A 138,475-nucleotide genomic window follows, 5' to 3' on the forward strand; every position below is an offset into this window, starting at 1 on the left:
CTAAGTGGAAAGAGATATTCAGGGAGCCACAGAGACATGATGGGTGTGTGGAGAGCAAGTCTGGAGTGGTGGGGTGCATCAGGAAGTGCTGAGACCAGTAAGGTTGTTGGGAGTCAGCCCACAGTGGCGTCCCTTCACTTCAGGATGACATTCATCAGTACTGTCACATGCCTCAAAATGCTTCCCAAGACCTAGGACCCCGACCCTCGGCCAGCCCACAAGCAAGCCAGCAGAGAGGACATGGAGACTCTGTTCATACCACTTGGAGAACACAGATGTGATCCCAGCCTTAGCCTAGATGTCCCTGTATTTCTTGGCTCCAGCCCTCTCCCTTCCTGCCTGGCCCTGGCCCCGAAAGTCCAAAGGTTCAAGACTAATAAGAATGAAGTTATTTTCCTTCAGAGGCCAGGGTTGAGGCAAGGCTGGGACCAAAGCACTCTCCACTCAAAGCTGCAATGCGATACATCACGGGATTTCATTCTGTGCACATGTCCCTACCCCTGCCCCCAATTCCTAGTATCCAGGCTGCAGACCCAGTGGTTTCTCACGTTTCTCACAGAATTAACTGAAACCCTCCCCCCTTTTAGCAAAAGATGACCCAACTACAAAAAGTTAAAAACTGAGGGGCTCCCCACCTTCACTGCACTAAGCATGTCTTTGGGCTGTGCTCTGTGGGGGGCAACCAGAGGCTTCAGACAAGGCAAAGAGGTATATTGTGTGTCAGTGTGTGGAGGGGTAGAGTTATGACTTGGGTTCATTGAAGGTCTGCAGAAAGGCCCAGACTATGCTCTGGACATGGTCCTAGGTATTACCACAGCTGGCCAGGGGCCTGGGATAGGGAAGGCCACCAAGTAGTTAGTGATCCACGCACAGCTGTCTAGCTCAGAGCCCAGCTGTGAGGTGTCACCCTTAGAGCAGAGGGAGAAGCCAGGGTCAAGGATGAGTACTTGTGCCTGCAACCCCGAGCTGGGTGTCCACCTAAGAGCAGAGGCTAGCCCCTACCAGCAAGCATGTCCCGGTGTGTAAGCTGCACATCCTAATGGCTGACTGCACCAACCCCACTGACCACCAGCCCTCTAATGGCTGTATAGGTTGTGATGTGTTTAATGATGGTATGTTTCAAAGCGATGGAAAAGCGTGAGCCTAGGACTTCTGCTGTCAGATAGTGTCCACTAGACATGACAAGGCAGAGGGATTTGTGAACTCTCAACAACGTGGTTGCCTCAACAAGACCAGCATAATGACAATACCGGTTGACATGCCGGCTTGATCAGGAGTAAGTCCACAAGGTCCTACCTCTAAATAAAGAACTACAGGTGGCCAGTGGTTGTTGGGAGAATGAGAATCTGTTTCCTCTAGGGATGAGCTCCTACATCCAATCTCGAGTGGTCAGCCCTGGACACATGTACATACCAGCCAAGCTAAACGGACTCAGGAGGGGCTGGAGAGATGGCTCAGCAGCTAAGAACACTGGCTGCTGTTCCAGTGGACCCTGGTTCAGTTCTCAGCACCCATGCGGCAGTTCACAACCATCTGTAACTCTTTCGGGTGACCTCACTGGCCTCTGCAAGCACTTCAGTCACATGGTGCACAGACATACAGGGCAGGCAAAAATGTCCATACATGGAAGTCAGATAAAATGAACATATTTTAAATGGACTCAGTAGGTTATATATACACATGTGAATATATGTAATAACTAAAAAGGGATCGTGAATTTGGGGGGAACACAAGGGGAGTTGGTGGGTGGGGAGGGAGGGGTGGGAATGATACAGATGCAGTGCTCATGTGTAAAGTTCTTTTAAAAAATATAGAGAGAGAGAGAGGAAGAGGAGGTGGAAAAGAAGGAGGAGGAGGAAGAGGAAAAGGAGGAGGAGGAAAAAGAGGAGGAGGAGGAGGAGGAGGAGGAGGAGGAGGAGGAGAAGTTAGAAGTACAGGAAAGCACACAATGAACCACAGGTTTCTGTAGAAAAAAGCAATTAAATACAAGAGTGGACTTGCTATACAATTCCAGCCCCCTTCCTCCCCCCCCCCACAAAAAAATATGAAAATGAAGAGGCAAGAAGAGAAATGACCTCATCTCTGGAGGTACAAATTTAGGGGCAGAGAATACAGTGAAACTTCCAGAGGTCTAGAATGTTTCATGGCTGGTAGCTCCATGGGTACATAAGAATGAAAACTCACCATGCTATAAACAAATATTTGATTATACCTCGGCTAAATGCATACATTGTTTTATCATTCATTATGTCCCATAAAGCTGCCGACATAATAAAGACTGGCGTGTCTCAGCTATGGGCCATCAACCAGGTGTGGCTAACAAAGACTGAGCCATGCTTCTGAGAACACACAAGTGTAGGTGTCCGGGAGCCGCTGGGTCACATGTCCCGGACTCCCTGTTCAACATGCTGTTGCTCAACACTGACTCAGGACCACAGCACTAGAACTCACACATGGGCCGCCTGTGCTCTCTGCCTAAGACACAGTTTGGCCTTTTTGAGCTCATGCCTGGGGCCGCTTTAACGGTAAGCTCACCAATAAGAAGTGCAAAAATGCAAGATCGTGCCCTAAATAGATAGAGAGAATTTCCACCTGTCCATTAGTGACCCTGACCTTCTCAAGGTGTACATGTCTGTGAAGGACTGCAAATGTACTTCCAGTATTGATCTTAGGGCTGTAGATACATTTCACTGAGTAGGCATATCCACAAACACGAATTCTGCAGTTCTGAAATGCTCTGATGTGTTGTGCAATATCCAAACATGGAGGACAGAGGCCTCACCCGAGCCAAGCCTCTGGCTAACTAACCTGCACAGGGTCTCTTTTCAAAGCAGATGCTTAGGGCTTGCTCCAACCTTCCCCCTCCCTGGGTCAGGGGTGAGTCCTCTCCAGTGTCTGCCTTCTGCAGACAAGCACTTAGGGGCTTTCAGAGCATTCATGCAGACACACAGGAGAAAAGGTGAATGCAAAGGGCTGCTGGGGGTGGAGGCCTTTGCACGCTGCACAGCAGCGCTCACACCGAGGGTACGGGCCTGGGGCCAGAACCAATGATGGCCTTCTCACTAAGGCCAAGGTAGCTGGACTGGTCTTGTTTCTGTCAGAACACCTGATCAAGGTAGGTGGGTGGGCAGATAAGTGGGCAGGTGGGTGCATGAGTGGGCAGGTGGGTGCATGAGTGGGCAGGTGGGTGGATGAGTGGGCAGGTGGGTGGATGAGTGGGCAGGTGGTTGGATGAGTGGGCAGGTGGGTGCATGAGTGGGCAGGTGGGTGCATGAGTGGGCAGGTGGGTGGATGAGTGGGCAGGTGGGTGGATGAGTGGGCAGGTGGGCATGCTCTCACTTACTTCATTCTATAATGGCATCAGAAGGCATCTCAGGGCACCCAGGAGGAAGAAAAAAAGAAACGGTTTCAAAGGCAAAAGATAAAAAGCGTTCCAGGAACAGAGATGACAGAGGAAATGAAACCCAGACCTAGCTGCTGCTTGGGGTCCCAGGGTCAAGCATCCCCTCTGGTCCTTCGAGAGGTCACCTGCTGCACCTGCTGTCTGTCTGGGCCTTGTACACCATGCCAACCATCCCACCCGGCTGGAAGACTTCTCTTTTGGAAACACCCACGCCTGCTTGCTTTGTTCCCAGCTCAAGCTGGCAGTGCCAAGGTCTGCTCCTCCCTTGTTCCCATCACAGCTGATCTCTGGTTCCTGATGAGGCACTGGTGAGCTCTCCTCAGGCGGTGGCCCTGACATGTCAGCATGGGGCACATCTCAGGGTGGGCAGGTGTGTGGGCGGGCCTCTGCCTGGCCGTACTGATGGCATGGGGCGAGGATGGCTAGTGCATACGCACACATCTATAGGCATCTAGTGTTGAGATGTGCGGACGCACGTGTACTCTTCCAGCTGCAAGGACAGATCCATACCCCAGGGTGTGTGCTGTCCACAGCGACGACTTCCGGAAAGAAATTCCTAAAGTCATATAGGGCCCTGTGTGCTGAGCATGGCTACAGAAGCAAATTTCTGAGGCTACTTTGTCTTCCTCCTAACCCTTGGGTGCAGAAAGAAAGCTCAGGATGGGGTTGAGATGCCTGGTGATGCAGAGGGTGACTGTGGAGCAGAGAGAGAGAGAGAGAGAGAGAGAGAGAGAGAGAGAGAGAGAGAGAGAGAGAGATATCAAGTATTGTGGCACAAGCCTGTAATCCTATTACTTCCCAAGAGCTGAGACAGGAAATCAAGATTTCTAGGCTACATGGTACAACTCAAAAAAAAAAAAAAGAAAGAGAGAGAAAGAAAGAAAGAAAGAAAGAAAGAAAGAAAGAAAGAAAGAAAGAAAGAAAGAGAAAATGGGAAGGGGCTGAGAATATCAGTCATCGACGCAGGTGGTGTTCCTGAAGCTGAGATTTCTTCTCTGCTCTGGCCAGAGAGCCCAAGCTAAGGTCCAAAGGAAAGCCCCAATCCTCCGGCATCCAGAGCTACAAGATACCAGCTCTCCGTCCAACCCCTCACCCCAGCTACCCACTACCTACTTTGCCTTCTTCATCCTGCTCTGGCCTCTTGTGGCCTGGCCTGACCTTGAGGTACAGCTCCAATGGGCCCCCAGCAGTGCCCATGGTGCCTAGAGTGTAACCTGGTCCTCGGGTCCAGCCAAGCCCACTCAGGGAAGAAAGCCTCCAAGCAGAGGCCAACAAGGAGGAGGAGCAGGGGTGGGATGCCTCTCCACCTCTGTCAGGGCTACTGCAGAAGATCCTGGGAAGCTGGCACGACCCAGGGGTGGGATGGCTCTCCACCTCTGTCAGGGCTACTGCAGAAGATCCTAGGAAGCTGGCACGGCCCCTCCCATGGCCTCGCAGCATGGCTCAGGTAGATGGTGCTCAGGCTGAAGCCAGCAGTCCTCCAGGCTGAAGTCACATTCCTCCTTCCAGGTAAATAAACACACCCACTGACCAAAGGCAGCCCAGGACAGAGGCAAGTTAACCTTGATGACCCCTATCCCAAAGGTGCCAGACCTAGGTGATATTGGGGAACCAGAACTGCAGTTCGGACCAGGCAGGAAGGTCTCTGTGCTGAGAGTTAGTGGGGCTGGCTGACTGGCTTCTTAGGTAGAAGCTTACGAGGACTGTGCTTCTAAGAACAGCTGAGTCCCAGGACAGGAATGACCACAACTTAGATCCCAGGCTGGACAGTGTCCCAACAGCCAGTCAGCGCCTGCCTTGGCCGGCTCTCCAGTGCACACCCTGCACTCAGAGGCCATCCCAGTACTGGCTGGATATCAAAGGCTACTCCTGCCCTGGGGCCCAGCCAGCGTTTCCAGGGATTGAGATGATGGGGCCAATCACGAGACATTTACAGGCAACCAAGGGTGGGCTTAATCCCAGGTGGCTGGGGAGCACACTGAGCTCCCCAGGCATGAGATTATGTCCAGGATAGAAGTGGCTACAAGGCTAAACAGAGACCCAAGGCGCTTCATGCTGCCCATTGGCCACACGCCCTCCACCCAGCTTGGGGGATTTAAGACATGTGCGGACGCACATTTAAGTTCATGTTCATAAACCTCTTAGAGGAACTATTTCAAACTGGAGAAATTGAAGCTCCGCAGGGATGTAGCTCAGACTCAGGCCAGGGATAGCACTTCAGAACCTCTGGACAGAGTTGGAAACTGGAAAGAACTATCTCCCCTGAAGGATGAGGGCTGGGCCATCAGAGGACTCGATCAGCAGCCTAGAGCAGGGCTCGCGTGTTGGAGGCAGAGTGGGACCAGGGGTGGCATAGGGGGCCGACCAGGAACGTGCTAGGGAGTCCGGGAGGGAACTGACAGTGAGATCAGAGGCAAAGGGGTCACTCTCTCAGCAGGTCCCCAGCCCGGCGCTAGAATGTCCCATTCCTTCCCGTCTCTCCGCCCCTGCAGAAAAGCCAAACCCGGCTGGGCAGGGCCTCCTTGGAGACCCCACCCCGCCCCGCCCCGGGCAGCACCGCCCCCCACGTGGCCGCCGCCGGGCGGGGCCGCACCTCCCCTTCCTCCCGCCCGCCCCGCCTGGCCCGCGAGCGCGGTTAGACCGTGCGGAAAGCAGCCGCGGGGCCGCCGCCCGCAGCACCAGACGCTCCGGCGCCAGGACAGAGGACCCTGTGCATCACCTCTCACTGCGCCTCCACCCGGTAAGTCTGAAGCTTGCTTCGGGCTAGTCTGGAACCCATAGGGAAACTGAGTCTGGGGGCGGTGAGGGAAACGGTTGGGATCGAGGAGAGGGCAAGGAGCTGCCGCGTGTGCACCAAGGTAGCCAAGAATCCGGTCCGCGCTCTCGGCCTTAGACTACGCGCTGTTCGGGGCGACGCCGCACACAGCCTGTAGGGTGTTTGCCCAGGGTCTGACTGAAGGAGTTCCCCCACCTTGCGGCTACCACATCCTGACCATGAATCAGCCACAGTTGTGAAAATAAACTTCAACTCGAGGTCCGCCTCCCGGGGAGCACAGTGTGGGCTTGCTGCCCCGCCTTTTTGGCTCGCTTCTAAAGATGCCCGCGCCCGTGGAATAATGCAGGCCATTGCGTCCCCCTGGCCGACCTGAGGGAGTGACACAGCTCTGTTTCTTGAAGCAACACCTGTCAACCCCATCCTGGGCAAGGATGCTGGGAATGAAGGTGATCTTAGCGGGAAAGCTGAGTGACCCCCAGCGATGCCTTGGTGGACTCCCCAGAGGACCATGGGGTGGAGAGTGGTCTGTAGGCCTGTCTGTCCAGGCCTCTAACCACCCAGGGCCCCGTGTCACGTAGCGCCAGGTTGGGCACACGAGGAGTCAGCGACAAAAATGGCCCTGATCCTGCCTGGGCTCCAGGTCAGCGCACCCACTCCAAAGCCCGCGCACCCACGCTGAAGCTAGAGTTAGGAGGTCCCTTCTCACGAGGCCTCCTGTGGCATTTGCTTTCTCTGGGCCTCAGTGTCTTCACCTATACTGGAAGGCTGAGGACAGTGGCTCAGACATGAGCAAACATCTAGATCTCTTCAGAGTGTCACCCAGGGCAGGGGGCAGTTGGGGAGCAGACACCTGCAGCAAAAGTGGGTGTTTGTTCCAAGGCCGGGGACTGAGACTTCTCCCTGTCCCCACCCATTGGCTCAGGGGCAGCTGTTCAAGTTGACCTAGCAGGGTCCTCCAAGGACCAGGTGAGAGTTGGCCCTGCCCAGTTCTGCCCTCCGACCCCTGCCCTGAGGTAGAAACCTCCAGTCCCAACACTGCCAGGAAGGGCTGCCCTCCACCACCCTACCCGGGCACAGCTGCCAGCAAGGGTTCTGCTCCTGCACAGCAATGAGCTAACCTTCAGGTGAGGCCCCTCACTTTGTGGGGGTGCTGATGGCTGTCGCAGCTAATTGCACACATCTCCCTGTGCGGGGACCTGAAAGCACCCACCTTAAATAGACTTGTTCACCTTCTATCAAAGTGCACTTGTTACCGAGGGGAAAGTTTTCAGGCTCCTGAAAGCTGCTGGGGGAGGCAGGGGAATTGCTACATGGTGGGTGCAGGCAGGCAGCTGCTGGCCCAGGCTGGGCCGGGTTGATGGCGTTCTCAGGGCTCTGTGAGGGTGGTGGTATGTTGGCTCCTGTGGTCTGACGGTCACTACCTGACGCCCCCTACTTCTGTCTTGCACACAGCAAGTGTCTAATAAGTGCACAGTTCCTCGGCCAGTGAGTGGACTTCCTGTCTCTTTCTAGAGTGAGCTTCAGAGTCGGTCTCCCCGGGGCTGCCCCAGGGGCCATAAGAGGAACATCTGGTGTGGACAGGGAGGGTGGACTCCCCATCACTGGAGATGTGAAAATGGGGCCCTGTTATGTAGCCTCACCCTGGTAGCCTGACCTACGTGAAGAAGGTCTTGTTGAGAAAGTTCAGACAGCCCGGGCCTCGAGCCAAAGTAGGATCTGTTCCGAGCTACCCACCTGCCCAGCCCCAGCACATGTCACCTCCAGCTGCACAGGAACTGGGTAGGGGAACGTGCCAGCTGCGCCTCTGTCCCCTTATGCCCCTCTCCTAAAGTGTGATTGCATAAGGAACGGGGCAGGGGCCGAGCAGGGTCTCTGCTGGGGCCACCTTCATGCTCCCTCGCCCTGCTTCCCTTACTTCTCACAGTCTGTGAGCAGGTCTGTGTGCTGAGAGCAGCAGACGAGCCGAGGGCTGACGGGACCCATCTGGCCCTTTGGCTCTCACTCCGTCTGGAGAGGATGTGAGCTACTGTCTATTCTGACAAGAGGCCCTTAGAATGCCTGTGTGATAGGCATCGATTCCTTGTACCCACATCACCCCCCAGGAGGCGGTACCCAGTGATATGACACACAAAGCCCTCTTAACCTCTCTGTCCCTTATTGTGGAGCTGTGAGGATGGGGCCCTAATATGTGGCCTTCACCCTGGTAGCCTGACCTAAGTGAGCAAGTGCTCACCCCAGACAGTGTCTCAGGACTGGGCACTACAGCTCAGAGAATCAGAAGGTCTTGTCCTGGTCAGGTAGCTCCTGCTGAGTCTCTAAATAGGGTGAAGCAAGCCTTCCTCTAGCCTCCCTCGCCCCCAGTGACTATAATGGACCTGCTGCCCCAGACCCCTGGGGCCTGGGCTCATGGGGCACCGGTAGGTGCAGTAGGGTATGGCTGAGGGGGGTGGGTGTCATGGTTCGGGTTCCTGTTGCTGTGATAACACACCATGACCAAAGAAACAACCTGAGCAGGAAAGGGTTTATTTCATCTTACAACTCTCAGGTGCCATCACTGAAGGAAGTCAGGGCAGGAACTCAAGGCAGGAACTGAAGCAGAAGCCATGGAGGAGCGCTGCTTATTGGCTTGCTTCTTGTGGATTGCCCATCCTGCTTTCTTAGGGTATCCAGGGCCACCCGCCCAGGGATGGCATCACCCTCTGTGAGCTGGGCCTTCCCACATCAATCTATCAAGAAAAATGCCCTATAGACTTGTCCACGGGCATGCTGATGGAGGCATTTTCTCCGTTGAGGATCCTCTTCCCAGATCCAGCTTGTGTCAGGTTGACTAAAGACCAATCAGGACAGAGGGTGTGTACTGCAGGCCAGCACCCTTCACCACTGTTTGCGGACAGGATGGCCAAGGCTGCTTTCCTGCCTCACCTTCATCATGGCTTTCCTTTCTGTAGGAAGCAGACATAGGACAGAGGGAATGGAAGAGTCCAGAGAGGAGGCCAGGTAGCCCCGGCCAGTCTCCTGCCTCTGGCTCACTGCTGTGGCATTGGACTCCTGGAAGGGCAAATGGGCTTGAGGAGAGCAGGCTGGTCCCCTGCAGAGGCCTTGGCAGAGTCAGAGTACCGGGGCAGCAGACCCTGCCCATGCTGTCACGGCATTCCACGTGTTTCCAGAGCTGGACTTGGTCAGAGCATCCCAGATCCACACGGCTACTGTGTTCAGAGCCCTCGGCTCGTCTGCTCTCAGCACACAGACCTGCTCACAGCCTCACCAGCGTGTGTGGCCTGTACTGACAGAGTTCAGGCTGACTGGGGTCTGGGTGTGAGGCTCTTAGTGAGGTTGGGGGGGGGGGAGCAATGGAAAACTCACATGAAGGAATGGGGCCAGCATCAAAGCCAAGCACTAGGCCAGCCAGGGCCCGGTGGGTCAGGAGGGACTCACATCCCAGCTTAGCATCCCTGACCGTGGTAGGCAGAGGCTAGCCTAGGACCCCAAGCCAGGACCGTCTCCCATAGGCCCCACCAGCACTGAGCAGGATGTTGGCCCTTGCTGGTGGTTGAATGTGGCCTAAAAGGCATCTGGACCCCTCCAAACTTGGTAGAGCAAACTGGCATATCTGTGACTCGGTCTCCCTGCCTGTTGGTCCAGGCCCCCTGAAGACCTGAGCTGTGGTCTCCACGTGCAAAGTCAGTCCCTCATCATCCCTGTGTCCTCATTCCTGCTCCAGACACAGCTCTACTGCTCCCTGTACCCACAGCAGGGAGGTAGGCATCTGTTCCCGCCTGGCCCAGGCTGGGAGGAGGGTGCTGCCTGCCCCACGCCTCTCTCTGCCCCACTTCATGTACAGACACGAGTGGCCTGAGAACAAGACTTACTCTCTCAGGGGCACCTGCACAGAGGGCCTAGGCTGTGGAGGTGTAGACAAGAGTAGGGGCTGGACCCTGGCAAGTTGCAGAATCCTGCAGCGGGTTGCAGGGAGATGGGCTGTCTCTCTAAGAGGGATCGGAGATGGGAGGTCACCTCTGGGAAGAGTGAAGGGTGAGCAGCAGAGATGTGGTGCTTGCAGGCCTGACGGTTGTCATGTGGACAGTGCTGGGTCAGCCAATCCATGCTGAGTGCCCAGAGCTCCCTGGTGACCATCCTGGCCACTGCACAAATAAGAAAGCCCAAGTCCAGAGTGGGCTGGCTCTTGCAGGAGCGCTGGTGTCTTCATTTCCAGCCAATACTGTGAGCAAAACATGCACCCAGGCGGAGGATCTTGCTCGCCCGGTTGGGCCTGACAGGCTCCCTGGGGCCAGGTGGCTGAGGAATGCTGAGCAGGGGCCTGGGAGACTGGAGTACGAAAGCTAAGTAGATGGAGTCAGACTATCAGGGTAGAGCTGACCCTGTGCGGTTAGTTACAGTTAAAGTAGCATCCTTTTCTGACAACCAAGTAACCGTGGGACTGGCAGGGACGCCCTTGTCATCCCATGAAGACAGGAATGGGAAGTCCGTTGGTTTGCCCAAGGAAGCAGCAGGTCGGAGGTGAAGCCCTCCTCACTTGGGTACAGCCTTGTCTTCTCCGTGAGCCCTGGCTGCTGCCCCTGGCTGTGCTGGAGGACACAGGGCAGTCCCTCCCCGTCCTCAGTACGTCTTTGTTCTCCTTGCCCCTGGAAGGGAAGCTTGGAGCTGGACACTGGCGGAGGGTGGAGACTGTGATCTGGCCTGTGGGTGGACAGGACAGCTTTCCCATCCTGGGCATGGGCAGGGCTGAGGCCCAACTCTCTGAGGGCAGACCAGCGCACAGCACTTGCCACGTGCATCCTGAGGAAAGCCTGTCCTACCCAGGTTGGGAGAGGCCCTGCCAAAAACATCTGCGGGATCAGAGAGCACACGGGGCCTGTTAGAGGAGGAATTTCCAAGTATATCTGATTTTGGAGAGAGAGAGAACCAAAGCAGGTGGATTCTAGGGTGAGGCTGAGGTCCCGTGGCCACAAACCCCTGCATGCAACCCTGCCGTTGGAAGGAAGCTGAGGTTAGGAGCTGGGGTCGGTAGCACACTAACCCTGCCTTCCTGTGGAGCCTGGCAAACCCAGAACCTCAGCTCTGCATACCTCACACCTCTCCCTTCCACTGAAGGGGCTTGGCCACAGGAGGAGCTGCCCAGGCCCCTGTGCTCAGAAAGTGCCCTCACGGAGGGCCACTGGATTCCTCGGTCCCCCATGCCTCTCTTCAGCCCCCAGAACTTCAAGAATGTCCGAGGGGCCAGGCTGTCCTTGTACTTCATGCAGCTGGGGAGACAGGCGGAGAAAGGGGCCTCTCCGGTGACTTTGCAAGCCTGGGCAGCTGGAGTCCCCACATCATCCCAGAGCGGGTGGAAGTGAAAACAGCTTCCTGGCGTGGGTGCCTCCACCCTTCCTGTCTCCACCTTGCCTGAGTGAACCTCCTGTAGAGGAGGAGGACACCCTGAGACCACCCCAGCCTGCCCACAGGACCCCAGCACCAGCTGCTCTGTGCACACCTTTCTCAGGGAGCAAGGGCAGAGGGGAGTCCCCTAGCCCTAGCAGGCATTTCCTGTTTACTGTTTCTGAGGCCATTCAGGCAGGTATCTTGGTGACAGTCCAAGTGTTAACTCTAGTTGAAGGCCCACAGCCCTGTCTGTTCTTTCCCGGACAGTGCCGAGAGCTCCTCCATGCACACCTCCTCCCTGGGACCCTGTTTCCTGGGCCGTATACTAAGGTGGTCCAGTGGGGTCCTCATTCTCCTTGCACACCATAGGGAACCCATTCTGAGCCACAGTGACAAGTGGAAGTGGGCTATTGTGCTGCTTGGACAGCCACTTCACCGGGCCTTACTCGTTCTGTATCTGTGGATGTAGGGACGGTGGATGGATGAAGTCTTCTGCTCCCTTGAGGCCTACTGTACATGTAGGCTGCCTTACCGGAGTTGAGCCTTAGGCTAGCTGAGGCCCCTGAGGGGCTCACAGTCTGGTAGGAAGATGACCTACCTGCTGGGGACTGAGACTGGATGGGAGAGAAGGTAACAGGCTAGGGTAGGACAGGGGCTGTCCTTGAGCCCCCAGGAAGCTGCCGGGAATGTGTGCACTTCTGTAAAACCAAGGGTTGTCAAGCAGTGGAAAATCTGGGCTCCTGAAAGAGCTAAAAATACAGTGTGGCAGCCCCTGCCACCCAGTTCCGGAATCCCGCTTCTGCCGTTTCTCCCTCCCACCCATGGAAGACAAGCTCGCTCCTTTGTGTTTCCCCCAACCCTCCACTGGCGCTGAGCCCAGAGACACCCCAGGCCTTATTCTGGTGCTGGCAAGGATCCCCCTCAGAGCTGCCTCTCTATCCCTCGGCAGCAGCCCCTCCCGGGGTCCCCTGCCTGGCCTGTGCCTGCCCTAGCCACTTACCTCTGCCTTGGCCCATCAGCTCCCCAGTGCTAGCAGTCCCTTGCAGGGGTTGGGTGCAGAGGGCAGCAGCACCTGCCTCCCCAGGGCTTAGGCGCAAAGCCTGGCCTGCCGCTCCTCAAGGGATACCTGAACCGGCTGACAGGTCTAAAAGGCCCAGTGTAACTGGCTGCGGGACCTTCTGGCTCCTGGAACTATATATAGTCTGTGTTTCCTGGATGTAGCAATGAGGAAGTTGAGATGTGGGGTCCTGTGGCTCACTCAGATTCCCTAATGGGTTGGGACGCCACCACCACCCTTTTGGGTGCCAGGGGACCCATGCAGGGCTTCCTGCTGCTGTCTGTGCCTTGGTTTCTCTGTTTGCATGGCATGCTGGGTAAGTGGAGTTGGTCCTCCACGCCCACTCAGCTCACATCTGATTACTAGGCAGGGGCGGAAGCCTCTGGAGTTCCATGAGTCAGAGTAGCTGCCCAGGCATGTGGGATGGAGGTGCGGGCAGCTCCATGCCAGCCTGGCCTAGAGCTTGTGGAGGAGGCAGCCAACTATTACTGAGAGTCACCCTCCCAGGCAGTGCCCTGAGGCCTGCAGGCCCCGATCCCCTCCTTTCTGAGTCCTGTCAGTGCTCAGATCTGGGCTGGTCACCATAGACCCTGAGGGAGACCCCGCCTTCATGAGTAGTCTGTAAGTGGAAGGCCTGGCCTGTGCCTGTGGAAAAAGTAACCCTTAAAAACCATGTATGTGGGCTGGAAAGATGGCCACAGTTAAGAGCCCCGGCTGCTCTTCCAGAGGACCCGGGTTCAATTCCCAGCACCCACATGGCAGCTCACCACTGTCTGTAACTCCAGTTCCAGGAGATCCAGCATTTTCACACAGATATATGTGTGAAATATAAATGCAGGCAAAACACCAATGCACATGAAATAAAATTTAAAAAAGAACCTTGTGTAAGCTGGCATGGTAGTGTGCACCTTTAATCCTAGTACTCTGTAAGTTTAATGCCAGTATAGCCAGTCACAGGTTAGCGTGGGCTACATAGTGATACCCTGTTTTTAAAAGAAAAAGAAGGAAAAAGAAAAACAGTACAAAACAATAACAAATACAAATACATGAGTAAAAGACAAGCTGCCCTGAGCCCCTGGATCTAGGGATTTTATGTTGCAAAGGCCCCGCCCACTGCAGTCCCATGAGTGCTGAGTGAACCGTGGAGGCAGATGGGACAGTCTCCGTGTCCTGGTCCCCATCTGCCAAAGCCAGGGCTGCAAAGCTAGCCCTTCCACCCTGGGATGCTGACTGGGGAAACTGGGCCATCCCCCACACCGTGGGCAAAGCCAGGGTATCCAGCCCCTCTGAGTCTCTACCAGGTCTGGCTCAGAGTTGGGCACTTGGCCCCAGAGCTGGAAGTGGGAGGGCCCGTCATCCACAGATGCCATGAAAGCAGCTTCATGCCAGCTGTGGTGGCACACGCCCATACTCCCAGCACTCAGAGGCACGGGTAAAAGGTCAGGAGTTTGAGGGGCAATCTCAGCTATGTAATAAGTGTGGGGCCAGCCAAGAGGACATGAGGCCCTGTCACAAAGCAAAAGCAGCTGCGGGTATTCCACCAGTGCACGCTGACCCCTGGCTCTGGTTCCGTGCGGGTCCCCACTGCCGCCAACCCACTCTGTAGTGAGAGCAGAGAGGGCGCAAGTGAGTTTCCCTGCGACACACAGGCAACAGACTCCGAGAGGTTCCACCCCAGCCTTGTTTGGCACCAGTACCTTCCTGGGTATTGTCCCCCAGGTCCCCCATGGATGCAGAAGCTGTGTTCAGAGACTGCAGTAGCGAAGGGGTGGACCCCAGCTCTGCTTGTTAGAGGTTCGAAAGCAGGCAGGAGAAGGAGAGCTTTGTAGTTCCGGGCGGGGGGGGGGGGGGGGGGGGGTTGGGGGGTCGGGCCAGGATGCTTCATGGAGGCCAGCCAGGAATGGAACACCCTATTGCTTAGATTTGCCTTTCTCTGGTTGGTCCTGAGTTGGCACCATGGACACAGGTGAGGAAGGCTGTCAGTCACTAATCAGGTCCCAGCTATTGACCTTCTTGTGAGCCAAAGCTGATGGACCGTGGGGTGCCCGGGTGCTGTCACGGTGCTAGGCCACGTCACCTGTTCACACTTGGTGTCATCCTAGAGAGGCAGGAAACCTGGCAGATGCCACCGAGGAAGAAGAGTGTCCTCACTTCGGCACCCTGGTTTCCAGCCAGACTGGCTCTCCCAGGCGGACGCAGTCATCACTAGGGCTTTGGGGGCATAGCCTCGTTACCCGGATACAAGTTGCCCAGGAAAGCGAGCATGATTCTCCAGGGCCCACCCCCGACAGATGCAGGGAGGAGCCCATCAGGGAGTGAGTCCACAGTCCTTGGACAGGGTACACACAGGGCAGGAGGACTGGGTAGTGCCAGAGGGGCTGTTGTGAGGCATGCAGGTACCCTGACCTTTGTGTCTAGGGGCCTCAGGCCTGGGGCACAGTGACTCTGCTGATCCTGTTGTCCCAGAAAGATTGGGTGGGTTCAACATGAAACTGGGGCTCCTGGCCAGAGAACTCTGGATGCCAGGGGCCAGGTCTGGGTGAGTTCATACTCCGGCCACTCAGCCTGTGCCAAGGGGACAGGGCCTCTGGCCAATGGAGGCAGGGATGGGGGTGGAGAGGCCAGTTCTGGGCACCTCTTTGGGCAGCACAGAAGCTGGGACTATGCAGAGACTGTGAACACAGTACCAGCCTCCCTTCACCAGCTCCGTTCTCTGGTAAAGCTCCCACACCTACTACCAAGACGTACTTCAAGGTGTAACGCTGCCCAAGAGACCAGGTCCAGGCCGGCAGCTGGCAGCAGGAATGAGAAGTTGGAGGCAGGGCCCTGAATGGGTAGGCAGAGGCGGCCGGAAGGTCTTGCGCATCTGGGTGAGTAGATTGCTGGGCGGCTGAAAGGGCCTAGGACTTGGTGGCAGCAGAGATCAAGGGTAGGACCCTGAGTTCCCCACCCAGTGAGGTGCAGCACAGGACCAGACTGATCTCCCTGGACGTTCCCCTTACCTACAGGCAAGAGGAACAACCCAGCCCAGTTTCAGGCAGAGACGCAGGGATTGAAACCCACCAGTAGGTCCCAGGCCAATCCCTGCTACTCACGGGGCTGCTTGTAAAAGGGACCTCCTGGCCACCAGCATTTGAACGGGTGGAGAGTGGGGAGCCAGGCAGGGGCTCTGTCAGGCATGCTGGGCAGGCATGCTCTCCATCCGTGGCACCCACCCAAGGCAGCAGGGCCTCAAATGAGGACAGCAGACACCTGGGACCCAGAACCACACTGGCAAAGGGCCTGAGCTCTCACTCCATTCAGACGATGGTCTTCTGGGTACCTCTTCAGCCTGAGGTCTCCCCTTCCCTGAGAGGGCTGAGTAAAACCTGAGACAAAGTCCACTAGCCTCCCAGCGTTCAGTGGGTTCCAGGAACACTCGCAGGGTGTGAATGTGAGCACAGTACCAGCCTCCCTTCACCTGTTCAGCAGGTAAAATGCCTGTCCTGAGCCCAGTGGAGAGTGCAGGACTGGGCCCTTGGGATGGGTACGACTGTGGGAGCTTGTCCGACCAAACCCTCTCCCTCAGTATTTTCCTCCCACGGCTCCATGATGCCTTTCGCAGATGCTAAATATAAGATCCCAGCCATACATGGTTGCAGGAGAGCCTGGGATGCCCCTGACCTTTGAAGCTGTCCCCAGGGGCTGTGAGGGCCAGCGGGGCCTAGGAGATGGCCCAGGAGAATTTCGTGGATGGAGGGGACAGCAAGAGTGCAGTTTGTCTGTCTGTAGTTACTCTTTGAGGAAAGGCATGACTTGGAGAATGTTTTAGACCTGACTTGCTCCCCGCACCCTACTTGGGGGGCACTTCCTATGTTGGAGTTAGGCCTGTTGCTAATGAACCAGGTGAAGCTCTCTGTGTTCAGGGACTTACTTTCTCTCTGGGTGCACCCACCCACAGACAAGCCGAGACCAGGGGAAGCTGCCACCCACTCCATTAAGCCCTGGGCATCACATCACGCTGTGTCCTCAGCCTGCTCCTGTGACTCGCCCCTCCTCCCACCCCCACCATGCCCCCCACCCCCACCCCAGCTGTGGGCAGTGGGGAAGCGCCTGGAGCCAGATAAGGGAGCCTCAGAGATGCTGTTTTTATTGCACCATCACCGTGATGCCATAGCATTCCAGCTAGCATGGCTGCCTGCTGCCTCCCCCGGTCTCTCCCAGTTAAACCAGGGCTTGTCAGGACAGCACAAGTTCATGTCTCCATACCCAGGCACAGGTCTCTAAATGGAGGTGCCTCTCGCTGAGTCTTGGGGTCTTTGTGCATAAGCTAGGACTTTCCTGTCTGTTATGCAATCCAGACGGAGCAAGAAGAGCCTTTTTATCAGGGCCAGGAACAAAGTACCTGTCCCGACTTTCCACCGCTGACTGGGCTACAAGCCAGAAACCTAAAAGAGAAACCGAGGCAGCCAACAGTGCCTCCACTTGTCATTTATCGCCAAGCTGGCCTCTGAGCTCTTCCTCTGTGGGTCATTTCTGTCCTCTGGTCAGGCTGATGGCCCTCCCTGTCCTCCTCTGTTCCTGCAGTTCAGCAAGATGTCTGTGAAGGAAGGCGCACAGCGCAAGTGGGCGGCGCTGAAGGAGAAGCTGGGGTCTCCGGAATCTGACCCCACGGAGGCCAACCTGGAGAGCGCAGAGCCTGAGCTGTGCATCCGGCTGCTACAGATGCCCTCCGTGGTCAACTACTCGGGCCTGCGCAAGCGCCTGGAGAGCAGTGATGGCGGCTGGATGGTGCAGTTCCTGGAGCAGAGCGGCCTGGACCTGCTGCTGGAGGCTCTGGCGCGGCTGTCAGGGCGTGGTGTGGCCCGCATTGCGGACGCCCTGCTGCAGCTCACCTGCATCAGCTGTGTGCGTGCAGTCATGAACTCACGGCAGGGCATCGAGTACATCCTCAGCAACCAGGGTTACGTGCGCCAGCTCTCCCAGGGTACGCGGTCGGCCATTGTGTGAGGGCGGGGGGGGGGGGGGCGGGGGGACACACCTGGGGGCTCCTCAGGGAACGCTCAGCCCTCAGGTGACCAAGGTGGAGACAGCTCTCCCCATTCAGGCCACCTGAGGCCTTCCACCAGCTGCCTCTAGTTCTGTGACCACCAGCCTTATGCTGGCTCCACCCTCTGGCCTTGAGGTCCTGGTACACAGAACGGGTCCCCACATACACTGCTTGACTCCAAGCCTGGTAATAGCGCAGCCACAGTCCTGCAGGCCTGGCCCACACCTGCTAAGGATATCACCCTCTGCCTTTCAGCACTTTCTCTGGTCCCCACCCCTCTCTCTACCCAGTTGGCCACCCCCTGATTCTGCCTTTGTATACCTCAAGACCAGCTTTATCTTCTGGCTTATTGCAGTGCCTTGTCTGTGGCAAGAAAACCAAAGTAGGCAGTAGTCTCTGTCCCTCAGTGGAAGCAGCTAGGTCCCGCTAGGGCTTACGGCCTTCTGCCGAGCAGTAACTAGTGAGACGGTGTCTGTGTGAGCAAGGAAACCAGAGGTTGCCACGTGTATCTAACCCAGGACCCACGCCAACTGTAGTCTGTCTCCCCAGCTGGGACCCGATTGTACCCCTCCATCAAGTCCTTTGTGGCTGTTCTCAGCACAGCCAGATGAGAAAGCGCCCAGACTTCCTTCGCCCTGGGTAGTGAAGGCAGGGCTCACGGATGACGAGAGCTGTCAGGATGGCAATTGCTGGCCAGTTTGGAAAACATAGAACCTGGAGCCAGCTGCAAGGGCTGGACTAGGCTAGACTGGGCCGGCCTGGGCCAGGCTCCGTGGACTCCAGAAACCCACCCTTGCCTTCAAGCCCTTCCCCGAAAGGGCCTGTCTGTGGCCCAAGAGGCAAAGTCAGGGTACTGGAAAAGATGGGTATGGCAAAGCCTGGGCCTGGGAATTGAGCTGGGGTTGGCGTCCAAGGCTCCAGCCCTGGATTCAGATCACAGGTGTGTTAGAGACTGATGGGGGAGGCAGGACAGTGGGCCTGCTGAGACGTTCCTGCCCCTCCACAGCCCTGGATACATCCAATGTGATGGTCAAGAAGCAGGTGTTTGAGCTGCTGGCTGCTCTGTGCATCTACTCACCTGAGGGCCATGCACTGACCCTAGACGCCCTGGACCATTACAAGGTAAGTAGTGGGGGCCTGGGCCAGGAGCCCAGCATCTGCTGGGGCATACCCTGATCCTGCCCAACCTCCAGACGGTGTGCAGCCAGCAGTACCGCTTCAGCGTCATCATGAACGAGCTCTCGGACAGTGACAACGTGCCCTACGTGGTTACCCTCCTCAGCGTGATCAACGCCATCATTCTGGGTCCCGAGGATCTCCGCACGCGTGCCCAGCTGCGGAGCGAGTTCATTGGTAAGCGCCCTCACCTGCTGGCCAGGCGTCTAGAAGACCTCCAGAGTGCCTTCTGGGCCAGCCCAGCCTGTGCCACACTCCCTAAGGAGATGGAACTGCAACAACTCCTGCCCCTTCCCCACATCCCCTAGGACTCCAGAGTAAGGCGCTGCCCAGGGTCTGCGACCCTCCTGCCACCTCCTCCTATGGTGGATAGGGCAGCGGGGCCGGGGGTTCTGTTTTGAAGCTGGCTGGGTGGGAGGGGCAGACGGGGGCCCTGCTTCCAACTCCAGCTCTACTCCTTCGGGTGGTGGCCACTGAACAGGCACCAGCTTGTATCTAGACCTTGTCTCCTCTGGAACTTTAAGACTCCCTGAAGGTCTAAAGGAGGGAGAGGGGAGATAACGGAGAGTCAGGAGGCATGTGACAAGGAGCTGGAGGCAGGGAGAGGCCAAAGGCAGTTTCCAGACTTCTCTAACCCCATCCATCCATCCATCCCAGGGCTCCAGCTGCTGGATATTCTGACCCGGCTACGGTGAGTCCGTGCTGTGGCTGGTTGTGCCGGCTGCCCCCTCCCCAACCCTCCCTTGGGGTTCCAGCCGCCTGGCCCAAGCAGTGTCTCCAGAAGGGCTAAGAGGTTTCTTCCGGGAGTGAACCTAGGACTCAGGCACTGCCCAGGGCCAGACTGCAGGTTAGCTCAGGATTCAGATGCACAGCTGTGGGTAGGACTTACTTCTGCTGACGGATGCTCGCCTTGCCCTGAAGCTCAGGTGTACCACAGCCCGCAGTTTGTTGACCCTGGCATCTCCAAAGGCAGCCCGTCTAGTTGGGAGCCCTAGTCCTGACTACAGTCAAGACAGAGCCCCCTGGGGGCTCTTTACCTCCAGGAAGTCAGCATGAGCAACCTTACAGACTCGGCTGTGTGTAACTAGTCCAGTGCAAAGCTCCGGGGCCTGTCCCCAGGTGGGTAGTGAGGGGGTCAGTTATTGGCCGGGCTGAGGTGATGGCAGCACCTGACCCCGGGATACACTCTTGACGTCTGACTCAGACTAAGCCCATCCCCTCGCATGTTTCATGGTGGTCTGTCTCAAGTGTGATCTTGCCTGTGTGTTCTTTTTTTGTTTGTTTTTTGTTTTTGTTTTTGTTGGAGCTGAGGACCGAACCCAGGGCCTTGTGCTTGCTAGGCAAGCGCTCTACCACTGAGCTAAAATCCCCAACCCTGCCTGTGTTTTCTTTAACCCTCTACATGAGGGCCAACCCTCACCTGTACCTGTCATGAGAATCTTCCCTGCCCCATCCCTGGACATACCCAGGTGGCCCCTGGGCAGCCTGGCAGGGTGGGAGACTGAGACCCATTAGTTACCACTCAAACTGCCCTTCTTGCTGCTGTGCCCCAGGCTGGCTGCGGCACGCCGGGCCTGGCTAGGAACCCTGCCCGGTGGGCTGAGTAGAGGTAGCTGCATGCTGAGTAGAGGTAGCTGCATGCTGAGTAGAGGTAGCTGCATGCAGCCTGGATCGGTGGGGAAGGGTCCCGTGGGGCAGCAGCTCAGCCGGTTGTCCCCGTCCCCCAGAGATCTAGAGGATGCTGATCTGCTGATCCAGCTGGAAGCCTTCGAAGAGGCCAAAGCGGAGGATGAGGAGGAATTGCAGCGCCTTTGCGACGGCATCAACATGAACAGCCACCAGGAAGTCTTCGCCTCCCTGTTCCACAAGGTGGGGCTTGGCTGTCTAGGGCCAGGGCCTCTGCTTCAGTCAGCCCTCCCCCCCCCCCCCCCCCCGCCATGGCCGGTCACGGAGCTAGGGTTGTGAGGCTGAGGCTGTGTTGTCCTGGTAATGGTGGGATGCAGGACAAGCCTCCAGAGGTCCAAGCTGCCCAAGCTGGCCGTGCCTTCCTGTGCCTCAGCTAGGTAGTCATTCCTGGGGACTTCAGAGAGCTTCAGTGCCAGGTGAGGGGTCAGGAGACTGAGTTTATGTGTCCCCCCAGCCCCAGTCACTGAATGCGACAGCTCTCATCTGGGGATGACGGTGATAGGTAGAAACTAGGGGTTTCATTTACCGTCTCACAGCATGTGGGGTGACATGTTACCACCAGTCACACAAAGAGCTCTCCGAGTCACCCATCACCAGGGCTTTAGTGAGGTGAAGGAGCCATAGGACAGGATGCCCCGGCACATGGGCTGGTGGGTACCAGCCTGCCCCCGGGAGGGGATAGCCATCTCCCTGTCTGTTTTGGTTAACGCAGGTGAGCTGTTCCCCGGCATCAGCCCAGCTGCTGTCGGTCCTGCAGGGCCTCATGCACCTGGATCCTGCTGGCCGCTCCGGCCAACTGCTCTGGGAGGCCCTGGAGAACCTGGTGAACCGGGCTGTGCTCCTGGCCAGCGATGGTGAGAAGCTGGGAGGGCGTGGCATGCCGGGGCACACAGCCTGGTGGGAAGACCTGGAGGTCTTTGGACATGCGGGGGGGGGGGGGTGGCCCCCCTTCGCCTCGTTTCCCTCTCTGGCCCTCTCTCTCCCTTGACCCTGCACATTTCCTTCCTGCAGCCCAGGCTTGCACCCTGGAGGAGGTAGTTGAGCGACTGCTGTCCATCAAAGGGCGGCCCCGACCAAGCCCCCTGGACAAGGCCCACAAGAGCGTCCAGGCCAACCTAGGCCACACTCAGGACAGCTCCTTCCAAGACACTGCTGCTCCCAGAGCTAAAGTGGAAGGCCAGCCGCCAGTAGTGGCTTCTGCCTGCCAACGTGTGGGCAGCATCCAGACCTCCAGTGATGGCGTAGCTCTGCACCCAGCAGCCCCTGAACAACAGGCAGCCTCACCTCTACCTACCCCACCGCTCTCCAGCTCCACCCCTGTGCTACCCCCACCCCACCCCACCCCCCCTGCCAGGCCCAGGGGCCATCATATCTCTTCTCCCAGCACCCCCGGCACCCCTCCACCCCCGCCCTTGCCACCCCCCTTGCCAGCCTCAGGGACCATGTCTACTCCCCTACCCCCACCCCCACCCCCCCTGCCAGGCTCCAAGACCACATCTCCCCCAGCACCTCCGCCACCTCCACCTCTGCCTGATGCCTGGAGGACCCTGCCCCCACCCCCACCCCCACTCCCTGGCATGGGGTGCCCACCTCTCCCCCCTCCCCCTCCCCCGCTGCCTGGAACAGTCGGCGGGGGCCCTCCCCCACCTCCTCCCCTGCCTGGCTCCTCTGCCCCCTCCGTGGTGGGTGCTGTGGAGGAGGAGGTCATTGTGGCGCAGGTGGACCACGGCCTGGGCTCAGCCTGGGTCCCCCGTCACCGGAGGGTGAATCCACCCACACTGCGCATGAAGAAGCTGAACTGGCAGAAGCTGCCGTCCAATGTGGCACGAGGTGAGCCCTTGTTGGAACGAAGCCGGCCTCTGAGGGGGCAGGTGCATGCTGGCCATTCCCCCTGTGAGTACCCACCATTCATGTGGCCGGCCACCTTTGCTCGGTGGGGACAGCCAGGCGCCTGTCAGGGCTCAGTTCTGCCTTGCATGGAGCTTAAAGCCACCTCAGAGCGCTGTGGGTCACAGATGCCCGCTGCCCTGCCCCGCCTTCCTCCGTAAGGCTCTCTGTGTGTGCCCTAGGTGCTCAGGGAAGGCCAGCCAGAGAGAGACCAGGTCAGCTACCAGCGTGGCCTGTGCCCACATGCATGCACATAGCTTGACGACAGCTTGGAGGCTGGGCTCCGAGCTCCTGTTCAGTCCTCAGAGGCCTCGGCACCCACAGGCCCACCTTAAGGATGCGTTTCAGCGGGGTACCTTGCCTGTCCCTCCCCTGTAGAGCGCAACTCCATGTGGGCAACACTGAGCAGCCCCTGCACAGAGGTGGTGGAGCCTGACTTCTCCAGCCTCGAGCAGCTGTTCTCCTTCCCCACGGCGAAGCCCAAGGAGCCCTCTGCTGCCCCCATCAGGAAGGAACCCAAAGAGGTGAGAACAGTGACAGAGCCTGACCCATGGCCTCCGTGGGTTGGAATGACCTGCTCTGCCCACCCTCCAGATGCCAGCTAAAGGTGCGTCTTCTAGGTCACTTTTCTGGACTCCAAAAAGAGCCTGAACCTCAACATCTTCCTGAAGCAATTTAGATGGTGAGTGAGGGACATGATGTTGCTGCCAAACCTGGCCGCGGCCCCAGCCAAGCGGCCAGCTCTGCCCTGAGGCTCCCGGGCCTGCCCAGGAGTGCCCTCTGCAGGCTGATCAGGTCCGTGCATGCTCCATCCCCAGGGCAGGAGACTGGATAGCTGCCACAGACTGTCTCATCTAAGATTCTATAAACTGGGGTAAAAGTGAGGCCCAGAAAATCACTGAGGTAGACTCCTAGACCATAGGAAAGCTGTGGCCAAGTCAAGAGAAGACCAGGCCCTGCCTCCCAGTTTCTAAACCCTTACCTAAGACCCCCCTCCAAGAGCTCCGCGGATGCCCATCAGCCGCCCCCATCTCTAAGCGGGGCAGGGGACAAGGGGAAGCGGGAAATTCATGCTTCTCGGCCTCGGTCCTCACCCTCTCCAGCTCCAATGAGGAAGTCACCACCATGATCCGGGCTGGAGACACAACCAAGTTTGATGTAGAGATTCTCAAACAGCTCCTAAAGCTCCTTCCAGAAAAGCATGAGGTGAGCTGGGGCCCAAATCAACCAAAGAAGCAGGGATGATAGCAAGGTCCTGGCCCACCTCACCCCAGCGGAGAGCCGCTGGGAGGCTGGGAGCCACCATGGAGCTTCCTGAGGGGCCGGAAGTAGGCAGGTGTTGGGCAGGCAGACAACTGGTTCCTACATGTGGCATCTATGCAGATTGAGAACCTGCGGGCATTCACTGAGGAGCGGGCCAAACTGGCCAGTGCTGACCAGTTCTACGTTCTCCTCCTGGACATTCCCTGGTGAGCACAGCAGCCCTGGGATCCTGCGTAGCCTGCGGGGAGGGAGAGCTGGAGTGAATAGGGCAGGAGCCAAGCCTGGGTGAGGAAGAAGGGGTCAGGAAGGCAGCTGTACACAGTCCCTAGGGCCCCGAGAATGGGTCATCTGGTCATCTGCATCTTAGTGTCACCATGTACCTCGTCCCCTCTCAGAAAGCAGAGGCGGCCTCTTACGTTCTGAGGCCAGAGTCTTCTGAGACGCCCCAGGCCCCCTCGGCTGCCCCCCAGTTACCCAGGCCTTCCGTCTGTCCTGGGGACAGGCCTGGAAATGTGCACGTTCCCAGGCCAGGCCGTGGGGACCCCTCCCTCAGCCCACCCACCAAAAGCAGAGCATGTTCCCGGTGGCAAGCATGGTGGAGCCTCCAGGCACTAACCCCTGCTCTGCTGCACCAGCTACCAGCTGCGGGTGGAGTGCATGATGCTGTGTGAGGGTACGGCCATCGTCCTGGACATGGTGCGGCCCAAGGCCCAGCTGGTGCTCACCGCCTGCAAGAGTGAGTGGGGCCCAGGAGCCTACGGGGCTGGGAGGGACAGGCCTGCCACGTGTCCGCCCCTGTGGTAGCCCGGCCACTGAGAGCTGGTGAAGTGGCTGGCTTTCTCCGCCGAGAAAGACCCACGGTCACCTCTGCAGCTTCCCCATGACACACAGGAGTGAGGGTACATCGTCCAGACCCACGGGTGTAGTTACATGCAGATGATATTCTCGGTCAGCCGCTCACGTGCAGACAGAAACACAAGGGTGTATGTGTATGCATAAGTGTACGTGCCCCTTCTGTGAATGGAGAATGGTGGAGACCTGCTTGGCCACCAGATCAGGGACACAGATGGGCTCCAGTGGCCCAAGCCTGGTCCCATCTCAGCCACTGAGCCAGGGCTGTCCTCCCTGCAACCCAAAGGACAGGGACCCGAGAACTAGGGTGGCCACAGATTGGAAGGGGCGCCTCTAGCATTCCAGAGTCCTCTCCCAAAGAACACGTGATGGCCGTATACCTTCTGGGGTTGAGGGTTCAGCAGACGTGGACGTTGCAGAAAGTTGTCTGGAGAGCCCCTCCACCTGTTGATGATGAAGGAGTTCCTGGTCCCCCGTAGCCCCTGCCTTGTGTCCTTCCTGGTGCTGTGATGGGCCTGGGGTCAGGAAGCAAAGGACGCCAGCACCCTCTGGGGACCCTGGAGGCTTTGGCCTTCCTTCAGCCCTGCCCATCCGTCATAGGCCTGCTCACCAGCCAGCGGCTGCCTGTCTTCTGCCAGCTGATCCTCAAGATCGGGAACTTCCTCAACTATGTAAGTCGGAGCCATCCTGTAGCTCCCCTCCCACCACGCCCTGGGAGTCAGGGGACTCACCCCCTGTCCCTCACAGGGGAGCCACACTGGAGACGCGGACGGTTTCAAGATTAGCACATTGCTGAAGCTCACAGAGACCAAGTCCCAACAGAGTCGCGTGACGCTGCTACACCATGTGCTTGAGGTGACCTCTGGGGAACCTGTCGGGTGGGGCGCCCCCTCCTCATGCCACCCCCTACTCTGGCCTTAGGCTCATTGTTCCAGAGACTGAGCCACAGTACTGCCCATCCCCAGCAGGCCTTACCTACCACCACCCCCATATACATTGGGACGGGGCCTCTTCTCTCTCCGGGACATCCATCCATCTCTGGAGAGCAAAAATGTTAGAAGATCACAGGCCCATGGCAGGATGTTAGAGGCCCCAGGAGGGTCAGAGGGCTGGTGGAGGTTCTATCCAGGATTGTGCAGGGTGATATCCACAGGCTCAGTGGGGTCCATGGGATCTTACTGGGCACATTGTGTTACAGGAAGTGGAGAAGAGCCACCCAGACCTCCTCCAGCTGCCGAGGGACCTGGAACCACCCTCTCAAGCTGCAGGGTGAGCGCTCCTGCCCGCCTAATGCCTCAGCAGCTCAGGCCCCAACCTCCGATCCCAGCCTGCTGGCAGCAGGGCCTGGCCACAGCTGACTCACAGCCCTGGGCCTCAGGACCCCCTACCCCAAAGAATGCTGACTCACTTCAGGACAGGACCATGTCCGCTCAAACTGTGGGACTTAGATCAGAACATGTGAAGCCTAGAAGGGATGAGGTCAGAGTCGGGCACAGCCTCTCTACAAGGTGAACCTTGACAACAGCGTAAGCTAGGTCACGCCACCTCACGATACAGATGAAGAAACTGAGGCTCAGGGAAGTGGCGTCGTCCTCCTGGAGCCTCAGCACCCAGCAGAGAGGCTAACTGGACACCAGCTCCAGAGTCTGTGCGCCCGTGATCCACTGCCCTGGGAGCTTTTGGTCCAGCAGCTGCGGGGCCTTAGGGCCAGTCAGGCAAGAATGGCAGTGGGTCCAACAGCTGGGCTGAGGTTCCCAGGTGTGCCCAACATGGCACAGGCCCTGCTCTACCATGAGGGGCCAGTGTCCTAGCAGGACTGGCTGGTTTGAGTGTCGCAGAACAGGCACCTAACCCACCGTACTACAGAGCCCTCAGGATTGGCTGGCTTCTGGGACCTGCCGTGTAAAAACTGTGATGGGCCCAGAGTCGGCAGTGGGGTGTGTGAGGAGGGCTAACCTAGTCTCGGGGACGGTGCAGTCAGGGGCCCACTGTGACTGGCTGCCAGCTGATGCCTGATGTATCTCGCCCATCTTGCCCCTGGGTGCCTTTCAGAATCAACGTGGAGATCATCCGCTCAGAGGCCAGTGCCAACCTGAAGAAGCTTCTGGAAACGGAGCGGAAGGTGTCCACCTCAGTCCCTGAGGTGCAACAGCAGTATGCTGAGCGCCTCCAGGTAAGCTGGGCAGCGGCAGTCCGGTGGCTGGCAGAGGAGGCTTCCCAGTACAGTCCAGGGAGGAACACAGATCCTGGGTGTCCAGGAGAGCGAGTAGGTGGGTGAGCAGGTCTGCTGTGAGCGCAGGCCGAGGGGGCAAGAGAGCCTGAGTCAGAGCAAAGCAGCTTCTCTGGTTCTGTCCTAGTGTTTCCTGTAGGGTACGGACTCCATGGCCCTAGGCTAAGGCTCCCAGGGACATCCAGCATGCCCTGCTCTACATGGAGACCTCTGCCCAAGCGTCCTGTGCCCAAGGCTTTACTTGCATGCTCCCCTGGCTCACTGGGTAGTGACTGAGACTTATGTCCCCAGACCAGCATTGAGGCCTCTCGGGCACTGGACAAGGTGTTTGAGGACATTGAGCAGAAGAAGCTGGAGCTGGCTGACTACCTGTGCGAAGACCCCCAACAGCTGTCTCTAGAGGACACGTTCAGCACCATGAAGACCTTCCGAGACCTCTTCACCCGTGCCCTGAAGGTGCGGTGGGCCAGGAGGAGTTAGGTGATGGCTGAGACTAGAGTGGGTTCCCAGCCGAGCCAGGCAGAATTTGCTCCTTTGTTCCCAGCTGTGGATAGGTACAGCTGTGAGCCCCACCCTCCCTGGCCCTTGGTACACCCACTGTGGCTTACTGGGCTGGGTGACAAGGCTCCTGTCTGTCTGAGCAGGAGAACAGGGACCGGAAGGAGCAGATGGCGAAGGCAGAGAAGAGAAAGCAGCAGCTGGCAGAGGAGGAGTCGCGGAGGCCGAGGGGCGAGGATGGGAAGCCTGGTGGGTCTCGGGGGCAGGTGGGAACAGTGACGAGGCTTGGGATCCAGGCGGGGCGCTCTCCTTCCTCTCCCGAGCCTTGCAGTGCTTCCCCAGCTCTCCTGGGGCTCCCCGGGGTGGCCTAGGGTCCCGGAGCGGCTCTCTGAGGTCTGTGGCTCCGCAGTCCGGAAGGGGCCCGGGAAACAAGAGGAGGTGTGTGTCATCGATGCCCTGCTGGCCGACATCAGGAAGGGCTTCCAGCTACGGAAGACAGCCCGGGGCCGAGGGGACACCGAGGCAGGCAGCAGAGTGGCTCCAGCAGATCCTCCAAAGGCCGCAGAGCCTGGTGAGACCCAAGCCTGTGACCCTCGCCGCTTACCTGTACTTGCCTCCAGGAGGCCTTCTGGGACCTGAGCTTCTACACACGTTGCCCTGGAGACACTAAGGGGACGGGAAGGGTGAAGGCCCCGTTGGCACAACTCTGAAAAGGCCTTCTGAGAGGGCTGTACCTCTCCTGGACCTTGTCTTTATAGCCTTTGAGTGGCCAGGAGATGTGGGAGTTGGTGGTCCACTGAGGGAGTGAGTTCAGGGCACCTGAGGTGTTAAGACAGGCAAACCTTAGGAAGGACTCCACTACTGGGACTCTGGAAGTGCATGGTTTTTATGGCCCGTTGGGTATCTCCCAGTCTCCCGTGTATGGCCAGAACGAAGACACTGCCCTGCCTTGGCCCATAAGAAACCATGCTGGAGGGTTTGAAGTTTGGAGTAGTTTGGGAAGGCTCAGGGTCAGCAACACTTCAGGGCGGGACCAGAATGCCTAAGAACCTGGCCCTTGCCCTTCACTGACATATCCCTCCATCCACAGCAGCTGCCACCAGCCCTATACAAGGCACAAACCACCCTGCCTCAGAGCCAGGCTTGGATGCTACAGCAGCTGGGGAGCCACAGGGCTGGGACCTTGTGGACGCTGTAACCCCCAGCCCCCAGCCCTCCCAGGAGGAAGGTGGTCCCCCAGCCCTGGAGAGGCGTTCTTCCTGGTATGTGGATGCCAGTGACTTCCTGGTCCCTGAAGATGCCCTGAATGCCCAGCCCTCTGAGAGGGTCTGGCCAGTGACTCTGGGAGATGATCAGGCCCTGAAGCCCCTCCAGTTCTCTAGCAATAAGCCTCCTGGAGTCGAGAGCTCACACCAGGATGCTATGGATCCTGAAGCCTTGTGGGGTGCCCGCCAAGCCAAGGCTGACAGCACAAGAGAGGGACCAGAGGATACAGCTGAGCGCGGCCACAGCACCCACCTCCCCTGCACAGGCCCAGGAGAGGATGAGGAGGAGGACGACACAGCCCCAGAATCCGCACTTGACACGTCCCTGGACCGGTCCTTTTCTGAGGATGCAGTGACAGATTCCTCGGGGTCTGGCACCCTCCCCAGGGTCCGAGGCCGGGTCTCAAAGGGGACGGGCAAGCGAAGGAAGAAACGCCCCTCAAGGAACCAAGAAGGTAACGGGGAGGGGGGCTGTGGTGAGCAAGCGGGGGGGGGGGGTGGACATATGGGTCTGGGACGTGGTTAGAGCTGATTGTCCCACGACAGGGCCTGGGACCTCTCCCTGCCATCCAGCTGGTCCCTCCCCTATCCCTGCGGGTACTACAGGCTCGACCAGCGTCCAGGAGAGAGGGTGATTCAGTGGGAACACAGCACTTCACACAGAGGGCGGGCGGCGGCTTTGGGGGCCACCGCCAGCACCACCCTCCCTCACCTGCAAATTCCTGCCTTCACACCCCTTCTGCAGGGAGTGGAGCAGGGTGGCCCCGGGCTCTCGCTGCTGCGGGGTGGTCTGGCACTAAGGTCCTGGGTATCTCTGCCTTTGTCACCGAGACCAGAGAGTCTGGGCTTTGGTCTGGCGGTTTGTCTCCGCCCCTGACCAAGAGTGTTGGCCTGGCTAGCTTGGCCCCCTCAGATCCCACCGCCCTGAGTTCAGGGCTGCCCACCTGTGGTAAGCTGATGAGTGTGTTTCTTTTATTCAAAAGCAGAGTTTGCCCCTGATTCTGATGATAATAAAACAAAAAGGCTGTGTGTGATCCAGTGAGGTACGTACGCAGCCTGGCTTGTGCTGACTAACGATGGCAGCGGGTGCCGGGGCCTCAGCCTGCTGCCTGGCCCTCCTGGGCACTAACCCAGCTTCTCTCCAGCCCTCTGGGTGTATCAGCTTCTCTCCAGCCCCCTGGGTGTATCAGTCAGCAAGCCCCAACCTTGGCTCTTGGTGGTGGTATCTTTGCTCTTCCTGCCTTGTTGGAGAAGGCCCAGCTGTCCAGCCTTGCCTGCCCCGGGGTCCTTTCTTCCCCAGCCAGACACAACCTCAGAGCTGGACTCCAAATGGGTTTCCAAGAAGGGTAGATAAAGCCAAACTGGGCTCCCTGTAGGGAGTGGGAGCCCAGGCTTTTGTGGGTACAGTGTGGGATCCTTGGGGATGACTGTTTCTTGGTCCTGCAGGACAGACTGAGGTTGTTCCTATCCGTGTCTTGGTCCTACCCATGGCCATGGTAGTTCTGCAGCTTTACTAACCTCAAGTCCCCAGAAGACACCGTCCCTCTGCATGGGGCCAATCCTCCCAAGACTATTCCAGCTCTCCCATGGTCCAGGTTAAGGCCAAGCACATGCCCAGAGAGACTGTGAGGAAATGGATGTCTCAAGTAGTACAGATGCTGTCAGAGGCAAAGATGCATGGGCCTCCCCTCCCTGTAGCAGGAGCAGAAAGGGATCAGTTTAGATGTCAAGTCTTCCTTGTATGTGCCATATGGGTCTTCTAGACCCCATTCATGGCAAGGCAGCCAGGGCCAGGGACATGGCCCAAGAGGTTAGAGATGCTGTTGGACCAGCTTGGGCCCTGCTCCGTGGCCAAGCTTCATGGATAGAGGAAGGCCCAGGTTACAACAAAAAAGCCTGGCCCCATCCGTGAGCTGTGAGTCCAGGATGGACAAATCCCAAGCACCTCTGGCCATGCTCAGGGACCCTGGGTCTGCCTGGCACTTTGAACCCACTGGCCGCTAGGTAAAGTTTCAGGATCAAGGTACAAGGATGAGGGCTGTTAATTCATTGTAGGCAAGACCCACAGGGGGTCAGAACTCCAATACTCTTGGGGCTCATCCTGCACGTTATGATTAATACACATGAGTCTATTTAATGAGTAACAGGAATTTATTCCCTTTCAAGAGGTCATGTACAAAGGCAAGAAGCACTGCCTCTTTCAGACCATGTAGCCCAAGGCCATGGGTGGAGCAAATACCTGCACAGTGGTCTTCCCTTGATTTTTTCAGTGCTGTTAATCCTGCATATGAACTGCCCCATTCTGTAGTGCCTTTTGATGGAGACCAGCTGCTGTATCCCTGCATCGGCAGCCTCTCCATGCTGAGTACCAGACTTGCTACACCCCTGCCTTGGTTGTTGGTTCATTTCCCTGTCCCTGTGGATGTCCTGCTAACACCCTGGGTGAAGTTTTGACAGCCGGCTGTAGCTCCACTCATTTCTCCACTCTGTCTTGAGCAGATTCCCAAACTCAAGCCTCCAGGGGGTGCCTGGAACCCCACCCACCAGTGGTGGAAAAGCAGGCTTTTTAGGCCGCACAGAGCGTTGGGAGCAGGGTTCCTTAACAGGGAGGGGCAGGGTGGTGGCAGTTCAAGTATGTAGCTGCCAGCCCAGGACCCTCCCTGGTCAGCACCCAGCCAGAGAGAAAGCAGGAAGGACCAAGTCCCTGTGCGGGTTGGTGAGGATAGATAGTGGGTATGGGTCTGAGATGTGAGAAGTAGACCCCACGGACCCCACTGCAGACGAATCAAGCTAAGGTACCAAGCCTGGCTAAGACAGCCTCTGCAGGAGCTGCCTGCTGGTATCACCTTGGTTCCATCCACTCAGATGAACGCTGCTGCCCCGGGGAAGAACCTGGAGTCAGAGTGGACCTGGATGTGCCTCGGCAGTGGCAGCGAGGCCCTGTGGTGGGCACCTATAGCTTTCTGAGAAAGGCTACTGCTGACATTGTCATTTCCTTCCCCCACAGGCCTCAGGTCCAGGCCCAAAGCTAAATGAGTGCCCTCGACGGCTCAGCACAGCAGCAGGTGCTGGATGTGCTGCCTGGAGAGGCTCTTCGGGGCCAGGCTGGGACTGGGCCCCCGAGAAACCGAAACTCCGTGCCTTACCCAGCCAGGATCCTTGGAAGCCTTGGCCATTGATGTTAGGACCTGGCCTGGCATCACCCTGGACCACCTGCACGCTTATAACCTCACAGTCTGCTTTGCAAACCACTACCCACCCCTATCGCATGCACCACAGGGGTGGGAGGGAGCCTCCCGTCTGGCTCTCGGGAGATAGGTGCGGACCCCTGCACTGGGCTGCAGCATCCCCAGCCTGCCTCCGTGGCTCAGTTGATTTTTTAGCCGAGTACTGTTTTCTGCATCTTCATTCTGCTGTGGCTGAGTTGGGGACAGTGAGGGAGGCTTGCTGGCGGTGCTGGGGTGGGACCTAGCTGGTAGGCCCCAGGGAACAAGACAAGCCGAATAATGGATGGCGACCACAGCAGCTGCCACCTCCCTCAGTGTCTGCCCAGCAAGGAACTGGCTGCCCCTGCCCAGCGCCTCTGCCCCGACTCCCAGGTATGCTCTGTTGAGTCTGGAGTCCAGCAGGGATCTTACCAATAAAGAGTAACCTTGTCTGCCACGGCTGTTGTCTGGATACCGTGGGGATGAGTGGTGACGTTGTGGAGAGGATCTGGCGCCTGTGGGACTCCCTGGCGGGACTGCATGGAGGGAAGTGAGTTGGAGAAAGGCTGGGTGGGAGATGCCTGGTGGGTGGACACGTGGGAAGATGGGTGGGTGAGCCAGTGAAGGTGTGGTGACCCGTGAGTGGCCAGGAAAGTCTTCTCTCCCTCCAGATGTGGAAGAGGAGCAGGTGAGGAAGCACCAACCTGGAGTTTGTATCCAAAGGGCAGGACCTGGGCCCCGTGCATGAGTGATCGGGGTCTGCAGACGTGGTCATCACCCCTCATGCCCCGCCGCAGATAGCAGGGTGACACCTGAAGACATGTACTGACAGTCTTCAGCAGGTTATCACCTGCCATTGGAGGGGGTGGTGGGCTGGCTGGGGTGCAACAGATATCACGGCTTTCAAACACCAGAGTGGGTGATGGGCAGCCTGGGTATAGAGCCTGGGGCCCGGTGATGTCCTTGGGCAACAGTGAGCAGGTGCAGGCCATGTTCCTCAGAGACCCTCTGTAAAGGAGGGCATGCCCTGGGCCCTAGGTCCCTGCCAGTGGGGATCCCAGCCCAAGAGGGAAGTAGGGACCTGGGGCATGGAGGCAATGTTGGGGCTCATGTCACTACCTATGCTCAGGCACCTGCTGGCCTGACCCAGCCCTCTGGAAGCTGCTGGGTGTCTGCGCCTCAGCCAGGGCAGAGTGTCCCTAAATACTATCTGGAGACCCTGTTCCCAGACTCACAGGAGGGTCACACAGTGCAGCCGCTCCTGGGCTCGGGATAGTAAGCTGTATTAGTCCTCCCTCGTTTAAACAGACTCAGCCACTCACCCGGCGCCTGCTGAGGGTCCTTGAGCTCTGGGGAGGTGGTGGTAGGAACTAAGACCAGACAAGAAAGTGGTAAGCAGCTCCCAGCTACCGTGGTGTGATGGCTAATTTGCATACCGCAAGCCTCACACCACATACTGCAAACCTTTTTTGTCAATCTAAAGGCTGTGTGAAGGTCAGCAACTCTGATCAAAGGCGCTAAAAAGATGGCTCAGTAGTTAAGCACACTGGTTGCTCTTACAGAGGACCCAGGTTGCTTTCCCGGCACCCTCGTGGCAGCTAGTGCCCATCTATAATTCTAGTCCTAGGGGATCTGATGCTCTCTTCTGGCTTCTGTGGGCAACAGGCACGCACATGGTGCACAGACATACATGCAGGCAAAACTCATATACATAAAATATTTTTTAAAAAATCCATGATCAAGCCAGGTGTGGTGACACACAACTTTAATCCCAGCACTGCAGGGTGGGGTGGGGGGAATCAGAGGCAGGCTGATTTCTGTGAGTTTGAGGCCAGCCTGGTCTGTAGAGTGAGTTCCAGGACAGTCAGGGATACATAGAGAAACTCTGTCTCAAAAAACAAACAAACAAACAAAAAATCTATGATCAAAGTTTTCCATTACCCCAGAATCCCTTCATACCCATGAGCATCTACAGTTCTGGCCCTGCCCCTACCGTCTGGCTTCCTCAGGGTTGGCTCACTATAAGCATGTCATAAATGGAAGCATTGAACACATTTTCTTCTGTGACTGGCTGCTTCCAATTGTTCTCGAGGTTTGTGGGAGCAGTGTTTCACATCTCACGGTTGAGTCACATTCTGTGATGTGGCTGGGTTGTGTTTCTTTTTTCCATTCAACTGCCTCTGCATGGAGGCCATTCCATGTGAGGGTATGCAAATGTCGCTAAGAGCAGCACTGCAGGCTGGCCTGGAGGAGACGGTTTCCATCTCTGCTGCACACACACACACACACACACACACACACACACACACACACACACCTGGGCTGCAGGCTGAGCCTATGTTTAACTTTGTAAAGACTTTTCCAAAGCTGCTGCCTTATTCCACCAGGGATATTTTTAATCTTTATTAATTATGGGGGTGGGGGATGTTTGTCACAGCATACATGTGGAGATCAGAGGACAGTCTTGGAGAATTGTTCTTTCCTACCATGTGGACCCAGGGGGTGGAACCCAGGTTGCCAGGTTTGGTAGCAAGTGCCTTTACTATCCAAACCATGGTGCTGGCCCCCTGGGCTATTGTTTCTAAGCAGCTTAACTCTGCCTTCTCACTCTGGAGCTCCCAGATACTGAAGTAAAGCTGAGTTTTGAAGTAGAGTTAGAATGCCTGCCCCATCAGTCAAATCTGCAGGAGCCTCAAGTAAGGCCAGCATGTCCCCGACCTGGAGACAGCTGCTCCCCCAGCCTTCCTTCCCCACTGCCCGCTGGAAGCCAGCCTAGTGGCTAACAGATGCGGGGGGAAGCCCGCCCTGTGACAGCTCTGAAGCACCTGGCACCTGCAGGCTCAGGGTGCCAGTTCATGTGCAGTGACTGTCGGTGTCTAGGTGTCTGTGAGGCATGGTCTCCTGCCAGCCCAGAGGGAGCCATAGGTGGTGCTATGTCTACACACCCTCCCCCTAAGGCCATGCACGACATTGTTGAAGCCACTTGTCCGAGGTCACAGAGCTGCAAAGCCAGAGCCCCTCAAACTTAGTGACTGCTGAGCGGCCCACCACCCTGGAACGGGCTCGGTGGGGGTGCTAATTCCGGCTGAGCCGTGTGACTGTCGGGGGCCAGCTGCTGAGCTTGAGTGAAGGTATTTTTAGAAAAGCCTTCCCCCCCTCTGGGCCCTTGGCTATTTATAGTCCCAGGCTTAGGGGAGTCAGTGCCCCAGGACCCACCTAAGCCTCCATAGTAGATCCCTCTGAGCCCCAACCCATGCCTCTTCCCCGGGACCCCAGGAGAGGGAGCCAGGACCCTTGCAGCTTGCAGCAACCTCCCGGAGGGCAAGGGCAAGACAGGGACCAAAGTGACATTCAGCATGGGCAGTCTCTGTCTCTGTCTCTTTTGTCTCTGTCTCTCTCTCAAGACAGGGTTTCTCTGTGTAGTCCTGACTGTCCTAGGACTTGCTCTGTAGACCAGGCTGGCCTTGAACTCAGAGATCCGACTGCCTCTGCCTCCTGAGTGTTGGGATTTCAGGCATGCACCCCCACAGCCCTGCTTCAACATAGGCGTTGTTAATTCATAATCTCTCTCACCTGGAATCAAAACTCATTAACCCTTGCATCATTCTGCTAGCCTCTCTCCTCCCTCCCTCCCTCCTCAGAAACCTGTGCTCCACACCCCACCTCCCATGACCCCTGTCCTCTCCTGGGCACCCCCACTCCATTCCTGCACCTGCTGTTTCTGTCTGCTCCACTGGACATGCATCGGCCCTTCTCGGGTATTCCTGCCTGCCCCAGCCGCTTCTCGGGAGGTCTTGGCCTGAACCACTAACTCTACATCCATCCCACTTCCATCAGCTTGTCCCCTCACCCCTGTGGCGCTGAGTGAGGTAGGCAAGGATACGGATCTGCCAGTAAAGGCTGTAGCTCTCTTCTGGAGGTCGTGTCCAGACTCAAGTCCCTGACTGCTTCACCCAACTGAAGGAGGGCAAGTATCTTTGTCCCCGTGTAAAACAGGGACACAGATTACAGTGACCTGCACAGCCAGGGAGGTAGGAGGGAGGGAGCCGCAGTGTGGCTGGGGCTGGCTGGGGCTGGCTGGGGCTGGCTGGGAACAACCTCTCTCCCCCAAGCTAGGGGGCGGGGGACAGGCCCCCAGAGGGTGTGTCAAGTCTCCCTGGTCTTGTGACAGGACTACAAGGAGCCTGACTGATGGTTCTATGAACCTGTCCAGGAGTCAGTCAGCACACTCCGGAAGCACACATGACCGCCCCCACCAGGGGGTGGGGCAGTCCTTCCAGCCGGAGGGCCTTCCTTTGTCCCTGTTTCCAGCCTAGACTGACTTGAGCTAGGGCAGGGCCTGGCAGTGCACCCAGGTGGGCGCCCAGGAGTGGCAGAGGCCGGTGCCGCTGAAGGCTGGTGTGGGTCTCTTGGAAACCTGAACCCTGTTCTGCTCCTGTGTCTCTGAAGTTGCTCTGACCGGGGTGGTTGGGGGTGCTTCATCTTACACTTGGTACTGGAGAGTCCAGAGCAGCATGCCACCTCCACAGCATGTCCTGGGCCGGGAGGGGTGACTATGTGGCCCGGTGGAGAGAGGCTGTCCTCAGCTAAGGTGACTTTCTGGGTGGCCCTCAGGAGACCAGCGCCCAGTCATGGACTTGAGATTTACCGCCGCACAGCAGGAGATCCCGCGGGCAGATCCTCCAGGTTAGCGGCAAGGACGCGTCTGTAGTTCTGCCGTTGCTAACAGTGTCTTGCCGGGTAAAAGACAGCCAGCCACCTTCGCAGTTCCTGCAATCCCAAACCCTAGTCCTGCCTGGCAAGCCAGGGGGCAGAGGTAGCGTCCAGGTCACACAGCACTGACCCACCTCGCGCCCCTGGATGTCGGGGCGTCTGCGCCCTAAGCGCGCGCCACCTACTACGACAGCGACAGGGGCGGGGAGCTGTGGCCGCAGGTCACCCAGGCGCGTCACCGCACGCGCAGGACCCGCCCCCGGCCCGCCCCCAGCTCTAGGCGGCCGCATTTAATGGTGCGAGAGCGCTGGCGGCGGCGGGCTCTCCTGTGGCCCAGCGCAGCGGACCGTCTAAGTAAGCCAGGATGTCGGGGACCCGAGCCTCCAACGACCGGCCCCCCGGCGCGGGCGGAGTCAAGCGGGGGCGGCTACAGCAGGAGGCGGCGGCGACAGGCTCCCGCGTGACCGTGGTGCTGGGCGCGCAGTGGGGGGACGAGGGCAAAGGCAAGGTGGTGGACCTGCTGGCCACGGACGCCGACATCGTCAGCCGCTGCCAGGTGCGGGCCAGGCGCCGAGTCCCTCCCCAACCCGCCCAGCGAGCCTCTCCCCTTCCCTGGGAACCAGACGAACCCTGTCCTCCTGTGCCCTGAGTGGGTCACTGCCTTTTGGATTCCTCCCCTCCAGGAGCACCTTCCCCTTCCCCTACTAAACCCTTCCTCCCCACACACACCCCCTCTCACACAAAGCTCTTGTGCCCCCACCCATCCAACCCCTCCCCAGGGCAATGGCAGGGGCCTGAGCTAAAAATATAAGTTGCTGAGTAGGGGACATGGGATCTTCAGGGGCAGGGCGTTCCAGGGCAGTGACGGTGGGCCCTCTGGTGGGGAGAGCCCCACTGGGGTGAGTCAAGGTCCCCTAAGACGCAGCAAGGGCTGTGAGCTGCTTTCTGGGCTAGGGGTGGCCCTGGTGAGTCAGCCAGGATAAGGCTATCGCCCAGCAGAAGGGCAGGGGCAGGGGCCTGAAGCAGAGTTCAAAGGGGTCCTGGCTGACGTGGGAAAAGGAGGAGCCACAGATTTCCGGGCAGGGTGACCTAGTGGCTGGTAGTGCTCAGAGAAGGCCCCAGACAGGCCAGCTGCAAACTGCTCTGAGCACCCACATTTGTTCTGACTCCGGACAGTGGGTGGGTACTCTCCTTTGGCTAGTAGCCTAGGTTCCTGGTGGTGCCACACTGCCTCTGCCACCACACTGCCTCTGGGCTGTCGTCTCTAGCCCCGAGGGCTCAGTTTGAGGGAACATACCCTGTCATGACCGGATTTGGAGTCACACTTCCAAAATGCTGCTGACCTAAACGGAGGTGGGACACCTGCTGGAGTTCTTCTACCTGGTCCTGTGGCTTTCTTGCTGAGTTCCTGAGGAACTCAGAGCAGGAGTTTCAGGCTTGTGGGCTCAGGAGGCAGAGCTTGGCTCTCTGGACCACACCTGCCCAGCGGGGGATGAGGATTTCTGGAAAGTTTTCCCCAAAATGGGGAGATAGCCCACTCTCTTGCCCTGGTCACCCCTCTCTCCTGAAGTCTCCAGGTCCTAAGGACAGGCCTTGGACCCCTGCTCCATGCATGCTTTGTCCAGCTGTGTGTATGCATACTTCCCGAGCTCTGTAGTCCCTCTCTCCAAAGTGTCCCAGCACCACAGCCGCCACCCTTCCCCGGGGCCATTTGCTCCTGAGTGCTTACAGCCTCTCCATAAAACGTGCTGGTTCTGGTCAGCACTGACCGAGAAGCCCCGTGGTGTGCCTTGATGGCCCCAGGCTCCGCTTCCAGCTGTGGACACAGTTCTGGAGGGGATGGTCCCTCCCCGCTCTATGCCCAGGCCAACATGCCAGGCCCAGATCCCCATTACCTGTGAGGACCTGCAGAGATGAGAGCCAGCTGGACCACACCATCCTCTCAGACAGGCCTTCTCTCCCTCCCGGCTGACTCCTCAGCAGATCCAGACAGACAGGTGCTCCCCGGAGAACATGGGAGCTGAGACATGTCTCCTTTCCAGTCTCTACACTGCAGGTCAGGAGCCTCTGACAAAGCTCCTTTACAGGTGGGGAAACTGAGGCTCAGAGTTGTGGGATGAAACTAACTATCCCTTTGGGTCCCTTGTAGCCTTTACCATAAGCTGCCATGATGGCACAGACTTGCCTGCCTGCCTTCCCCTGACTCCATGGAGAAGGCAGCTAAGCCAGATTCCCTCGGGCCCCACTCAGCCCCCTCTGGAAGGCACTTCAAGTCCCTTTTCCATGGATTCCCATCCCTGGTCATTGCAAGCACTTGGTGACCCTGGCTTCCTGCTCCTGTCCCTCCCCTTGGTCTGCCACTGGCCTCCCACATCTTCCCCGGTCTTATGTCCCCATGGCCAGCCCTCTGTGATCAGAGGCCGGCAGGGTGGGGGTCTAGGCAAATTGCCCCTGACTTTGGATGGGTGCATGAACCAAGTGAAGGTTCCAGGGGCCAGCACGAAGCCTTGGACCCACTGGCTAGGACAAGATCGCAAATCAGATTCCCCCCATAGCAAGTTGGCTACTTCAAAAGGTTACCGCCAGCTAGGCTACTGGTTCCTTGGGCTCCTAAAGAATGACCTGGCCTAGCACCTGGGCTCATCACTGCTCCAAGTGGCAGTTGTGACCCCAGGGATACCCTGATCTCTGGCAGGCACGGGTCTTGCCTCTGCAATCTGTTAACCCTCCATGCTGACAGGGCTAGCCTCCAGATCCGGCTTCCACGCCTTTCTGTGGCCGCAGACACTTGCGCAGCTCTCCACCTATGCTGGGTTCTGACTCTGCACAGCCCTGACAGCTGCCCTTACTTCCTGCTTTTCTGTCAATTAACTGGGGTCTATGGGGCAGAAGGCAATGCTGAGCCCCAGGAGCACCCTCCAGCTAGCACCTCTGGCCTTGGGTCCTGCCTGCTTCTTTTCTTTGCCGCTAGGTCCCTGCTCTGACATGGTTCATGCCCCAGCCCTGCTCTTGACCCTGAGAGCATCCTTCATCCACCCTGAATCTCTGAGGCTGCTTGGGGCTGCATTGTCCTCCTCCCTGGCTCCCCACTCCATCTGTCACCCCTCATCCTCTTCCAAGCAAGTCCTCCTGGTCTCCTGCTCAAGGGTATATTGCAGCTCCAGTCCATCAGTTGCCTCTTGTGCTGGGGGATTTGTTCTCTCTTCCTCCTCCTTGGAGTCCCGGGCACCTCTGCCCAGGCTTCCCCTTTCTGTGTCCTCCATGTTTCCTTCTCTGCTGCCTGACTGTCCAGCTGTGTCCAGCTGCTCCATCAGATGAGTCCAATGTATGTGTTACCTCGTGGGCATCTTGGCCACCATCTCCTGATGCATCCCACTGCTCGTCTAGACTCTTTCCTCCATCCTCATAAATACTCTTTCTCTGATACTTGTGGCACCCTGCCTGGCACTGCCAGGCTGCCATGCAGGCCTGTTGATATTTAAAACTCTCCTTCCATGTGGTTGGAGAGTCAGACCCCTCAGGGTGCTAGGGCACTGTCATCTGGTCATGCTCAGTGCTAGACAGCTTTGGGGGCTTGCTTGGTTTTCACCATGAACCCACATACCGTTCCCATGTCTGAGACTTCTGTCCAGCTGAGGTCACCCTTGTGGAAGGGCTGGCCTCAAGCAGTGCTAAACAGCCATGGCGGTGACCACAGGCCTTGAGTCCCACGGTTTTCTCCAGCAGAGTAGCACTCGTAGAGCCGAAGTTCTGCGCCAGGACCTGCCTTGCAATCTGCAGGTGCGCTGGCGCTTTCTCCAAGGGAAATGTGTGGCCTTGGATCCCAGGCTGCTCCAGGGGCCTCTGGCAGGTAAGGGAAGCCACTGCTTTGTGCTGGGAATGCCTGGTGTTGATCCCAGAAGCAGGCCTCTCCATGGCTCTACTTGCTGATGGCTTTGATGGCCAAACAATATCTCCAGGAGAGGATGCTCAGGGTCACACAGCTCCACATCACCCTGGGCAGGACCTTCACACTCTTGCCCAAACCTATTCCTCCCTACAAGGGAAGAAGTGAGCTGTAGGTCTGTGAGCGGATATGGAAAGGAAGTGAGGGCTTTGACATGCACCCCCCCCCCAATGGCCCTTAGAAGGTGGGCCATGAGGGAAGGGACATCAGCAGGTTAGAAATCTATGGAACCCTCTCCTCTGGCACAGGGCAGGTAGCAGGGCAGGAGGCATGGACATGAACACGACAATGACCACACTGTGGAGCTTGTAACATGTTAGTAACTAGGCTCAGTCCTGCAGGCACTTAGCACCTACTCCATACAAGGCCTGAAGGACAGCCAGAGTGGACAGAGGGGAGATGTTTGCTGGGACAGCTTGTGGTGTGGAGAAACCCCTGCAGATGCTGGAAGAGTTGGGGATGAGCTAAGGAAAACCGGAACCCAGCGCTGCAGAGGCCCTGGGAGCTAAACACCTGTTCCTTAGCCTGTCCCTTGGGTGCACAACACACTAGCACATGTCATTCACACAGAGCCCTCCTCTACTGTCCGTGAGGACAGGGGTCTCCTGACTATCTCAGCCATCTCATAGTACCCTACCTGGGGCCTGTAGATATTAGACCAGAGTAGGGAATGAGAAGGGCTGGGAAGGCAGGAGCCCAGAGCACCCCCTGGTGGAGGGCAAAGGCCACAGCTACCTGTCCAAGGACCTGCAAGGGAAGGAAGGTTCTGGCCTAGAGGACAGAAGTAGAAGAGAGGCTAAAGGGAACCTCAGAGATGTGCTCTAGGTGCTCTGCATTCACACACAGGTCTCCTGGATAGAGCAGTCCAGCTGGGCAGGAAGGTCCATTTCGGGTCTCTGCCCAGCCGGGCCGTGGGTCTGTCCTAGAAGGAGATGCTAGGACACAGCTCGTTGTATCCAATCTTGAGGTCCTCTGTTCAGCTTAGGTCTGTACGCTGACAGGGCCCTGGATAGTCAGGAGCTGTGTCCAGATGTCCACAAGATGGATAGCTGTAGGAAGAGCATTCTGGACATTGGGGTTGGAGCTCAGGGCTGTGGGGGCAGGTAGGCTCTCCAGCTACATGGTAGGCATGGGTAGGCAGAGGAAATGAGTGTTGGTTTCTGCAGTATGTGTCCACAACTACTGCATATGCAGCCCATTCAGAGGGTGCCCCTACAGGGCCTGCACCCAGAACCCTTCCCAGCCTCACACTGGAGATATTGGGTCACAACTACAGGGCAAAGCCGAGGTCCGGACCAAGTTGATCTGGAACAGAATCTGGTTTGGTCCTGGTCCCTCTTTGTTTGCCCAAGACAAAGATCTCTTGTCTTAAACTCTTGGACACCAGGGCCTGGGGGTTCTGGGTGATGAGCCAGGCTGTCAAAGGGTGCTGGGGGGATTTCAGTGTACACAGGGGCCTCAGAATTACGTTGTGGAGAAAATCCTGGGAGGAGCCTGGAGGCACCAAGTAGTGCTACTGTGCCCACCAGGCTCCTTGATGCCCCCGATGCTGGGCTTGCAGCCTGGTCTGAGCCCCTGTGGTACAGGTATCTCGAGGTATGTGCTTTGAGCTGTCCATGTCCCCTTAACTGGCCAGTGGTGAGAGGTGTCATGATGTACCGTGGGCGACCATGCCTCCAAGGACACTGTTCCACACTATTTACACAGTAAGTGGAGAGGAGCTGCCCTTGCTGATGGACCCTGAAGGCTGTACCCAGATGCTTGGCATCCACCTGCAAACAAGGGCAGCTGGTCATCTTCCACTGGACCTCCAGGAAAGGGGTCTGAACAAGAGCTTGACTCTGACATCTCAGGTCCTCCTTAGGGTTCAGCAACAGTGGTCATTCTAAGCAGATGCCTCCCACAGTAGGGCAGGGCTACAGCAGGTCTTTGGGTTATTCCCAGCATACATTGGCTAGTGCCCACTTGGGCACTGCTGGACTCTTCCCCGTACTGGGGGGTCAGTGAGATCCTGAGCTCTAAGATGCCCTCGAGCAGTCTGAGGCTGGCACACCTCTCCATCCCCCAGAACTGGAGCTGGGAGTGGCACAGGTAGTGTTTCCTCACTCGTGAAGATCTCCACAGGGTCCTCAAGAGCCTGCCCATGCAAGGGGGCTGCTGAGCCTCAGAAACAGAGCTGACCTCGCTTCTCCTCACCCCACCTCGCTCATGGGAGCCAAGTGTAATCTGTTATACCAGGCAGGTCTGAATGTCCCCCACATTTTCAGGGGTTGGTGACTCCCGTCATGCCCACATTTTATTGAATGTCTGGACCGGGTTAGTAAAGCCAAAGAAGGCATGGGAGGACTTGTCTCTGTCTCCACCAACTGTCCCTGGGCAGCCTGTCAGCCTGAGACCTCAATGGGAAGAGGGAGACTGTCACCCTGGGCTCCACAGGGTTGCTGGGAGCCCGGTGTCCCAGGATGGTACGTGTCTTAGCAATGGCCTGTGGCTGATGCCTGGGTGTTGCAGTGGACACTGGCGCCGAGGTCATCTGATATCTGTTGGCCCATGATGCTCACGCCTGTTCCTAGGCACCAGTGTTTACCCCAACACAGACAGACGGGTGCTTGCTGTCTGTGTTCTCCAGCCAGCTGACATGGCCCTGGGCACTCAAAGAGAGGGTGGGACAGAGCATCCCGACTAGGGTGTCGGTTCCCTGGACCTAGCCACGGTGGAAGGCAGGTTGGCCACCTTGCTGTCCCTGGAGGCCTGCCAGGCCAAGAAAAGCTCATCACTCTAGGCTCTGTTGCAAGCTTGTCTTCTCTTAGGACCTCAGTTTCCCCATCTCCTTTTGGAGACCACCTCAACTGCCTCGGGCAGGAAACAGCATTGTGGGTGTTCACATATTTTGGGAACCAAAAGGGGGTGGAGGCAATTCTGCATCTGCTGTGGCAAAGCGGAACATGGCTGGAGTCTCCAGACCCCAAGGCTTCCAGAGGTTCCTCGTGGGCCTGTCCCCGTTCTGATGGTCTGACCTCACAAGCTCAGGGGCAGGACACAGGCATCTTCTGTGCCCAGCTGATGGCAAGTTCAAAGCCGGAGCTGCAGGTATCTTCCTCAGTTCCCACCTCCTTCATGCCCCACCCACAAAGTCTCTGTTCTTCCCAGCAGCCCCTCTGGGCCCTTCCCCTTGCAGATTACCTTCTAACACTATATCTGTCACGATCCTGCTCTATCACCTGCTCACAGAGCCTGTAAGGCCAGGCTGCCACACACTTCTGGTTTCCTGAGGAGGTACCCTCACGTGTCTGGAGCCACTCAAAGATCAGGAGCTCCCTGCAAGTCACATTAAACTGAGGAGCCTCCCAGACGGTTCCTACCCTTTACATGGCAAACAGCTCCAGCAGAATTGTGTTTCGGAGATTTCGGAACAGACTGCACAGTGTACCTTCCTAACAGTTGGGTGCCCGGGGCCGGTGCCAGGAAATTGGCTTCTAGTTGACCCATCGATGTTATCTGATGTCATCCATGGTAATAAGCCTCACGGGAGGGCAAGCAAGGAACAGGAAGCTTAGGCATACGGGCCTGGGGCCTGCTCCTAAAACGTGTGGAAAATGAAGTCCTTGGAGGGAGAGCCCCTTACATAGGATCTCAGCAGCAGCATTCTTTGCCTCCTGCCTCAGCAGAGGACCTGGCAGACATGACTCTGTCCATCACGTTGTGAGTAACAGGGGGTCACAAAGGGAGGTGAACCTTCACTGAGGGAAAGATGTGTGGGAGCTGAAAACGCCTTCGCTCTATCAGCCAGCTAAACAAAGTGACATGCGCCTGACCTGTGTGTCGCCTGGGAGAGGGGGCAGGGAGCTGGTCTGGAGCTGTGCTTCAGGGTCCCTAGGCTGAAGTGAGCTCAGTAAGGGTTGACCTTTACTGACTATAGAGGCCAAACACAAGTGCTGAGCCCTGTTGCACAATTAGGGGGACCACAGTGCCGTCTGCAGGTGGAATTTGGTACTGCAGGCCATACGTCTACTGGCCTTTGAAAGCCTGACCACGGTTTGTCCAGAGCAGTTCTCAACCTGTGGGTCGCAACCCCTTTGGGGCTACATATCAGACATCCTGCATATCAGATATCTACATTATGATTCATAGCAGTAGCAAATTATAGTTATGAAGTAGCAATGAAATAATCGTATGGTTACCACAACATGAGGAACTGTATTAAAGGGTCACAGCATTAGGAAGGTTGAGAACCACTGTTCTAGAAGTACCACATGCAGGGTATCAGGGGCCTGGCTTAGAGGACATCAAATCATCTTGGGAACTGAGTCTGCCACTCACTATACCAATGCGTGCGCCCATTTGCAGGCATCATGTAGTGTGGCCCTTCTGCCTATTCATGGCTTCAGCCTTTCCCATTGCGCCTTGCCCCCACCCACCCACCAGCACATGCAGACTACAAGTTCCTGCTGGGCAGTGACCTGCTAAGCAGCCCCGCCCCCCACCCCATGTGAGTGACAGGCTGCCACAGTCAAAGGCAAGAAAGCTTTGGTGACCCACCACCACAGGCCTCTATTTTTTCTATGCCATCAGCAGCCTATGTCATGAGTCTCTGGGAACCTGAGGGCGCAGTGTCCAGGGTCTGGAGCTGTGTGCTTCTGGTCAGGTGGCTGACTAATGGAAGAAGGATGGTGGAACCCGAAGACCAGCCTTGATGCTGGGCTCTCTCCCCACCCTGAAAACCCTGTCCCGGCTGGCCTACCCTGTCAGCTTGAATTCCAAAAGGAAGGAGCCTCCCTGGAACAGGGTGACCTAGGAACCACCTTTTCCTTTCCTTTTCACCCAGGACAGGGCCCTGCTGAAGAGGGCAACAAGCTGGACTGTGGGGTCTGGGTCTGTGTTTTCCGTAGGAATTGGTCCTCAAGTCCTCATTACTTCCTTGTGGAGAGGGGAGAGTGCTCAGCAAGGTCCACCTGCCAAGGCTGCACTGAGTCCAGGGACCAGGCTGGGCCAGAGAATCCCCAGAATCAGACACTAATTCAACCCAAAGCCCTGACCACTGACCTGTACTGCCCAAGCCCTACCACTGGACAACCCTGGGGCCTCAAGCACCGTGTAGGGAGAGAGGTGGTCTGGAGTGAGGCTGGGGTGCTAGGCAGGCCCCTGTGGGATCGGCTTCAACACTCGGGTACCAGCCGCTCATCCGAGTCTCTGTTCCCAGGGCGGCAACAACGCCGGGCACACAGTGGTAGTGGACGGCAAGGAGTATGACTTCCATCTGCTCCCCAGCGGCATCATCAACACCAAGGCCGTGTCGTTCATCGGTGAGTGCCCCGCCAGCCTCAGCCTGACTTCCTGAACCAGGATCCCGGTGTGTATGGAGAGCGTGGGGAGTCTCATTATACAAACCCCAGGGCTGGACCTCGGCCTGCCTGCCCTGTGTGCTCACCTGGAGCTCCCTACCCAGAAATTGTCCTCAGAGCCTGTTCTCACCAGGAGTCAGAGGGTGTAGGAAGCACTGTGGAACACACAGAGCAGTGTGGTGTGTGTGTGTGTGTGTGTGTGTGTGTGTGTGTGTGTGTGTGTGTAAGTTCATGTATATGGGTGTATTTGCATGTGTGGAAGTGAGTGTGCAAAGTTGTGCCTTCAGAGCACATGAGCCTGGGAACAGCCTGGGCACATTTCCTGATGCTACCTGGCTGCTGCAGATGCCTGATGAGGTGTCCCTGCCCCTGGTCTCTCTAGGTGGTGCTGCAGAGGGCCCCCTTCAGTCTCCCCCACAGCCCCCTTTGTCCTCATTCTTGTAGCTCTGACTGACATGCTTGTGGCTTATCTGACTCCCACATCTCAGGAAGCAAAGGCAAGGTACGGCCTGTCCATGGCCAGCGGATAGCACGGGTCTGGCCCATTGTGTAGGAGCAGAGGAAGGAAATCTGCAAGGTAGGGCTGGGGTGGGTAGAGTCGGAGCTCAGACGTCTTAGAGCTCCTCCCCTCAAGTACACACGGTCCCTAGCCCTCCCAGTGCAGAGCCAGGAGAGGGGTGATGTGCGGAGCCCCAGCGACTGAGCTGGCCTGTCTACCTGTGTGCTGAGTGGAGAGGCCGGCCAGGGGTGCTGTCCATCCTTTGGGAAGGCCGCAGGAAACAACCTGCCAGCCTGGTTCTACCTCCTCCAGAAGCCTCCTTGGTGGGACAAGGCGACACCATGGAGAGGCACGTGACCCAGGACACGTGCTGCCTAGCCCAGAGGATGGTTGGGGACCAACAACTGGAGAGAGGCTGGCAGCTCTCTGGGAGCTCACTCAAGAGCAGAGATGCCATGGTCGTCACAAAGGGCGCCCGGAGCAGCCGCTCGGCAAGAGCACCAGCTTGTGTTGACCCTCAGCTTGCGACACTCCTTGTCTCTGCTGTGGGGTTATTTCAAGATACTGTGGCATTTGGGTGACCTTTTGTGTTCACCGTGGCTTGTGTAATCTCTGAGTCACTCTGATCTGGACTGGTGTCCCACCTCCCTCTGCCAAACCCATGCCATGGCCAACCTCATGAGGCTGGCATAGGATTCCTCCTTGGGAGCAATGGTGGTCTCTGCTTGCTTGGCTCTCTTCAGTCCAGACCCTGTACCGGCATGTCACGTGGCCTTCAGCAAGGCCACCTTCCCCTCCGAGCCTCTGTCTCTAGCTGTGTGGACTAACTCTGAAGATTCCATGTTTGTTTTTCTACGATAAAGCACAGCTCCCAGGGTGCTGGTAGGAGTCTCGGAAACTTTAGGGTCCACATTTCTCCATGCCACTGTTCCTATTTTCTTATTTTTATGTCATTTCAATAAATGGAACTGCTTTATTGAATTATAATTTGCACATTATAAAACTTATCCACTGTAGGGGCTGGAGAGGTGGCTCAACGGTTAAGAACACTAGCTGCTTTTCCAGAAGACCTAGGTTCAATTCCCAGCACCCACATGGCAGCTCACAACCATCTGTAACTTCAGTTCCAGGATACTTGACACCCTCTTTCAGCCTCCATGGGCACCAGACATGTTCATGGTACACAGACATGTTCATGCATATGCAGGCAAAATACCCACACATATAAAATAAAATACAATAACCATGTTTAATTGTCTGCTGTAAAGGTACAATTTTGAGGCTACTACAGTTGATTTCAGAATGTTTTGGGATATTAGAATGCTTTGGGTTCTCTCTGTCAGCTCACCCGCTATTAATGCTAATTATCGTCATTTAGGTGGTAGCTTAGATTTGTGGTGTTGTCTTTCTTTGCTTTGCTTTTTGAGACAGGGTTTCTGTAGCCCAAGTCAGTCTTGAACTTGCTCCAAAGCCAAGTTGAGTCTTGAATTCCTTATCCTCATGCTGAGCACTGGGTTGATTTGGAATTTTGAGACATGTGACCAAGACTGGTCCCAAACTCGTGATCCTCTTGCCTCAGCCTCCCAAGTGCACTTCATGCTTCTAATGGGCTTTAACCTGCCGTTCTGGTGGTCAACTGAACAGATGCAAAGTCACATCCCCTTAGGATAGAATGCGTTCTGGTGAGCTGGGCAGAGAAGGCTAGCTCTGGAGGTACACGTGGGGTGGGAACAGCAGGAGCAGGGGGCTGTAGCATCTAGGTTCCTTCCTCGGGGCTAGAGAGAGGACTTCTTGCTAGGCTGACTTGGAGCAGGAGTCTCCTGGGGTTGGCTGTTTTTTTAACGATCATCTTGGCATCAGGTCCTAGCACAGCATATCTCTGTTCTGGTCTGCCATGGTCACCAGGTCTCCACACGGAAGACATAGCCACTACCCTTGTCAGCTTTCTGTTGCTATGATAGTGCACTCCGACTAAAAGCAACCTGGGAAGGAAAGGGTTTGTTTGGCTTAATTTCCAGGTCACAGTTTATCATTGAAGGAAGTCAGGGCAGAAACTTAAGTAGGATCTGAAACAAAAACCATAGAGGAACTCTGTTCACTGGACTTCTCACTTTCTGGACCATTCATGCTCAGCTTTCTTCCCTCTTTCTGTCTTTCTCTTCTCTTCTCTTCTCTTCTCTTCTCTTCTCTTCTCTTCTCTTCTCTTCTCTTCTCTTCTCTTCTCTCTCTCTCTCTCTCTCTCTCTCTCTCTCTCTCTCTCTCTCTCTCCTTTCTTCCTTCTCCTCATCCTCTTCTTTTTTGAGACAGGGTCTTGCTATGTAGACCAGGCTAGCCTCGACCCATAGAGATCTGCCTGCCTCTTCCTCCAGACCACTGTGATTAATGGCATGCCCCACCACACCCAGCTTCAGCTAACTTTCCTATACAGCCCAGGCCCACTTGCCTAGGGGTGGCATCACCCACGGTGAGCTAGGTAGGCCCTCTTACGTCAATTAACAAGCAAGATAATGTCCCATAGACATGTTCGCAGGCCAATCTGATCGAGGGAGTTCTTCAACCGAGGTTTCTTTTTCTTGGGCGACTCTAGGTTGTCAAGTTGACAATAAAACCAACCAGGACCACCTCCACAGCTGCCCTTGCCTCACACCAGCTGGAGGCTGGGTGGACAGCCTCCTTAGACACTCCTTTGTTTGCCTGTGTTTGAGGGTTCTCCAGGCCCCCGGCTTGACAGCCCACTTTCCTTACACTAAGAAACATCCCAGCATCTGACATCCACAGGTATTCATCCACTCACCCTCCGGAAGTCTTGCTAGCCTTCAAGATTTGTGAGTTATAATAAGCTGCTGCCACCACCAGGGCAGGCCCAGTGCTCAGCCCCTTTGGGTGAACCCCCAGGATAGAGGCATATGGGGGCATCACTGACTGCAGAACTCCCCATTCCCCACACCCACCCTATGGAGCCCCGCCCCCGCCACTTCCCCCGGGTTCCAGAAGCTGCTCTTCTACTTTGTCTTCATGAGCATGGCACCTCAAGACCTCACCTAAGTGGGTCATAAGGCTCATGTCCTCAGTACCAGTGTCCCCAAGTGTAACTGCTGCTGTGTGTGATGGAGTGGCCTTTCTCACCCGTCACCTCGGTCTGGCACTTGAGCCTCTGGCCCCTGCCATCTGCCAGCACCATTGGAAACAAATGTTTGAGACCTGGGACGTGACTCTGCCCCTTGTGTTGCAGGCAATGGTGTGGTCATCCACTTGCCAGGCTTGTTTGAAGAGGCGGAGAAGAACGAGAAGAAAGGTAGGTCATCCGTGTCCTCGCCCCACCCACAGGCCCTCGGCCTGTGAGGTCCTAGCTGGCTGCTCACTGCATGCTAGCTCCGGGGAGCAGAGAACAGAGTCCCCACCAAGGAGCAGCAGCTGGGCAACCCGGAGGCTCCAAAGCTGCGGCTGTCGGCCACTGCTGTGGCATCTCCAGCCCCTGGAGTTTCAGTGGGCAGGCCGTACAGGAATGAGGCTGAAGCAGGAGCTCTAGCATGGGTGTGGTGTCTTTGGGGCTCAGAGTCCAGAAACCTCAGTAAGGAGCCCGTGGCAGGCCAGGGCTGTGGATGCTGTGCAATGCACGTGGTCCTTTGGAACCTGGGCGCACACTCAAGCCAGCGGTGCTGGGGAGGAAGGAAGGCCCTTGTCACCTAGGCCTGTACACACCTGCGGTCTCTGCCATGTCCCCACAGGTCTGAAGGACTGGGAGAAACGACTCATCATCTCTGACCGGGCCCACCTTGGTAAGGTTCCCATGAGGCTCTGGGGGTGGCCCCTCCTTGCTCCCTCCATCCAGAAGCCTTGCCCCTTGGTACAGAGCTCGGGAGACCCTGGAGGGCCTGCCTGGGCCCGTATGCTGCTGAGTTCACTCTTTTTAATGAGCCTCGAGGTAGGATCTAGGCCAAAGCCAGGGTCACACTTGGTTACCCCTCCTTTGTGGGGACTGGGACTCTGGAAAGCCCAGTATCTGCTCCCAGCCGGGGACCTGCTGACCCCTTCTGAGACCGTTCAGAAAATGAGGTCCCTCACCAGCTTCTGTGCTCTGCTCCTCTCCCGCCCGTGTGCTGGCTGCTGGCGACAGTGTTTGACTTCCACCAGGCAGTGGATGGGCTGCAGGAGGTACAGCGTCAAGCGCAAGAGGGGAAGAAGTGAGTTCCTCCTGCCGCCGCCGCCCCCGCCCCCGCCCCCGCCGCCCCCGCGTTCCTCCTGCTCCTGGGACTTCAGTTCCCCATGCCCCGCCGCCCCCGCGTTCCTCCTGCTCCTGGGGACTTCAGTTCCCCATGCCCCCGCCGCCCCCGCGTTCCTCCTGCTCCTGGGGACTTCAGTTCCACATGCCCCCCCGCCGCCCCCGCGTTCCTCCTGCTCCTGGGGACTTCAGTTCCACATGCCCCCCGCCGCCCCCGCGTTCCTCCTGCTCCTGGGAACTTCAGTTCCACATGCTGGCGCCCCGGTGCAGGTCCTGTCTGAGCAGGAGAGGGGGCCGCCAGCAGCCAACTTAGGGTCCCTTGAAAATAACACCTGCAAGAACAGCAGGGTAGTCCGGCCTTGCGCTCACACGCTGACTAGGTCGGCTGCCATTGCTGTCTCCCGCCACAGCTGCGCCACCCTGACCGCGGGCACATCCCTCAGGGAAACATGAAAAGCGTTGGCATGGCCTGACCGCCCCTGCTTGGCCGACAACCACCACCCCGGCACCCAATTCCTGCTCTTTCCTGTGTGATGTTCGCACTTTTGTCCATTCAGAAACGTTTGTTAAAACTCCAGATACGCCAGGGAGGCATGTGGGAGGCAGTCAACGGCCACACACACACGCTGCACAGATGCACATGCATGCTCGCATACGTGTCAAGGCACATTTGCTTCTACAGTTGTCCACAGGAGCACTCGTGTGCATCTGCACGTGCACGTGACGCATGGGTGCGCGTGTGCCTGCACGTGTGCGTGTACACGTTCACACTCACACACGTGTACTTGCACTTGCGCTGGTCCATTCACGCAGTGCACATGCAGTCACATGTAGGCACGCTCACGTGAACACACAGAACAAGACACAGGCGGCAGCAGAACGTGACTTGGGGTCACCTGTGCAGACCTTAGGGATCGGTGGGTGGCACCAACACCCCCGCCACACACACAGTGTTCTTGCTGCCGGGCAGGAGGGCAGCCGGAGCACAACTGCAAATGCTTAGAGGTGGGCGGGGGAAGCCAGCGCGCTCTCCTCGCCTGCCCTGCACCGTGGTGCTGTGTACTTAACCTGTCCAGGTGTCTTCCCGGCAGCTGAGTCCCCAGACCCCACTGCTGCTGTTCGGCGGTCCCCTTCTCCCCTTCTGGCCTTGATTCATGAGGGGGACCCTGTCTGCCGGAAGCCGGGGTGGGCGGGGTCAGCAGACCTCCTCAGCAGCACCCACTCCACGTCTTTCAGCATTGGCACCACCAAGAAGGGAATTGGACCAACTTACTCTTCCAAAGCCGCCCGGACAGGCCTCCGCATCTGCGACCTCCTGTCGGATTTTGATGAGTTTTCCACCAGGTAGGTCGGCCCACCGTCTCACGGCCCAGGGGGAAGACACGGAGAGGTGGTGGGGGGCATGATGGGAGACAGAGCCCCCGGGTCCAGTGTGGGCCCTCGGAGGGTCACAGTGAGGGTTGCCTGCACAGATTCAAGAACCTGGCCCGCCAGCACCAGTCCATGTTCCCCACCCTGGACATAGATGTGGAAGGTCAACTCAAAAGGCTCAAGGTAAACTGGCCAACACTGGACCAGGCACTGGGGGAGGACGTGGGGGTGGGGCAGACCTCCCCCGTGTGGCGAGGGGGCTGCCACCGCCCAGCGCAGAAGCCCCAGGCGGGCACTACTGCCAGCTGTCAGTTTCCGTGGGCTGTGTGAACCCTGCCCCTCTGCAGCCTCATGTGGTTGCATGGTCCTCTCAGGGCTTTGCTGAGCGGATCAGACCCATGGTTCGAGACGGTGTCTACTTCATGTATGAGGCACTCCATGGCCCCCCCAAGAAGATCCTGGTGGAAGGTGCCAACGCAGCCCTTCTTGACATTGATTTCGGTGAGTTCTCCACCAGGCAGCTCCATCCTGGGGGAGATGTGGCCTTTTGTATCTGCCGGGGACTATGAAAACTCATGGAACAGCTTAGTGACACAGGCCACCTTCCAAGGCCACAACGCTGTCCGTATCTACCACAATGAGTCCACTGTCCTGTTTGCCTAACTTCAGCCAGATAAGGGAGCACCAAAGGCTGAACTGAGGTGAGGCTGAGAGGCCAGAAGTGGGACAAGAGAGCCTGGCAAGGCCATGCACCTCATGTCCCCAGCCCCAAGGCATACCAATCTTCTGCCCTCTTTGTTGGGGGAGGCCAGGCCACCTCGGTACCGGCTCCTCTGTGAGCCATACAGCACCCTGTGTAGGCCACTGTCCCAGGATAGGCCCTTACTGGTGGCTCTGGTGATTCCCAAAGAGGGAATCCAACTGCCCTTTGCTGAGAAGGCACCTTGGTCCCTGGGATCTGCAAAGGGTGATGGGTAACCACTGACTATTCTGTCCTGCAGGAACCTACCCCTTTGTGACTTCCTCCAACTGCACCGTGGGCGGCGTGTGCACAGGCCTGGGCATCCCGCCTCAGAACATAGGTGACGTGTATGGTGTGGTAAAGGCCTACACCACCCGTGTGGGCATTGGGGCCTTCCCCACGGAGCAGATCAATGTGAGTTCCAGCACAGAGGTTGGGTGGGATATTTGGGGTTGCATGGTGTCAGGTGGAACTGCAGACATGCTGAGGGGACCCTACTGAACAATTCTCCATGTCCTAGTGGGATCTCTTTACAGCACAGGCTCAGAGGTGAGGGTGTTAGAGGCTTTGAAGGACAGTCTGTTCCAACACCATCAGCAACACAGTTGACAAAAGGGGTGTGTGTGTGCGTGCGTGCGTGCGTGCGTGCGTGTGTCTGAAACTCCGTTTCCATCGGTGTGTGAGGCCCACAGACAAGGGGGAATCCTTCAGCACTAACTCTCTAGCTCTCCAGCCTTGGAGCATTTCTGGGAGCCGCTGAGGCCTCAGAATCTTCCAGGCTTTCCTTCCCTGACACCTGATTTGGGTGAGTCACAGCTCCTGTCCCAGGAAAGGCAGGTGTTTGAGAGAGCCTGAGGTGGGGCTATTTTCAGTGTGGGGATAAATCCTGCTCTCCACCCTGAGTTGCAGGACAAGGCCCCACCCACCCTCACCTGCCCACACTAAGACAAGAGGAAGGGAGGTGAGCTGCCTGTGCCCCACAAACAGGCTGGGCTTCTGGGGTGTTCTGGGAAAAGTGCTGCCTCCTCAGAGCCAAACTGGGGAGCAAAGCCCTGTGTCTGCCTCAGCTGGAAGGAAGATGGAGAGGAGAGGAAGCCAGGGCACACACCACGCCTGTCCTGGCCAGTGCCCAACATGGCGGGCACAGACAGTCCTTTATTTCCACATAGGAAATTGGAGATCTGCTACAGAACCGTGGCCATGAGTGGGGGGTGACCACAGGCAGGAAGAGACGCTGCGGATGGCTGGACCTAATGATCCTAAGATACGCTCACATGGTCAACGGCTTCACTGCGTAAGCAGCCCTCTGTACACTAGCATCAAGGTGTCATCAAAGCCACATCACATAGGGATCTTCCCTGATCCCAATGCCCACAGGGCAAGTGGGACTCATCTCAGGGGCCAGGGCAACAACATATGTATGGAGTCTTTCCATCCAACCAAGCCCCACCCCCAAGCAAGGCCAACCAGGGAGTAACATAGAGGCCAGACATAAAGCCAGAAGAGGGACACTCTTCCATACTGACCAATCCCAAATCACTGTGATGGTCATGTGAGGGTTAGTGTGGAGCTGGCCGGGTGCTCAGCATGGTGTGGGACCAAGTGCAAGGTGAGGGTGATCCTGAGCGGAGGACCAGGGCCTGAGCAGAGCAGGCTTCAGAGAAGGGCGTGTTTGGGAGGATGTGGAGGTGATGGGTGTCCTGGCATTCATTCCCTATCATGCACGCCCAAACATGGCTACAGGCTTTGCCTGCAGGGCTCGGGGACATCCTACAAAGTACAGTGGTAGTTTATAAGCCAGAAGGACTTGTCATTTCTAGAAGATCCATCCCACAGGAGGAACCCCGAGGAGCCGAGAGGAGGGACAAGCCTGGGTTGGAGAAGCAGACAGGCAGGCAGGGCTCTGGATGCCTCTAGCAGAGCAGGGAGACAGACCAGCCCCACAGCTCCCACGTGCCGCTAGGAGCTGACTTAACAGTCCTGTGAATACAGAACCCCAATGAGAAAGGCTCCCTATGAAGGATCCTCCCACAGCCAGGAGGCAGAGGTGGGGGTCAAGGTTGGGTAAGGACCTAAAGCAAGGTATCCCTCCAGCAGCAGCAGGGGCTTCCCAGCGCCCCACCCCCAATCGCCCCCCACCTTTGTGAGCCTGCAAGAGAAAGCCCCCAAGGATGCTCTTACAATTTTCTCCAGGAGTGTCAGGGAGCACAGGGTGGACCACAGGGAGCACAGGGTGGACCACAGGGGGCCTCTGCAGGTCTGATTGCTCAGGACCTTTTCCTGGGAAGGAAAGAGGTGTTGTAGGGTGTTGGCTTCCCTGCCCCTTCTCCAGCTCTGAAAGGGGGCCAAGCCTTCCCCACCAGCACTGGGAAGTCTATGCTGGCTTTGGAAAGACTTAACCAGGGCCTTCCTGGGTGGAAACAGAGCTGACAGGTAGCTAGAAGTTAACTGTGTGGCTGGTGAGGTGTCTGAGGCCTTGTGAAGTAGATGCAGGGTAGCAAGGGTCTGCAACCCACATCCTGCCTGAGCAGGATGAGATTATCTGTGAAGCCTGTGTGGAAAGGAGAAAGAAAAAAAAAAGGGGGGGGGGTGGGGGAGACTTCAGCACAAGGCAGTTTTGAGGAAGGCCAAGGAAGGCCACAGCCATACTGCACCTGTCCCAGCTCTGGAGCGGTCGGTGTTCAAGCAGATCCATCCTGGAAAAGTGGGTACCATGCCCATAGCACTAGGCCCCACATGCCCCATGCTACGGGGAACACATGGCAGGACCCCCAGGCAGAGGTGGCACCCACTGGCAAGAGAGAAAGCCCTGATTTCAGGAATGCTCCAGCTGAGGGGGATGAACGGCAGATTCAGGACTCAGGCCCAGAGGCAGGTAGGTGTTCCTGCTCTCCAGCCTGTTCAGTGACTGCATTTTTTGGGGGAAATCACCTGATCTTTACTGTGTCCAGTGCAAACAACAGGAGGAAGGGGCAGGAGAAAACCAGAAGCAATGACGGTACGCTATTTCTCCATTCTCTATCTTGTTTTGGGTACAGGCTGGCCTTGACCAAGCTGGACATCTTGGATGTTCTGAGTGAGATTAAAGTTGGCATCTCCTACAAGCTCAATGGGAAGAGGATACCTTATTTCCCTGGTATGTGAGTTGAGCCTGAGTTTTTCCTGGCCATTGGGGACACTTCTTGCGCATTAGAAAAGACAGCCACTAATTTTGAGGTGACTAGGGGAGGGGCTTAGACTCTAAGCTGAGGACCACTGCTTGTCTCCAAAGACTGGCAGCTGCCTGGCTTTAGTCCCTCAGTTTTTTGGTTAGGCCTGGCCCATCTCTGGGAAACTCCATGCCTTCTGGTGGCTTGGAAATGTCTTGGGACAGGGCTGAAAGGCAGCTGAGAGCCCACCCTGACACTCGCCCTAGCTTCCTGGGGCCCCTCACCAGCCTCAGAAAGGCCCACCTCCAGGGAGATGGACAGCCCGGGAAGTCAGGAGTCATGAGCTGCTCTGAAAACACGGATCTCTATAAAAACGTAACGCATTTCAGATGAGAGACCCTGTGGGTGGATCTCTTTTCTTTTGTCATTTCCTGGTGCTGGGGCTGGAACTCCGGGCCTCACCTATGCTAACAGGAGCTTGGCCCCTGAGCTGGATCCTCATCCCAAGGATCCAGCTTGACTTCTGCACCCATGTGTCCTGTCCCTCGTTAAACACGCTTTTCTTAAACACTTTTTCTGGCTTTTAGTTTCTTGTGCATCTGGAATATGCCTCTCAGCCTCAGATCAGAGGCACATCTTATCAGCTGAGACTCCCTCCTCTGCAGCACATTACAGTCAAACTCCTCTTGCCTGTCACCTCCCAGGAAGCCCTAGACTCAGTCGTACCCCTTAGCTGGGGGAGCCTTGTGCATACTTGAAGCCAGGTCCTCTGACCTTACTGACCCCTGACCTTTGAAAGGGTGACCCTTCAAGTTGATAGAGTCCTGCTGGTGGCTCTGGGCTCTGTGGTAATATACCCAGGTAAGACACTGTCTGGCTCTGAGGCTTGAGAACCCTTATAGGAGGCTGCCTATCCAGAATATTCCATTAGCAAGGAATGATGCATCTACCATGAGCCATGGTGCCCCAGCACAGAGCTGGGGGGTCCCAGGCAAGAAGAGATTCATATATCTTTTTTTTTTTTTTTTTTTTTTTTTTTTTTAAGAGTGAAGCAGGTTAGCATGACTGGCTAACATGTTACTTTTTTTTTTTTTTAAGATTTTATTTATTTATTATGTATACAGCATGTATAACTGCAGGCCAGAAGAGGGCACCAGATCTCGTTACAGATGGCTGTGAGCCAACATGTGGTTGCTGGGAATTGAACTCAGGACCTCTGGAAGAGCAGTCGGTGCTCTTAACCCCTGAGCCATCTCTCTAGCCCGAGATTCATATATCTTTAAGGATACCTTGACTTCGGGATTCTAGAGTCTCTTATAATTAACAGTTGTGCCCTAGAGTTCCTCCACTGACATTCTGTGGACACTGGCAGGTCGGCTAGCCAGTGTCTGGGAACGGGCCATGCTTCCTGGCTGGAAGGGGCACAGCCAATGTTTGAGACCCACTACAACCCCTGCTCACTGCCCAACGCCGAAAAGCCAGCAGGGCAGCTTCCTGCCTGCCGAGTCACTAGGTCAGAAGACAACCATCCCCAGAAGCAGGACAGCCTCTGGGACCCTTCTGACGACACTCTCTCCCACCCCAGCTAACCAGGAGATACTGCAGAAGGTGGAGGTAGAGTATGAAACACTGCCTGGGTGGAAAGCAGACACCACCGGTGCCAGGAAGTGGGACGACCTTCCCCCACAGGCCCAGAGCTATGTGCGGTTCGTGGAGAATCACTTGGGTGTGCCAGGTGGGTACCATTGGATGCCCCAAGTGGCCTGTATCCCAACACAAGGCCTGGTGAGAAATAAGAACCCCCAGGTAGTAACCACATGAATGGAGGAGACAAGAAGAGGTGGCGGTGGGAACAGGTGCCATCTGGGGAGGGCCACTTGCACAGCTCCAGCCAGGCTGGGGCCCGGTGACCCTGCCTAGGATATAGTTCCGGGTGCAAAGAAGCAGGCAGGATGGACCTGCCCTACGACTGTGGTTACTCTGTCACCCAGAGAAGGCTCAGGGCTGCAACCTCATGGCTCAGGCAAGGAGAAGGACAGGATAGGGTGCTGGACATGATAGTTGAGGGGTGTGCTGGCTTGTCTCGATGCATTGGTGGCATGATGCTACTTCATTTATTAGGAGGTTCATCATACAATAGCAGTTTTAGAGAGTACTCTGTTTCGGGCAGATAGGTTGTTAGGTTGGGCAGGTTGGAAGTGCTTGCCTTTTGTTGTTGTGCTTCGGGTCGCGGGAACGCTCTATGTGTTTTGTGGCTGTCTGCCTATACGCCATCTTCACAAGCGTGGTAGGTCTTAGTGACCATCCTTATATACTGGGCCTCACTCAGAGGTTCAAGGGAGCCGTCGATGGTCTTTCTTCTGACCTGTGGTAGCAGCTCGTAGGGTTCTTTGGTACAGTTGGTATTCATGTTTCTCTTTATACATGCATAGTTGGCAGGCAGGCATTATCATCTTTATTTTATTTAGATAAAGTTTTTTTTTTAAATCAACTCCGGTGGGTGTGTGGGCGTCACTGTTGCGTGTTTATTGTCCGCTCCAGCTAAGTCGTGTAGGCAGAGGTCGGGTGCCTCTGTGAGGTTCGGGGTTGCATCTGGTCTACAGAGTGAGTGCGAGGACAGGTCGTTTCCAAAGCTGACAATGAGCAACTGCTGTCTCTAAGAAAATTAAACTCTTCAAAAAAAATTAAAATTCTATATTATATAGGTTTGTACTTTTTTTGATTGAATATTTCGGTGGGTCCATTGGTGAATCAAACAGAGCCTTTGCCAGGGGACTGAAAGCACAGATGGCAGTGTTAGGGACATTTTTGGTACTGTGTGTGCATGTTATGCAGAGGACAGCCTGCAGGAGTCACCTCAGGACGGCAGGAATGAATGTCTCCTCTTTTTAAGAACAGGATTTCTCATTGTCTAACTCAGCGAGCAGGTTTTGTTGGGGCTAGATGGTCTTGCGTCACGTTGAGCCCCATTTGGTTCGCACCTCTACCGGGTCCTCAGTGGGTTGGGGATGGGCAGCTAAGGGTATACATCCAGGCTAGCATCCTATATTGGCTTTGGGTGCGATCGAGGGCTCAGGTATGTTCATTTGCTTAAAGGAAGCCGCGGAGCTAAGTCAGAGCTGTCTCGTGGCCGGGAAGCCCTTGAGAAGGCATTTGTTGTTCGATTTGTCTCTCTTTCCACTTGTGCGTTCTTTGCTTTTTTGTTCGCTTTTTTTTCAGTGTTCAAATGGTGTCGTTGCGTGTTGTTGGAGGTCCATTAGTTTTGGTTAGCTCGTCATGGTGTGTATCTCAGTCTTGTTTTTTGGAGGATAGCAATGCCGAATTGCCAGCATGGCCACATTCCGCAGTCGAACACCATTGTGGTGATGCAGCTGGCAGCTTCAGTATCCTAAGGCGTTTTACTATTGCTATATGTTCGGTGTCAGATCTCGAGGCAGGATTTCTGAATATCCTTTTCTCCATTATTTTTTTATTTTTTCTATGTACGTGTCTTTTTTCCAGGCTTGGACCTTGCATGATTTCTATCGATGATTTTAAGTGGTGTAAAAGAAGGTGATTTTTGTGGTTATTCTACCTTCTTTTTTAAACTTTTGGTTCTTTTTTTAAATGTAGTTTCCTAAGTGTTCTCTAGTGAATCAGTAGGCGTTTCACGATATTGACTGATATTGTCCAATGGGTTGTTTAGTGTGTTTCAGTGTGGAGCTGTGGCATATATTAGAACTTTATTCTATCTTGTTGTTGTGGTTTTTTTGAGGAGGCCACTTGGAGGGGGTTTCATTGTTACACAATTCTCCGTCTTGACGTCTTGTCTCTATATCACTTTTAGATGCGACTTTTAATGGCGGACCTTTCCCAATGTTATTCCCTTATGATGCCTACTTTGGGTGGTGGTTTGGGGTCTCGCAGTAAGGGTGTGTAGGCGAGGGAGATTAGGCCCAGTAAGCCAGTATAGCAGACACAGAGACCGAGTTGTGGGCTTTTGGGCATCCGGAGTGCAAGCTGGTACTGAGTTGACTTACAGGTACACTCTAAAGCAGGAGGAGCCCATTTGCGCCTTCCTCGCGCTCTTAGTGTTTGTGGGAGTTATAGGAAAGCTTTCACAAAGCCAGACTTATAAGGTGGCCAGGTCTATTTATTCTGATAATGTATCGTGCCTTTAAACAAAGTTTATTTGTTTTTCGGGTTGTGGTCATCCATCAAGGAAACTGGGTTTGTTTCTGTGGCTTTGCACTTTCACATGGTCTTGGTAGTGTTGCTTTTTAGTGCTCCTGGGTCAGAGTCCTGGGAGATCGCGCCCGTTGGTTACTTTTTGGTTGTGCAGAAGGTGGTGCGTGGACCAAGTGTGCCTAAGGATCGAGGCTGGACTCTTGGTTAGATCTTTAGTGTCATGGAGTTCGGACGGGTGTTGTGCTTGGCTTCAGAAAACATATAATCGCAGCAAGCCGCAGTTGTAAGTAGGTTAGCAGTACGGTGGGATATTGGTTTCTTTCCAGAACTAACCATTTTTTGAGAACTGGATACTCGCAGAGTTGAGAATCTAAGATCTTAACTTAGTCTTTTCGCCTGCTTCGTCGGGTTCAGTTGAGCAGTATTCGGAGTCAGTCCAGAAGTGGTACTCGGTTGTTGGTTGTGTCAGCTCTAGTGCCAGGTTTATAGACGGATCTATTTTGGTCACGGTTGGTCGCCTGGGAATTTTCTCTCAGACTGATACATGACAGGTCTTTTTTTGTTTTGTTTGGTTGGTTTTTTGGGCTTTATTTGTTTTCAAGACTCAGAGTTTTTTGCTGTGTAGGCCTTGCGCCTTTCGTTGAATCTCATCGTCTGTACCCAGGCAGCCTGCTGAACTAAGGAGATGATTCTGCCTGCCTCTGCCTTTCCTTAGTGTGGCATTAAAGTGTGATGTCCTATCCTGATGCGTTCCCGGTTCGTAGCAGACAGGTCTTAAACTAGCACTGCGGGGTTCCTTTATCCCTGTGTCTCGGCCTGGGTATGCCAATTGTTGGGCTCCCTTGAATAATGTGCCAGAGTTTGGGGTTACATTAGGCTCCAGTTAAGGCAACATCTCTCATTGTGTTTTCACCTCTAGGCATTATGGGAGATAACTTGGAAAATAAACAACTTCTATAAAGGATTTATTGGTTGGGTCCAGTTCCAGAGACTTTTTATGGTCGGATTGGCCTAGTGGCTATGTCTCCATGATCATATATTGATTTATGGTTCTATTGGTGATAGTATAAGCATCGGTGGTGGATTAAAGTTGCATTTAATCAAGGAAGGAGGTAGTTATTAGATTCAGGTTTGTGGGACAGTATACTATTACTACCTTTGCAAGACACTGGTTCAGTGGGTGTAGCTGTTTCATACGCATTAAGTCTTATTCTCGCAACGTGAAGCCTATTTTTCGTGCCTGGCCAGTGGTACTCTCTGATGATTAATTATTGTGATGTTCTATGTCATTTTATGTAATGGCTCAAAGTCACGCCGCTCAAGTCCATTCTGGTGTCACCTTTGGGGATCAAGTCGCGTGTCGGAACATGTGGTGGCTCTCTGAGGATGAGTGGGACTGTTTTCGTGAATTGATTTTTCTAAGCCTAGCGGTTCAGGAAAGGCTGCACACTAAGGGCTTACCTGGATGGTTCCGCATCAGGTTGGGGATTAGAGATTGGAAGTTTTGCCTGTTTTGGTCCGCAGTATTGCTGTTGCCCTGGTGGGGATGTGCAGCATGAGGATAAAGTCACAAGAACATTCTGGAATAATTATGACCCACTGCTCTCTGAATCGACTTTGGAGAAGTCTTGGCCAGTTTGTTTATGGAGAGATATTGATGTTCATATGCTGTTGTCCACCTCCCGCTTATACACATTGTCGACTTATGCTCTAGTTCGGAAGCGTGGGAGGCCTCTATATCGAATGTGACGAACGACGTGAATGAACCACATATGCCAGAAAAGGAGGTGACTCGGACAGGCGTTCCATCATGTAATCTAATGCTTACGGGATATGGCTGATTGTCTTGCCAGTGGCCCTTGGTGTCTACAGCAGATAAACGAACTTTAGGCGATTCTAATTGGTCAGGAAACACGCCAATATGACTTATATGGAACCAGCTGCTCTTAACAATGTGATGTGCGGTAGGGAGGGAAAAGCTTAGAACATGAGAGGTTGGCTTATACCAGGTACTAAATGGTACATTCAGCAGGACATGAATCTCCGTGTTACAGACTTTCTGATGCAGTTTGGTGGTGGAGCTTTGAGTTAAAAAGAGCCAAGTAAGCCTTCTAGGGTTTTAGAAATCTTAATTAGCATCTTTATTTCAGGGTTCTTCGTGGCCCCTTATCTATTTCTAGGAAACTAGAAGAACTAAGGAATAGGTATGTTATATTTCCTCGGTCTAACTCGAGTGGCAGTCAGACACAGTGGAAAGCCCATGGCTAGCTTTGGACAATATGTGATTATGTCATTAGGAAGTGGGAGGTTGAGGGGGGTGGATGTGTATTCTTTATGTGAAAGCCTTCATTTAAGTTGGTGGTTCCCATAGAGGAGGTTCTCGCTCTGTTGTCCATCTGATTTTTTTAGATGTCTTCTTTATGAGTTATTGGATTGACATAAATACTTTGTCTCTTGCACAGGAGTCCATGTCCGTGACAGTTCTTCAAGGATGGAACACCATGTTGGTGAATGAGCGGTGTGAAATGGAGGGGCACATGATCGTTGGTCGGTTTGCTATCTGGTGTTCGGTAACATGGTGCTTTGCCATCCAGGGGTTAACCCTTTCTGCACACTTTTTTTGGTTTTTTTGGTTGGTTTTTTGGTTTGTGTGGGTGTTTTACTTTTGGCAATTGGTTCTAGTGGTAGAGTGATTGTGCCCGGGTTCGTAGTTTCATTTGTTGTAAGTGCCTATGGTCTTCACTAATGACGCCTCAGAATGTGGACCTATGCGTGGGGACAGGTCTTTTTTGTTTGTTGGTTTTTGTTTTGGTTGGGGGTAGTTGTTTGAGACTCTCGAGGGTCTCTCTTACACAGTTTGGCCTGGTTCCTTCTGATACTGGCAGAGATCAGCCTGCCTCTGCCTCCCAGGTGTGGGATTAAAGTTAGTGAACAACACACCTGGCTTCCTGAATATGGAGGTTTGTGAAGGAGTGGTTATCTTAAGTGGTTGGGGGGTGCCTTTAATGGGTGTGAACCCTTAATTCAAAGTTTTATTTTTTGGTGTTTTTTTTTTTTTATTTGCGGAGTGACGTATGACAGTTGAGGACACTCCATCCAGCAAGGAGCACAGAAAGATTTCCATCTGCAGACAGAGGATGAGTATTAAAAGTTCTGCAGATGATATCCCAAACCTTGATCTGCGCGAGATCTTGGATGGCTTCTCTAAAATCTGGAGTTATACGCCTGCTGAGCATAGACGCCAGTTCCCGTTACTTCCGAGATGAGCGAAATTAAGCTTAATGCATCAGCAGTAGTTCTTACGTTAGATTTGTGTGGGAAATACAGAGGGAATGAGAAGGTTTCTTCAGCATCGCTGCAGTTACTCGTTTTGTTATCTGTGTTTCACTTTTTTTTTTGGTCACTGTTATGAAGACTCCCTGATGGGCAGTTTTAAATATGTCGCTCTTTGTACCAGCGTAACCCGCGTCGGTGGGTGACGTTGTGGTAAACCCTACCTGTGCAAGGAACGCTCGGAGGAGGAACTGGCGCAGGGGAAGATTGTTGTGTGTCGGTGATCTTCTATTCTGGTAGCTGTGTAAGTCGTCTGGACAAGTAATTCGCGAGCCTTCTACTGCTTGTGGACTCATTTACCTGTGTTGGGCTTGCAATATTTCACTCTTTCTCATGGACGGGGTGGGGCTTAGTCGACCTTGAGTGAGTATCATTGCGCTGCTTGTATCGCTGGGTTCGGGCTAGGAGGTCCGTGCCGACCGGTTTGCGCTGCTTGGTTTTTTTAACGCAAGAGCCGCGGGTCACGAGCATAAGTCCCGGCCGGCTTGGTCTGTGGCCTCACACGCTTTTATTGTTCTCCGCGCTATCATCTCGCGGGTGGGACCGCCTGCTCTTCTATTTCTTGTTTTGGCCTATCCGAGCGGTTGCCTATGCGCTATCCCGTGCGACCGGATCAACCCCTTCTGTTGCATATCGTGCGTGCGGTCCGGATGTCCACGGCGCTGAGAAGGCTTCCGCTCCCCGCGTGCGCCATGGCCTTTTGGCCTTTCCCGGTGTCGTTCATCGGAGTGCTCACTTCACTTCCGTCCTCGGCTTAGTCTTCTTGCACCTTGTTGAGTTCGTGTTCGCCTCCGATGTCTTGTTCCCGGCCCTATCGCGGGTGCCTCTTGTTGCCCTATTTTGCTCGCGTGGTGTTTTGTGTTTGGTGGTGTGGTTTCGGTTTTTGGTCTTTTTTGTTGGTCCGCTCGCGCTCGTGCTGAGGTCGGGGGTTCAGCGCGCTTGACGTGAAGTTGGGCGCGCTGTGGCAGCTGTGTGTGGGTTCTTGTGTGGTGTGGCCTTTTGTCTTTGTGCCTTATGGTCCAATGGCGGAACTGAGTTCTCGTTCTGCTTGGATTGCGTTCCCCGGCGTGCAGTCTAAGGGTGCCATTGTGGCGCCGAGTAGAGCTTGAGCGAGTGTGTGTGTCCCGAGCGCTAACTTGTGTTTTCGGGCTTGCGAGGTGCGTTCGGTGAGTGTCGGTGGTTCTCCATGATAGCAGGGGCAGCGGAGACGCCGGAACTGGCCAGCGCGTCTTGTGCGGCGAAGCTCTTCTTTAGTCGCGTCTAGGCGTTCCCGCTCGGGTGAAGTAGTCGAAGCCGATGTTATTGCGAGTTGGTCCACGCGCTGGTTTGCGGCGGGTTACGCGGCTGAGGGAGCTGGGCTTTCGTTGGGATGGGCGTGAAGGCGTGCGCTGCCCTTATGGCGCCTCGTGGTGTGACATTTGTAAGCTGTGTATATGGGGAAGGGCTTGTTTGAGCAATTGCTGGTGTGCATTTGTGGATAACTTCTCTTTCGTGGTAGGAGTATGGCGAGCGTTCGGTTTGTCTCTCGTTTTGGCTGGTAGTCGCCAGGTTTGTTTATTTCCTTGTACGTTGGTTGTTGTAGGTTGGTTGTTCGATGTGCCTGTGGAAGCTGACTCGTAAAGGCCTGGGCTTCGGGGCTTACATTATAACATTCCTATTCGAGTTCCAAGATGTGGTAGTGGCTTGAGTTGTCTTCCTTTCTGTCTTCTGGAATGCAATGTTCAGGTGTTTGTTAGTGGGAACCGGTTTTTCGTTCGTTGGGCTCTTCGGGTTGTGTTGGTTCGGGGGGTGTGTTGTCGGTGTGATATCAGGTGGAAGTGTGAGAACTGCGAAGCAGGTTCAAGATGTGGATTGTGCCCGCCTAATGTAGAAAAAAAAGGAAAGTAGACATGGTGTCCGCGGGGGTGAGTCGTGGCATCTGTCGCGTTTGTAGTGCCATGCCCTCCAGAGGGTTGCGAAAGCGGGTTTAGGCATTATCTGCGGGAGTTGTGAGGTCGTGCGCGGCTAATCATGGTAGATTTTTTACACTAGGTAAATAACAAAATGCTATATATTCAGGGCCAGAAGATTTGTTTGCTGGTCTCTGTTATAATGTCGTCCTCTGCGCATTGAGCCTGACGCGCGGTGTCGTGGCTAGTACTTCCATATGAAACACACAGTAGGAGGAATCACTCCTGAGATGTTGTCTTCTGGAGCGGCGCCCAGCATTTGTCCCAATAAATAAGTTATATAATTAGAAATTTTTTGTGTTTAATGTAAGCATGGCATTTAGAGGTTAGAGACCGAAGTAAAATTGGTTTACTTTTTTAAGACTTATATCCTGAAGCACTTGACTCGGGGTTTAGTCAGAGTCGCATGCGTTCAGGTTCGTTGAAAGGGGGTGCTGGGTTTTCTTGGGTTGTTGTGTTATTATGGGTACAACACTAGAGCACACATGTTGTGAGTTGCCGTGAAAGGATGAATATCCGGAAAGCCTTTACAGCTCAACAAACTCTGTTTGACTTCTTCGGTGGGCCGGAGTGGCCTTTGAGTGGAAAAAGATTACTCTCAATCATGGGACTCTTAACAGTGGTTCCTTTTTTTTTCAAACAGGGTTTTCACAGTGTATTGTTAGGTCTGACTTTTGAAGTTTGAATCGCATTCTCTGATTGTTCCTACTCTTCAGCCTCTTCTGAAGTGCTGTTGTATTCTTGTTCTTATTTCTTCACTCTGTCTTATAGTAGGAGTTAACGATTCTTGGGGTGGGAGTTGTAGCTTTAGGTTCTGATACGAGCCGAGGCTACCTCGTGTAATTTGGTCTTTGCTATGTTCGCTGCTTGGTGCGCTGTGATTTCAAGCAGGGTTTATGAAGCGGCTGGTGGGTCTGGCAAGGTCCCCCTGGCTGTTTTTATGTGAGCATTTCTGGAACTAGCACACAGTGTTTCACTTGGAGGTTCCCTGGGCCACTGTTAAAAGTGTGAGCACCCTCTTACCCTGGGACGGGTGGTGGTGTTTTAGAGTTGGCTTCGTTGAATTTTGTTCTTGAGGTATTTGTCTGAGGTTGCTGTGGATATTTTGAAGAACGGTTTGTTACAATGGCCCGCAACATGATTGTAGGTGCTGTTTTGAACCTGTGTATGTGTCCTGCCTCTTTTGGGCATCTTGCTTTTTGAGAATGAAAGCTTCAGGGCCAGAGCTTTCTCTGGCAGATTAGACAAGCTTACGGGAGGATGCAGAGGAAGACACAGACCCGGTGAAGAAAGATGAGCCGTGCTGCTGAAATAGGCCAGCAGAAGGAGTACCAGTGTTGGCACAGCGTGGTGTGGGGGTTGGGCTGCGGGCTGCAGGTAACAGTCGAGCCAGAGACCGGAAACGGGAGCACTTCATCTTGAGGCAAGGAGGCCCCGGCAGTGTCACGGCCTCGGGAACAGGCACCAAGAGGGACTCTGTGCCTTGTAGGGTCGTAGGATGGCTGTGCAGGGCCTTTGTGCAGTTGTGACAGTTTGGTTGTCTTTAGGAAGGATCTTGGCGGTTCCAGAAAGATTACAATGTCATGCTCACTTTTCTCAGGGGCCAGGCCTAAGAGATGCACATATGGGACGGAGGCTGCTTTCCATTCATCCACTTGCTCTTCTTGTGATGTCACTTTGAAGCCTGTGCCCTGGTGGGGGTCCCTTCAAGCTGGCATATGGGTGATTAAGATTTGGTGATTGGTACTTTGATGGCCGGGTTTCTTGACGGCGGTGCCAGCTCAGGCCTGCGTTGATGCTGGTGTAGTTGGTTCTGCAGGTTTGGTTCTTTCCTGCTATTGTTCACTATGGAAGACTCTTGGCATGAATGTTTTGTTCAGGGGCTTTGACTATTGGTCGTATGTCAGGATCTTCACTTTTAGAGCGCGGTTTTCTCAGACTTGTTAGGGTGCTCATACCGTTAGCAAGCCTGTTGATTTTTCAAAAATACTTTATTCATTTACCATGTTATATATTGGGACTTACTAGCTAATAATGACCAGTTATGAAGTTAGTTACGAAATACTTTATGGGTTTGGATTGGTCGGAGTTGCACTATACAATGATTGGAATCTGGGTGTTAAAGGGTGCACAGGTTAGGTGTTAGATGTTGAGAACCACTGTTGACTTTGAAGGCCTGGTTTATTGTTTGTAGCAAATGGCAGAAGCGTTCCTGTTGTTTTGGTTTTTAAGTCTGCCCGTTCACAGGAGCTTCATCTCAGGAGTTGTTGTATAGTTCAATATCGGTATCTTGTCTGAACTGTGTGTTGTCTTGTATATGGATGGGAACAGGGGCTCGTCCTTGCTATCTTTCCATCTGAAGTAGGAACATGCTGGCCCTATGTTTTGCTGTTTGGATGCAGATGGTTCTTCATTGTTGATGGTGATGATACAGACTCACTTCTTTGCTGCTTCTGAATTTGTTGGTTTGTTGTTCTGCCATGTTAGGTCGGAGCTGTATAGTGGAATATTTGCTTGGCTGATGCGCAGTTGGGAGGAAGAGTGACCGGCAGACCTGGGTTTTGAGACCGTTATGACTAATTAAGAAACGGCTATGGTTTCTGAACGAGTCTTTTTTTTTTTTTGTTCCACGGGTGATGAGTGAAGCCTTCGTACGAGGAAATAGGCAGGTCATCTGTCCTGGAGTCCTGTGACAGTCCTGGGGTTGCATCATGGTTGTCTTTGGTGTAGTACCTTGTGTTTTTTTTTGTGGTGGCCGGTTGGCTGCTAGGTTCCGGAATGCCAGTATACTCAGTTGTTGCGGTGGTGTTTTTTGGTGGAGGGTATTTGTTTTTTTTTTTGTGGTTTTTTGGGTGCTTGTGAAAACATTTTTTGGGCGTGTGTTTGTTGGTTTTTTTTTTTTTGTTTTTTTTTGTTTTTTTTTTTTTTGTTGGTGTTTTTTTTGTTTTTTTTTTTTTGTTTTTTTTGTTTTTTTTTTTTGTTTTTGTTTTTTGGTTGTTCTTGGGTTTTTAACTTGCCCTCATTGTGTTTTTCTATGTTGTCATTTTCCCATCGTTCTGACAGCCTGGATGTGTTTGTTTCCTCACGGCTGCCTGGTTTCACGCATGCCGCCATTTTCGCTTTGTTTTTTTTTTTTTGGTTGTGTCATGTCTGCGTGAGAGTCTGTTGGACGGGGAGGCGGGTTCTGCTAGTAGCCTATGCTGGAGTTGGTGCCTGTTGTTGGGTTTGCCCTGTGGGTGGACAGGTGGGCAGTTTACAGGTTTCCTGGTCTGGGGCTGTTTTGCGGTGCCTTGGCGGCTGTTTATGGTTGGGTTGGTCTTTGTTGCGGTGGGTTGGTTTGTGTTTTTCTGCGCGGTTGGGTCATGGTTAGTAATGTGCGGTGTTTTGGTGTCCTGCTGCTTTCAGGTTTGGTGGGTTAATTGGTTTGGGTTGTGGGTCTTGGTGTATGGCACTCGGTTGGGTTTGCATCATGTTACAGGACACGGACTTGGTTGGTTAAAGTGCTTTTTGCCTTTCGAGTTTCTCTCTCAATTTTTGGTGACACTCAGGTGATCCTTTTTTGGAATAGATATATCATGTTCCAAGTGTCTGGCCCACTTATAAGGTGCAAGGGCTGCTCTGTGGCTGGGTTCTCTGGTTCTGGTTTCTGGGTTCCGGTTTGTTGGAGGATACTGCGGTTGGTGTCGTGTCTTAGCTCGGTTTTCCCTTTTGTCTTCGGTTTCTATCCAGTGTGGGCTGGTGTCATGGTTTGTGTGGATGGCCTCTTTAACACGTTTGCCTGGCGTGGAACAGACAGGTTTGTCCTGTGGGTTGTCAGTTGTTTTTTTTATGTGGCCGCCAAGTGTGTTCCTGGTCAGCAGGTAGCCTCTCGGTTGCTTAGTTTTATTACTGCTCATTTTGTTTGTCAGCCTTTCTTTGCTTTCAGGCCGCTTGGGTTCAGGCGATGTTTTCCAGTGCTTGGTGGTGGTGGTACTGCAGAGCCCCGCCACCCAGCTCACTCTTCTGTTGAGGACCCGTCTGCCACTTTTATAATGTACTGTGTAATCTTCTAGGTATCAATGCTTCCGATTCCTTCATGCCTTTTCTCAAATACTATTTATCAGGGTGCAGATATGGCAAACCCTTGCACGTTATTTGTGCGCTCGGTGCTCTAGTGTTTGTTGTGAGACGATTAGTGAGGTTGGCTGGTTGCATGTTGGGTTTGTTGGCGTTGTGGTTGTAATTAGGCTTAGTGTCGTCTCGTGGTTTTTTGGTTGTGTTGTTTTTGGGCTGGTATGTGTTGTCTGTTGGGTTCACGGTTTTGTCTGAGGCGAGTGTGATGTGGAATGTATTTGCCATGTTTTCTGGTCGGGTTTGTTCTGCTTCCTGCCTGGGCTGTATGTACGCTGCTCTATAGTTCTCCTGCGGTTGTTCCTGCCAGGTGGCCTCGTTTTGTTGCTTTGTGTGGTTTTTGTGGTTTTTGGATCCTTGTCAGTCATTCTGTGTTTGTTCGATGCTAGGTCTTGCTCACGTTATTTTGTTTTATCTTGGTGATATGGACTAGAAATAGGGACTGGAGTCTTCCAGTGGGATGTTGGTGTTGTTTGGGCCTCTTATAGGATTGTTGGGGTGCATGCTGAGATGCTCCTCGGTCCAGATGTTATATGAGAGTTTGTGGGTAGCTCTCCCGGTGTTCAAATGGTCTCTCTGGAGATAGGTCGCTCCTGATCTTGATTTTCCGGGGTGAGTCTGGTCTTGGCAAGGCAAGTTCAGGGATGGCGTGTGAGGCTTTGTGTTTGGGTTTGCGTCCTTGAGGTGGGTTTTGTGAGTATTAGTGTAGAGTTGGCTTGCTGCGTACATTAGAAGGTGGGGCATAGGCCGGGGTTTTTGGTGGCGCTTGCTCTATGGTGTGGTCTTTTTCCTGTCGGTGCTTGGTGCAAAGGGGTGTGTATGTGCGTATTGACTGATCGTATTTTGGCGAGAAGGTAGACGCGTTGATTTGTGCACTTTAACTGCGCTTAGTTTGTTTTGGAAGCGGGACGGTTGGTGGAGCCGGGATGGGCAGCAAGATGCCTGCATGGGTACGTTGGAGGAGAGATGTGAGTGGCTGGTTTGGTTATAATACAGGTTATAAGCTGTTGTTTGGTACCGTTTGTTTGTTTGGCGTTTTGGTGTTTTTGGTTTGTTTGTTTTTTTGGGTGTGGTGGGTTTTGGGGGTTGTGTCTGTTCGGTGGGTTTGGTGGCTGGTGGTGTGTGTGGCTGTGGGGGGGTGTGTCGGTAACAGTGATAAACGTCTTTATATTGCACGAGGGCTCCTTCATTCATGACTGTTCCGTGCTGACGCAGCAGTGGCAGCTTCGGGGGCAAGCTTTCCCCCCGGCAGCATGCATCGATCTGGTGGGTCGGCTGGTTTGCTGGTGTGGGTTGTGATTTGCTGAGGTGACTCGGTTCCTGCTTATCGTCCCCGTCCCACCTTGGAGCGATATTGCCAGAGGTCCTTGAGATAGATTCTCTTTCTCTGGTCGCTTCAGTTTGAGCTATGTTCTGCAGAGATGGGAGGGCGGCTGGGGTTCAGGGAGTTTGGCTGGGGGCCGAGGCTGGTCGGTTTTTGTTTTGTCACGTGTGTGAGTTTCTGTGGTCTTACTTTTTTGGTCTCACGTTTGTGGCGGAATGGCCAGCCTTTTTCGAATTACGCTACGGGTGTGGTAGGACTGTGTGAGTTGGGCCGTGGCCGTCTTGGTTCAGGGTTGTTGATGAGCCCTTGCCCTCTTTGGAAGGTTTGACCCCGTGAAGTGTCCTGTTGAGCTTAGGTGTATGACAGTCCTTTGGGTCTTTTTGGGACTCAATTTTTCAAAGTTAGGGTGTTTTTTGATTTGTTGTTTTTGTTTGAGTACATGGGTTGGGGTTTGTTCTCTGTGTTAATGTATGGTGGTCGGCGGCTGGGCTTTGTCGGCTGCGATCTGCACTGCTGGAGGGACGCAGTGTGTTGGGGGTGTTGTTGTTTGTTTTTTTGGTTTTTTTGTGTTGGGGGGGGTGTTTTGGTGTTGGGTTTGTTGCCTTGACGCTGCAAGATGTCACAGAGAGTGCCCGCGTGGGGCTGGCCTCTGCGCAGTTCGTCTCGAGGTGGTCTGGGGAGGATTTTGCTATAATGTTGGTTCTGAGTGCGGATCTATTATGTCATCAACCGTTGTAGTGGTTTTGGGTGGTGGGGGCCTGGCCAGTATGATGTTGGCTTGAGGGTGACAGGGGGCTTTTTTTGGTAAGGTAGTTCAGCGGTTGAGTTGTTATATTATTGGTGTCGCTGGAGGGTAGTGTGATTGGGGGTGGTTGTGTTTGTGTGTGGTGTGTGTGTGGTGTGTGTGTGTGTGTGTGTGTGCCTAGTTTTCCTTGTTGTCTGGTCCACGGCTTATGGGTCCGTGCTTACTGTAGGAGTAGGGGGTGCTGTTGTTGGTTGCGTGTGCTGGGTTAGCAGTGCAGAGCTTTTTCCCTTGGCCGTCCCTGTATGTGAACAATCTATGTTGGCCGGTTGGTGCCCGGTCATTATCACATCTAGTGAGATGTGTGCCTAGGATGTTATTGGGTTTGTTGTTTTCAAGTTGCGTTTTCCTGGTTGTTTTGATTTGGGGATATGGTGAGTTCGGGAGCTTGTTGTGTATGCTTTGCCGTAGCTCGGCTTGGTGTGTGGGAGTCGTTGAGGTAGGGCTGGCAAGGTTGGTGGATAGATTTAGCCTTACTGTGCGGGCTGTGGATATGGGAACCCTGGGGCTAGGTTGGGCTGAGGTTAAAGTGGGGTTGGGCTTGATAAGGCTGCTTGTGCTGTGGGACAGGGGAGTGGCTTGGCAGGGTGGGAGCCGCCCTGGGCCCAAGGGTTTGCAGGTTAACAGCTGCATGCTGTGCGGGTGCTGGGGGGGAACGGGCATGCCTCAGGTACAGGGGGTCTTTGTTCACTGAAGCTCTCAGGATAGTGGATCTGGACAGGTTTTGTTGGTGGAGTGTGTGTGAGTGTTGCATATTTGTGGTCTATTTGTCTCACTCTATATTTGGCTCTGTGTGTCTGGCTTATTATCCTTTGAACTATGGTGTATTTGTTTTACAGGTTGTTGGACTTCTCGTGTGGTGTCGGTTCTACAACAGAAGAGCATTTTTTTTTCTCTCGGTTCTTGCGGGTTCTCGAGTGTTCGGTGTTCGGTGTATTTAATAAGTGGTTGTTAAGCGCTTGGTATTTGGAGGTTGCCTGGCAGTTCTTTCTTGGTGTGGTAAAGCGAAGTTTGGGCTGTAGTTTTTGTTTTGGTGCTTTGGGTAGATGTTGCTGAAGTTCCTATACACTTGTCCGCTGTGTAGTGTTGTTCCGATGTGTAATGGTGAGGCATGGTTGCTGGGCTGCCGCTAGGTGTTGGCAGGGATTGTCGGCACAGGAGCGGCAATAGGAATTGATCTCGCCCTGTCCCCTTACGATAGTGCTACATATTTTGGTGTTTTTTGTTGGGTGGTGGCTTTGGGTTGGGGGATTGCAGCACTACTGTTAGTGCGCGCTGTCTCGATTTTCTGGCTTTGATGTCTGCGTGGTTGGTGTGGTTTGCATCCTTGCTTTGTCGCGATGGTGGTTGCTTGTTTGTTGTAGGCTTGCTGGCAGATTTGGGTTGGTTGTGGGGGTGTGGTTTCTGTTTTTGGTTGTGTCGGTGGGCTGGTTCTCGTGTTGCGCTGGTTCCTCTTTCTAGTGCCTGTGCTTTCATGGCCGAGTGCTTTTGCGCTGGGCTGGGTGCCTTTTGTTCGATGTCTGTAGCTAGCTCCGCTCTGGCTTCACTCAGCTATGGTGTCTTTGCATCGGATGCCGCTCTGCACCTATTCAGGTTGTGCCTGCCTTGCATCGAAGCAGGTGTTTGCTTTGTCGTGTCGCGGATTGTGGTAACGTCAACTCACTGTCGTATGTGGCTGTATTTGATGGGCTTTAGAACTGTCTGGTCTGCCGGGTTGCCGACGTCCTGATTGGGGGTTGTGTCAAGTGTTTGGTGCATGCTGAGAGTCATTGTGGTTCCCCGCCTCAGCTCCCCTCACTTCCGTGGCTGGAGGCTCTTCCTCTGGGTGCTCAGATGGTTCGTGGATGTCTTCCCAGGTTGGGCTCAGAAGCAGCATAGCGCTTAATGCACAGCCCTGTTGGACTTTTGATTATGCCACTCTGAATATGATTTGTTAACCCTTCAGCTGCTGTGTAGGTTCCCAGGAGCTGTGACTTGGCTTGAAATGGCATCCTACGTGTCACAGACTTGTGTCTGCCCAGCACCCAGCCATGCGGGTTTGTTTAGGGAGGTATTTGAGTGTGTGTGTGTGTGTGTGTGTGTGTGTGTGTGTGTGTGTGTGTGTGTGTGTGTTAGTGTAGGTGCATGCACGAGTTTGTATCTGTGGAGTCAGCATCGGACTTGGTGTTGTTTTGGGGTTTTTTTGTTTTGTTTTGTTTTTGTTTTTTTGTTACAATAGGCATTTATTTAAAATGAGACATCTGCAGAGCAAATAACTCTTAAATTGTGATTCAGGCTGAACCAACTTCATAAAAATATGCTGAGACCAGGCATATCCACAGATTTTAACTACAAGTTCACTTCTTTGCCCATTCTTCTCTCTTCTTTCCCCAATAACCTCTTTCAGATAGAGTTCAAGGGAGAAACTGTCCTGTTCTAACTCCTCATATTTTGTCCACTGCTCCTTAGGCAAGATCTGATGCCTCAGTTGGGTCCAGGGCTCTCTCAATGCTAAACAGTCTGCTGTTTCGAAGGTCAGGAAGCCTTCTTATGGCTTTGTTCACGTCTTCAGTCTCAGATGCTGTATGATCTCACATTAACCCCAGTCTGTTGTTTATCAAATCCTGCAGCATTATGATACCATTTCCAAAAATGATCCAGCCACTTGCTTGACACTGCAACGTGAGGAAGCCTGCATCCTGTGTTGTTTTGTTTTTATTTGGTCTGGTTTTTGAGGTGGGGCCTCTCATTTGGCCTGGGTTCACCGATTAGGCTCTCTGGCCAGCAAGCTTCAGGGAGCTGCCTCAGTCTCCCCAGCATTAGGATTATAATCAAATGCCACCACCGTGTCCAGCTTTTTTAAATGTATATTCTGGGACTCAAACTCAGGCCTTGTTTACATGGCAGGCATTTTACCAAGAGAGCACTCCAGCCCTATACAACTCTTAAAAAGAACAAAGCACTAAGACAGTAGACAGCACCCAGTGTTGGATGGTGGCCCTAGAGGAGGGGTTGAGATGAGAGTTAGCTTCTGCCTGCAGAGCACTCAGCTGTGGTATGGGAGGGGAGTCAAAGAACCCATGAAAAGGATTGAGATCTGGGGGATTAGAGCTAGGGTGGCCAGAGTTTGCACACCAGATTGCCAGCATGTCCTGCACACTGGAGCAGAGCACCCTTGAAAGGGTTAATTTTTTATTAATTTATTTATTTTGTCATTGTTTTTTTCAAGACAGGGTTTCTCTGTATAGTTTTGATGCCTGTCCTGGATCTCTCGCTGTAGCCCAGGCTGGCCTCAAACTCCGCCTGGCTCTGTCTGTCTTCCAACAAGTTCACATGCTGAGTGCTGGGATTAAAGGCATGTGTCACCGCTGCCCAGCTTAATTTTTTAAGATTTATTATGTATATATACAGTGTTCTGTTTTCATGTACCCCTGAAGGGCAGAAGAGGGCGCCAGATCTCATTACAGATGGTTGTGAGCCACCATGTGGTTGCTGGGAATTGAACTCAGGACCTCTGGAAGAACAGCCAGTGCTCTTAACCTCTGAGCCATCTCTCCAGCCCCAAAAGTGTTTGTGTTTTTTAAAGCCAGAGAGAGGACAAAAAGCAGTCCATATTCCCAACCAAGAAGGGATATGGGCAGGATGCTCACCAGGGTCTTCAGACTCCATGGGCAGGCCTCCCCTCCCCTAGCACCAACTGCCCGGCCTCTTCCTGGGGTGAAAGCAATGCCTGACAATTCCTATTGTCATCAGTACTGACGACGTGAAGCAGCTTCCTGCAGGACTTAACTTCCTTCTCTTGGAGGGAAGCTCTTTAAAGACGATGTTGGGAGTGGGATGTGGTGGAACACTCCACCTGCAGGGAAGCTCCTTAAGCTCAGCAAGTAAATTCAAGGGCTTCAGGAAGTCCCTGAAACTGACCAGATTCACTAGACCTGCCCCTCCCAAGCATTCTCAGGTCAGCATAACTGCCTGGAACAAGCAAAGTCCCCCTGAGCTATTGTTGAGGAGGCTCAAACCAGTCTCCAGCCTGTTCAACTGCCTGTAGTTTGTCAGCGTGTCTGTGAGCTGTCTCGATGCAGCTGTCTTTTGAGTCACTTCTGTTCCTGTAAACAACCCTTCACCTATATTCTCGTATGCCGCCTCTGTAAACCTCATTGGCTAACCAGGCTGGTCTTTGGCGGTATCTGTGTTTTGCTCTGTCATGGGTTCCCTAACCAAGGTGAATAGACATTTGCTCGCCTCTCCCTAGGAATAGTGTCGTACGAGTACTTAACCATATCCCAGAACACAACTCAAAAGACTGTCACAGTACAAGTACTCAATCAACCATTATCCCAGAACACAACTCAAGAGTATCACAATACAAGTACTCAATCAACCATTGCCCCAGAATACAATCCAAAAGGTCTTTGAACTCAGTCCCCGTAAGATGAACAGTAAACTTTCCTTCCTCCTTTCCTGGCATGAGGCTCAACTGACCATCACTATTCCCTCCAAGAGCTTGGCCCACCTCTGTGATGGTGGCATACAAAGCCGTTAAATGCCCACGACTTCTAGGCCCCTTCCTCTGTGCTAGAGACATCCCTGAGGGGTCTCATGGCAAGAACAGCCTGTGACCCTCCATCTGGCCCAACCCTGGCTTTAGCTGTGTGTCTACATTTCAGCCACTTTAGATGAGGCTTTGCTCTATGTGAGGGTCAGAGAGTGCTAGTTACCATGTGCTTGCTCTCTCCCTCCCCTTCCCCCCTCACACAGGGTCTTACCATGTACACCTAGCTGGGCTTGAACTCAGGAGATCTACCTAGCTCCAGCGTCTGAGTGCTGGACTAAGGGTGTGCACCACCACTTGGATCTCGAGCCTGTTTTCTATAGTTCCTTAGTAACTTCCAAGTATAGTGTACAGTGCTGTATACCCCTCTAGAAAGGCTCTAGAAGCTACCACTGGTATGGCTGTGTTCACCTAGAGTAAACTTGGGCTGCTCTACAAGTACATATTCTCATCTTCCAGGGGTCAAGACAATCACCAAGTCCTATGTTTACAAGTGTCAGACGCCATCCCAGTGAGGCCACCAGCCATTGGGCTCTGTACATGTGTGGTTCCCCCATCCCTGCAGGGAGCTCAGTATCTAGAGGCCTCTAAATGTTTTACTGGGCAGTTCCTCATCTCTTGCTGCAGTTCCACCAGCAGGCCGCCAGGTGGCACCAACAGCACATCCAGTATATCTTGGGAGGCTGCTTGGACCCAGAATGGTCCCGTTCTGTTCATTCACAGATGTGCTATGTGACCTCAACCAGGGCCTCCTGAGCCCCTTTTGAACTGTATCCCCAGTGTGTTACCCTTCCTGGGATCCGGGTCCGGCTTACTGCTCTGCCCACACACAGCAGCTGGGGCTGGCCAGTGGCTTGGATGCCATCCTTTGGGGAGGGTCAAGAGAAGACTCCAGACAGTCAGGATCCCACTTGTCATCAGGAGTGTCTTGCTGGAGGGACGTCTGTCTTCTGAAGGCTATCACTGGAGCCTCAGGGACCTGTGCCTAGGACCCACCTTGAGGTCCCAAGTGACCCTGGCCACACTCCTTCACCTCCAAACCCACAAACAGGGCTCACACACTTCACACCATCCAGAAAGCAAACCACAAACTTGAAAAGCAATTTTTATTGAATTTGGAGGGACAGTTTCTTATTATAATAGTAAAAATGCTGAAGTTGAATGTTGTAAAAAACGACATGGTGCAGCAATGGCCAGTGTCTGGCCAGGAGGGGACAGGCCAGGGTGACAGCTGGAAAAGTAAAGCATCTAAAAGGACAAGTGCTAAGAGAGGAGCTCATGTGAGGCAGACACTCCCAGTGCCCCCAAGAGCCGCCACACAGGAGGGGAGGCAGGGGCTCTTCTGTCACAGAGATTAAAACCCCCTACAATGTCTCTGAACAGCATGATACACAGCCACAGACTGGATTCTTGTTCCTCTGTCAACTTAGGTGAGTCCTGGCCATCCCACTCAGCCCTGGTGCGAGGCTGCTCTGCCCTCTCCCACCCCAGAGGGAGAAAGCCAGCTAGCATACCACAGTGAGGTGCTTCTGGTGCCCTCCAGTTGGACTGTGGCCCTGGACCCTAAAGACAGGTGGCGGCCAGAGCGGCCAGGTCGATGGGGGCAGTGACAGGACCCACCCGGACCCATGAGCCCACATTGCACATGGTCTCCGAAGTCCTTAATATTTTTCTACATGAATCTAATTGTTCTGGGCACTGAGGCCACATCCGGCCTCAAATTGATGAAATAAATTAAGAAAAACCCCAGGATAATTTTCCTCCTGACCTGGCTGGGAGGTAGGCTGCTGCCCACAGTAGAAACATTCTCCCCTGGTCCTGGAGGCTGGCAAGGTTCCTCCCCAGCACATCCGAGAAACAAAACCATCAGCTAGAGACGATCCATGCGGGGCTTCTGGACTCGGCGATGCACGGAGTGATGGCTGCCGGCCGCTGCCCGGGCCTCAGGCCGTGCCACTGGCCGAGTAGGAGAACTGGGGGAAGTGCGGCCTCCGTTCGCTGTCCACACACTCCATGCTGTCATCTGCGGGCAGGCGGCCGGCCACAAGAGACGCTCAGACCCCGCCACAGAAACAGCCCACCCACCTGCCACATAACCACGTAAGGGAGGCCCTCAGAGCTCGCTCCCAGCCCAGTTGCTACCGTTCTCCCGAAGGGAGGGGCCTTTTAAAGGTGCGGGTTTGGGGCTGGAGGGAGGGCCTGGTGGGTAAGAGCACTGGCTGCTCTGACAGAACCCAAGTTCAATTCCCGGCACCCACACGGCATCTCACAACCTCTTACTCCGGTTCCTCCCCTCCCCCAAAAGACAAAACTGGAGTCAGCAGAAGCTTGACACTGAGGCACTTTAGAGCAGGATGGCCCTCACCTTGATCAGGCGGTGTGATAGTGATCATCTGAGCTGTGAACTCCTCATCGAAATACCTGGTGTCAGTCTCAGAGGTGACCTGGGGCTTGAAAGGCGGGCTCAGCTGTGGAGGAACCGGAGAGGACTGGTTACAGCTCCCTTTCCATCTCCGGGCAACACTAACTTCCTGAGGGGCGAGCCACTGGCCAGGGTACAGTAGATGAAACTAAGTAGGGCAGTGTAGGCAAGAAGAGGGCACCTAGGCCCGCCCCAAAGGGCAGAAGGTGACGACGGTGTCCATCTCCCAGCGGCAGGGACAGCCCTGTCTCTTTTTTCCTGCCTGTCATTTTCCTTGCAAGTTTTCTTATAAATGGAGAAAGAGAGAAGACTAGACTTCAGGTGAGCTCAGTCGCTCACTGACAGCCCAGGGGGAAGAGGCAAACTGCAAAGTGATGTGTACACGGAGGTGCTAACATCCCCCCCATTGGGTCCCACAGGCAAGGGTTCTCAACTTTGATCCCCCCAAAATCTGGTCTGAGGGCAGTGTTAATGTCACCTCAAGGGACCTCTAGATGGGTATGGACAGGAGAGGTGTGCCATTCACACCCCCATATGATCAGGGGGCAGGGCTCCAGCTGCTGGTCCCATGTGGCCTAGAAAGGCCATCCCAGGTAGGGGCAGGCTGGATACACTAAGGACAGGTTTGGTGACAGTGCTGGGCCCACATGCCATGCCTCATCAGCCTGTGCCAAGGCTGCTCAGGAGCCGAAGGGCACCCCACCTAGGGATGAGTTCAAGGGACTCTGCTCTCTGCCAGGGGCCCCCACTCTGCCAGAAAGACAGGTGCTGTCTAAGAGAATGGGACGGGGGGGGGGGGCTCTAGTGGAGCTGGAGAAACCTAAATATCACCCCCCACCCTCAGCTAGCTTTCAGGGCAAAGGCAGAAGTGAGGGCACAATCAAGGGCCTGGACAGGCCTAGGGTGTGTGAGTAAGGGAGGCATGCACATCCCTGTGGCTCCCGCAGGGGCATGTGATCCCCACAGAGCTGAGCCCATCCATCATGGGCATGTGAACCAGGAAAAACTGAAAAGTGAATGTTAGTGTGTACGCGCACACGTGTGATCCAGAGACGCGCACAGTGGCCAGATGCACACCTTCTTCTCATACACATCTTGCCACACGATGTTGGCAAAGAAGCGGTGCTGCATGATCTCCTTGGCATCCTCGGAGCCCCCGCCAAGCCTGTGGGTAGGAGACAGGTCCAGAGCTCAGACAGTGCATGCCAGGAGACTGGTTCATGGGGATGCTCTCAGGGTGGGGCTTCCCAAGCAGTTGTGGGTACCCCCTAGCTGCCTGACCGCCACCTGGGTCTGCCCTGGCTATACGTGGTGACTGAGACTCCACAGGGCGGTATGGTGGGCGCAGTGGGAAGCAGTAGTGTCCGGAGTACGGCTGAGCTCTAAGTACTGGCGGCCCCTACCTCTGCGTGGGGTCCTTCTTGAGCAGCCCAGACAGCAGGGACTTGGCCTCAGGGCCAAGCGTGCGCGGGAAGCGGATTTCCTCCATGAGGATGAGCTCGAACAGTTTCTCATGGTCCTGGTTGTAGAAGGGCAGGCGGCCACACATCATCTCATACATGACCACGCCCAGCCCCCACCAATCCACTGCACGGCCATAGTCGTTGTCCTCCAGCACCTGGATGGGGGACTCTGTCACCATGTGTCCAGGACATGGGGGGGTGGGGGAACACACAAGAAGAGGCAGAGCACCTCAGGGGCCAGGTACTCGGGGGTCCCGCAGAAGGTCTTCATGGTGGCGCCATCCTTGATACCCTCCTTGCACAGTCCGAAGTCCGTTATCTTGATGTGCCCATCCTTGTCCAGCATGAGGTTCTCCAGCTGTGTAGGAAGCCTCAGTTAGCGTGGCCAGGCCCCCGGTCCCCACTTCCCCGAGTCTGTGGACGCACCTTGAGGTCCCGGTATACCACGTTCTTCTCAGAGTGCAGATAGTCCAGGGCCGACACAATCTCCGCACCGTAGAAGCGGGCCCGGTCCTCGGAAAACACGCGCTCACGAGACAAGTGGAAGAAAAGCTGTGGGGTGGAGGGTGCTGAGGAGGGGCTGCATGAGGGGCCCCCACCCCTGTGACCCACAAGGCAGAGAAGGTTAGGGACTACCCCCAAAGAGAACTAGGGGCCTGGAGACTAACTCAGCAGAAACAGGACATCCCCAAGCAAGCAACTGTGGGCTCACAGGGCCCGGGACGGCAGCCCCGTCTGTACTGCAGAGAGGGTTCCAGGCTCTCAGAGGGACAAGTTCACCCAGGAGGTGCCCAGTTCTGAAGCTGCCTGTGGCCCTACCTCGCCCCCATTGGCATATTCCATGACAAAGCAGAGGCGGTCATGGGTCTGGAATGAGTACTTCAGGGCCTGGAAGGGAAGCACAGTGAGTCTGAGCACCGACGAAGCATTCACGCACTGGCAGTCCTGCCGCCCAGCCAACCCCAAGGTGCAGCAGGCATCTTAGTGTTGTCTCGGGCGTCAGTCCAGACTTTCTCGCCATCAGCAAATCCTTCTGCCTCAGCCTCCCAAGTGCAAGGACTGCAGATGTAAGCCACCATGCCAGATGGCATATTTTAAGATAAGAAACAGGGGTCTGGGTTCAAGTGCAGGGCAAAATGGCTTAGAAGTTGACTGCACCAAGTTCTGGGGTCACCAAAAGCCTCCAGGTGGGGAGTTTGACCTCCAGCTTAGCGTTTCTAGAACCAGTGTGCTGAGCCATCCCAGGAGCCTTCCCATCATGGACTGCAGGCAGCCCTGCTTAAAGGCAGGCCCCCAAAATGCTGACCCTGAGCCAATCAGGCGCTCTAACTGAGCCGCACTCACTGAACCCCGAGGAAAGCTGGTCTCCAGAGCAATCCGCCTAGAAGAGGGGTCTGGGAGGAGTGAGGGGATGGAGTCTGGGCAACCCACGGCCTCAGCAGAGAGGGAAGACCCCAGCTCCACGTCAGCACCTCACACCCCCTCCATCAGTCCACCTAAAGCCCTGGAAGCCCCTGTGTGCACAAAGGCAGCGCCGGAGCCTGACCCTCTCTACCCTCCCCCTCCCCATCGCAGGGGCTCAGACTGATGGCTGCTACTTACTGTAAGGAAGGGATGCCTGGAGTTCTGCAGGACACGGTTCTCAGTGAGGGTGTGGGCAACCTCATCCTGGAAGGGGGGACCAAGTGAGCACCCCTCTCCCCTGCAGCTCTCTCCCCCTCCCCCTCTCCCCTGCAGCCTCTCCCCCTCCCCCTCTCCCCTGCAGTCCTCTCCCCTCCCCTCTCCCCTGCAGTCCTCTCCCCCTCCCCCTCTCCCCTGCAGTCCTCTCCCCCTCCCCCTCTCCCCTGCAGTCCTCTCACCCTCCCCCTCTCCCCTGCAGTCCTCTCCCCCTCCCCCTCTCCCCCTGCAGTCCTCTCCCCCTCCCCCTCCCCCCTGCAGTCCTCTCACCCTCCCTCTCCCCCTGCAGTCCTCTCCCCCTCCCTCCACCCTGCCCTCCTGGCACCTTGGCGACGATGACCTCCTTCTTGAGGATCTTCATGGCATAGTAGCGGCCCGTGGCCTTCTCCTTCACCAGGATCACCTTCCCAAAGGTGCCCTTGCCCAGCAGCTTCAGGTACTCAAACTCGTTCATGGTCTGTGGGTAGCAGACAGAGCCTAGTTAGGGAGGACCCTTGCTCACCACAACTAGCCGATGGGGATAAATTCCACTGCCTTCAGCCTGACAGTGTCCAGGGGCAGCAAGGCTCCAAGTTACCCCACAGCAAACTCGAGAGCTGGAGCCGAGACAGGCCATTCTCACATCTGCTGGCCTGTGGGGACCAGTGAAGGGTCTGTACAGTTTAGCTCAGAGCACCGGGGCTTGGGAGATGGTGGGCATCTTCATTTTACTTTCTTCTTTAGTACTGTGGCTTCATGCATGCCAGGCAAGGATCCTGCCAACTGAGGTATATCCTCAACCATCTAAGGGGAGCCAGTCAGGGATACCAGGGCCTGCCAGGTCTTCCTACAACTCTGGTATCCCCAGCAGAACCAGAGCCCAGACTCACCACACGGTGCTTGGGCTTGGCCAGGGACACCTCCATCTCCTCAGCCCCCGAGTTGTCGCTGGGAGAACCTGATCGGAAGTCCATCGTCTCTTCCTCCTGCCTCTTGAGTCCATCAGCCACAGTCTGGATGGCAGTGGTCCACTCTTCCCTGCGGGGGTCAAGCGAGGCTTCAGGCACCAGCAGGGGCTGCGCCATGGCTTTCACCTACCGATCGCCTGGCCGCCCGGCCCTGAAGCCGCAGGCAGCCACCCAGAGCCTGGTCTGCGTACACTCAGGACTATCAGAAGACCTCAAGGAACTGGGGACACTGACGCTCCTCCCAGAATTTCGCCACCCACACCACACAAGAAGAACCAGTCAGAACTCTGCTAGTTCTCCAGAATGGGCTCAGCAGAGGCCTTTGGCTCTCAAACGAGCATGGCCCTGAGCAGGGGGCATAGCCCGCTGTTCCAGAAGCCCTCCCCACACCCTGCCCACTCACCGCTCCTCCGGCGTTTCCACGTGGAAGGTGCGCTCAATGACTGTGGTCCACTGCAGGCAGCGGATGATGAACGTGTTGGGCCTCGGCCGCTCTGTCTTCATCAGCTGGCATTCTAAAGGAGAGGCCAGGCAAGCGCTGACATCCACCGCTTCTCCATGAAGCCCTCCGTACAGTCCTGGCCAGGTGGACCCTATCCCCCAGACCCGCCCATCCTATCCCAGGAAGGTGCACCCCATCCTCCCTTTAAAAAAATTATTTATTTTGGGGGCTGGAAAAACTGCTCTTCCGAGGTCCCAAGTTCAATTCCCAGCACCCATATGGCAGCTCACAACCATCTGTAACTCCAGTTCCACGGGTCTGACACTGTCTTCTGGTCTCTATGAGCACTGGACACACACATACACAAAGGCACAGCAAACATCTTTACACATAAAATAATAAAGTAAGAATCTTTTAAGTCTTACATTTTTGATATGGGGTCTTTGGTGTATAGCCCCGGGACACTCCACATAGACCAGCGTCAAACTATGGCAATCCTCCTGCCTCTGCCTCCTAAGTGCTAAGTTTACATGTTTTAGCTACCACCCGGCTTTTCTGTTTTCCGAGGCAGGGTCTTGCTATGTAATTCTGACTGACCTGGTACTCACTATGTAATCTAAGCTGGTCTTGAGCTTGAGGCAACCATGCCTCAGCCTCCTGAGTGCTAAGACTCCAACATGAGCTACCATACCCAGCCACATCCCCTCAGAACAGAGAGCCAAGACCTGCCCGCTGGGACGCTCTGCTGAGGTGAGGCACTGTAAGAAGTGTAAGGCTAGATCAGCTAGCCCTGCACCATAACCATTTCTAAAGCTCCTCTTTCCTTTAGCTGCTGAACCTCTCTCATGCTGGGTCTCAACTGAGGGATCGAGGAACACTGGTATCCCGGGAGGGGCAAGAGTACGCCGCCCGCCCACCCCGTTCCGTACAGGGGTGTCTTGCTGTTTCCCCAATCACATATGGAGTCCCTGGGGAAATTACACACATGTGCGGCACCCACACCAGGAGCACGCACTGGAATACGGACACTCAGAGCACGCACACCTGGTGCACGCCTGGTGCACACTTCTATCAGGGTGGGTCACAGAGACGGCCCAGGCCCTGGGGGTCTGCATGCGGCAAGACTTCCTGTCAAGACTAGAAGGCAGGAGGGGCTGAGGGCCTCCCACATTCCACCGCCTGGGTCCTGGCGATGGGAGCGGCCTCCAGGCTCCAGTGAATGAGCAGGGGCAGTCTGCCAAGCCAGGGGCCAAGAGGGGCTTGAGGCCCAGCCTGGGGGAGGCCTGTGTCAACATGGAGTGGGGGTGGGAGTGGAAAATCACCCTGAGCCTTGTCCTCAGCACATCTGGGATAGCTTGTCAGGCCAGCAGATGAACACTAGCACCAGGCTGGGGTCTTAAACCCTCCCACCAGAACCCACCTCCATGGAAAAGCCCTCGAACTGGCTTGAACACGGCCCCACCCTGCTCCCTGCCCAGCAGCTCCCTTGACTGGTGCCCATACCTACGTGTCTGCTCTAGAGAGATCCCTTTCCTCCCTCCTGCAATAAGTAAGCTAGGATTCCTTCCCCATCCAGATGTCGAGGCAGCAACCTGTGTTAAGCCTTAAGGCTCTGGGGCCGATCTGGGGCCTGGCCAAGGAAGGTGGACGCCCCAGGATCTGCGGCAGGTCAAGCAGAGCTACTTGCAGGGCAGGAGCCTATCAAGAAGGTCCTGGGTGTAGAATGCAGATCCAGCTATGATAGGCACACGCTGTACTCCGGACTGCAGCCCGGGGATGACCCCGGAGTCCGCTGTTAGTAACCCCCTGGCTCGGACATGCTGCGACATATCACTATCAAACTCAACCACACCTACAAAACTAGCTGAGCCCTTGGCCAGTCCCAGGCAGAACTGGGCTGTCACAATGTGGCACAGGGAACAAGGACATAGCTTCTCAAGCCCCAAGCTCTCAAAGATAGTTTCACATATCCCCAACTTTATCGCCCTCACCAATCCTGGAGTAGGGCTGATTCCCAATGGCACTCCAGTAAGGGGACCACAAGACCCAGTTTTGGAAAAGGGCTTCTGATGCCCTTCCCAGGGACAATTACAGAAATGGCTCCTAGGATGTCATGGACTCCTAGAGCTGGGAATCCTCCTCCTGCTGTCTACCCAAGAGCTCCCAGTGAATGCCCCTGAGTGGCTTTTAGTCCCTATTAGAGGGATTCTGGTCAAGCCACTCTCTAAATCAGGTCCAGTCACCACATACTGGAACCTTCAGCCTTCCTAGCAAGGGCTCCCCGGCCCAGCCAGAGCTGGCCACTCGCCAGTCCTAGAGGAGGGGACTCCCAGGCTAGCACTGCCCAGCACCCTAGGACAAAACCCAGGTGCCTCTCCTCAGGTTCCTCAGTGGGCAGAGAGAGCTCCAGCCTCCCTATTGGCCTGCCCAGCCACCTCACTCGATCCAAGTGGCGAAGACACTCACGTGCCACTGAGAAGTTGTTAAGGGGAGACTCCCGCTGCTCCACATCCTGAGGCCGCTCCTTGTAGCCAATAAAGGTGCCATCATTCTTGAGGAGGAAGTAGCGTGGCCGCCAGGTCTTAATGTATTCCCCTGCAGGATTGGGGACATAAGGAGTTGCATGTGAACACCACTGCAGTGGCCCAGACACCTGAGAGGACCCAGGCACATGGATTCAAGTGAAGGGTACAGTGTGAGGTGGGGAAGGGACCTGAGCCACTTCAGCCTTCCCAGAGGCTCTGTCACTAGGGCAGGGCTGCCAGTGCGTGTTGCTGGGAACATCTTCCAGGGCTCTGCCTATGCAGCAGACCCAGGAGGTACCACAGCTGGAACAAGGGGGGCTTGGGCCCCAGCTGAGACCTGGGCTGTGCCCAGCTGAGTCCTGGTCGCCCAGGTACACAGGAACCTCGTTCCCTCCAGTTTTGCAACATCAGCCATAAGCAGGCACCACACTCAGGAACCAGAGCAGATGTCCTCTGTGAGCTCCCAGCGACCGTCATTTTTCATACTGACACCCGGAAAAAATGTTTAATTTACATTTTGCCGAGCAAGGAGTCTGAACAACAGGGAACTAACTAATTAGGCAACTTCTTCATCTGAGGGGACACTAGGCTGAGGACAGGAGGGGCAGCCCACAGGGCTGGGGTCCCTCTATCTGGGATAAAGTCGCCTTGCCTCACTGAGCCCGAAACAAAGGCACCTGGAGGGATGTGTAGTGAGCAACTGCTTGGGCCAAGCCACAGGCACCAGGCAGTGCACCTCATCCCGTTTCCACGCCCCAGGGGGGCTGGCCAGCTTTCCTTCTCTACCCTCTTATGGTATGTGCCAAATCTAGGCGTTCTCGGAGTACACTTTTCCAGGTGAGATACAGTCTACCTAGTATAGCACACCAGCTTGGACCCCTCCAGGCTCTCTGGACCTGCCAGGGCACAAGCAGCAAGGGCTCTGGGTGGCATATTGCAGAGTTCTGCACGTGAACCACCTCCCCATCTCCACCATCTAGCCCCTTCCAATCGACACCCTGGGAGGCATTTCCAAACACCAGCCTTGCTCTGCGTGATCCTGCACGAATCGGAATGAGAGAAAGCTAAGAGACGAAAGAAGGCTCTTGGTGAGGGAAGAAGTGAATAGAGCCACTACCAGACCAAGACCCCCACTGCAGGGGGCTGGCAGCTATTAGAGCTGGGGATCCCGTCCCCTCGTCACTGCAGATCTCCTAAGCCCGCCATCAGCACTGACAAAGACCCCGGCTCCACAATGGATAGGGCAGCAAAGAGGAAAGCCTAAGCTCCTCCTGACTCTGTGGCAGGTGCCCAAATGTGGCTGGTGCTCCTCCAGGGCACAGGCAACGATATTCTACTTCTCTTCAAGGGCCACAGTCCACATGTAACCACTAGGACACCTGTAAATTGATTCCTGCCTCCCATCTTTACTTCCCAGAAGCCTAGCTCCCCAGCCCAGCCACCTCCCACAGCTCCTGGGGGTCTCAAAGCAGTGGCCAAAGCCAACCTTCCCTTGCTTAGGAGAGGCCTCAGCAACTTGCCTACACAACATGAGCACAGAACAGGGTTCCCACTCAGCTGTGCAAAGTCCCCTGAGACCCTGCAGCCACCAGCCCTGCTCCGGACCAGGTGCCACACACCTGCAAGCATTCACATGCCCAGGCGCCCCACGGCAGCCCCCCTCCTGGCACAGGGCCTAGGAGGTGCAGGGGGTAGGCAGGGGCTCTGAGTAATACAGCAGAGCCACTGGGGGTGAGCAGCCCACCCCCAGCCTGCTCCTTCCTAGGCCACCCGCCGTGCATGCCCACCCGCCAGCACCAGTCTGGAGCTGTCGGCCCCTGATGGAGTGCCTCCCATCTCACCAGCTGCTGCTCCCCGGGACACTAACTGAGTACGGAGGCTGATGAGCAACGCACCCGTGCCCCAGAAATCCATCTTGATTTACCAACTGCTGCCCGCCCCGCTGTGCTCAGTGCAGGCCCCCACACGAAGACCACCACCCTGACCCTGAATCTACTATTGGCTCTTAGCCTATATGACCAGCCCCTTAGGCCAGATAGATTCTGGAATGTGAACCTGGAGGTACAGGCAGAGGGGCACTCACCAGACAGAGGAGAAGGCAAGTACCCAGAAGGGCCTAGGTGCCCTTCCCCTCCCTGGCCACACAGAGGCCACACAGCCAAGGAGAAATGTAAAGCAAAGTGACCTCATCGGGTCTTTTCCTGTGGCGGCCTCCTTCCAGAGGAAAGGGGGCCACAGTTCTGGCACACACAGATCTCAAGGTCTAGCCAGTGGTCAGTGGGGGTACCTCCTGGCTGAGCCAGCTGCAGCCTGGGATGTGGCCTGCCTGCCTGTTAATGAGTTTAGTCCAGACAGACCCCAAGTTGTCGTACCGCCCCCACCCCCACCCTCTGCAGAACTGGGCCAACATATGACCAACAAATACAGGAGGCGGCTACCCTGGTCCTTCATGGCTGCATGGGACCTAGGAATACTCCTGTCCACTCCTGGGATCTCTTTTGGGGACATGGACCTCAGCAAGCCTCCCTCCAGCTCTTCACCCCAGCAAGGAGGAACTACTACTGAGCCATCCTGGCCTCCGCCGAAGTGCTGGGCTCTGGCCCACCCAGGCTCCTCTTGGCTCCCTACCCCATCTGGATGCTTGATACCCTGACCCCAGGCAAGGCAGAGTCCAGCTGGAGAAGCGCAGCACCAGCTGGGGCCCGCCACCTGTCTACACAGCCTCTGGGAACGCAGGTACACACGGCCCACCAGAGGTGCCACGCTCCGCCGGAGTTTCCTCCCCAGGCCTGCGCTCACAGACATGGACAGATGACAAAATACCAGGTGCCACCTCCACGATGGGGTCCCCACGGGTCCAGACGCCTGACAACAGCTCCCCAATGAGCAACCAAAACAGCAGACAGCGGACACCCCGGGCTAAGCCCGGCATCGCAGTAGACCCAGCTGCCCACTGAGCAGAATGCAAGTCCATCCAGAAGGTCTCACAGCTGATATGCAGAGATGGCAGCCAGTGCCACCCCACCCAAGCACCCATCCCACCTTCTTGCACCAAGGCCAGCACCTGGGAAGAGGCAAGGCCTCCCTCAGTCCCACCCACTCTTCCAAGACCAGATCCTGTCCAAGTCTGGAGGGAAGGGTACCCAGAGATGCCACTCATTGATGTCCTCATGACGCATACCCTCCAGCATCTGTGTGGATTAGCCTCCAAGTGCCTCCACCAGGGCCTTCTGGACCTAAATCACAGAAGGAAATGGGGAAGCCGGGCACGATAGTGCATACCTTTAACCCTAGCTCTCAGGAGGCAGAGACAGTGGCTCTCTCTCTCACAGTTCAAGGCCAGCCTCATCTACATAGTGAATACCAAGCCAGCCAAGACTGCATACAGAGAATCTGTCTTAAAAAGAAAAAGGAAAAGAACCAGGCAGTGGTGACGCACACCTTTAACCCCAACGCCTGGGAGGCAGAGGCAGGCAGATCTCTGAGCTAGAGGCCAGCCCGGTCTTCAGAGCGAGATCCAGGACAGTTAGAGCTGTTACACAGAGAAATCATGTCCCAAAAAACCAAATAACTAAGAAAAGAAAAAAGGAGGAAGAGCGAAGTGGATGCTGGATGCTAGGTCCTGGCACAGGACTTCCACAGAGGCTTCCCCGGCTTGGCCTCCCACAGCAGAGCGCTGTAACAGGGCAACGTGACAGCCACGGTCATGGCCTACACTTAGACACGTCCTAGGGTCACCCATGTCCTAGGTACAACTAGAGTCACCTCTCACTGGCCTGGCCCGTGTCCTTGTCACTGGGACCATTTTCTCCAAGCCCCTGGTTCTCGGGGAAACTGCTGGATAAACACTTTGCCGCAGTGGCGGTGGCAGGCAGCGGCTGGCAAGGCTCCAGGCGGCACCGAGCTGTTTCTCCACAGCAAAGTGAGCCCCAGCAGGCCTGGGGAGCGGGCGCCAGCTGACAGCAGCGACCGAACGTCCCCCACCGCCAACACATCCATCGCACCGACAGCTGCCGGGTGCCCATTTACCTTCTCCAGCACATTGAGCAAGCGGTCTGCTGATGGCAGCCCGTGGGGCCGCTGGCCCAGCTCTTGCTGCCTCCTGGGCAGTGGGTGGTCAGCAGCTGGCAAGGTCATCTCCGAGGCCCAGCCTCCCAGGTCCCTCTGCAGGCCCTGGGCTCCATGTCTCTTGACCCCCAACAGACTCAATGCCCAAAAGCTGGGCAAAGGCGGGGTGGAAGGGTGTGCCGTCCACGAGCAGTGCAACTCCAGGTCTGGTGTCACCAGGTATCGACCAGGTTCTGCCTTTCTCAGAGGAGTGCACATGTGGGTCTCACAGGGTGGGGTACCAGTGGCCAGTCTGGGCCTGTAAAAGGCTGGCACTCCACTGAGCCTGGGTGGGCTTTTTGCCATAGCCCACAACTCTAAAATCTCACCTAGCAGGAGGAAGGGCTCACTGTACCCACCAGCTTTCTGGAGAAACTGAGGCTTAAAGAAAGGGACTCTAGAGGTCACAGAGAGGCCAAAAATAACCAGAGCTGAGGGACTGCCAGGACCGGCAGGCCTTAGCTGAGAAGGGCCGAGATCCAGCAACCACCCAAGCACAATGCCTCACATATGAAGTGATGGACCCCGTGGCCTGCTGCTGCTCCAGGATCTACTTCACACGGGGGGGACTAGTTCTCCAGCCTCCTAGAACCCACTGGGGGTATCGTACCTCCCACAACTGCCACCTCCAACACACAGGGAGTACTGGTCCAGACTTTGGTCCACTTACCTACCTCCTTCATAGCACTGCCCTTAGCTTCCCTGGACCAGAAAAGAAGGTCAGCCTAGAGCCCCACCCTAGAACACATCCCCAGGCCTCCTACCGCACTCAGATCATCTAACTCAGCATAGTCCCAGCTCCTGTGCAAGCCACACACACAGCCCGTCCTGCACCTGGTGTTTAGTCTCCCCATGCCAGTCCAGCGCCACATCAGCCACCCCGCTTCCCCAGACACAAGGCACAGCCGAGAGACCCCACACTGTGCTGAGTCCCAAAGGCTGTGCCCTCCTGTTACCTAGCCACCTCCCTCCCTACCTCATTTGTGGCACAGCCCAAGAGGCCCAGACAGTCCTGTAAGATGGCTCAGCAGGTAAAGGCACCTGCCCTCCAGCCTGATGACCCAAGTTTGATCCCTAGGATCCACCTAGTAGAAGAGAAAATCTACTCAAAAGGTGTCTTCAGAACACATGTATATTGTGGCACATGTAATCACCCCCACCCCTGCATGTGCGCGCGTGCACGCATGTATATACACAGACAGACAGACAGACAGACAGACAGACAGACACACACACACACACACACACACATTCTCTCTCTCTCTCCAAATTAAAGAAAAAAAAAGAGGCCCCGACAGAGCAGACAGATGTGCTGGGAAGCAGAGGCAGCCCCAGCCTTGCCTTCACCCCCAGATACCAGAGCCTACACGGGCCAGCCAAGACCTGGCCAAGGGCAGGGAAGCCTTCTCTAGAACAGTGTCTTGGGGCCCACTACTAAGTCCTATGCCAAGAGCCCAAAAGGGTGAGGCAGGAAACTCACAAGTTCAGGCCAATCTGCACTACAAAGTAAGACCCTATCTCAAAAAACAACTACTGAAGGAATGGAGGGGAGAGGAGGAGGGAGGGGAGAGGGGAGGGGAGGGGAGGAGGAGGGGAGGGAGAAGCAAGACACCCAGAGGCAAAGGACAGGTCCCTGAGCATCAGGAAGTGAGGCATGCAGCTCCCCGTACACATGCCACTGGCACTGAGGGCTCCTGGCTGCTCCCCTGCCCCTCTGCCTGGCCTAGGTCCTGGCTGGGGAGGCTCTTCTGGGGAAGTGCTGGGTGTGGGTGGAGCCCCAGCCATAGTGGGGTGGCCAGGACAGGGAGGGCCTAAGGGTTGGTGCTGGCTGCGGGCCTGGCCCGGGTGGGGCTGGGCAGAGGGTTGCCAGCCAAGGACAGGAGCGTTCTCCCAGTACCCCATGCACTTCTAGGAACCAGCCTGAGGCAGCCCCTCCAGCTACTCCAGCAGCGGCAGTGGCCACGGTTCTGCCTACCACGCAGCACCCCACCTCCTTCTAGGTCTCTGTTCCTCTGTCCAGCGCACTCTGCCACCCTGCACAACTGGCCGGGCCGAGGGGCTGTCCCAGGCCCAGCAGCTCGGGGGAGTCCCATGTCCACACACGCTTCTCCTCACCACCTTGTGACCTCCATGTGGCTCAGCCCCAGGGACAATTCCATGAGGGGGACAGTGATCAGGAAGCGGAGAGGAATGCTGCCCACTCTGGAGTCACCAGGCCAGGCCCACAGTGACCCTCACACCCAGTGGAAGGCCGCCCAGCTTCCTCTTTTGTTGTTTGTTTTTTAAGGGAGAACTCAACACGCTCACAAAACAGGAAACTCAGCCCCAGCCACACACTCCAGTGTACTGCCCCCTCCACGGGCGGGCCCAGGGCACTCAGCTGCCACCCTCTGTCCAGTTCTCTAGCGGGTGCCACATGCGTACGTACCTCTCCCTCAGGCTCAGTCTCCACACACAGCACCACTGCCGTCCTTAATGTTGACCTGCCCACTGGGCTCAGGCCCGCTGGCTCTCCCCAGAGACATCGCGAGCTCCGCACTCACTGATCCAGACCCAGAGCCCCATACCACATGCCAGCTTCTCTCCACCCATCGGAACCTCCTCTACCTGACGGAGTGAGAGCAGCTAGGGGGTGCCCACCCTGCTGGGCCCCTCAACTCAGTTTGCTGAGTGAGCGAGCCTACACCTGGCCCTGCAGCTGGTCATGTCACCTACTTCACACACACAGCTCCTTCATCCACTGGGTCAGTGTCCTCTGCTTCTCCTGACCCACCTGTTGTGGGCTGGGGGACACAGACAGGGGCTAACCTGACCAAGCAGATGGCTACAGGTCAGCTCCTGTGCACACAGCCCACCAGGCATCAGGGATTGGGGGGAACAACCCAGAAGAGTAACACAGACAAGCCTGTGGCCTCAGTGCACAGCTCATTTGCAATCTGAAGGTCACAGACAAGTTCAGCCACACCTGCAATTCAACCCCAGGCTGGCGATCAAAACCCTGTCAGAGTTCACTGACCCCAAACCTCTGCATTTGGGGATGTATGGCCAGCCCTGGGCCCTGGCATGTCTACTCTCCTGGGTGACGCTGCTGCCCTCGCTGTCCGCGCCTGTTCATCAGGCTGGCCATGTTGCTTCTAGCTCGTCTTTAGCTCAAGCCACTGCCTTCCACCGGTCTATGGGCCCCTTGTTGGATGCCCAGAGACTTATCAGGTCCAGCCGCAGATCAGTGCATAGCTAGAATGTCTGCCCTTGTACTGGGCACTCGGCTGGGCACCCTCTGGTCCAGAGTACAAACAGTCAGAGCTCCCAAGAGTGGCTTGGGGACTCTTCCTGAGGGGTGAGCTCCCAATGGGTAGGAGAACCCTGGACCTGGGATCTCTGCAGATATGGAGTGAGGGGGAGGAAGATCCTCTCTATATGCCCAAATAACCTCGAAGGCATAGTCAGTCCATGGGGAGCTTGGGAATTCAGCCACGATCCAATGTGCTCAAAGCCCCTGGCTGGACATGGGAGACCTAGCAGATGCATTCAGTTCCCAGGCAGCAGTACTCTGACCTACAGAGTCAACAAAGTGGAGGCTATGGGGGATCCCAGGTGTCCAAGGGATCACGGGACACTGAGGGACAATTACAGTAGCTTTTCCTTCCATGCCTACCCCAGCCAAGTCAGAGTGGCCTCAGGCTGGAGGTGGACCTAACGTGTTCTGACCCTAACCCAAGACAGGGAGAGTTAGAACCCCAAACCAATGATGCAGGCATGAGTTGGAACCCATAACATATGGCAGGGTGCTCAGAAGGGAAAATGTCACCAAGACAGGCTTTTCTCAGCAAGCAGCAGCAGGCCAAGCGGTGGGACATGGCTGGGCCAGAGCAGGAATGGCATATGGACAACATCATCCCCATCAGAGCCCTTACCAACCGGGCTGGAGCCAGAGGAGGTAAGGGACCATGAGAATGGCCTGTCTCTCCTGGCCTGAGGCTGGTCACCAGGCCACTGTCCCTAGAGGCTGCAGAGACTGGGAATCCCCTACCCCACAGACAGGTGTTCTCTGTCCTTTCTACCTGGCAGGTGTCGTTGTCTAGTTGGGCCATCCCACAGATAATACTCTCCTCTCCACATCTTCACCCACCCCCATTTCCATGCCATAAATGTGGAAATCAAGGCCTAAGGAACTCAGTGACCTTCTCCTGGGGAGGAAAAATGACCAGGCTGCTAAGCCAGGTTCAAACACAGCCTCTGCACAGCCATGAGTCTGACATCCTATTCCACCTGGCCCTTCACAAGGCTCGGCCGTAAGGAGCAATATGACACCCCCCAGGCCTCAGAAGGCTTCCTGCCTGGGGAATGTCCCAGTAACTGGAGGCCCATAACCTCGAGACTAGCCCTAACTCTGACAGCCATACGCTGTGCGTCCATGAAATAGGCTGTGTATGGCCAGGGTCGGGGAGAAACAGGAGCCGAAGCGGACGAGTCCCACTTCCAAAGAGGACTGACGGGTGAGGCGGACAGCAGAGCACACGCCAGGGATCCGAGCTCAGGAGGCAGGACGCCTGGGGGCTGGGGAAGGAGGCACTGGGGAGGTGGAAGGCAGGTGGAGCAGGACAGACTAGAGACAGACAAGAGGTACAGGTCACAGCCCTGGCAGAGCCCAGCACAGACTCTTCCCTGGAGCTGCCACACTGAGACCTCTCGACACAGACAACCTCCCACCTCCCTTGGCTCATGGCTCTCGGGCCTGCCCTGCTAGAATTCCTATATCCCACATCTCATGTCCTGACACCAACTTCTGTCCGTCCCCACTCTCCGTCTTCTGTGTCTGGTTCCGCCTCTGGCCACCAAGATCACAATTCCCTCTGCCCGAGAGCCAGAAGGGAGTGGGAGCAGTGGCTAGCATTGGCAAGGATCACTAGAACTTCCGGTGGGAGCAGGTCTGCAGGAAGAGGAAGTCAGGAGGGGCTGAGATGCCTGCCCCGGGGCAAGAACAAGTGACTGTCCTAGGGAACTGGCTTTGAAACTTAACTCCTGGCAGGAGGGAGCTGGTGGGTATGCTAGAAGGTGAGGGGCCATGGGCATAGGAACAGCCAGTCAGCTCTTCAGTTCTCATGCCAACAGGCCCCTGTTGGGCCCCTGCTGATGAGGAGCCCCCTGACTTCAGGAATCCAGGACTGAGGTGGGCACAGGGCCAAGCAGAGCAGCCCTGCCCTACGTGCCCTCAGGAGCCCTTGGGCAGTGCCCAGGCTACCAGCCTGCCAGCCCTGGAACAGCAGCCATGTCCTTGCTGCCTTCCAGGAAAGTCAGGAATGAGGCTGCAGCAGCTGGCCCCACCCCCAAGCCGCTCAAAGCAGGCCCTGCACTGGGCCTCAGCCTCTAGCCAAGAGGCCCCAGAAGGAGGCCATGACCTCCATACTATGGGAAAAACTGGGCCCGCACTCCTCCTGAAGCAGGCCTAGGGCCCCACGGTGGGGAGGTGCCGCTCCTGCCCAGCAGGCCTGGACACAGCAAGCACTCTTTGATACGGCCATAAAGTTGCCCGTGGACCATTATACCCACCCCACCCCACCACCACCACCCCCCCCCCCCGCCCCCGCCGGGTTCCACACCTGGGCAGACCCAGGCCCAGCCCTGCTGCCCTGCAGAGCAGAGACTGACCTCGTTTGTGTAGCCAGCCCTCCTTCACAATTGCTACGTCGTTCATGGTATCCGTGGCCCCCACAGACCGGGGTAACCCAGGGATGCTCAGAGTGTCTTCTCAGCAGGCTGAGCCCAGCCGGCTTGGCCGCAGCGTCTAGAAGAAGCCAAGAAAGCATGTGAGGCAGGGTCCTGCTTGGGGTCAGCTTTAGTAAGTCCCAGGACCCACAAATTACCCACATGCCCTCATGTGATCTACCCCCCTCTGGATCCCAGGTTTCCTCTTCACCCTTACCCTGCCAGCCTGACTGATTTATCTCAAAACTCTGCTGTATAAGACCCACGTCCAGGGGAAGCCGCACGCAGATCCAGGCGCGACAGTCTAGGACGCAAGGCTTGGCCAACCTCTACCTCCCTGGCCTCTGCTGGACACTCCATCCCGAGACGGGGGATGTTCCTGACAGGCAGCTGGCTGGATTTGCTACCCCAGCAAACAGTCCACCTCCTCCAGGCAGCGCTGACCGCTTGTGCTCTGCTCCACACTAGTGAGGGTGTTTGTGTGCTGGCCTTGTCCTGCATTCTCACCAGCCTACAGTCTAGGACACCCAATGCGGAACACAGGGTTCCCATCTGCTCGGATTAGGAACACAGGAATGTAAACACTAAAAAGGCACAGGTAGAGGAGGTAATGGTATAAAGCAATGCCCACAGACCTTCAGGGCAACACTAAAAACCTCCTCAGGCGAAACCCCAGAGCCTCCCAAAATCAGCACCCTGTTCCTCTGAAGCTGCCTCATCCACTGGGGTAACGTGTACCAGGCACCTTCCGTTTTTCCAAGGTCTTCACTCTATATCGGGGGCAAAGAGACTGCCAGACAGCTTGCTGGTAAGGGGCATCCAGAGCAGGGTGGTTACAGCCCACAGTTACAGCATTCAGCCCACACATGGGGCAGGCAACATACAAGACCCAGGGTCCAGCAGTGGCCCACCAGCTGGCCTGTGCCAAAGCACACTCTGCCAGCTCATCTTACAAAGTTCCATTGCTTCCTGGCTGGAGAAACTCGTGGGCACCCCTCAAGCCCCAGTTCTTACATCACCAAGTCTGGACACTCTGGGAAAGTGTATTTGGGGACTCCTTTACCAGCAAGCCTGTGCTGTGGTCCCTCCACCTGCAGAAGACCAGAAGGCCACTGTGGAATAGATGCCAACTGGGGTCTACTACAGCTAGACCCGGACAACCTCCGAGGTCACCACCTCTCTAGCCCGGAAGGCACATGCTAGCACCCAGAGTCACGGTCACTTTGCCTTGACTGAAGCTAAATGTGGAACAAAAGGAAGACCCTGCTGCTGTGTGTCAATGCCAAATGCCAGAGTAGGCAAGACCACACCAGCCCAAGAAGGAAAGCACCTTTCCTCAACAAGCAGGTGGCAAGGGAAAGCCAGAGTGAAAAAGATAAGCCAAGAAGGAGCCCCCGAGGATGGCTGTCAGAGTGGGTGTGGCCTGGAGGCAGAGGGCTGGACTGCAAGACCTCTCTCTGGATGTCCCCCTCCCCCACCCCCACCCCGACCCAAGGTCTGCTGATGACAGTCAGCTGTCCAGAGCCATGTAAAAATAAATTCATACGCACGGAGTGAAGAGACACAGCAATGTTAACCAATGTCCACATCAAGCAGCCCTGAGCATGGGACCTTCTTCCCCCCGTGCCTCTGGAGGGCCTTGCCACAAGGGCATATGGTTGCTATTGTTAAGTCTTAGGAGTTCAACCCCTCTGGGACACTGGGCCCACACGCCCAGCTGGGGCCCCACCAAGGAGACTTGCCCTTCACTGGAGTGATGGCTCTAAGCAGTCAAGGCTAGCCACCTGGAGCAAGACCAGGGCCCTCGGGGAGGAGGAGTTTGGCCACAGAGCAGAGGAAGGTTCAACCACCACCTAACTTAGAAACCAGTCCTCTTTACGACAAATCCATCAGTTCTACCGGTATCCCGGATCCCTGAGGCCGAGCCCATGCGTCCTCTAAGCCCCAGCCCCTCCAGAAACCACCTAGTCCAGGAAGCAGTTTCCGGGCCCAAGAAGGCTAGCAGTCTTTTGTGGGCTAGCCTGGGCACAGTGCCACCGCGCACAACTTTCTGTCCGTGGGAAATGAGTTCTCCTTCCCAGGGCCCTCCCACCACACGCAGGCCGCGGGGCGAGCCTTTCTCCTACCCTCGCTGGCCGAGTGCCCAGACAGCCCCAGGCCCAGGGGCGCACCGGCCCCCAGTGCGCACGCCAGCGGCGCCCCTCTCCCGCGGCCTGGCCCCGCGGGGCGGCCACCCAAGGTCACGCGGCGGCCGCCCGCACCCTCGCCGGCGTGGGCCTCCTGCGCGATCAGCCCGGCCCCGCGCGCTCCCCGCCCAGGCCTCCGCTCGGCCACTTCCTGCTCTGCTCGGAGGCGCGGCGCGGCCGGGAACAAAGCAGGGTGGCCGCGGCCCGGAACAGGGCGCGGCGCGGGCACTCACCGGGCCGCCGCGTGCGGGCGACGGGGCCTAGCCGGGCCGCGGCCTCGGGCGCCCGCCGCTCCGCATCCCGCGGGCGGGCGCTGGGCGGGGCCGGCTGGAGGCAGCGGCGGCCGGGCGCGCGCTGCTGGCCGGGTCTAGGCCGCCGCGGTGCCGGCCGCCGGGCGCTGCTCGGTCCGCTCCGCCTGTCCGGACTCGCGTGCGCTGCCGCGCTGGGCCGGCCGCCCGCCGCCTCGGTGCTGCCGCCGCCGCCGCCGCCGCCGCCGCCGGCCCGCCTTCTCCCCGCCCCGCGCCCGCGCCGCCCGCCCACATCCGCCTCCGCCGCCCGGGCGCCCCCGGCGCGGCCCGCGGCCAGGGCGAGGCACCCCGTGAGCGCGAGCGCGGCCCCGCAGGCGCCGCCCTCGGGTGGCCCCAAGCCAGGGCCACGCGGGTAACGGAGCCCCGCCGCAGATCCAGGGCCCCAGCTCTGGCCTAGGTTCCCCCGTTGTGTGAACTGCTGGCCGGCGCTGATCGGCCTGGCTCTCCAGACCCCACGGAGGCCGGCGTGGGGAGGGGATCAGTGGGGAGTGGATCAGTTTTGACTTTCTCAAGAGGCCCAACTGTCCCCATCTTGGGAGCCGGGAGAGACCGGCTGCGCTACAGGCCACACTACACAAAAAAGGAAGGCTACCCCCCCGGGGGGGGCGGGGGAGGGTCATTCGACTCAGTACTGTCTGCCACAGAAGCGGACGGGGACTCTGCAGGTGACAGGGAGGAGGGGACACACCTGGACATCCAGAGGGGCCAGGGTGGTGTTGGGGACAGACTCGAGGGTAGGGCTCGGCCAGCCAAGACCTCGCTGTGGACTCAGATGGGCGAGGCACCGGGGAGGGGCCGGGGGGGGCGGTTCCTCATGGTGTCCCGGAATTGAAGAGTCAAGGTGGCTCCGGCCTCGAACCAGCCCATCCTCTCCTCTCCCCCTTCAGCCTGCCCCAGCAGTTCCTGCGCAGAGCCCCTCCCTCATCCCCGAGGCCCAAACTGATCATAACCTGTTTGTGCGTTTACCTTCTTGGGTTGGGTCTTTTTTCCGAGGGGGCATTTTTTTGTTCTTGTTTTTGTTTTTCATCCAAGGGTCAGAGTTCACCTGGAGTGTATAAACAGGAGGGCAGATTTAGTCCACGCTGGCGCCCAGAACGGAGTCGCCGCTAAAAATCGGCGCTCCGTCTCTGCCTCCGGGGGCTGACCTGGGAAGCACGCCCTTCTCCAGGAGAACTCTCCTCTCCGCAGGGGACACACACGCAGGGGGCGGGGTGGGGAGGGGGGGGGTCTGTTCTGGGCTCTTCCTGCAACACAGCTGCCCGAGCTCCCCGCACCTCCAGGGCGCTAAGTCAGAGGCCCAGCAGGTCTGTGCTGCTCCGGCTGTATCCCTGACCTGAGGGTCACCCTCATATCCATCATTCATTCACCCAGCAAACGTGCACCCTCGGCCTCCTGGTCCTCCAACCCTGCTTCCCCAAACCCGGTGCTTCACAGGGCTGAGCAGGGGGGGAGTGGCCACTGGGAGCCAGCAGGGCGCCCTCTTGTGGAATAGGTCGCAATTCCAGGCTGCTCTCCACTGACTGATCTCTGGGTGCTCTCTCTGGAAGGCACGGTTGCACGCTTCCCTGTGGTGAGCCGTTTCTATGCAGTGCCAAGTCCTGCCTTCCCTTCTCTGTGTGTCTGTCTTCCCCTGTGTCCAGGGTCTGCCTGTGGACAGAGTGCGAAAGGTAACTCCCTCTTCTGGGCCCGCGCTTGAGCAGCACCCCTCTTGGGCCTCCTAGACAGAGCCGCAGTGAGAAGCACGCCCCGGAGCCCTGCCTTACCGTGACTACGTTTCCAACAAAAACTGCGGTCCCTGACCGGGCACACAGCGCTTCTTCCCTGTCCCCGCCTGCAGCTTCAAGTGCCTGAGCCCTGAGCTAAGAGGTCTGGACCTTGAGGCAGCGCCCGGGTCAGATGGCACCCCAGAGCTGGAGAGGTTCTGGGCTGGTTCTGGTTCTGTCGCCTGTAGGCCACAGACCACTGGCCCGTGGAAAAGGATCACGGAGTGCCAGGTAGCAGAGCTCTCAGCACAGATGATGGACCAGCTTGAGCAATGTGGCGTGACCCCGCGGGTCTGCCAGGTCTGTCTTTGTACTCTATAGCTTCTCTGTCCTAAAAGCCACGGAGGGCCATGGAGGGCCATGGAGGGCCATGGAGGGCAAGCAAGGGGCCAGGCTTTGGGGCATTGCTAGATACCCAACGTGGAGGAAGAGGGACAAGGGGGCTGGTTGGTGTCACCGCTCAACATCCAGCCATCACTTTCTCAAAAACCATTCTGTGGCAGGCCAAGGTGGAATCGGTGCACACAGAAGCCATGGCCCTGGCAAAGGGACAGGGATGCACTTGCCTGACAACCGTTGGCTCTCTACACATGGCCAAACAGGTGTAGAGAACTGGTTGCAGGTCAGGAGGGAGCCGGGAGGACCACTCTAGCTAAAGGGGTGACCTTCACTCAAAGACAGGAATGGAGAGCAGCCAGCGATGGATGGGGGCTTTGGGAAAGAACATTCCAGAACTAAAGGTCTATCACCTTATAGCGTATCATTCCGTAAAGTTAATTTTCATAGATCCTAGAGTGTCCTCTGATTTCCATATTGTTAGTGGGGATTATTAAGGCTACAGGGCAGCGATTCTCAACCTGTAGGTCTCAGAGTGATTCTTTCACAGGGGTCACCTAAGACCATCAGAAAACTCATATTTACATTATGATTTATAACAGTAGCAAAGTTACAGTTATGAAGTAGCAACAAAAGTAATCTTCTGGTTGGGGTCACCACGACATGAGGACCTGTATTAAAGGGGTGCAGCATTAGGAAGGCTGAGAACCACTGCTCTCGGGGCTCAGAATCATACTAACCCTGGGAAGGGCTGAGGCAGAGGCAGGCTCCACCCCAGGCAGGCTCAGAGAGGGTCAGTAGGGTCTGGGCTTACCCTGGATCCATGATGTGGGCCCTTCCTGCTGAGGCAGAGTAGAGGATAGTCAGAGGAGGGAACTGCCTTCCTCGGGCAAGGCTCCTAGGCTGGGGACAGCCAGGCTCTGCTGCCCCTCAGCTGTGCTGTGTCTGGATAAATGTAGTGTGACTCCAGGTTCCTTACTGCAGTTGCCAGATTTAGGAAATAACTCATCTATCCCGTCAAATTTGCATTTCAGATACACGTTTCTTCCAGGATGGGGATTTGAGACAGGGCCTTGCCCATGTACCTCAAGTTGGTCTAGAACTCAAAATACCCTGCTTCGGCCTCTGTTTAGTGTACAGTGTAGTTTTCTTCCCTGTGGAATCTGGGTCCTCCGGGGACCCTGGCAGCCCCTTAGTCGTCAACCCATCAGCTTTGAAGGCTCTCCCCAGTGGCCAGGAGGCCCACCTCACACCTGGGTACTCTGGTTTGCGTGTCTAAAGAGCAAGCTCCCTTTGGTTATTCTGCCCAAACACCTGATCTCTGTCCTGTCTACTGTAATCCAGCCCACTGGGGACACCCTACCCGGCACAAGACCTCCTTCCCACTTGCCTTCTAGCATTCTGGTGGTGCCCACCCATCATTCCTGGTCCCTGGGAGTCCAGCAAATGCAAGGTGAAAATTCAGAATGGGCCCTGTAAGAACCCTGTCCCTGCAATTCAGTGCTATTAGGGCCCTCCCTCCCCCTAGAACGGTAAATGAGAGCCTCTAATTGACAGGCTTGTGAAGCCGACCGGAGCAATGTCTCAGTCAAAGTCCTCAGTCAAGGATGCCCCTCCACATACACCCTTGGGAGAGAAGACTTCCCAGGGATCAGTGCAGCCTCAACCCCTCCAAACCCAGAGCTCTTTTGTTCTTGCCATTTTCTTACCCCCAAAGAACCAGGTGTCTCCACTCATACCTTCCTGACCCTGATTCCCCCTGGAACATCCAGCCCAGGGGGTCACCCCTCTAACACATCCTGTGACCTGACTGCCTAACTCTGGAGGTCTGCTGCTGCTCCTCTGAGGTTGTGTATCGTCCACCCGTCCCACCACACCTGCCCTATCCAGCGCCCTCGGACACAGATCTTAGTGTGCTTAGCTGCCAGCTCAGGGTCTGCAGAGGGAGGTATCCTGTGTCAGAGACCCTAGCTCCGCAGCCTGTCCCAGCTACGTTAACCTGAGCTCAAGAGAATGATTCCTAGGAAGAAATGAATTCTTTTTAAGATTTGCGGTCTTCTGGTAAGCTCACTGACCCACGTGCATCCAAAAGGGGCCTGAGGCCATTGTCCTGGCTACGCCATCAGTAATTGTGGGTGCACTGGTCCAAGGAGAAGCGGACGCCTGGGAGGTGTCCCTTTGTCCACCGGGGCAGTAGGGACCCCATGGAGGGCACAGAGGCCCAGGAAACAAGTATCGCGAGAGGGTCCCGCACCCCCTCCCGCCACAGAGCGAGGGCTGGCTTCTAGCGGGACCGACCGGGTGGGGCAGACAGAGAAGGGGTAGCGAGGTGACCTCAGCGGTTCCGCAGCTCCGGGAAGTCGCCTGGCCCGCCCCCTCCTGCCCCAGCCGGGAGTTTCGCTCTCCGGGGCGGGGCGAGCAGCAGGCATTGCCCAGCCGGCCAAGTTGGTGAGCGCCCCGCCCGGCGCCGTCCGGGTCCCCGCGCCCTCCCGGCCGGGGCGCATCGCTCGCAGCTCCGTGCGTTCCGAGCCGCACGGGAAAGCTTTGCAGTACGAGCAGATAGCAGCGCGTGCGGCGGAGGTGAGCGCAGGGGCGGGTTCCCGGCTCCGCCTGCCGCGCCGGCCGCTCCCCGCGGCCGCGCTGCCATAAATGGGGCCGACGGCAGCGGTGGCAGCTGGCGGCGGCGCGGGCGGGCGGCAACTCCGGCGTCGGGGGGCGCGGCAGGCGGGCGGGCGGGCGGGCGAGGCAGCTAGAAGTCCCGACTTCTGTCCGCTCGGCTCGGCCCCTCCACTGCGCCCCGAGCCCCGCCCCGGCGGCAGAGCGGCTTCTGTTTACTTTCGATCGAGTTTTTCCTGCTCCGGGCAGGTGCCCGGGCAGCTCGGGGTTGGCGGTTGCGCGCGTCACTCCCGCGTCTCTCTGCGTGCTGCCTGCACCCGGGAAGGGCGCGTCGGGGCTAGCGGCGGCCACGGCATCCCCGGCGTGTTGACAGGCGTCCCGTTTGTGCCCAGGTGATGACTGCGGCGGCATGGAGTTCCCGGAGCACGGCGTACGGCTGCTGGGCCGCCTGAGGCAGCAGCGCGAGCTGGGCTTCCTGTGCGACTGCACTGTCCTGGTGGGCGACGCGCGTTTCCCTGCGCACCGCGCTGTACTGGCCGCGTGCAGTGTCTACTTCCATCTCTTCTACAGGGACCAGCCCGCGAGCAGCCGCGACACGGTGCGGCTCAACGGCGATATCGTCACGGTGCCCGCCTTCAGTCGCCTGCTGGACTTCATGTACGAGGGCCGCCTGGACCTGCACAGCCTGCCTGTCGAGGACGTCCTGGCTGCCGCCAGCTACCTACACATGTATGACATCGTCAAGGTTTGCAAGCGCCGGCTTAGGAAGAAAGACCCAGATCTGGAGACCCGCGTTCTGGGGACAGAGCTTCCTGGTCAGCCACCATACTCCCTGCCTTCCTGGTCCCCTGACTTCTGCCAAGCTGAACCAAAGGCCAAACCCCCATCTCTAGGAGTCAAGGCTGCTCATCCCCTGCCAACATTTGGACCTCCGTCTTGGCAGGTCACAGGGGAATCAAGTGGGGCCCTGGATCTGTCACTGAAGCCTGGTCCAAGACCAGAGCAGGTCCACCCATCCTGCATCCTCCAGACACCCCTCTGCAGCTCGATGCAGCAAGGGGCCCAGCCTCTGGTGAAGGCCGAGCAAGACTCATTCTCTGAACAAGATAGCAGCAGCCCTCGGAGCACCAACAGATCCCCACCGCCAGTCTACGCGTCTGCAGCCCAAGGCCTGGCCGTGGACTTGGAGCCGCTGAACGTCCAAGGGACAGGCAGCCAGCAGCTTGGGCTGGATGCAGAGCCAGTGGTGGACAGTGAGGAGCTGGGTCCCAACAGGCACCTTTGCATTTGCCCGCTGTGCTGCAAGCTGTTCCCTAGCACCCATGCACTGCAGCTGCATCTCAGTGCCCACTTCCGAGAGCGGGACAGCATCCGGGCCAGGCTCTCTCCGGAGGGGGCCGTGCCCACATGCTCGCTCTGCAGCAAGACCTTCTCTTGCACATACACACTGAAGAGGCATGAACGGACACACTCTGGGGAGAAGCCCTATACATGCGTCCAGTGTGGCAAGAGCTTCCAGTACTCACACAACTTAAGCCGGCATGCTGTGGTCCACACACGGGAGAAGCCCCATGCCTGCCGCTGGTGTGAGCGCCGATTCACACAGTCTGGGGACCTGTATCGCCATGTCCGCAAGTTCCACTATGGTCTCGTCAAGTCCTTGCTGGTGTGAAGTGTGTTTCTGTATCCCCACGGTGGAGGAAGGGACAGGGCAGGGTCTCCTGAGTGGGACTCTGGGACAGAAGCAGCAGCCCAGGTGGGTGGAAGCCCTACCCCAAGGCTAGCAGGCTCCACCTGCCAACCTGAGTGGATGCTGCTGCTTTTTGGATGGGTTGCCTCTCCCTACCCTTCACTCTCCACCTCATACCTGAGCCCAGGTTGCACCCTGCCCAGTTAGGGACACTGTCTTCCTCAGTGTCCTCTCCAGCGAGATTCTAGGGGTGTCCAGCCTGCCCATTTGTGGGGTCTGGGCTTCTCAGTGTGAGGTAACAGTCGTCCTCTGTCCCGGGGCTTCCCTGACTACCCTGCTGGGACACTTGAGAGTGTCCTGTGTGCTTGTGCCGTCTTGGTAGAAAGACTCGCTTGTCAAGAAAGTCGTTAATGCAAGTGTCTAACGGGGCACTGAGTGAGCAGGCCACTCCTGGTGAGTGGCAGCAGGGACTCCTGCTGAGACGGCCTCAGGCACAACAAGTACCAGCAGGGGCCACAGAGACACAGCTGGCCTTGCAGGAGGCACAGCTCCAGCGGGGACCCTGGAGCATCATGAGGGTGGCTAAAGCCGGGTGTCCCTGCAGTGACTGGTACTGGGGTGGAACAGAGGTGGGAATTTCAGGCAAAGAAGGGAAATTTGAAAGTGGATTCTTTTTATATCAAAAGAGCCTTTCAAGGCCACCATATGTCTGCTACTGGGTGAGGACCCTCCAAGTGTCCCCTACTGGGGTCACAGGGCTGGAAATGGCTGATCTTGCCATGAGCCATGCTTGGCGTGTTGAAGCTAATGCTGTGTTCCAGCAGGCCTGGCCCTGGGAGTCACTCTCCTGCTTTCTGCCGGTCTCCCTGGGGCTGTAGTCATTCCTAGGCACCAGACACAAGGCCAAAGCTTGTCCAGCTTAACAGGAGCGATGTTTGCTGTGCCACCTCCTGCTGTGGGGCGCGGGTAGGAGCAGCTGTCACAGGGAGACGGGGAGGCAGACCCCCCTTCATCTGCAGCCTTGGAAGGAAGGCTGGCACCCCTGGAATGTGAAGGACTTGGTCCAGCTCTGCCTTTGCAGTGGACATGGGCCCCCTCACTTTGACCACTTGCTGTCCCAGAACCTTGATGGTTTCAGGAAGGGGGTGAGGGGGTGTGGCAGAATGGGGGGGGCCTCAACCTTACCTCGGCGAGTGGTAGAGCTGCCTGAAACAGTCTGCCCTCTCCCAGCAGGGCGGTCTGATGACTACAAGTGGCCCAGAGGACAGAGGTGGGCCAATCTAAATCATTGTGTCTTCTGCTAACACTTGATGTATTTATTTGTCTGCTTGCTCTGGAGTGACGTGACAGTTGGTCTCCTCAAGGTGGAGAGAACCACTGTTCATCTCCTAACCCTCTCTGTGCTCTCCTACTGTGTCCACGGCTGGCCTGGGAAGTTGGTGCCTGCCCGTGATGCTCCAGGACTGAGGTCCGGGACAGGTTGCAGTCCTGAGGGTCAGAGAAGAGGCCATGAGCTCCTGGCTTCTGACTCCACGTGTGATTTATGACCTGAGGTCTCGGTCGGTCTCTCTCTCTCTCTGTGTGTCTGTGTCTGTGTGTCTGTGTCTGTGTATCTGCAGTACTACAAGTGAGCAGGCCGAGCACCGCTGGGTTGGTCCTCCCCGAGTGCCTGCTTTCCTGGGGCAGGGAATCTGCCCTGAGTCAACACTGGACTCATGGTCTTCAGTGCAGTTACTGTGAAGCTAAGAAGAAGTGACTGGTTGTGAGTTTATATAGAACTGGCACCGTTCAGGTGCCTGTATGCGTGTGTCCGACACACTACCTGTGTGGAGCGCACAGGACAGGTGTGTGTAGAGTCCAGGTGCATTCTGCTGTGGGCCTTTCTAGGGCCAACCCAGCTATGTCCCCGCCTGGGGTCTCACTGCTGCTCTGCCCCTGGAGAGACCCCTGGGAAATGACTCCACGGGACAACTCTTCCCGCGTAGGTTTGACTAGGATGTTTGCACAGCCCTGCTTGTGGTCAGGCTGCACCACTCCCAGAAATGAGTGCTGTCTTCCTATTTCACACATTCTGGCGGGCACAATGACTGGGTAATAAAGCCAACCACAGGTGAGGGTGGCTGTGGCTATTCTTGGGCTTGGGAAAGGTGGACATTGCTGGGCTGGGGAGTGGAGGTGATGAACAACCCGAGGACTCAGCCCACGAGGTACTTATGCCCTGTGGGGTGAGTGGCCTTCAACAGGCCTGGTGACAGGCACCCACTTTCCCCAGAGAGGCAGAGTGATGTGAGGAAGGGGCAGGATCCAGGCTCTCTGCCCCCTCCAAGCCATCCAGACAAACCCAAATGTCTCTACTTTGGTTTCTTCTCCCCTCCCCCCACATTCCCTTCACTCTTCTTTCAGGGTAGGGCTGGACCAAAGGCTTTCTTGTCCCCCTCACTCCCTCTGGGCCCCCTGTAGTGGGTGGCTGGGCTCCAGGCTGATGATTGGGGCCCCTGCCAGTCCCTCTACACCTCCCTGTGCTAGCCATTGAATAGGAGTACAGATGTCCCCTGGGCCCTCCAGGCTTTATCTGCCTTCTTACCAGGCCTTCGGGCAGGTGGAGTGGAATGGCCTCAGCATGTGACATCAGCTTCATTCTGCTCGGGCCAAGTTCAGGGGAGGGTGGGGGCTGTGCTTGTCACAGGGGCCCTGAGGTCAGCCTGAGCTGGTACCGGAAGGGCCTGATAGTTCCTGGGCCAACTCCTGGGCCTTACCCAGCTTTGGCTCCAGATGTACATCCTGGGAGGGGGTGGCTGGCCCTCCTCTGCCCCACACTCGCTCTGCCTCCCACTAAGCCTGGATGGGAGCCACTGTCCTGCAGGAGGCCCTGTCATGTTCCCAGTTGAGCCCATGACTCAGCCCAAGCTTCTTCCCATCCAAGGGAGGCAGCTGCTGTTGCCACACCATGGGAGAGAGAAGAGGGGGTCTTGTCCCCTGGGAGGAGAGGCTTCCTGGGGCCCCTCTGGTCTGCTGGGTTTCACTAAGCTTCTTGCTCTATTCCTGGGCAGCACGGGCCTTTTGACACCCTCCCTGGAGGTATCCATCTTGACCTGTTGGCCAGATGGTAAATTGAGGCAGATAGAAAGGCTTGGCAGTAGCCCAGAATCCCAGCCAATGGGCGCCAAGTCCAGGACTTGCCTGCCTGCCCCAGTAGTGCCCAGTGCCTCAGCTCGGCAGAATGAGGAGCTCAGAGCACAGTGGCCTGGGGCCCCAGGGGATTGGCACTCAGCATGGCATCCAGAAAAAAGCTGGAGGGAGTGGAGAGGTGTCCCGGAGTCTCCCCAGGAACCTGCGAGGGACCACAATGCAAGGTAACCCAGAACAGCGGTGCAGGGGGTGAGAGGTGATGTGAGAAGTGGGTGTGGGAAGGTCAAGCCTTGGGAAACAGGTGGGGCAGGGTCCAGCTGCTGCACCCACCACTTCCTGGCTCTTGGCCTCAGAGGCACCGAGCTGTCCATCACACGACACCCACTTGGTCCCACCTTTCCAATAGACATCCTCAAGGAAGGTAGAACAAACACACTGTAGGCGCCGTTCTACACTCGGCCTTCACGGGAGTGGGGGGACTGAGCATCAAGCCCCTCTGTGCCTCTGCCCTGGTCTTCTGTGTCTACTCCCAACTCCGTCCCATTTTCTCTCCAGACAAGCCCAGCATGTGCAGTCACCACCACTCCTACCCCTGTATCCACACGCCTCTACCATCACCTCTACACCCTCTCCTCCTGCTTCACCCACATCACCTCCAGGGCTACCAGATCACTTCCACCGTTGACTCCATCTCTACCACCTCCACCATCTGGCACTACCACCTTTACTACCATGTCCATCATGCCCCAAGCCCCATTGCCTCCTCCAACTCAGCACTACCACCAGTCCACCACTAGCACAGCCCCTTCCAGATGCTCCACCTGCCTCTCCACAACGCCTACAGCTCCCATCACCTCTTCCTCCATCATCTCCCCCACTCTCCATTGCGGCCTCACGATTCCCATCACTTCCGTCTCATCACCACTACCACTGCTACCGTCTTCTCTAACCACTGACGCCACCACACTAAACCAGTATCACTTCCACCACTTGTACCTTCATTACCTCCACCACCTTCATTATCTCCATAACCACCCTATTCTACCACTGTCCTGTCCAGCTGCCGCCGCCATCACCTCCGCATGCATCACTTCTCCCTTCACCTCTATCTCCCACTCCCATCACCTCTATCTCCCACTCCATCACCTCTATCTCCCACTCCATCACCTCTATCTCCCACTCCATCACCTCTATCTCCCACTCCATTACCTCTATCTCCCACTCCATCACCTCTCTCTCACTCCCATCACCTCTATCTCCCACTCCATCACCTCTATCTCCTACTACATCACCTTTATCTCCCACTCCCTTCACCTCTATCTCCCACTCCATCACCTCTATCTCCTACTCCATCACCTCTATCTCCCACTCCATCACCTCTATCTCCCACTCCATCACCTCTATCTCCCACTCCATCACACTCACCTCTATCTCCCACTCCATCACCTCTATCTCTCACTCCCATCACCTCTATCTCCCACTCCATCACCTCTATCTCCCACTCCATCACCTCTATCTCCCACTCCATCACCTCTATCTCCCACTCCATCACCTCTATCTCTCACTCCCATCACCTCTATCTCCCACTCCATCACCTCTATCTCCCACTCCATCACCTCTATCTCCCACTCCATCACCTCTATCTCCCACTCCATCACCTCTATCTCCCACTCCATCCACTCCATCACCTCTATCTTCCACTCCCTTCACCTCTATCTCCCACTCCATCACCTCTATCTCCACCTTCACCTCCACCCCACCACCTTCATTTCTCCCAGTACCATTTCCCTGGCTACCATCTTTACCATCATCCGACACCATCACTACCCCACTTATGTCACCTCTATCATCATGGCCATCACTGCCGTCACCGCTCCCCCATGACTGCCATCTTCATGTCCACCACCTCTGCCCCCACCAGCAGCAACACCCTGAAGGACCCGCTGACTTTAGGCCAGCAGCTTTTTTTTTTTTTTTTTTTTTTTTTTTTTTTTTTTTTAAGACAGGGTTTCTCTGTAGCCCTGGCTGTCCTGGATCTCACACTGTAGACCAGGCTGGCCTTGAACTCAGAAATCCTCCTGCCTCTGCCTCCAGGGTCCCGGGATTAAAGGCGTGCGCCACCACCGCCCAGGTTAGGCCAGCAGTCCTACAATCTGCAAGCTGAGAGGCAGGTGGAAGATGGAGTCGTCTCCATCCTATGTGGGGCTTTAGTACCTGTGTTTTGCGTCCCTGTCCTCCATGTTTTCTCTGAATCTCAGCTCCCACCCAACCCCTTCCCACACAGAAAGTTCGTCCATACCCCCCTGAAGCAGGCCTGTGCTTCTCCCCACGGATACTTACTGTCACCCCTGGAACAGGCTGTGAAGGAGGCCTCTCTCTGTCACAGTGACTTCCATGCCGTGTGGCCTCCTAGCTCGACCCATCAGGTTCTGTCCTGCCCCCTTGCCACCTCTCCAGTGTTCTCACTTGAAAGACATGACGGTGGCCGGCCACCTGTGCCTGGTGGGCATGGGGTGACAGCAGCCGGGCTGCTGCAGGTCGGAACACCCCAGCCTGAGGGCACTGGCACCGGGATCTGGGGCACACCAGACCAGACACAGCACTGGGTGTCCCAGGACCTGTGATGACAGCCGTGTGAAGAGCACCGCTGTTGAGCATGCCTTGACTCAGTCCACCTCCTGTGAAAGCCACCTGTTCCCCTCCCCCTCTCCTCCCCCCTCACCGTGGACAGCTGTGGCATAAATGATGGGGTGACCTGTGGCTATAGTGGGGTTCAAGGGCCGCAAAGCTGTCTGATGTAGAGGGCTAGGCAGTTGTGGGCTTGGCTGGCAGCATGCCAGAACCTCTGGACCGAGGAAGGTGGTCCGGAGGCCCTGCAGCCACTGAGGACACCAGGCCAAATGCAGTGGTGGTCAGGCATGACTATTCACCCAGCTCCACGTGTGTGTACTAAGCGGCCCTCAGATAAGCCAGTGGATCTCAGTGTCTGAAACGGGATCCTGCAGAAAGGAAAAGCTTATGGAGGCGCTGGGCCTGTCGTTCTGTTCCTGTGTTGGTGTATTCACCGGCCCAGGCTGCCGTGAGTCCAAAAGACAGGGCTCCGAACAACAGACATGTTTTGCAGTCCCAGAGGCCGGAAGTCCTAGAGCAGGGACAGTAGATTAGCCCTGAGACCCCTCTCCCTGTGCAGACTGAGTCTTCTGTGTCCAGAGTCATCCTTATGTACATGCCCTTTCTTAGGAGGACACATTCACATTGAACTAGGACCCACCCTAGTCATCTTTTTAACAGGCCTACCTCCCAAAGCAGCTACCTAAGGTCCTGGTGGCTAGGACTTCAGCATGAGTTACGGGTGACGGGCACAACTCTGTCCGCACACTTGGTGTTTCAGATCAGTGTGGGAGGAGAATATGACCTGGAGTCACGGGTCCAGGCCCTCCCTGGCTCCACTGGACTCACCCCCAGTAAGACTTACTGGTATTCTGCCAGAGTGCTAGAGCACTCCCACAGGCCCTAAGGGGAAGTGGGATATTTATCTCTTCCCCCAAAAGGATCCTGGGTCTGGCCTCTCTGCCTGCCCATCCAACCTACCGTGGCTTGCTTGCCCATGTCCTGCATCTCAGGGCAGGTGACCAGGGTGTGTGGCATGGAAGAGGCCTGGCATGCTCCTATCTGGACAGACTCCACCAGTCAGAGTAGGAGGGTGGGGGAACATCTCCAGCCTACACTGCTTCTCACATCTGCCCTTTGTGCTCTGGAGGTGCACCCCCCACCCCCGGATTAACCATCCTGTCCTCATCTGATGAGGGCCTGGCTCTCCGCACTCCATCCATTCCTTCTCCCGACCCCACATCAGTCCTCTCAGCCCATGCAGCTCAAGTCATCACCTCAACAGCCCCTGCTCCTGAAGTGGGGTCTGGGCGTCCTTTACTCCCAACAGTGGCCTGGTGCCAGTCTGTTGATCTTACCATCTTTTGCCACCTTTCTCCTCCCTCTCTCTCCCTCCTCAAGTGAGATGCCACCACACCCCTGCCCCAGCTTGCCCCCAGGTTTCATGCCCCCACCCCCACCCCGGACACATAACCTGGCCAATTCAAAGTTCTAAGTGGCCCCAACATTTTCTCCAAACTCCATCTCAGGCAGAGGGGGCAAACATGTCCAGGACATATGGCAGGCCTTCTGCCTCATTCACACTAAATAAAACAGAGGAAACGTTAAGATTATCCTTGTGAGGAACTGGCAGCTCGGGAGCGGCATGTTGAAATAACCCCTGGATAAAATGATCGATTCTGGACAAAAATACACATGACAAAAAGTGACTGGAAAGTGCTGGTGACAGTGAGGTGACAGGCAGGCTGGGGGAAGCCAGCACTGGGCAGAGGACCGGTGGCCACCGTCTCCCTCACAGCAGTTTGTGTGCTTAGTGTTGGGTGCTTCACCTGGCGTGGCTCCTCTGGGAATGTCCCCGGCAGTGACTTCTGGTTGCCCTCCACTGCTGGCGCTCTCGATTCTAGAAAGGCCACAGGCTGCATCTACATGATTAAGGTGTTCACTACTAAATAACCTTGCCCAGATTATCAGGTGACCTTCTGATAACATCAGGTGTGACGGACACTGTTTCAACTTTGATCCTGTGCATCACCAGCACCTCAGATGAGGAAGTCCTTGCTGGGTATACAGTAACTCTGCCACTGTCCCACTGCACAGCTCCAGAGTTCCCCAAAATGGGGCTTTGAGGGCAACAGCCCACTTCATCTTCTCAGGAGACAGACTTGGGTCCAGCAAGTTACAAGAATAGCCAATAAGGCTGTGTGTATGGGGGGGGGGGGGGGGGTATGTTCCATTTCTCTACCAGGAAATGTAAATTAGCACAATGAGGGACCACCACACCTCTAAGATGAATGGTGGCAAAGCCTCTGGATGCTCATCACTACCTTCTGACAGGCTCTAGAAAGGACGTGCAGCCCAGGCTGGCTTTGAATTCACAAGTCTCCTGCCTCTGCTTCCTTAGTGCTGCGATTACAGGCATGTGCTACCATGCCCAGCTTGGACAGGCAATTTGTAATGAAGTTAAATCCACCACCTGTCATCTGACCCAACAAGTCTACTAGTGGGTATTACTCAGGAGAAAAACGAATGTGTACCCTCAAAAAACTTACACTCAGCTGCTCTGGTCAGTATTGTCACAAAACTGGAAAGTACCTTCACAGACATCACAGAAGGCAGGATGGTACATTAACTGCAGAACTCCATAGAGGAAAAAACAGGGACAATGAAAAGTGACACACAGGAAGTGCATGGACCCTGCTGCAGTGAAGGAAGCCAAGCTATGTACAGACCCAGGCCCAGCGCAAGCGTAACAAGTCGGGGGCAGGAAGAACAGCAGCAGCAGGTGCTCAGGGCAGAAGGTGAACATCCACTGCAACATATGGGCTACTCCTGAGCTGACACGGTTTTGGTCTTACAGGAAGGTGTTACATGAGTCTATCCATTGGTTAAAATGGACAGGATAACACAGGCCCAGTGCACTAGAGAGTGGAGGAGGAGGCTACTGCAGTCACTGGTGGGTACGCAAGGTCTATGAACTTAAAACTCCGGTGGAGCTCGAAACTTCCCCTAAATACTTTAGAAAACACACAAAGATACCATTTTGTAGATTGGGAGATAAAACAGGGTATGCCACTTAGTCTGCCGCAAACACCAACCGAGTTGGGAAGCCAAGAACAAGGAGCATTCAAGGTCTATTGAGGGCAACCATCTGTGACCTCACATGGCACAGAACACCAGCTCACCTTCTCTCCTCACAGGATACCAACCATATCACAGGGACCCCACATCCATGAACCCATCTAAGCTTAACCAGCTCCGCTAAGCCCAGATCTCAACACCATGGGGGCTGGGGACACACCGATTTGGAGCATACAAATACACTGTCCCAAACTTCATGATAGGTTTTGTGATACCTGGGGCATCAGCACTCATCATTTGGAAGAAATTTGAGCACAGCCATCTACACAACAACTACACATGTGCTTTCCTCCAACAGTCCTGGGCACCAGTGCCATGGGTGAGCGTGCAGAGAAGGAAATGACTTTGGCATAAGGTTATTAGAACATTGTTCAATATAGCAACACTGGAGAAGACCTGAATACCCACCAAGAGCACAGAACACAATACCACCATCAAAGCCAGAGTGCCGGGCTGGAGAGCTGGCCCGGTGGTTAAGAGCTGTTCTTCTAGAGGACCTAGGTTTGATCTCCAGCACCCACATGGCAGCTCACAAATGTCTGTAACTCCAGTTGCAAGGGATCTGAGGCCCACTTCTCTCCATGGCATGGCATGCACAGGCACACATGCAGGCAAACCCCTCAAACACATAAAGTTAAATCTAAAACAAGTGCCTGTGATAACATCAAAAAAAAAATACTACCAAGTGAAAGAGACTCTATGCTCTCCTTCCTTCTTGATGTGATAAATTATATGCTGGAATTATATGCTCATAAATATGCATTTATACATGTGTGCAGTGTTTCTGGACAGGTATTAAGGAGATTTTGGTTGCACTACAGGGAATTTGGCACCTGGAAGACAGAGTCAGCCCTTCATACCTTCCGCACCACACTACCAACTGTCTCCTACCATTCTGATGAATGAAATGAAAACGTTTACCCTGATTCTACCTCCGGTTTTCTGCTACAACTAGCAAGATTTTTCCCATGATTGGCCAGTTGTGTACTTTGTGTTTCCTTTTCCCCTATTGTGACCTTGTCTTAGTTAGCATTTCTATTGCTGCGGTAAAACACCATGACTAAAAATCAACTTGGAGGGGGAAGGGTTTATTTTCAGCTTACAGCTTCACGTCACAGTCCATCACTGAGGGAAGTCAGGGCAGGAACTCAAACATGACAGAAACTTGGAGGCAGGAGCTGATGCAGAGGCCATGGAGGGACGCTGCTTACTGGCTTGCTCCTCATAGCTTGCTCCTCCTGCTTCTTTACAGCACCCAGGACCACCAGCCCAGGGCTTGTATCACTCATAGTGAGCTGGGCTAGCTCACATCAATCACTAATCACAACAATAACCCAAAAACCTGCCTACAGGCCAATCTTGTGGAGGCATTTTCTCAATTAAGAGTCCCTCTTTCAGGCCGGGCGTTGGTGGCGCACGCCTTTAATCCCAGCACTCGGGAGGCAGAGCCAGGTGGATCTCTGTGAGTTCGAGGCCAGCCTGGGCTACCAAGTGAGCTCCAGGAAAGGCGCAAAGCTACACAGAGAAACCCTGTCTCGAAAAACCAAAAAAAAAAAAAAAAAAAGAGTCCCTCTTTCCTGCCAGGTGGTGGTGGTGCACCCCTTCAATTCCAGCACTTGGGAGGCAAGGGCAGGTGGATCTCTAAGTTCGAGGCCAGCCTTGTCTACAGAGCAAGTTCCAGGACAGCCAGGGCTACACAGAGAAACCCTATCTATAAAAACAAAACAAACAAAAAGAAAGGGAGGGAGGGAGGGAGGGAAGGAAGGAAGGAAGGAGAGAAGGAGGGAGGGAGGGAGGGAAGGAAGGAGAGAAGGAGGGAGGGAGGGAGGGAAGGAAGGAGAGAAGGAAGGAAGGAAGGAAGGAAGGAAGGAAGGAAGGAAGGAAGGAAGGAAGGAAGGAAGGATCCCCTCTTGCCAATTGTCTCTACTTTGTGTCAAGGTGACATCAAATTGGTCGGCACAGACACACAGAACTCTCTCACTGCCACATCCAAAGGTGGCATATCATCAGACATGCTGTGTGCACCTTGCTTTTCTCACACAATGATCCCCGAGCCTGTGTTTTTCTATGTGTGCACACATGGGGGCCAGAAGACCTCAGGTGATATTCCCCTGGGGCCATCCTGCCTTGTTTTATTGCTATTTTTGAGACCAGTTCTCTCACTGGCCTGGGGCTCCCCAGGCAGCTAGACTGACTGACTGACTGACTGACTGGATGGATCCACCTGTCTTTATGTCCTCGGTGCTAGGATCACAGTGCGTCACTATGGCTGCTTTCTGTGTTGTTTCGCTTTTAAACACAGGCTCTGACTGAATTCAGACCATCACACTTACAAGGCAATCACTTAACCTACAGAGCTCACTCCCCAGGCCAGTCCTGCGGCGTGTCTCAGTGGGCTTTCCCCACCACGTATTTGTCGAGTCTCCTAGTGCTGGACATCTGGCTTGCTTCCAGTTCTGACTGCAAGCCACTGTAGCAAATATTCTTCAACTGTGGGACTGCTGGACTAAGGGGAAGGCACTTATAACCCGCCCACACAAGGGGTATCGTTTCCCTGCAGCCCTGCTTTTGTTAACAAAACGGGGAATTTCTAAATCTGACAGTTCACCACAGTGGTCATTTCTTTCATTATGGAATCATATTTTTTCTAGGTTCACGGATCACTTGCATTTTGTCTGGATCAAGTGGGTTCAGCTCCTACAACCACTTTCCTTTTGAGTTTTTAAAGGACTTCTTTTTTTGTTTTGTTTTTTCCGAGACAGGGTTTCTCTGTGTAGTTTTGGTGCCTGTCCTGGATCTCACTCTGTAGACCAGGCTGGCGTGGAACTCACAGAGATCCGCCTGCCTCTGCCTCCTGAGTGCTGGGATTAAGGCAGGACTTACTTCTTTGACAGGTACGCTAATCCTCTGGAGTGAGATGGTAGTCAGTCAAGCCCTAGCTAGGGCCATTCAGAGGAGCAACGTCACATGTTAGAACACACACTTCACCTGACAGCCTTTGTGTGCAAACCTATGTGGAGAGGTTGGGTCCTCTCCTAGCTCTGCACCCTTCTGCAGCCGAGCTGGACACAGCGGGTGGCTCTAACAGAGTCCCTGCCTGCACTCAGTCCGTTCGGCTTTGGGTACTCTTGGCTACTTCCATGCCCATTTCCCAGGTGACCTCTCGAATCAGTGTGTCTGGACCATGGAGTAAAGCTGCTCTGGGCTCTACTCCCCTTCAAGACGGCTTCTCCCAAGCTCCAGCACACCCGCTCCAGAACCAGCACCCTTCTGGTTACCTAGTGAAGCAAAGCCCCCCTCACCCCCCTCCACTCTTCCCAAGCTTTGTTTTTTCCCACCAACCAGCAGCTCCCCCTGGTTTCTTCACTCTATTCAGCCTTGTCTCTCATAGGCATCCCCGGGCCTCAGACCTGGCTCTCTGGGGCCTGCTCTGACTTCCTAGGGACATTCACCCTTCCCCTTGTGAGAAGCTCCACCCCTTCCTGCCGGGGAGCCTCCAAAACAGACTTCTCAAAGGTCCAGAGAGAACAGGGGTCCTCTCCTCACCTTCGCACTGTCTTACGGTTGAGAAGGAAGAAGGCTTCTTTACTTTCCATTGCCTGTCCTGGGCCTTGGAAGCTGCAGGCCTCGGAACTGGGGCCAAGGTCCTTAGGGCTTGGGATACTGCGAGATTGGGGGCTTGGGAACCTAAGGGATCGGGGGCCTGGGCAGTTGGAGGCCGGGTACCCTAAGGCTTGGATTTCAGGCAGCCAAGGATCTTAGGGCTTTGGGGTATGGGAAAGTGGGGTCCAGGGACCTTAGGAGGACTTGGGGATCTGGGGAGCTTGGGACCAGGGACTTTAGGAGTCTGGGGGCAAAGACCCTCATAGAGGGGCAGTCACCCGCGAAGCCTAGCTCTGTGCCCATTCGCTCGGGAAGGATCGGAGGGAGCCCCCGGGGCCAGAGGGTGTGACGAAAGTACGTACTGCACGGCGCGTGCCGACCGGCAACTTCCGCCGGACAGAGCCGCACAGCCCTCTCCAGGACACCGTGGCGACAGCGGCAAGCTTCCACTGGGCGACTCGGAACGCGCCGGGCCTTCCGCACCCCAGCCGCGCAGGCGCACTCCTCCCGCGTTCCCGCGTCACGCGCGCTCCGGGCGGTGTCCGGCTCAGGAACGCCGGGCGGAAGCGCGAGCCTTGGAGAAGTGGTTCCTGCTCGGTCCGCGCTTCCTTTGGCCACGCCTGCTTTGGAGCGTCCGCTGTCCTCGCGTGGGACTTGTTCGTCCTTGTGTCTGCGGAGCTGTCAGGGGTCGCCGTGGGAATGACGGAGGAAGGAGGGAAGGCTGGAACTTGGCCCGTGTGATCTTTAATGGTTGCCTCCCTGTTCTTGGGACACCGAGGCCACCTCGGACAGCAGAGCCCGAGGCATAGAGGAGCTGCAGGGCAACTCTGTCCTTGGTGGAGGTCAGAGGCAGATTGTTGTTGTAAAACCAAACCTCTTACTTCAAAGAGAGTATGTTTATTCTGGAGCCAAGTATGAGTGACCCGCCGGGCGGTAGTGGCGCACACCTTTAATCCCAGCACTCGGGAGGCAGAGGCAGACGGATCTCTGTGAGTTTGAGGCCAGCCTGGGCTACCAAGTGAGATCCAGGACAGGCACCAAAACCACACAGAGAAACCCTGTCTCAAAAAAAAAAAAAAAAAAAAAAAAAAAAAAAAAAAAAAAAAAAAAAAAAAGAGTGACCATGGTGAGGGTACACAGATCTGGTTACCCTCATGCCGTGTTCAGAGTAACAATTCTATGATATTTTTATAGCTACAGAGCCAAAGGAAGGGATGAGGCGTTTTTACACTGATGTAATTGTCAGGTAGGCAGATTGCAGCAACATGGGTACATCACTGCTGTAGACCTCAGAGGCTGATAACATTTTTAGCTGTTGGATTAGTGGAAGCTGGTGTGGTCTGTTAAGACAATCCAAAAGGATTTATGTCATAGTCACAAGGATGTTAGGTCAGACACAGAGTTGGGCTATGACTGGCTAATGAGGGGACAAAAAAAAAAAAAAATCCAAGACAATTCAGCTTGAGATCTGAAACATTCCAACTCTCCACAATCATGGAAGGCCTACTCAGTCAGTCTATCAGCCTTGTAGAATCTTGTGTGTGTGTGTGTGTGTGTGTGTGTGTGTGTGTGTGTGTGTGTGTGTGTGTTGGGGGGTTCGAAACAGGGTTTCTCTGTGTAGCTTTGGCACCTTTCCTGGAACTCACTCTGTAGACCAGGCTGGCCTCAAACTAACAGAAATCTGCTTGCCTCTGCCTCCTGAGTGCTGGGATGAAAGGCATGGGCCACCACTGCCCAGCTCAGCCTTGTAGAATCTTTAACAGAGATTTCCTTACCCCCACCTAAGTTCAAAACAGAAAGCCCATGAAGTGATGATTTTAATCAGCTTATGTTTTATGCATGTCTCATGGCCCCTCTGGAACCTCAGTCATCACAGATAAGCACTGGCCACCTTGTCTTTTTGCTCAGCTCTTGAGTGCAGGATCTGGGGTGTTCTGACCCTGGCTCCAGCATTGCCCTTAGCAATTCCCACTTCCAGCAGAAAGTCCTTCACATGTCCTAGTCTATGGACAGGACACCTACAGTCAGCCTGGGTGGGTTCACTGTGGGGAACTGTTTGTCTTAGTTACTTTTCTATTTCTGTGAAGAGACACCATGGCTAAGGCCAACTTACCAAAGAAAGGGTTTATTGGATTAGATTCCACGACCATCATGATAGGGAACATGGCAGCAGGCAGTCAGGTATGGCTCTGGAGCAGTAGCTGAGAGCTTACATCTGATCTACAACCATGAGGCAGAAAGTTAACCAGGAATGCCATGGGCTTTGAAACCTCAAAACCTGCCCCCAGTGACACATCTCCTCCAACAAGGCCACGCCCAATACTTCCCAAACAGTTCCACCAACTGGAAACCAAGCATTCGAACATATGAGGCTATGGGGGCCATTCTCGTTCAGACCATCACAGTGTTCATGGTATTGACTGCTGTCGACCTACTATGGTCCTCATCCTGATGCTGCAGACAGCTGGCCTGAAGTCCAGAAGGGTGTGGCTTCTTCTCCAGGGTGGGAAGATTGATATGGAGGGGAATTCTGACCCTATCACCAAAGGCCAAAACCCCTGAGGTCTAGAAGGAAAGCTACAGCCCTCTCCAGCACCATGAGAGCTAGCCGTGATATGAACTGAGGGATCCTGAAAGGCGTTGCAGCTCCAGATCCCATACTAACGGCTAACACCTCCCTGACATGTCTCTGTACTCAGTACCTTCATCTCTGTTCCCACAGCTGCATCCAGAGTCTCCAAACCTCTTCTTTCTCTGGTTCTTTCCAAACGGTAAATTTAACCATGACACTCACTTGCTTTAAACCCATTCACTATAGGACATGAATGATTGGGTGGTTGAAGGTTCAGCGTGTGTGTGTGTGTGTGTGTGTGTGTGTGTGTGTGTGTGTGTGTGTGTGTGTGTGTAGGTGGATGGGTAGGTGGACCGGTGGGTTGTGGGTGCATGGAGGGGCATGGAGGGGCATGAATGAGTGGGTGTATAATGGGCTTCGCATCGTTTTGAACCAGTGCGTTGGTTTCAGGCTGGCATGCCTGGTAGGACCTCAGCAGCCCAGCTGTACCAGCATGTTGTGTAGTTATTTCCTCCCAATTGAAACAGCCCCCAAGAGAGGAAGGAGACTCCTAAGCTAATGAAAGTTACATGACTCACAAAGTTATACGTCTTAAAAGGCCACCTCCTCCTGGTTAAGTAAGTGATGAATAATTACCAGGGAAGAGAGGACTCTCCGAGTTGCATGCAGGTTGGGTGAGAAGCTCCAGGGACGAAGGTATATGAGTGGTCGGTCACCCATGCTGGGGTGGGCTTTTTGGTTTCCCAGCTGACTTTAATTTACCCATGTTCCTATAAATAACTCCTCTAAAACAAATTGGTTTACCAACCTGGACGTAGGTGGAATTGTTTCTTTGGTCTGCTGGTGTCCTGTCTGGAGTGAATAGATGCGTGCTCACATCTCTGTAGGAAAAGCCACAACACAAGGGTAGCATCTTTACAGTTCTGTGGGCTTTCCCTTGTGACCTCAAGAGAGTTGCCATAACTCTACACACCACATCGTAGTCAACCTAGAAGAGAGAAAAGACAGTGACAGGCAGACATTCTTTTATCAGGGAAGCAAAATTCCCAGTGGGCTTTGCCTACATCTGGAGCCTAGAACCAAGTCATAACTGCACCGTCCAAGCTGTGGCCACTGGGCCGCCCCAGTGTTTACAGTGAGGGATGAGCGATGCCCGTGGGGCTGCCGGTGTTGGGGATGTTTGTGGATGCCCCTGCCCATCGCCTTTGGGTGATGCAGTCTGTATTTTCATAGCTTACAGGAAGTTCCTGTTGTTCCCACTCATGGAAGACTAGGTTAGATCTCCTCTGTGTTGGCTGATTTCCCCATGGCTGTGTTAAAACACTTGACAAAAAAGTGAGGAAGGCGGATTCTCCTTTAGCTTACGGCTTGAGGGTACGTAGACACCATCACGGAGGGGAGGGGGAGTATGTGCTTTGTAGCCATGGCTGCAGGAGTGTGAGACAATTAGCATGTTGCAGAAACATGAATGCTGGCTGACTGCTCACTTTCCCTTTTTTTATGCAGTCCAACTGCCACCCATGGGATGGTGCTGCCTTTGGGAAGCCCTCACAGGCATGTCCAAAGGTGTGTCACCTAAGGGATCCCAAATCCAATCAGGCTGACAGCAAAGAGTCAGTGTTACAGCTTCCCCTTGTCACAAGAGGCAGCTCCACAGCTTGTGCTGTGGCGAGAGGCTGGTACCAGGTCACTGGGCAGACGGCACAACTTTTCTGCTGTACTGGTCCTGGTCAAACCAGGCAGTGTATTTCTGCAGTTGGTGGTGTTAGGGATGGCGGGGCAGCTGGCCTACTACCAAGGCCATTGCTGGCAGGGCCCTGGGCTTTGCTCTTGGAAGCCTAGCCTTGTCCACAAGCCATCCCATAAATCCTGAGAAGTCCCTTTCTGTTTATCCAGAGGGAATTCTGTGATTTGTGACTGCTGTGGGTTGAATTATGTCTCCCAAATGCTGTGGAAGCCTTAGCTCCAGCACTGTGCTAAACCTGATTTTGAAATATGAACTATGATCTTTGCAGAGAGATGGCCAAGTTAATGTGAGCTGATTTTGCAGAGGACCCGAATTCGGTTCCTACACCCACATCTGGTGGCTCACAAATACTTGTAACTCTGCTCAAAGAGACCCAATACCTCTGGCCTCTGAAGGCCCCTGTACTTTTGCGTACACACACACACACACACACACACACACACACAATTAAAAATAAATCGTTCAACATCATTTTTTTAAAGGGACATCTTGATGCAGGTGGATGAAGTAAAAGTTCTGTGTGTGTCACTCAGGTCTCCCAGATAAACAGAAGCAGTGGGTTGGAGAGAGAGCTAAGAGATGAGGTATTTTCTGGGCATTGGCCTATGTGAGTGTGGAGGCCGAGAAGTCCCACACTCTGCCATCTGCAAGCTAGACGGGAAAAGGCTGGTGCGGTTCCGTCCGTCCGTCCATCTGTCCGTCTGGAAGCTCAAGGCTGGGAGCAGGGATGCAGTGTCCAGGGACCAGAGGTGATGGGTCTCTCAGTTCACACAGAAGCCAGAGGCCTCTGCTCCGTACGCTGTTCAGAACCTCCTGGATTGAATTGTGCCAACCACACTGATGAAGGCCATTGCCCTAGTTCAATGCCAACTTCGCACCACCACACTGTGAAGTTGTGTTCTGCCAGCCAATGGGGCATCACTGAGCCCAGCAGATGGACACAGGGACAACTGAGGCAGAGACTGAGGTGCTGTGGCAAAGCCACAGACAACGGGGTTGGCGGAGAGGTAGGAGGGGTCCTCCAGGGCGCTAAGGTTGCCTTGACTGCACTTTTCCAGTTCACAGTACAGTGATTTTGTGTTATTTGAAGCCCAGGAGATGAACAGCACATCTGAGAACCCAGCCCACACCAAGCAACTGTGTCCAGAAGCAGAAAGGAGGGCATGGAGTTTGCTTGATGCTTGAGTTTCCCTACACAGTACCCAGGCCCCTCACTCAGGCTTCCCACCTACAGCATCTCCTGTCCCCACCCCACCCTGCCATCAGCTTACCGTCCCTGCCCAGTCTGTGGAGCCCTTGACCTCCTGGAAAAGACTACAGTAGTCAGGGAGGAAGTTGTGTCCTCTCGATCCCTGAAATAGTCTCTGAAATGCCCGCAGCGTGGGTTTGACTCCCCCTCGATAGAAACTGGTCTTAGGGACTGCACTTGGGACAGGAGGTGTGTCCTGGAGGGCCTGAGCGCCCCCTTCACCGGGCACCCAAGGGATAGGAAAATGTTCCACAGCAGCCCTCAGGGTACAGCAATCAAGATCCAGACAAAATCAGCTCCCCTAGATCTTTCCAGAAAGGTCACCTATAGATATGATGCAAGTGAAGAGGAGTACCAGGTCCCCAGAGACTGGTCGCTGTGGGTGGTCATAAGCCAGCAGCTATGGGCCCTAGCCTGAAGAGCAAGAGAGAAGCAGGTTGGGGAAAATATGCCACCAACAGTGTGGCCCTTCCAGTGTCCCTGCTCAGCACACATCAGGGCAGCCTCGTCTCTCACCACTGACTCCGTTTGGTCCATGGTCTTCTAAGGAAGGGGCAGCGTACTCGAACCTGAACCACCACCACCACCACCACTGCAACAGCCATTTGTTGTGATTCTGAGGAGAAAGGACCAAAGGAGGCGTGCCACCAGCTCAGTAGGCGGCTCCAGCCAGGAGGGCAGGAGGGCAGGAGGACGGGGTACTGGGGACCCCTAGTGTGGCCTGGAAGACTGGAGCATTCGCTTGGCTGGAAGAGGATGGAAAAGCCTGGCGGGATGGGCCTCGGGATGGACTGCAGAGTACAGGCACTGCACCACTCTCCTTTAGGTCATGGAAGTGGGTAGTGGCAGCTCCTGTGAGCTCCTGTGCTCCCGTCCAGGGCAGTAGCCGCATATGCACGGCCCAGAGGCTCACGGGGCAGAGATCTGACCTCTTGTCTCCTTCCTGGAGACCAAAAGCAGAGCCCCTTGCCTTCCTGGGCTGTCCCAGGCTCCTCTCCCACCTTCTGCGCTTGCTCAGTCTTCTGCTGCTAAGAAGTCATGCCAGAACTCCTTCTTCATCCTCACAGCGTCCTCTCCTTCGCCGCCAATGTCCACATGTCCCGTTTTCACGAGGACACCAGGCACTTGGGATGAGAGCTCACCTGATTCCTCCTGCACCAACCGTGTTCCCAGACAGTTTCAAGACAGTGGGGCTAGGACTGCAATGTAAGAGTTTGGCGGACACATTTATCCTCTTTACAGCTCCCCAAGATGGTCTGTGGGCGTGGCTCTCCACCACACTTACATGGTTGGCATTTCTTAATAGATGGTTGGCCCACACCCTCATTATTCAGTCTCCGAACCCTTGGGTTCTGTCTTTGTGGGTGCCACCATTTATCTTTGAACGCGAAAACATCAGGCACACCCCAGCATCCTGGGCTCTCGACACAGTGGGGTTCCAGCCGTGACGCGGCAGTCATTTCCCTGGCTGGTGCAGAAGCGCCTCCCCAACTGTCGCTTCTGCAGCAGAGGGAGACCTGGGCAATGAGGGCTGCCTCTGCTCCAGTGCAGGGAAACAGTGCTGGACGGCTGAGGCCGGGGACTGACCTCCTGGAGTACGACGTTGTTGGAGTGGGGAGGATAAACCCCCTGTGATGCTCTGATGGACCCCAAAGCCAAGGCCACCTCTCTCTTGTTCTGAGGAGGGAAGCACAGTCTTCTGTCAATTCCTTCTTCAGGAGGCATGCCACCGGTGTGGTGTGGCCTCCCAGCAGGGCTGTGCCTAAGCTGCTGAAGACCCATCACCCCTAACCATTACACCACCCTGCCTTTGGGCATAGGGCAGGGCGAGGCTTGAAGCTCAAGACATGAGCTGCTTCCACTTGCATGCCTCTTAAGTGGCCCCCGGCTGCAAATGCCACTTGTGGAAAGATTCTTGTGAGGACTACCAGGGACGGGGCCCAGGGTGCCTCTTCCGAGGGAAGAGGGCACACATAGCTTTGCTGTTGATGACATGTGCTTGGCGCCACTAGAAGAGGTGGGGACTGGCCTCCTTCTGGCCACAATGCTGCTGCCTTGGCCAGTGCAGGTGAGGACTGCAGCGGCTTATTGACAAGGTACTGGCATCCATTGTATGTCATTTTGTCCATCCAGAGGCCCCTCTGCAGGTGATGTTAAGTGTTCTCATTCTGTGCGCCTCAAGGAATTTGCAAACCTGTCCCCCAGCCATGCTCCATCTCCCCACCTATGAACTACACCTCACCAGCCTGTGGAAATGCCTTTTCTGGAATAAATAGCGGACTACCAAGGTGCTTTCTGGATGCTTCCTCCATGCCAGGGGTTGCCCTCTGGCATGGCTTCTGAACATTCCTGGATAGGATTGCTCTGGTGCCAGCTTCCTTCAGACCCTTGCCTAGACCAGCTCAGTGTTTTATTTTGCTCTTTTGTTAAGCAGCCAAATGGGTGCCCCATGAGGCCGCACACATACCGAGGAGACGAGGGTAAGCACCACACCAGGAGAGGGACCATCTGCCGCTGCACTGCTGTGCCTTCCGGACCCTCTCGGGCCTGGCTCACGCTCACAGTTTCCCTTTAATGACAGAAATGCTGCTGTGCCTGTTTAATTTTATGTTTGTGTGGATCAAATATCACCCTGCGAGCCATGAGCAGCCCACAGAGACAGTTGGTGTTTGGGGCTCACATCTTCTGGACCCAGGGGCCAAGTCGGAGCTTGATGCAAATGGACATTTGAATCAAGAGAGCAAGGCCCCTCTCCAAACTTGGAGCATCTCTCCATGATTCTCCTGTTAGGACAACACCCAGGATCTGCATCTTCTCTGGCCATTGTGCCTCCTCTAGGTCACAGGGCTCTTGCAGCAGGACAGCCTGGATACTGGCCCAGACCCACAGAAAAGCTTGTTCTTGCCCAGTTCCCACTGCAACCAGAAGCTTCACGGGCTGCTCAGGAGTGAGGTGGTGCTGGGCAGCCTTCCAGACACACCGATGCACCACCCAGTGGACCGTTTCTCACGAAGGAGGCACAGATCCTGGCCATTTGTCTCCCACTTTGTGGGGAGGGGTAAGTGGAGGCCTAGACACATCACCACCTGAGAAGTCCATCTCTCACGCCCTGGTGCAGGCTGGTTATTCAGGACTTCATTGGGCTGCTCCCTTCCCCAGGATCAGGTCCAAGCAGAGTGATACAGTAAAGGAGTGGGCGCCTAGAGATGTGAGTGTGCCGAAAGCTCCGGAAACTGTCCTGACAGAAAGAAGAGGTGACCCAGTCCTGAGACAAGGTCACCAGAGTGCCTGATGCCCCCCCCCCCCAGGGAAGAAAAATTCTTTCTAGTTGGCGGTATTAAAACTGAAGAAAAACAAAACAAAACCAAGGTTAGGAATTGCATACGAGGTGTAAAAGAGAGGTGGTTTGCTCCATACAGATGTGTGTACAGGTGTACACCTGTAATCCCGGCACACAGCAGGCTAAGGCAAGAGGGCTACAGAGTGAGGCCTTGTTTCTAAATAAATAACTAGCACGCAGAACAGCTGCCATTGTTGGCATCTGCCTGGCTCTCTGATGGTTACTGCCACACCAGTGCCACCGCGTGTCACAGGCGGAATCACGCCGCAGGTGGTTGTTTATGCATTTCCTCCTCCTCCTCCTCCTCCTCCTGCTGCTGCTGCTGCTGCTGCAACACATATCCACAAACCCTGTCGCTACAAGTGGCCACTTCGTTCTCTTAGGCTCTGGGGATGGGGAGACAGGAGTCGTGTTGTATGGCTGATCCTGCTGGAGGCCGTGGGGAGACTCCATTGCCTGCCTTCCCAGAGGCTCCCCCAGGCCCTCCCTGTAGATCAGAGGACATGACAGGAACCATTGTTGTGGACATTATTTTAAGATGCGTTATATTCATTTATGCTGTGGAATGTTTGTTTACTGATGCAAAGATGTTGTTGCATTCTCTTACATTGCATTTGTTTAACTCTGTGAAGTTGTGTTACTGTGTCTGTCTAAAATACCTGATTGGTCTAATAAAGAACTGAACAGCCAATAGCTAGGCAGGAGAAAGGACAGGCAGGGATGGCAGGCAGAGAGAATAAACAGGAGGAAACATCTGGGAACGGGGAGGATCAGGGAGCAAGAAAAGGAGAAGGAGAGGAGGACATCAGAGGCCAGCCACCCAGCTACACAACGAGCAACCGAGTAGAAAAGGTATACAGAAACAGAGAAAGATAAAAGCCCAGAGACAAAAGATAGATGGGAGAATTTAAGTTAAGAAAAGCTGGCTAGAAACAAGCCAAGCTAAGGCCAGGTATCCATAAGAAAGAATAAGCCTCTGTGTGTAATTATTTGGGAGCTGGGTGGTGGGCCCCCCAAAGAGTAAAAGAGCTAAGAGTAAAACAACCAACAACAGGTCATGTGCAACCTCCAAAACCCCACCCTGGTGTTCTGCCTCCTCTACTCAGGCCCCACCTCCTAAAGGTTCCACAGCCTCATGAAACTGCACCACCATCTGGTGACCACAGTTCAGAACACCAGCCTGTGGGGAACACTTCAGGCTCGAACTGTAACATCAGCTCCATGGGGACCTGGGGGTGAAGGCTCAGAGTGCCATGCCCCCTGATGTCCCATTCCTTCTCGGGAAGTCCCCTGGCCTCGACCTTGAGACTTGCTCACACGGTGCATGTGAGCACTTAGAGTTCTTCAGCCTGAGTCTCTTGCCTAGGATACGTGGGATGAAGGATTAATGGGAAGCCACCAATGTAACGAATGAGCAGCAGGGACATGGCCACCCCCAAACAAGCAGCTGTGATACCGGAGGTCCTACTGCCCCGAATTCTCAAGCCTCACCTTTTGGCATGCTCTACCAACTCTGCAGATACAAGTACCTTCACTATCACACACCACGACTGTCTGTGTCCCGCTTCAGCGAGGTCATTGGGCCACCACCAGATGTGAACAACCCAGTCCACAAAATCCATTATGAGGCTCTCTCTCCTGGGGCTGATTCTGCATCCCTGGGTTGGCCAGTGGGGGTGCTTCTGAGAAGCAGGGTCCACCTCAGAGGTATGCTGCATGGGGGTGTGAACAGATGGATGAATGGAAGAGTGGATAGACAGAAGGATGTATGTATGTATGTGTGGATGGATGGATAGGAAGAACTATTACTGAATTAGGTCCATTTTGCCCATTCACTACATAGTATACTAATCAATGAGACTATGAGTTTTGCAAAATAGTAGCAGTTTATTGGTGAGTTGGTCAAGCATGTGTAGAATAGTGCTCCAAAATACTTACCAGGTGACTGGATCTAAGTTCCCTGGGAGGTGTTACTTGTAGCCATCTAAAAGCAAATAACTGGGGCTGAAAGGTGGCTCAGCCATTAAGGGCACTCGCTGCTCTTACAGGAAATGCGGTAGAGTTTACAGTTCCCAGCATCCATGTGGCAAGCACCTATAACTCCAGTTCCAGGGGGTCTGTGTTGCTAGAGTTTTCCTGCTTAGCCCACAGTCAGGACAAGTCTTTGTCACCCGCCAGTCCCACAGCCGCTCAGACCCAACCAAGTAAACACAGAGACTTATATTGCATACAAACTGTATGGCTGTGGCAGGCTTCTTGCTAACTGTTCTTACAGCTTAAATTAATCCATTTCCATAAATCTATACCTTGCCATGTGGCTCGTGGCTTACCGGCGTCTTTACATGCTGCTGGTCATGGCGGCAGCTGCAGTGTCTCTCCGCGTCAGCCTTCCACTTCCCAGAATTCTCCTCTCTCCTTGTCCCACCTACTTCCTGCCTGGCCACTGGCCAACCAGTGTTTTATTTATTGACAAATCAGAGCAATTTGACATACAGACCGTCCCACAGCAGGTCTGCCACCCTCTTCTGCATCTCCAAGCACCAGGCATGCACGCAGGTGCACATACGTACTCATGGGCAAGCATTCATACACATAAAGCAGATAAATCTTAAGAAATAGTAATAAAAGCAAGTGTCTAACAGGTGCCATTGGGTGTTCTCAGAAACCCCTTCTCTGGCCTGGAGAGATGGCTCAGCAGTTAAGAGTACTGACTGCTCTTCCAAAGGTCCTGAGTTCAATACCCAGCAACCACATGGTGGCTCACAACCATCTGTAATGAGATCTGGCGCCCTCTTCTGGCCTGCAGCCATATATGCAGGCAGAACACTGTATACATAATAAATAAATAAATCTTTTTTTAAGAAAGAAAGAAAGAAAGAAAGAAAGGAAGGAAGGAAGGAAGGAAGGAAGGAAGGAAGGAAGGAAGGAAGGAAGGAAGGAAGGAAGGAAGGAAGGAAGGAAGAAAGAAAGAAAGAAAGAAAGAAAGAAACCCCTTCTCAGGTGGCTTACCCCAGTTGCCCCTCTGCTTCAGGAGGGAGGAAGAGAAGGCTGCCGAGGCGGCTGCACAGGTGGACGTCTAGGGTTGGGTGTGTGAAAAGGTGGTCTGGGCACTGGGGACTGGCTAGGGATGCTGCCTGAGTGTAAAATGTGGGAGGCTTGGGTGGGGTAGGCTGCCCAGAGGGCGGGAGTCTGAAGGGTTTGTCCCTGTGGGTTGGAGCAATGACTGACGCGTGGACGCGGGTATTCAGGAACCTGTGGTAGGTGTACTGCCGAGGTTGTGTGGGCTCTCCTGGAAAAGCTCATCTGGGGACTCTGCATGGTTCTAGAAGGCCCCGGGCCCTTCTGGAAGGGTCTCATGTAGCAAGCAGCAGATTTTTCTGACCTAAGTAAAAGTCAACATTCTGTGCCAGATGCTGACGGTGAGACCGTAGAGGGATGGCGTGGCTCGTGGGGACCTTTCAGCAGATGCTGGAAGATTCCGCCCAAGGGCCACAGGCATGAATCCTGTCTGTGGTTTGATGTTGGCATAGTGCACCAAGGCGGCCAGGGAGCCAGGAGCTGGGCTAGTGTGAGTGAAAATACGCAGGCCTTGCGGGGCTAGTGCTGGGATTTGGGCGCGTTCTCCAAGAGATGTAGGAGTCTCTGAAGGGCTCTCTGCTCAAAGCGGCAGGATCACACCAGGCTTCTCACACACAGCATGCTGCGTGGAGGAGGACACCTGCCAAGTGGGAAGGCTCCGAGGCCACGCAGGACCTCCACCCAAGGGAAGGGGTTGTGGTGAAGGTTCGCCCTGAGCAAAAGGTTTTGTTCACTGGACAGCTGTGCGCCCAGGACAGCTTGGGTGGGGATCCAGTTTATTTCATTCCTAGTCAGTCGAAGGCCTGCCTACTCAGGATCCCCGGCTGGGGGCCTAGCAGCCAGCGGTTCAGTGCCATGCTCACAGGTCCCCATGGCCAGCGAGACCCCTGGCGGCAGTATGGCGCAATTGCGCCCCACCCAGAGCTCTTTCATGGCGCTCGCTAGGAGTTCCCCCAAGTGCTCTGCATTCCTGCCTCAACTACTTCGCTTGTACCCTTCCTCTCTTCCTGCGCCGAGCTCCAGAGAGAATGTAGCCCCTTCCACACTGTGAATGCCCGAGAGATCTGCATTGGTCCGACGACTCGCGAGACCCTGGGCACCCCCAGCTCCGAAACAGAAGAGCTGCATCGACCAAAACCTGCCATGCATCAGGGAGGACGCTTTGTACACTCAGCAGAGAATGCGGCTAAGCGAGAGCAGGGAGGGTGAGGGGTGGCTGACCTGGACCGGGTGAAAGCCAGTGGCTGCAGGGCGGGTGACCCGGTGGCCGTCCTGTGTGGATGGGGAGGGGACAGTAGGAAGGGTGTCAGCTGAAGTGGGGGCACAAGATGGTGACCTCAGTCCACCTCGGTGGTGGGAGTTAAGGAGCAGAGAGAGATCTGGGTGGGGACCTGGGTTCAGGAGTTGTAAGCTCAGGCTGGGATGTGGACCTAAAAGTCATTCTATTTCTTTTTTAAAAAGTGCATTTATGTAGTGGGCGGAGGTGGCACATGCAGGTACCCCTGACACATGCCTGGCCTCAGCAGCCTTGTTCTATAATTCCCTTCTATCCTTAACTCTTAACCCAGAACCACGTGGCCAAAGCTGCCAAGTTCTGCTTACTGGGGCTGGAACACGGCCCCTGGTTCAATTACATCCCCACCAGCTTTCTGTCCTTCACTGCCTAAGCTTGGCTGTCCTTGAACTTGCTTTGTAGACCAGGCTGGTCTCAAACTCAGAGATCTGCCTGCCTCTACCTTCCCGGTGCTGGGATTAAAGGTGTGCGCCACCACACCTGGCTCTAAGCTTTTCTTTAATTCCTTTTCACAAGTTGGAAATTTAGCTGCGTGGGATCTGGCCCTGAGGTCACCACTCCCTTTATTCCATTTTTTTTTTTAAACTTTAAATCAGTTTATCGACACAGTAACATAACACACTTGCCTCCCTGACACCCCCCCACCCAGTGTAGATCCCTCTCCCTTCTTTTCCCTTTAGAACATGCTGTCTGGTGAAATCAGTAAAGGGCAGGCCACTTCTCCAGTCCAGCCTACCCCGGGCCCCTAGAGCAGACACCGCTTGGAGCCTACGCTTGGCCAGCCAGAGGCATCCAGCCCCTAAGAACAGATTCCCCCACAAACCCCAAGCCCTGAGTTTGCTAGGCTTCCTCTCAGCTCTTGCCAGGAAAGAGATCTTGGGGCCCGGGCCATGGAAGCAAGGACTCCGGTGGTAACTTGGGATATAGTTTGGCTAGTTTCTTAAGGCCCAGGCACCCCCAAAATGCCCTGGTGGTGGTGGGGTGAATTTCAGCGCCCCTATTTAAAATGAATGCACTGGTAATGTTCAACAGATTAAGCCAGCTTAACCAAATGCCAGAATAACGCTAAGCTGTGAAGAAAGCGAGGTCAGACCTGCTTACACCAGGCCAGACACAAAATGCCAAGAAGCCCAAGGTGGAGTGTCGAAAACAACCCAAGGGCACTGCCCAGGAGCTAAAAAGCCTGTACTCAGGAGCCCCTGAGTGACAGGAAGCAAAGAAAGAAAATACACAAGTCTTAAAGACCAAAAAAAAAAAAAAAAAGAAAAGAAAAGAAAGTCCAACTGCAAGGAAACCTGAACCTAACAGTGCTGCCCACCAGCCCCGGCCCCTGGACCAGGCAGTTTCTCCCCTCCAGGCAATTTCCTCCCCTAGGCTAGATGGAGCACATCATAGAGCAGTTTAAAAAGCTTCAATTGCCAGTTCATAAACATCTTCATTTACTATTGGTGATAACATGTGAGTAACATGCTTATGCGTTATTCACGTATGAAAAACCATTTCAATGAATCAACTCCGAGAACACAATGGGCAACCTCAGTCTGAGCCCTCGGTGTCCTTCCCTAGACAGACAGAAACACTCTCATCTGTCCCGGGCTGCCTAACTTCCCCTCTTCCCCCACTGTGGCTCTCGGGCAAAGCATCCTCTGTGACCATTAGTCCTCATCAGACAAGTTCTGGCCCAGGGGGTGAACCATGAACATCACATCTGCCCAAGAGGGGACACAGGGATGACCTGGACGCACGATCTCAAAACCCAAGAAGCTGAATGTCTTCAGGAGTGGAGCTCTGTCTTCCCAGCCCTTCCTGAAGCAGATGAAGACGGAGTTCACTTTCATCTTCTCCTCGGCAAAATCCAGTTGTGCTTTGCTCCCACCCGCTAGTAATCCACCTGGGACTTCTATAAACTGGACAGACTGCATCCCAGGAAGAGCTCTTCACCTCAGTGACCTCATACTGGAAATGGACCGTGTGAGGTTCCCCATCATTCACGGGGAGGTCCTGGATTACAATGATCTTATGTCCTTATATATTAGAGCTGAGAGAGAAGGATCCCTGCCGCCCCCTCGCCCACCAGGGATCCTCGACAGTGGATGAGGGGCATCAGGAGCACCACAGAGGCCCTGGAACAATATGCTTGCAGCACTGGCTGGGGGCAGATAATCAAAGGCAAAATACTATGGTCCTGGGTATTTATCATCCTCCGTGGCTCTGCTCAGGGTGGGAGGAGGCGGCGTGAGGAGTGGGTAGGTGGATGAGTGGGTGGGTGTGGGGTTGCGTGTGTGGGCTGGTCTCTGCGGGCTAAGTCCTTGTTCCATTTCTTAATCTATTTATCTCTTTGAACACGGGACTCAGCTCCACTCCACTTCCTGGTGCTCCTTTTCTCCTCAAAATCTACATTTGGTAATTTACCCTGCTCGGCTTGCTCCTTTTCATTATAAATCTTCATTAGAGTTACCACTAATAACCACACAACAGAGTCTATACTAGGCTGTTTTGAGATTTCCTCTGCCAAGGGAGTTAATCCAAATCTCTTCACTTTAGCCTCAGGCAGACTTCAGACAAGGGCAAAAGGCAGACACATTCTTCAAAATATCACAAGAATGATCTCTAGGCCACATATTAATATTCTCCTCCGAAACCTCTTGATCCAGCCCCGCACAGTTCACCAAATCACACTCAGCACCTCTGTCTTCCAGGCTGCTGCTCATATGGCCCAGTAAGCAGCACTTAAAGCGTTCAACTGCTTTTCTAATCCACAGTCCCAAGGTCCATAATATTCCTTCAAATAAACGCATGGTCAGGCCTATCACAGCAATACCCCCGTCCTCGGTACCAACTTCTGCCAATTACATTCAAACTACCACAGGATGGTAGTAACCTCAGCACTCAGGAGGCAAAAGCAGGAATATTGTAGCAAATTAAAGGTCTACACAGTGGGATCATATGTGTGTGTGTGTGTGTACATATATAATTTTAAATTTCACATGTATGATTTTAAACTAGGCATGGTGGCTGTTAATATTCTGACCCGCCCCTTAGCACTGCCCTGCATCCCGACGTAAAAACTTCCACCTTTTCCCCCTTCCCCACCATGAGGTGCACACACCTCCACTTTCCCTCTCTTCTCTTCCTTCCTGTCTCTCTCTTTATCTCCCGTTATAATAAACTCATTTCCGCGCGGATGCAGCACCTGGGTTGGGAATGAATGTTCACCACCGCCAATGCCGCTGCTGTCATGTCCACATGGCATGTCTCGCCCGCCACCCACCGCTGCATCTGCCCAGCATGCCAGCATGTTTTCCCCCACTTGTGGGACACCGTGGTCCGGCCAGCTGGGGGTCCCCCGTGTGCAATATCACAACAGTGGCACTGACCTCTAGTTCCAGCACTGGAGAGACAGAGGCCAGCCTGGCTTACAGAGCGAGTTCCAGGACAGACAGCACTACACAAAGAAACCCTGTCTTAAAAAACAAAACAAGCAAAATCGTTTTTTTTTTTTGTTTGTTTTTTTTAAAAAAAAAAAAAAGTCCTAAAAAACAATGTTTCAAAATTGGTTAGGAAGTTGGCTTTGCAGTTAAGAGCACTGGCTGCTCAGGATCCATGTTCAGTTCCCTGCACCCACATGGTGGCTGTCTCACAAATGCCTGTAAACTCCTGCTCCAGGAGATCTGATGTCCTCTTCTAGCCTCCAAGGGCACTTGCAAACATGTGGTGCATTATATAGACAAACAGGCACATGTATACATAAAACATTTTAAGCAAAAAAAAAAAAAAAAGAAAGAAAGAAAGAGAGAAAGAGAGGAAGGAGGAAGGCTTGTACTACTCTTCTGGTGTCTGCCATCTTTATTGTGTCCATGAGTAGGTGACTCTTTGCTTTGGACTCTCTGTTGACATGTGGCAGAGAACTGTTCTGGAGGTATCAAATCTCCAGAGCAGAGCAGAGGGTACCCTAGAATCCAGCCAAAGAGATGCTGCAGCTTGAGGGTGACAGGTCCTCTTCCCTGTGCTACGAGGCCAACAGGGCAGACTCTCCCACAACAACAGAGTCCTACCCCTGCACTCAGCCATCTTTGCTCAGGGCCCTGGAGGACGACGCCCAAGCTTCCCTGACTCTAGCCAGAGGCTTTGATGCTTGCCTGGAGGTTGAGGCTCTAGGTTTTTGGAGGCAAAGCAACAGGAGGTCTTTCAGAGTATCCCAAACCCTTTAGCTGAGGAAGTGTGGCTGTGAACCCTCAAATCTCAAGCCAGGGGACAGAGGATAAAGCCTCCAGGGTCCCCCAGAGGAGCCAAGCCAGTTACGCTGTGCACACTTGGTTCATCCAGAGATTTTTACTCATCGGGAGTTCTTGAGATCACTTGAAAGTGTGGGTGATTCAACATGGTCTCAACACTTTGTCATTGGCCCCACAAATCCTACGTTAAAACCTGCTCCCAAGCAGTGGCATTAGGAAGTATTAGGAGGTATAGGCAGAGCCCTCAAGGGATTGCCATGAAAATGGATGAGAGAAGCTGCTTGTCTCTCCCACATGATGTCTCATCCCTCAGATCTGCAGTCTTGAACTTACATGTTGAGCTGTGAGGGGCTTGTTTCAACTAGCTTTAAGCCAGGGCTTGGTGGTGCTTTGTTCCAGGGATACAGGGAGATCTTGGGCATGTGAATATGTGAAATGGAGTGAGAAGCTAGCCACTGTGGGCAAGAGGGAACTCTAAGGAATGTAAGTCATACAGGTCTTGGGCTGAGGGGGCTGAGGGTCTTACACACCAGATCCTTCCAGTCTGTAGCTGAGAACTGTCCTGAAGTTGTCACACACGCTTGGGCTGGCATAATGTCACTGTGATCAGACATAGACTTCATTAGTTCAGTCTTTTAAGGTTGGTTGAAACTTGCTTAATATCCAAGCTCCTATCCCGGAATTCTCTGGCCTTCCTGCTCAGGCCCCTGGTAGATGGCATGAGCCCTGTGTCGGGTTCTGGCAAGCTTTGCCAGAGTGCACTCTGGGTTTTCTGGCTCGTGGTCTGCTGGTCTTCTGTGTGGAATGCCCCAAGGACCCACATGATCCTATGTGAGTTAAAGGGGGTAGAAACCTAGCCACATGACCGAGAAGGGGCCTATGAAAGGTGATTAGGATTAAACAAGGTCATGAGTATGAAGTCTGTAATTGGACACTGTGGCTTTATCAGGAGGCCACAGTGGGCACATGGGACCAGAGTATGTACAGGTGTGCTCCCCACCTCTTACCACGTGGTGCCTTCTGCTGCCTAAGGACTCTGACATCGAGAAAGCTACCATAAGATGCATCTGGAGTCCCCACTTTCAAAACTGTGACCCCAATAAACCTCTTTTCTTTATGAAGTAGCCCACCTCGGGTGTTTCATCATAGCAATACCCAGGAAGAGCATGTGGTTACTCCTGGTTAATATGTCCTCCTCTCAGACCTGTCATCTCAAGAGCAGATGGCCCTGACTTCATGGCCAGGGGTTGTGACTGCCAGGAGCAGAAGTTAAGGTGGGTTGACACGCTTTTATTTTAAAATATACAGTAGAACAGACTTTTGCCAAAAGGAAACATTGATCTCCGGTATTCCAAGGAGCAGGGTTTGGAGAAAATTGAGAGCTAAGCATGCTATGTGTGCTAAAGTTAAGACAGCCTCTGACCCAGAGGACTGTGGACCACATAGGGTTTTCTCTGCTGTTTTCATTTAGTGAAAATAAGGAGGTCCCCCACAACCCGGGTTAGCCAGGACCTTCAATCTGGATTTGCCTCTCTGCTCTGCTCCATGTCTTCTGCTGTCACATGGCTGCTGCGACTCCAAGCATCATGACTTGCCCGGAAAAGGGAGTAATGCAAGGAAGAAAATGTCTTTCTTCACTCCATCTCTCTGGTGGAATTACATTCCCAAAGTCACACCCCAACCACCAGGATGGCAGTTCATCACACCGGCCCTAAAATGCACATGTCCCTGTGCCAGCTCAGGAACTGGTCCCTGATGATGAAAAGAACCTAGCTATGGGCAGGCGGATCTCTGTGAGTTTCAGGCCAGCCTGGTCTACAGAGTGAGTCCCAGGACAGCCACGGCTACACAGAGAAACCCTGTCTTGGGAAAAAAAAAAAAAGAACCTAGCTGTGGAGAAGAAACAAGGCAGAGCTTAGGGGTAGGTGGCATCTGAGACAGCCACGCTGGAGAACACAGAGAGTCTTTTTTAAGTACCAAGCCCCTCCTGTTGTCCTTCGGTGTGCCTTGCCCACCAAGGAAACTGCAGGGTTCTGCGTGTTTGTGTGTGTGTGTGTGTGTGTGTGTGTGTGTGTGTGTGTGTGTGTGTGTGTGTATGGGATGGAGGGTTTGGAGGAGTGGGACATGGCTTCTATGGTCCACCCTTGGGTTCCAATGGGACCACAGGGCTACCCAACATGTGACTTCTAGATCATTATTGTCCTACAGAGTGCCTTGAGGTATCTAAAGCTCAGATCACAGAAAATGTAGGGGAACACTAGAGGCAGCGTGAATACAGGGACAGGAGCCGTGTGGCTGCTGGGTAGTGGAGGTGAGAATGACTTCAGGACAACGGAAGTGGGTAATGCTGGCTGAGCACTAACGAAGGCTGCAACACAGGGACCCGCGTGGAGGCAGAGAACCCTGGAAGCATGGCTTCCTGGGAACTGTGCTCCTTGCATTCGGGGAGTAGCAGCAGCGGGGATGTAGCAGATCTATGGATACACTCTGTGCTTTGTGGTCAACACCACTGTCTCTGGGGCCCCTCCAGATAAGGAGGAGATACACTGGTTCTTCTGAGCCCTGTTGCTGACTCTCATTTAGCCCAGGCTAGCCTTGAACTTCTGGGGTTATAGGTATGCACTGCCGCCGGAGATGAGCAGCTTCAGGCCGGAGCCTCTCTTCCTCCTTTCCCACGCCTCCGTTTGGCTGCGTTCTGAGGTCATTGCCTCCTTTTTATTTTGCTTCGCTCTATCCACAACCAGCCCATTGTTGAGCATGACTTACAATGTTTCTTAGTTTGTAGCGATGCTTTGATTTTTGAAGCAGTTCTCTAGGCCAGTGGTGCCGTTTGTAACTTAATCACATTTGGGCTTGGAGGCAAGTGCTTTTACCTGCTGAGCCATCTTGCTGGCCCAAGTTCAGAAATGCCTTGCTCCTTACACATTCTGAAGGCTGAAGCAGTCACAAACCAAGTGGCCACATAGATCTTGTGCCTGTGTGTCCAATAAATTACCCATGACAAAAAGCTCCAGTTGGTCTCATGATAGATTCCACAGCGTTGGCAAGGCTGGAGACACCGTCCTGCCCCTCACCGCCCCCCCCCCACCTCCTGCTACCTTTTCCTATACACTGTTGTTCCCTTCTCCTCTTCCTTCTTTTGGTAGTAAAATATACATAACGTCTGTGGTGGCTTATCTGATTGTCAACTTGATTGGTTTGAAAAACTCCTAGGAGATTGTAAAACACACCCCTGGGTGTGTACAAGCCTTTCTGGAGAGGAATTAATAAGGGGAGAGAGGTACTGTGCGTGTGGGAGGTGCCTTCTCATAGGCCGAGGTCCTGGTGGAATGAAGGGGGAAAGGCAGCCGCCATGATGAGCACACTGCCCCTTCTCTCTCCCTGGATGCCCGTCGTGAGCTCCCTGCTCCACCACACCCTCCACCACCGTGGGCTGACCCCCAAACTCTTCCTCCTCGTGTCTGCCAGGTACTTCATCAGGGCATCAAAGTCTAACAGAGAATTGACCCCGGCAGTGGGGTTCCCGTCAAGAAGTGCAGCTGTTGCCATGACTACCTGACCATGGTGGTGAAGAGCCTTTGGAACTGCTTTATGGGAGAGTTTTAGGAAAGTTTAGGGGTGTGGGTGTGATGGTGAATATTGTCAACTTCACTGGCTCTGAAATCAACTAAAAGACTCTCATTAAGACATTTCCTGGAAGGACCCAGGGAGGCAAAAATGGCCCTTCCCTAGAATAGGCCGTGCCTTCCTTCCCACAGCTGCCCAAATGTAGTGAGGCCGGAGGGGAAATCTGCCTGCCTTCCTTTATCATCTTTCATTGCCACTGCCTTCTGAACCCAGGTTTCTCAGGCATTCCATACGGACTGAAGATCAACAGCTCTTCAGGAATCCTGCAGGCCTTCAGTGCCGACTGGGCCTGCTGAGACACCCGCCCCATGGACTGAGCGGATAGCTCAGTCCTCTCCACCGTGCCGATGGCCACTGTTGGACTACCCAGAGTGTGTTGTGCAAACCAGTATAGTAAATTCCCCTTGAGATACATGTTCACACTATCGGTTCTGTTTCTGTAGAGGACCCTGGCAAGCACAGTGGGCTGAAGAAGACCTAGAATGTGATCAGCAAAACCCAAGGGGTAATTCCAGCAGGAGCCCAAAAGAGCAGCATACCGGCAGGTATGTGGACAGTGGCGTTCCAGGTGGAAATGAGGTCTTGGGAAATGGAGTAGAGACTACACATGTCATGTAGTAGGGAGGAACTTGTCCACGGTTAGTCCACGCGCAAACACTTGATGAGACTTTACAGGTGACGCATTGGTAGAGGAAGTTTCAGTGCGGCCCGGAATCCAGGTTGTGGCACAAAACCCGCTTCCAGCCAAGTTGTGA

At 55.0% G+C, this 138,475-nt stretch overlaps 4 protein-coding genes, 1 non-coding gene and 2 pseudogenes across 8 annotated transcripts; 3 read left to right on the forward strand and 4 right to left on the reverse strand.

Moving 5' to 3' along the window:
- The first annotated feature begins 15,283 nt into the window (after nucleotides 1-15,283).
- On the forward strand, nucleotides 15,284-32,167 carry Inf2 (inverted formin 2). Its single transcript, XM_037210901.1, is given in 24 exon segments — nucleotides 15,284-15,488; nucleotides 17,185-17,584; nucleotides 18,654-18,769; nucleotides 18,841-19,000; nucleotides 19,481-19,514; nucleotides 20,551-20,692; nucleotides 21,222-21,363; nucleotides 21,521-21,837; nucleotides 21,839-21,899; nucleotides 21,902-22,339; nucleotides 22,775-22,920; nucleotides 23,017-23,078; nucleotides 23,500-23,602; nucleotides 23,780-23,865; nucleotides 24,295-24,395; nucleotides 25,112-25,182; nucleotides 25,259-25,366; nucleotides 25,710-25,780; nucleotides 26,564-26,684; nucleotides 27,033-27,197; nucleotides 27,386-27,488; nucleotides 27,649-27,810; nucleotides 28,330-28,959; nucleotides 31,512-32,167. Coding segments are annotated over 24 exon segments (3,834 nt in total). The 5' UTR covers nucleotides 15,284-15,422; the 3' UTR covers nucleotides 31,541-32,167.
- Trnaa-agc lies at nucleotides 20,122-20,197 on the reverse strand. Its single transcript has one exon. It is a non-coding gene; the product is annotated as a tRNA-Ala (tRNA).
- Nucleotides 32,168-36,705: 4,538 nt separating the features above from the next.
- On the forward strand, nucleotides 36,706-57,530 carry Adss1 (adenylosuccinate synthase 1). Of its 2 annotated transcripts, XM_028883702.2 has the most exons (12): nucleotides 36,706-36,979; nucleotides 45,570-45,672; nucleotides 49,443-49,505; nucleotides 49,939-49,989; nucleotides 50,328-50,394; nucleotides 51,669-51,776; nucleotides 51,905-51,986; nucleotides 52,178-52,304; nucleotides 52,805-52,959; nucleotides 53,715-53,839; nucleotides 55,584-55,681; nucleotides 57,280-57,530. In XM_028883702.2, exons 1-12 carry the CDS (start codon nucleotides 36,788-36,790, stop codon nucleotides 57,513-57,515), a joined length of 1,407 nt encoding a protein of 468 aa, XP_028739535.1. In that variant the 5' UTR covers nucleotides 36,706-36,787; the 3' UTR covers nucleotides 57,516-57,530. The 2 variants fall into 2 exon arrangements, with proteins under 2 accessions (XP_028739535.1, XP_037066797.1); XM_037210902.1 differs by lacking the exons at nucleotides 36,706-36,979; nucleotides 45,570-45,672; nucleotides 49,443-49,505 and adding an exon at nucleotides 49,587-49,781.
- A 16,063-nt stretch (nucleotides 57,531-73,593) lies between these two features.
- Nucleotides 73,594-74,054, reverse strand: LOC114703091 (annotated as a pseudogene).
- A 2,945-nt stretch (nucleotides 74,055-76,999) lies between these two features.
- Akt1 (AKT serine/threonine kinase 1) lies at nucleotides 77,000-97,906 on the reverse strand. Of its 2 annotated transcripts, none has more exons than XM_028883701.1 (14): nucleotides 97,619-97,906; nucleotides 95,143-95,278; nucleotides 85,328-85,456; nucleotides 82,823-82,934; nucleotides 82,342-82,489; nucleotides 81,798-81,929; nucleotides 81,398-81,463; nucleotides 80,615-80,683; nucleotides 80,222-80,347; nucleotides 80,025-80,153; nucleotides 79,736-79,950; nucleotides 79,410-79,497; nucleotides 78,276-78,378; nucleotides 77,000-77,933 (listed from the first exon to the last, which is right to left on the reverse strand). In XM_028883701.1, exons 2-14 carry the CDS (start codon nucleotides 95,186-95,188, stop codon nucleotides 77,854-77,856), a joined length of 1,443 nt encoding a protein of 480 aa, XP_028739534.1. In that variant the 5' UTR covers nucleotides 95,189-95,278; nucleotides 97,619-97,906; the 3' UTR covers nucleotides 77,000-77,853. The 2 variants fall into 2 exon arrangements, with proteins under 2 accessions (XP_028739534.1, XP_037066798.1); XM_037210903.1 differs by lacking the exon at nucleotides 97,619-97,906 and adding an exon at nucleotides 97,326-97,348 and having other exon boundaries at nucleotides 77,002-77,933.
- A 4,378-nt stretch (nucleotides 97,907-102,284) lies between these two features.
- On the forward strand, nucleotides 102,285-106,212 carry Zbtb42 (zinc finger and BTB domain containing 42). Of its 2 annotated transcripts, none has more exons than XM_028883700.2 (2): nucleotides 102,285-102,372; nucleotides 102,979-106,212. In XM_028883700.2, exon 2 carries the CDS (start codon nucleotides 103,064-103,066, stop codon nucleotides 104,078-104,080), a length of 1,017 nt encoding a protein of 338 aa, XP_028739533.1. In that variant the 5' UTR covers nucleotides 102,285-102,372; nucleotides 102,979-103,063; the 3' UTR covers nucleotides 104,081-106,212. The 2 variants fall into 2 exon arrangements, with proteins under 2 accessions (XP_028739533.1, XP_028739532.1); XM_028883699.2 differs by having other exon boundaries at nucleotides 102,303-102,372; nucleotides 102,801-106,212.
- A 25,223-nt stretch (nucleotides 106,213-131,435) lies between these two features.
- LOC114703101 lies at nucleotides 131,436-132,058 on the reverse strand (annotated as a pseudogene).
- Nucleotides 132,059-138,475: the final 6,417 nt, after the last annotated feature.

Source organism: Peromyscus leucopus, chromosome 14, assembly GCF_004664715.2.
Source record: "Peromyscus leucopus breed LL Stock chromosome 14, UCI_PerLeu_2.1, whole genome shotgun sequence".
NCBI lineage: Eukaryota > Metazoa > Chordata > Mammalia > Rodentia > Cricetidae > Peromyscus > Peromyscus leucopus.

Coding starts and splice junctions, on each gene's coding strand:
- Adss1 (XM_028883702.2), top strand. CDS start 36,788: ATGTCGGGGACCCGAGCCTCCAACGACCGGCCCCCCGGCGCGGGCGGA. Junction 51,777..51,904: donor TTTGATGAGTTTTCCACCAG/GTAGGTCGGCCC, acceptor TTGCCTGCACAG/ATTCAAGAACCTGGCCCGCC. Junction 52,305..52,804: donor CCTTCTTGACATTGATTTCG/GTGAGTTCTCCA, acceptor TCTGTCCTGCAG/GAACCTACCCCTTTGTGACT.
- Akt1 (XM_028883701.1), bottom strand. CDS start 95,188: ATGAACGACGTAGCAATTGTGAAGGAGGGCTGGCTACACAAACGAG. Junction 82,935..85,327: donor TAACAACTTCTCAGTGGCAC/GTGAGTGTCTTC, acceptor CCTCTCCTTTAG/AATGCCAGCTGATGAAGACA. Junction 80,154..80,221: donor TGGTATACCGGGACCTCAAG/GTGCGTCCACAG, acceptor CTTCCTACACAG/CTGGAGAACCTCATGCTGGA.
- Zbtb42 (XM_028883699.2), top strand. CDS start 102,818: ATGGAGTTCCCGGAGCACGGCGTACGGCTGCTGGGCCGCCTGAGGCAG.